This window comes from Eublepharis macularius, chromosome 2 (genome assembly GCF_028583425.1).
Source record: "Eublepharis macularius isolate TG4126 chromosome 2, MPM_Emac_v1.0, whole genome shotgun sequence".
NCBI lineage: Eukaryota > Metazoa > Chordata > Lepidosauria > Squamata > Eublepharidae > Eublepharis > Eublepharis macularius.
The window spans coordinates 202,345,080-202,489,258 of NC_072791.1; the positions used below are offsets into that span (position 1 = coordinate 202,345,080).

General features: G+C 43.0%; 1 protein-coding gene across 1 annotated transcript; it reads left to right on the top strand.

Moving 5' to 3' along the window:
• The first annotated feature begins 1,375 nt into the window (after positions 1–1,375).
• On the top strand, positions 1,376–63,255 carry MTX2 (metaxin 2). Its single transcript, XM_054972730.1, has 10 exons — positions 1,376–1,520; positions 26,403–26,450; positions 27,472–27,518; positions 45,400–45,472; positions 48,713–48,789; positions 50,228–50,320; positions 50,728–50,766; positions 51,146–51,271; positions 59,725–59,801; positions 60,256–63,255. The coding sequence occupies exons 1-10, from the start codon at positions 1,481–1,483 to the stop codon at positions 60,443–60,445; spliced, it is 810 nt and encodes a 269-aa protein (XP_054828705.1). The 5' UTR covers positions 1,376–1,480; the 3' UTR covers positions 60,446–63,255.
• The last annotated feature ends 80,924 nt before the right edge of the window (positions 63,256–144,179 follow it).

Sequence of the window (144,179 nt, forward strand, 5' to 3'; positions counted from 1 at the left end):
GCTGTTCAGGACCATGAAAAGTCAGTGCTTAATTTCCCCAACTAACAACTTGCCCACAAGGAATACCCTCTCACCTGGAAGCCAGGCTACCTAAGTACAGTGTAGGAAAGATTTTTTTAAAGCAACAGTGTTATCTAAGGTTACTGATGGTGACTTCTTTATCAGTTATCTTTAAGAAGGGGTAGGATAAGCAGAAACCTGCAAGTAAATCCAATACCTGGCATGAAGGGAGAAACTCGGCCCACTGGTTCTCTGGGGATGCAGAAATGAGCTGTAAGTGGAATAAAGTGATTTAGCAACAAAAGAAAAAATGGTTTATGAAAGGAGTAAATTAGACACTATTTTAGTATCTGGAGTTCGTTTCTGAATTACGTTGTGTAAATTGTCTTTCTTCCTCCTTATTCAAGCATTAATTAATTTTTACTTATTTTTACTTTTTAAGCTAAGCTCAAGTTAGATGTCAATGACTTTTACTTTTTTGGGACTTGGGGAAGGGTAAGTTTCTAGGAAGTCTGTCTGGACACTAACAAAACTTACTTTTTTTAAATAAGGAGGTTTGTAGCATCTTAAAAGATGAACAAAATTTATCCCAGCTTTTAGCTAGCACCCCCTTCTTCAGATGCCACGAGAGGACTCTCACTATACACTCCTTTAATGCATTTAAGGCCACGAATTTGCATGGCTCAGTGAGGATCCACTTCTAGCTTCTGAAGAATCCTTTGCACTGTTGTCTGTATTGTATGCTGATTTGTCCAGGATAGCAATTTAACAACTCCAAAAAGTTCCCTGTTTCCATAAAACTGTTTGTTTTTAATGCGCTACAAGACTCCTGGTTTATTTTTGCTGCAACAGACTTCCAGTGCAATGCAGAGTGACTCCAGCTGAAGGCTAAACCCATTGATTTCCATGGCTTAAGAGTAGAATAACTGCCTGGCACTGCACCGCCACACGGTTAGCCCTCTCGAATCCCCCCCATGGGTCTCTAAACCATTTCCTTAATATTTCAACAAACAGCCGTTAACAGTAAACGGAGGAACAGCAGGATTCGAGCCCAGTGGCGCCTTAGAGAGCAACAAGATTTTCAGGGGAAGCTTTCAAGACTCAGTGCTCCCTTCTTCCGATACCAGTGAGCGAGGAATAAAGCCCTCTCTGCACGTGCTCGGAAGTACTCGTATCATATTCGTCTTAAAAGTAATAACTGCCCGTGACTCCCGACGCTCAGCCCTGTTTCCCCTGAGCAGACAACGGCCAGATGTTTATAGGCCAGCTCGCCCCGGATTCCCGCCTCAGGGCCGCAGCCCAGGCCTGCCTCAGCCACCGCCGCCGCCGCCCTCCGATCGGGCCGAGGGGCGGAGCAGGCCCCGGATGCACTTCTCCCACAGGCTTGCCGGCGCAGCCGCCGAGGGCCTGGCGGTGCCCTTCACCTTCTGTGAGCTGCGGCGGGCCCGAGCGGAGCCCGCCTCCTGGCCTGTGAGGAAACATGTCGCTAGCGGCCGAAGCCTTCGTGACTCAAATCGCAGGTGAGGCGGAGGGACGGGCTGGGGTGCGGAGCAGAGAAAATGGCTGTAGAAATAAATGGTTCAAAATATTGGTAGAGAAGGGTACGTGCTTTGTGGTGGCGGGGAGCTGGACAGGAGGAGGGCAGGAGCCTGTGGAGGCAAACATCCCTTCTTAGGTGAGCACCGAGCAGGCTGGATTACTGTGGTGTTTTATGCAGAGCCACTCCAGTGTGAAAACCCACGGAAATCGGATCTAAACCTACGGGAAAACTAGCACCAACAGTTCACTTCAGTTTCTGACCTTAGGCTGGAGATAGATCAAGATGGGTCGCCGTGTTAGTCTGTCTGTAGCAGTAGAAAAGAGCAAGAGTCGAGTGGCACCTATAAGATTAACCACATTTGTGGTAGGGTATGAGATTTCGTGAGTCACAGCTCACTTCTTCAGATACCAAGTGAGCTGTGGCTCACGAAAGCTCATCCCCTGCCACAAATTTTGTTAGTCATTACTGGACTCTTTCTTAGGTCAGAGTATCTCTGCCCAGGGTTGCATTGTTAGCTGTGTGTTGTGTAGATTTGTTTATAACAGTTATCTGGTGCAAGGCTTCAAGCACCGCTGAAAGTAGGTCTGTAAGGTTTAAAAAACAAACACTTGTATACATGGGTGTTAAGTATGCTGCCTGCCTAGTAGGTCTTGGAAGTTTTGTGAGGCAAACCTGTCATATGGGAGCTCTAACTCTTGAAAGCCTATAAATCTAGTTGGTATTTAAGGTGCTACTGGACCCGAATCTTGCTCTTCTACCACTTGAAACTATGATTCATGAGAAATTGCTTCTCCAGAAGTGTCTCACAATCAGTTGGGGTGGGTGGGTTAGAAATATTAAGACACGTAATATAGAATTAAAATTCAGACACACGCAATCAAAAATAAAGATCATTTGACAATTACTAAAGGCAGAAGTAAGCCTCTCTTTGTAATCTTCCGTTAAATTAAATCTAGCACTTCTAGTTTAACTGCTTCCTACTGGAATGTAATTGAATGTTTTTGAATAGTTTATCACATTTATTTGGTACGTTTTTATCCTACTGTTTACCTAAAGAGCTCAAGCAGCATACCTAGGTGTCCCCTCCTCTGCTTTATCCTCACAACAATCCTGTGAAGTAGGCTAGGCTAAAAGTGTGTTACTGGTCCAGAGTCACCCAGTGACCTTGCATGGCAGAATGGGGATTCAATCTTGGGTCTCCCAGATCCTAATCTGAACCTCTAACCACAACAACACTACCAGCTGTTGGGAGATGGCTTCTGTTGAAAAGTTGCAAGCAACTGGGTCTAGGTGAGTCATGCGGGTTGCCTGTGGTTGCTGTCAAGCCTGTCCCAATGTCTTCTTTCAAAGAGCAAAACAGCCCTAGAAAGGGCTTTGCCCCATTCCCCTGCCAAGCTTTGAAGACTGGCAATACTGTTGTGGTTGCCTAGCAACAGGCACTGAGAGGGCCTTCATTTCTTAAAGTTACATGTGCTTTTGCTACTTTGGGTTTCAGATTTTTCTGCAAACCAGGGGCTTTTGTCAGGTTTTAGAAAGATCTGTCTTGTTTGCTCATGTCTCTAATCTCAGAATTTAAGTATCCAAAGATGGGACTACATTGAGATTTAGATAAATGGACTGTTCCCTTACGTGTAATCTTTTTGGGCAAGCTACTTGAACAGCATAGCAAGGCAGCTTTTCTTGAAAGCTGATGGATGTTATAATGTGTTTTGTGGTGTTAGTAGTTTCAGCCGGAAAGTATGCCTAAATTTTGTAGCTTTTCTGAATGGAAACTCTTAGCTCCTTGCATCTTCTAGATGATTTTAATTTGGATAGCTGTTTATATATTACAGAAATTTATATGCCGCATCTCTAGAGTTATGCGTGAAGTGGCTTACAAGTAAAAATAATACCATAAAATCATGAATTATCAATACAAAAATAAGACAGGTCATCAAATACAAACCAAGTACACTGAAACATCATAAAACAATCATCAAGCGCCCTAAAATATCCATAAAACAGACCTCAGACCAGAAGCAGGCCATAAAACAGCTGAAAGGATAAAAGTCCTTAATTAAAATCCTGGGTAAAAAGAAACATTTTGGCTTGGCTTTTAAAAGACAGCATGTAAGGTGTTAGGTGAATCTCGAGGGGGAAACCATTCCCAAATGGAAGGGCATTCCCAAGGTGAGGTGCCACCATTGAAAATGTCCTGTCTAGTTGCCATCCACCTCAAGCAGATTTGGGAAGTAGGTCTTAACTGTCTACCCAAAGCCCTGTTCACAAGTTACAGTGAATGCTCGCACTATCTGCGCATAGTGTACAGTTGATTATTTGAATGAGCAGTGCGCAATTTTTATGTTATAGTCAATGTCTGTACAGCTGAATGTGTGATACAGACCCCACATTTATCCAGGTATTGGTCTTTCTTACAAATAGATGTTTGTATGTACAGGCAGGATATACATGCATTTACTGTAACGTGAACAGGACATCTACATCCCATGTGGAATTTCAGATACTTCAATATGATTAAATGCTATACAAATGAGTATTCATAAAGAATAGAAAAAGCTGATTTGGTGTAGTTCTGTTTCTCTTAGTTAAACTTAAATCACGTTTACTGTTAGGTCTTAAAGGAAAAAATCCCTATAAATGTTGCACTGAGATTCTTGGAGGATGTAAATGCAGGTGGTAGATTAAAAAAAATGGATTGTTAATATGCATTCTTATATATGCACACCATAGGTACTATACTATGTACTATATACACTGTGTACTGTGTACTAATCTGTTGCTTTAAGTATGATCCTACTGAGTCGTTTTATGTTGTTTAATATTTCAGTCTTAGAACTGCTAACTGCATTGCTGCAACTCTGTGCATTGTATTTCTGCTGGTTTTAATCTTTGCTAATGTAGATGACTGGGGAAGGCAATGGCAAACCACCCCATAAAAAGTCTGCCAAGAAAACGTCGTGATGGGACGTCCCCCATGGGTCAGTAATGACTCGGTGCTTGCACAGGGGACTACCTTTACCTTTAATTAGCATTTACATTACATTGTTTATCGAAACATCCTTGAAATTGACTGTACTAATTTACACTGTGTAATCTGCCTTGAGTCTCAGTGAGAAAGGCAGGCTGTAAATGACATAAATAAATAAATACACACACTGAAGATAGGGGGCGAGGGTGGGATTGTTCCTTCATCGTTTTAACTTAGTGGGGCCTTATTGTTATTCACACAAACGTCATTCAAGAGTGGAAATAAATGAGTATCTGAATAAGTACCTCTTAAAAACAATAACGAATTTATTTCCTATTCCTCTCTTTTCTTTAATACCAGGTCCCTCGTTACTTATGTGTGCTAGCGCAGTCATAATTGTGAAACTTTTTTACATTGGTAATAAAAATGAAACTTGATTGGCTAGTAATAGAAGGTCCTGTTCATGAAAACAATGGCTTTGTCATGCAATTCCAATTAGCTGAAACTGCTCTGGTAATATAGCAGCTATAAAACATCTATCTTGGCGGCATGGACATCTATGCTGCTCTAGGATTATGCTGTATTTTATTTTTCAGACGAGGTATTGGGAGATTTTTCTTGGCTAGATAGGTCACGACTCATATAGATGTTGACTTTAAAAAAAATGGTCTCCCTCCCCTCTGGAGAATGTGTATAGTCTCTGCCAGCCATAAGTTCTTTGTTTCCCTACTTTTTCATCTCTAGTACTTTAGCAGAATGGCAAATGTTATTTTTCCAAAGTACCACCCACTGTGCTTGGTAAGCTGAATTTGTCTCAACGTGCTGATAGTTGTCTGGTGTTCTAATGCACTAGTGATTAAATAGAAAATGATGACCAAATCATTTATGAAACGTTAAGAGGTTCTTCACAATAAAGTTGACTGGATAATGAAGAAATCATTTGCTTGCATTTCTCTCTCCTGTTCTGGTTGCGGATACGGTTCTAATTCTGGATTCGGCACCGCTTCTCATGCCAAGGGAACGATATGCGTTTCCCCCTGTAACTTTATGAATGGTAATCATATGCCCTTATTTCAAACTCGTTGTCACAGAAGGCAGTGTTCAAATCCATTTGAGGAAGATTCCCAGTGCAACCTGTTTTCCAGTAGGCCTGCCTGAGGATTTATGGAGATTAATTCTATCTGTATTGCAAATGAACCATCAGGGTAAGAAAATGAATTTCTTATTCCACTTGAAAGCCAACATCTTGGTTTTCAGATGGTATGAGGCTTTAATCTTTCTTGTCTTAACAGTGCAATCCTAAGCAGAGTTACTCCAGTCTAAGCCCATTGATTTCAGTGGTGTTAGACTGGAATAACTCTTCTTAGCATTGCTCTCTGTTACCTGTTAATGTTAAAACAGAGATTTTTTTTTCAAAACATCCATTCACTGTTCTTAAGTGAAAAAAGGTGTGTTTTCTCCAGATGAGCTAATTTTCTTCCTGTCTGATTTGGTATTTAGGTATGGGAGAAATTGGTATAGTTCTAGAAAATAGACCGTTTCCATCCAGTGGCTAGTCTCTCTCACCTTTGCCTGAAATCAAACCACTACAGATTTGTGCAAACATAAATCTCTCTCTTGCATTTTGATCCAAGGGGATGATTGTATTCATAATAAATATGTGCAGTGGCACAGAAGCTGCTTTTGACAATTGTCAGTCTACTATTTCATTAACTAACAATAGAAAAGAGCAAGAGTCTTGTTCTTTTCTACTGCTACAGACAGACTAACGTGGCTACTCAGCTTGATATATTAACTAATAAGGCAGGCAGAGTAACAAACACATATGTTAAGTTAAAATATGAAAGTTGTCTTTTGCAGGACGCCAGTGACCAAAACATTGTGGGGAATATAATTTCTCTGTGACTGATAGGGACTATGTGTTAAAGCCATACTTACAGTAGGGTTTTTTTTGGCAGGTGTGTGCCACAAGTCAGGTTTGCTGTATGAGAAGCCACATGCTGCCGAACGTAAGCAACTGTTAGTGTTTCATCTCTGGTCTGCTGAGCTGGGGAATGGGAAGCACACTGTGAGATGAGCAGGCAGACGTACAATCCTGATTCTGTGCCATAGAGCTGATAGGCCTCCTGAGCATGCCAAGATGTGCCACAAGCTCTTGCTGCATGTATTGCTTGCTGTACCTGTCTACGGACCCGTTGTGATCTTTAGCATTCCAGTCGATATACAATTAATCTGTTTTTATTATTAGCGGTATTGCTTAGAAAGAAAAAAATGTTCTTTAGTTATTTTCAAAAGAAGCAGTTAAATTCTGACTCCTAAGTGCAAGATATTATGCAGCAAAACAAATTGTAGTTCCTTCCTAGGACACCAAAAGATAGAAAAGGCTGAATGTTAAATTCTAGATTTAGCAAAGCTTAAAGTGGGTCAGACTTCTGTGCTTCCAGCAGAGCCTGACAGTGCAATCCTGTACAAAGTTATTCCATTATAAGCCCATTAATTTCAATGGGCTTAGACTGGAGTAACTCTGCATAGAATTGCATTGTGAATTTCTTTTTATCTCCTCTACTTATAGTCTTGTTCATACTGAAGCGTGCATTCTATTGTAACTGAATCATTTGAATGTGTTCAATAAACTTGAGAGCACAAACTATTTATTATTTTATTTAAAACATTTCTGTGCCACCTTTCCATCCAAGTAGGATCCCCAGCAAACATTAAACATGAAAATATTTCAACATTGACGCCATTTAAAACAAAGTATACATACAGGAATTCAATAAAAACATACAAATACACATAACACTAAAACCTAGGGAGGAGGCCAGTAACAGTTATGGGGGTATGCCAAATGGCACAAAACTTTGGAATTTCCTCTCCAGGGAGATTAGTCTGTCTCCCTCTATTGTTGTCTTCCTGCTTTTAGAAGACAACAATAGAGGGAGGCAGACCAATCTCCTTGGAGAGGAAGTTCTAAAGGTTTGGTGCCATGACCGAGAAAACAGGTAAGTTCATGTGGGAGAAGGTGGTCCTTAAGGTATGCTGTATAGCACCAAGCCATATAGCATTGCCATGGTAACAACAGGATGTGAAAGCAATAGCCACTGCTGTCCAGGGGTGTTTAGCTAGCTGTTTAGGTGTAGTTTGTGAAAGAACCACAGATCTGTGAACATAAAGGATCTCCAAAATGAAGGAAAGGGTAAGGAATAATTTTGCAACTTTGCCAGCAGCAGGGATTATGAAAATAAAAATGGCAAGAAGGCAAAAACAAACCTCATCTTACTTTAAAGGATAGGTCTAAGTTGAAAACCATTATGAAGTTGGAAAGTCAGCTGGGATGTGGGAGCTATCCATTGTTTTGCACATGTTGCATATTTGAGTATCAAGTTATGGAGTGTGCTCAGTGCAATGAATCTCTGGCTCTTAAAACATGAAATGAAAGCACTTTACTTGGAGAATCTGAAAGAAGCAGTGAGAGATATATAGATGATGGGCATGGTGGAGAAATTTCACTCCTATGCAATTCTGTTATGAAGGGCTCATTGCAGAGGGTCTTCATAGTGTGGAAGAGCAAGACAGTGCTCTAGAAGGGTCCTATTTCTCATAACAAGGGTGAGGAAGCATGCGATGGAGAAATTGTCAGTGAAGGAAGTGGATGGAGATAATATTTTTCTACGTCTCTCATAACAAAAATGTCTTGGGCAGACAAAAGTACTGCAACTGAAAACTGATACAGAATTAATTTGCCATAAGATGTAACAGCTCTTAGGCTTAGATAGCAGATTAAACAAATCCATGGAGGATGGGTCTATCAACTAAGTGGGACATCCATGCTCAGAAGCAATATGCATCTGAGTTCCAGCTGCTGAGGACAAAGGAGAAGGCTTGGCTTCATTCCTTGCATGTGGGCTTCCTGAAAGCGTCTGGTAGCCACTCTTGGAGTCTGATGCTGAACTTCATGGACACTTGGTCTAAGATTTTCTTGTAGTTTATGAGCAGATTCTGGATCTGTTAAACATTTTTGCATTCTTTGAACATATTCTGTTAAAACAGTGACAGTTCCGGTTGTCAGATCTGTGGCTAAATAATAATTGTAATCCAGACTACCTTCTGCAATCAGACAAGAGTCCGTTGTTTCCAAAAAGATTTACTGAAAAAGCAATCAGTATAGTCCACTGGCCCAGATGCAATATCCAGGCTGGTACACGTGCATTGTTACGAATGACAGGCAAAGCATAAGGTATAAAGTATCAAACCCCAGCAGACCCAACCTCCCCCCATAGTTCTCAAAACAATCCCTTTGAAGCTGAGAAAGCGAAAGTTTCCCAAGGCTGGAAAAGCGATAGCCAAAACAATCCTCTTCTGTGAGATAGCTGCTTGGAACATCTTGGCACCTGTGAATAAAGCACTTAGAATACTGACAGAATTAATATGGAGTCCCTTTGGTTACACACACAGGAAGAACATTCTAACCCTGACACCGGTGGCGGATAATTCATTGATCTAGCATATTAATTTCAGAATAACTTTGCCTTAAACTTGTTAATTGTATAAAATGATCTTTTGTACAGAAAAGGCTTGTCCAAGAGTAAATTAAATGCTAACTTTGTATGGATGTTCGCTGCCACCCACTTGTGCATCCTGGCCATTCCTCCTACAGGTTTTCAAATGAGATCCTCTGCAGTTTGTCTTTTCTCTATTCCTTTCCTTCTTCTGAAATCTCTCCCTTTCTAAAATGTTAATATGTATAACAGGAAACCTGTGTGAATATACACATATCCACTGTAAATGCTTTTCTGAAAGACACATGCCCAAATCTAGTGGTGAGTATTTATCTGTGTAGCTTGCACAGACATGCATCTACATGATGTAGATGGCACATTGCTTTTCCCCACTGAAATTGAGCAGTATGACTGAAGGGGATGGGACTGCACATCGGATGTACAGCCATTGATAATGTGGAACTAAAACTGAATCAGGCCATAATATCAAGCAATTCTAATGATCAGTAAATGGTTAACTGCTCTGATATTTAGCACTACGTTATCAAAAAGACATTAGTAAGCCAGTAGACTGATCAGGAGATGAACTGTTAGGAGCCTATGAAAATAATCTAATGGTTTAAATATGCTTCAAATGAATTCATATTAGCTGATAGATGACTAGGCTCCTCGGTAAGAGTTTTAAGCCTGTGAGATACCTTGCTGAATTCAATAGGATACTTCTGGTTGCCTCCAGACTAAAGTTTCCATTACTAGAGCCAGTGTGGTATAGTGGTTAGAGTGTCAGATTAGGATCTGGGAGATCCAGGTTCAAATCCCCAGTCTGCCACGGAAGTTCTCTGGGTGACCTTGGGCCAGTCACACATACTCAGCCTAACCTGCCTCACAGGGTTGTTGTGAGGATAAAATGGAGGGGAGGAGAGTTAGGTAAGCAGCTTTGGGTCCCCATTGGGGAGAAAGGGCAGGGAATAAATAAACAAAATGGAGCAGAATTTTCTTGTCCGTCCCTGCAGCACACTGAGCCCCCCTAGTTGCTTTTCCTAGGGGATAGGGAACCCAGAGAAGTGATGCGGGGGGCAGTCTGCAGTGTGAGGGGAGAATTAGTGGAGCTTGCCAAGTTTGTCTGGATTGTTCGAATTGAAGTCTAGGTTTGAGAATCTTGCTCAGTCGCAGGAAAAGTAAAAAAGAGGTGTGTTAAAGCAAAATACTACAGGGGGAGAAGAAAAGGTTAGGCTGCAGGGTTTTTTGTCTGCAGTCCTGTTGTTAATATTATCACAACTTCGTCGTGAGTTGTGTACAATTGATGTCTTGTTCCTTTTATTCAATTTGACAAATAGCAACTAACACTAAAAATTCTTTGCACAGGCAGATTGCCATAGGTGAAGAGATCAGATTTCATCTTGGCAAAGAATTATGCCATGAGTTATAGTGAGGCGTTGAATCCAAAGAGCACTGGGCAGAAGGAAAATAGCAGTTTTAAAAATGCAAGAGCAGTGGCAGTACTGGTAGGTTCTGTAGCAGTACTCGTGCCCTTACACACAGTCGAAATACATCTTTGCATTCAGTTTCACCTTTCTTATGCACCTGCTCACTGTGATGACAAAACAGCACTTCCGTGAGCCAAAGAGACCTTCCGTATGCAGAAGCCCCCTTTTGGATCCAAACTATGGATTTTAACTAGGCTTTGTCATTTAATTTGTAACTGATTTTATTAAATAGAGATGATTGATCACTGGGTACTCAATATTTCGTAAAGCTAAAACAGTCCTATTGGAAATTATAGATGATAAACGGATTCCTCTAATTAGGTGAGAACTTACAGACTTGCTTTTGGTGGTTGCCAAATTACAACTAGGGCAAAAATATAATAGGAAAAAACCTCCCTATTCCAAGATCAGGGAAGTTATGGTGCTAGATAAAATATCATCCCCATTGAAAGTTTTGAAGAATTCTTGCAACTTTACAGAGAAATGGTTCTCTTTATTTTCTTTTAAATAAGTAGCAGTGCAATCCTAAACACAGTTACACCCTTCTAAGCCCATTGACTGCAATGGGCTTAGAAGGATGTAACTCTGTTTAGGATGGTGGTGAACGTGATCTTTCTCTCTCTCTCTCTCTCTCTCTCTCTCTCTCTCTCTCTTTCTCAAAAAAGAGCCACTGAATCTCCAGCATAATAAACTTGTTTTCTTGACCCTTTCTGCCAAACACTATAAGGTCCATTTTAAAAGAGAGGTCTAAGTACATTCTGAAATTGATCGTGCCTTCATATAGGTATTTATGTTGGATGACGATGATGAGGCAGCTAATTCATTTATTCATCCTTTATTGATCACTGCTAATGGAAGAGAGATCTTTTAACTAAAGTTCCAAACACTGCAGGTTCATTGAAGTAACAGAGGATAGTGTATAGTTAGTTGTTTGTTCAGATCAGAGTTTTAACATATCAGCATTTTGTATCTGTCTGGCTAGAAATAAGGTTTAAACATTGCTATTTTAAATGGCAAAAATGGCAGCAAACTAGTGGTAGGCTTCCCTATGTGTCTTGTTTATAAAACAGGGCAGATATCTGTTTATTTTGCAGAAATGTTTTGGAAAAGCTCTAAGGGAATCATTGCTGGTACTAAAGGCTTGCATTTTAGTGAGTTTTCCCATGTTAACTGCATTGACAAGGATTTTGGTTTGAAAGGTTTCAGCTGCAATATGGAGCTAGCATGGAGAACTATTACTAGGTCCTTGATGTATCTTCTATTTTTCTGTGTGAGTGTTTTTGAAATTACCAGATTACCCTGATTTGTTTCCCTCTTGTTTCTAAGAGGAGATTTGATTCTCCTTTCCCCAGACAGGTTATCTCAAAGGTGTAGGTTTACCCTGTCTCCTACAGTCTCTGGTTCTCAGAAAATGCCTGGCTAGATCTGGTACTTCTGGCTTTTATGTGGGTGGTGATTTATTGGCTATAATAAGTTTTCTTCCCTAAGCCTACCCCAAATCCTATCTAAAAGCCAAATAAAAATCCTGCTTAAACTGGCACCCTTATCCAGAGCTGCAGTGCCATGTCTGAGGTAGGGGTGTGTGCTTCGGGAATCCGATTCAGGTAAAATACTCCAATCCAGAAAGCTTAAGGATTTCCGAATGCTGGCCCCAATTTGGAAAACCCGAAGCAAAAGCTTCTCGAAGCATTCGGAATGCTTTGGGAAGCTTCAGGGCCTTAAGGGGTGCCCGCCCTCCCACCAACACCCCACTTACCTAGGGCAGTCTTCTTGTGGCAGCGGTGGCGCTTGCTGCAGCCTGGTCAGCCGCCGCAGAGGCCTCCGTGGTGGCGCAGGTGGTGCCATGCCGGCATTCGCTGCCGTCCTGCCAACTGCTGCCGCCACCGCCACAGAGGCTTCCGTGGCAGCGCGGGCAGTGCAAGCGCTAGCACTTGCTGCCGGTCACTGCAGAGGCTGAAGCGGCAGTGTGGGCGGAGCAGGCGCTGGCGTACACTGCCACCCTGCCGGCCGCCGCCATTGCATAGGCTTCTGCGGTGTTGTGGACGTCTCAGGCGCCAGTGCTTGCTGCCGCTGCCGGTCACCACAGAGGCCGAAGCGGCAGCGTGGGCCACAGGCGGCAGAGGGAACTGGCTGCAGCCTTCCCCGCTACCCTGCTGGCCATGGTGGTGGTGGCAGAAGGTCTATTCTGGCCTTAAAGGTAAGTGGGGAAGGGGGAAGGGGGGCTCAAGGGGTGTTGGAAACCTCTAACTTTGGTATGCTCTGAATCTTTTCGAAGCATACTGAAGCGATTTCCGGGTATTCCGGATCATTTTCCCCGTGCACACCCCTAGTCTGAGGGGAGATAGTTTCTCCTCCCCTTTCTTAAACCTGGAGGTTGGGACCACTACCAAGGGCTGAGTTCTTCCATCCTCTACCTCGGCCCACATTCCTGCTCTTCTTGTATTATGCTTTTAGATTGTTGTTCTCTTTTTTTTTGTAGGCCACTTAGACTCCTGCTTTGCAGGAGAATTGTAGGATAAAAATGTTTAAATGGATGAACAGATAAACTGCGGCTGGCTCATCCCCTCCCATCCGGTGGAATTCCATGGACTCTGATTGTTTGACGATCACTTGGATTTGCATGATGCCAAAATGACAAGGATTGGTTCAGAGCCCTGGAGGATAGGTGGGACTTTGGGGGTGATTGCCACAGCAATCTTTAGTATAAATGCATCTGCCTAACAGATGCATCCGATGAAGTGAGCAGTGTCTCTCAGAAGTTTATGCTAACATAAATCTGTTAGTCTTTAAGATGCCATTGGACTCCTGTGTTATTTGGCAGCTATAGACTGTCTGTCTATCTAGATTATACAGATGTTGGTTGGTTGGACTGAATTACTTGAATGTGATTGCCCCGTCTTTATTTAAACATGTAGAAACCCTAGAATTATTGGCTCATGCCGCTAGTTGTATGTTTAGATTGGTTTAATGTATTTGACATCTGTTCTTTTAATGTTTATTGTTTCATCCAGTTGTTTTTATTCTGTTTTTATTGCTGTTCCCCACCTTGGGACTGGAGATTCTCAGGAGAAAGGATGGCAGGCCTATAAAAGTTTTTAAAGAGAAAAAGATGAGAATGAGCAGTTAGCAATCGCTAGTTTCCCAAGACTTCAGGGCCCAGAATGAATGGGACCACAGTAGCAATTTCCTAAATGCTGTCCAAGTTGCACAGCTGAACTATCAACTCTTCACGGTCTGTGATATCTAGCAGCAGGAGCTGAATCATATTTACTCAGAAATAAATACCACTGAGTTCAGTGGAACTTCCTCCTGTTTAAATGGGACTGCAGTTTAAAGCTGTAGGAATGTCCAGCTGCGTTAATAGAGTGTAATTTCCTCCATCAATCTCTAAGGAGTGATATCTTCCAAGGGTACAAGTGCAGCTTATTCCTATACATGGGTCATAAATTAGGTGGGCAAGGGTCTAAGAAAGTAGACCCCTCTGGAGCTGGAGTATGACTGCTCTAGAGCAAGTCTTTCCGAGACGAGAGAAAGTTGGAGATATGGTCGAGTTAATGTGGAAATCTGAATTTTTAAAAACCAGTGCCCAAGAGTTCATTTTCAAGCTGTCCGACACTCATGCCTTCCTGAATGAGGCATTAATAATTCCAACTGGCAAAGTCTCTCAGGACTGGCATTTCACCACTAAGGGATGGTTATTGGTCCAACTAACAGGTTGTCACTTTCTTCCCCCTGCACTGTCAGAAGGTAGAAAATGAAACTGATCCAGTCAAAAAGGCACCAATAGACAAACTGCATGAACATCACTTGACCACTTAGTGCCCTTCACCTAAATATATATGAATAGGTTCCATCGAAAAGCATTATGATAGCAAATCTCTGTAGTGTTGAACCTGTGGCAGCCTTTTCACATGTGCGAGTCAGTCATCAAGTGTATGTAAATTCATCCCTGACACCTTAAAAAAATGAGGATGCATTCAGACATCAAATTTTGGATCAGGAAAACATGGCCAAAAAGTCGTTTTCAAGAGGACGCTGATACTCACCTCCTTGTACTGAGAACGGTATGACTTAGTTTCCAAGACATGAGCCACCTGCTCTGCTTTTTCCATTTCTTCCTCCTGGCCTCAGTGTGGCTAAGGTAAGGTGGACAAATAATGTCTAAAGACTAAAAGAATCCAGCTGCTGAAGAATAAACTTGGTTTATCTTCATTATTAGACAAATGATAAGTTTGTGAGGAGTTATTATAGCATTAATCAAATTGATGGATTGGAAATATGACAGAACTGAAGCAGCGTGTAATATTAGTGCCTATTATTCTACAAATTATGCCTTCACCTATTGTTCACAAGGGTAGAGTCATGCTATACATTAAAATGTGTGCTCTTTTCCTTTTCCTTGTTAAAGACACATCACTTTATAGATCCCCCCCTTCTGATCCTTGCTAATTCCAAGTATTGCTCTCAAACCAAAGTTCAGAAAGACTTGAATAATGCTTCTAGATATAATTTATGTGTCGTGGGGAATTCGATTTTTCACTTGCATAGATTTTATATCTCAAAATTCAGATTGGATAATAAAAGCAACCCCTTCCTGGCAGAACACAATAAAGTTTTATTAAGTTCTCTGGAATTTCCTCACCATTTCCCAACTTAACCCTGACTCTTAAAGGCCAGCCTAAACAGACAGCCTTCAGATTTTAATATAATATTTTAATATAAGCCTCACACACATAGGAGTGAGTGATCTGGAGTGAGCAAACAGGGAATTTTGTCTTGAAGAAAGCAGGTGATAGTTCCGAGGGTGTTGCTTGTGTTTGGTTTGCTTGGTTTCCCTCTTTTCCCTGGGTCTGCTGGGTTCTGCTGAGTGAGCAGACGCTTGTGTTGGCCGGTGTGTGATCCCCCACCCTGTCTCCTGAGGTTGCTGAGTCACCTGACTTCTGAGTAAGGTAAGTCTCCCGACTTGAGTTGGGGGCGAGGTTTGCAATTGTAGAGCTGTAGAAATTGCCTCACACAAGTAGAAGTGAGTGGACAGGACAAGCAAACAGGGAATTTTGTCTGGGATTTTGGCGAGGGAGTTTGAGGGGAGTGCAGGAAAGTCTGGTCAACTTCTTATATAAATCCAAGCAACATGGCTGGTGAGGGAGCTGAAGTAGTGACCTGCAAAGTCTGTGCCATGTTTGTCTTCTTACCAAGGGGTAATGGTAATTACACTTGCAGTAAGTGTAAGCTGGTAGCTCTGCTGACGGAGAAGATATAAGGGCTTGATGCATGCTTACCACACTCCAGCTTATCAAAGAGGATGAAGAGTTCTTGGAAAAAACACATAAAGCACTTTTTGAAGGACAGCAAGAGGGGGAAGAGAAGGTGTCTCAGGAAAAGAAAGAGCACCAAATACAGGAAGAGGACAAGCGGAAGAACGTGACCCACAGGAGCAGGAAAATCAGGGGACATTCTGATCCTTTATTACTGAGCAGTTGGTTCCAGGTCCTTCCCATAGAGAATGACTCTGGACTACTGGAACAAGAGCCCACGGAGTAAAAACAAGATTTCCCAGTCCCTGTGGCTGAGAGGACTTGTACTTCTGCCCCTCAAATTAAGAGACGTGTGGTAGTGATTGGGGATTCCCTTCTGAGAGGGGTAGAGGGTAAAGTGTGCTGACCAGACCTGTCATCTCAGGAGGTATGTTGTTTACCAAGTGCATGCATCCAAGACATGACAGAGAGCCTGGAAAGGCTCATCAAACCCACAGATTATTATCCCTTCTGCTCATCCATGTGGGAACAAATGATACTTCCCACCATAGTTCAGAACGTATTAAAAGAGACTACAAGGCTCTAGGTAGAAAGCTGAAGGACCTGGGTGCACTGGTTGTGATTTTGTCACTTCTTCCTGTTGAGGGCCATGATTAGGAAGAGAGAGCAGAAAATTGTAAATAAATAACAGGCTGCACAGATGGTGCCATCAAGAAAAGTTTGGTTTCCTGGACCATGGACTATGCTTTTGGAATGAAGCACCTCTAACCTCACCAGGGTAGAAAAAATGTGTTTGGCAGGAGCCTAGGAAATCTGATAAAGAGGGAGAAACCCCCCCCCCCAAACGAATATGATACCGATTACTGGTGATAAGAGTGCTAATTATCAGCAGGTAAGGACAAATATGAAGCACTCCAGGCACATAAACCACAGATTATGATGTCGTAGTATAGAAAACAAACAAGAGGAACCTGAAATCTTAATACAGGACCTAATAGGCCTTATTGAAACTTGGTGGAATGAGACACACAATTGGAATATTAGGATTGAGGGGTACAGCTTGTTTAAAAGGAATAGACTAGTAATGAAGAGTGGGGGAGTAGCACTATATGTCAAGGATGTATATACTTACGAGGAAATATCTGAATCCGAGCATGGAAGGTCTGTAGACAGCCTCTGAGTAAAAATAAAAGGAGAAAGAAATAATAGTGATGTCATGGTGGGAGTCTGCTCCAGACCACCAAGGCCTGGCAGAGGACTTAAATGATATACTTCTAGACCAGATTGCAGAATTTTAAACGAGACAGAATATAGGCATCATGGGAGATTTCAATTACCCTCATATCTGCCAGAAGTCAAACTCTGCTAAAAACATACTGTCTAGTAAATGCCAGACTTGTCTTGTGGACAGCTTCATCTTCCAGAAAGTAGAGATGGAAGCAAGCGGGTCTGCTATTTTGGACTTGATTCTTACCAACAGGGAAGAACTGGTTGATGAAGTGAAAGTAGTGGGCACTCTAGGTAGTAGTGACCATGTAATTTTGGAGTTTAAGATCTTAGGTAAGGGAAAAGCTGAACATAGGTTGGATTTTAGAAAAGCTAATTTTAACAAGCTCAAAGTCATGCTGGGGAGAATCCCATGGTCAAGGGCTGAAGCGGAGTTATTTTCTGTTGCCCAAGAGTGTTGGACCAGAACTAACAGGTTAAAATTAAATCAAGATTGTTTTTGGCTAAACGTTAGGAAGAACATCCTGACAGACTGGTTCCTCAGTGGAACAGGCTTCCTCGGAAGGTGGTGGGCTCCCTTTCCTTGGAGATATTTAAGAAGATTCTAGATGGCCACCTGACAGCAGTGCTGATTCTGTGACTCAGTATGAATTTAAGCAGATTGGGGTGGGGAGGGAGGAAGGGGTGAGCTGGTGATAGGCTCTTGTGGCCCTTTCTTATATGCCCAAGGTAATGCCAATGACTACTTTGGGGTGAAGAAGGAATTTTCCTCCAGGCCAGAGTGGCCTGGGATCTTGGAGGTCTTTTGCCTTCTTCTGGGTGTAGAGCAGGGGTCACTGATGGAGGTGGGGGTGGATAGCTGTGAATTTCCTGTGTTGTGCAGGGGGTTGGGCTAGGTGACCCTTGTGTTCCCTTCCAGCTCTATGTTTCTAAGTTTCTGTGTTTCTAATACCTTGTTTTTAAAGTTTGGGGCTTAATGGCTTGTTTTTATTAGTTGCAAGGCACTCTGAGCAAGTTTATGGAGAGGTGCCATATAAACTTCCTAAATAAATAAATAAATAAAATTATTTCTATAAATGATCCTCTGCTGCTGTAACAAAACATTAAGGACAGGAGTTACAGATGAATTTAATGTTCATCTGTGATCTAAGAAGGCATTTTATAATTAGAGTAATATGCTATGGTTAAAAAAACATTCTAACAGTTGCAGAGGCAGAGCTGCCTGATGCTGTCATGGAGGGTGGCATTTCTGTCTCTCTGTGTGTTGAGCTTTGGCTAGGGCATGTCTTGTTTTAGCATTAAATTAAGCATGAAACCTTCCACTATTTTAGTTCAACATGCTAATCATCGAAGCATATTACTTTTCTTCCATTGATTCTCCCATCCCAAGCAATTAATGTATTAAAAGATTACAAAACTATATGGGCATAGTTGTTGGAGGAGGTACATTGCTTGTCACAACTGGTTTTATTTATTTATTTATTTCATTTATGCCCTTCCTTTCTCTCCAGTGGGGACCCAAAGCAGCTTACATCATGTTCCTTTCCTCCCTTTTATTCTCCCAACAAACAGGAAGGTTAGGCTGAGAGTGTGTGACTAGCTCAAGGTCATCCAGAGAGTTTCCATGGCAAACTGGGGATTTGAACTTGGGTCTTCCAGATCCTACTCCAGCCCTCTAGCCATTATACAACATTGGCTTGATGTCTTCTTCACTATCTAGTAGATGCTGACAAAACTTGTGCAACATTCTACACAATATTTTTTATTGCTTGAGGTATCCTTTAGGGGTGAATCATAGAATTCATTTTCCAGAAAAAAATACTGCAGTTTGAAGGCTGAGAAACTATAAGTTCCCTACAACAGATGCAAAACTGGGGATGTAGATCCCATATGAAACCACTGCATCCTTATTTCACAATAAAATGATTGGAAAGGTTCCTAGTTTTCATCTTTGCAGAAATTCTTGATAAACTTCAGCCAGTTATTTTTTCTAGTATGTTATCTATGATAGTTCAAAATCTTGTACAGTTCTGCATGTGACATTAGTTATATTAATGTTGCCTTTCTTCCACCTTAAAGAATTAAGAGTACGTCTGGAATGTATTACTCCAGGGCGCAAGCTTTCATTTTCAAGTAATAAACATTGTAATGGAGGGGAAAAAGGGTTTTGCTATGACAGTTAGATATGATTAGTTTTTCCATGAGGTGTAGATGTGTGTATATATATTTTAATTGTATACAGGCTTTATTGACCTATTCAACTTTTTTTTTTAAAGACAAGCTAGGGTTTTTCTTTCAGATGAGGAAGGCATAATTACAGAGCTGTGGAAGTCTTTTTGTTTTTGTTCTGGTTCCAAGGTCATGTAGAGAAGAGCGTTTCTTAATCTTGTCAGCAGTAACTGTGTAGCTTTAGTGAAAACATTAGCTGTGGTCATCACATATGAGTAAATCATTTAAAATTAAACAGCACATTCATTTTACTCATAGCTAACTAATTCGTGTACGAACTAGTTCATATTGCAATCTTAACTCCGAGATCATTTTTTCTTTTAACTGCAAATATACCGTGGATGCCAGTGTTAAACTGTTGAGATATTAGTATTGCTAATCACTTATTCAGTGCTATATCTTTATACAATGTGTGATGAATCAGTTAGATACAAATTCCCATAGTGAAGATCCTTTTAACACTTGATTCATCTGTTAATAAGTCTGCATATGATGTAGAAAAGAAATGTGCCTCAGGCATCCTCTGGTAATAAGTATACTGACAAAGCAGCATCCCTTCAAGTTCGGGTGGTATTACCCCGGTAAAAAATGAAGAAAAGGACTGAGAAAAAAATATTCAAAAATGAATAAACGATGCACAATCTGTTGGCTGAGTATTACATACATAAAATTTGAAAACAAAACAAAACTGCAGATAATATACAGTGGTTTCAAATCTTCCTCATACTTGTATAGAGATTTTATTGATTTATTTCATTTATACCCCAACTTTCTCATTGAGCTTTAAGGCAGATTACAAAATTTATGAAAAAACAGTTGAGTCAGATGGCAAAGACCTCAAGTAAACAATGCAGTAGAACTAGGGTTATGGAACTGGAAAAAAATGCAGACAGCAACAAGCTGTCCAGGCACGACATGCCATAATACAGAAAGTGAGTTACAAAGGTAGACTATGATGCAGTAAAAAGAAACTCGTACATACAATAAACATTGTAGTAGGCGTAGATCCTCTCCTTATAAAGCGATCTCCTCAGATGTTCTGTTCTTATAAAAATGCTCTCCTGAACATCTCTTTTCCACATTCTGTGAAATGATAGTAGGATGGGAGTTTTCCTCACCACCTCAAGCATGCTGTTCTGCAAAGTGGAAGCTGCCCCAGAGAGTGCATGGAGTGGGCAGTTGCCAATCTCCCCCATTTGCAGAATGGCACCTTCAGAAGACTTAGCTAAGATGAGCAAAGCTGTAATGGTGGGGCATGGCAGGAGAGATGATCCTTCAGGTATGTGGGTCCGAGGTCATTGATGGATCTTGAATGGAACCTGGTAACGGATCTTTAACCAATGGAGTATCTGTAGAATGGGTGTGAGTTGCACAACGAACTTGGAGACGTCGGAGAATATTCCGTTGTGAACCATAAATTGCTACAGTCCTTTTCTTGATTTTGTTGCGTGTATTTAGAACCATCCCCCCTTGATGCTATTTATTTTGTACTATTATTCTTTCTACCATGACACAGTAATTACTGCAAATGTAGAAAAGTTAGCTCTGCCCAAGTTGATAGTAATATAAACCCAAAATGGAAAGCTGGATTGAAAAGATAACAGAATTAAGCTATAAATGAACAGATTGGCTAGTGGCTACTAAGCCACTGCAGACAGTTTCTGGAGAACTATGTGTGGGATACTGTTTCAGGAACAGAAAGTTGAAGATACATTAGGTCTAGGGGTGTGCACTTCCGGTATCCGATTTGGGGAAAATGCCCGAATTGGACCTGATCCATAAAGCATTTTGGCCCCGATTCGGAACTCCCAAATCAAATCTTCCTGAAGGATTTGGATTGCTTTGGAAAGCTTTGGGGCCCAGGGTTCACCTGCCAGCTGAAGTGTAAAAGGCCCTTTCCTTGCCACTTGCAAGTGGCAGGGTCCTTTCCCTGCGGCTTGCAAGCAGCAGGGCCCTTTAAACTTGGCCCAGACCTCCCCAGCCCCCCCGTACCTGGGCTGACTAGGTTGCTGCGGTGGTGGAAGAGGCAGTTCCAGGCCGTCCCGCCTCCCTACTGGCCTCTGCGGTGGTGGAGACGCTGGCTCCAGCCTTCCATGCTGCCCAACTGGCCGCTGCGGGCCCCACAGGTAGCAGCGTGGCAGCAGAGGAGCCGGCTCTGGGCCATCCTGGCCTCGCAATGGCCATGGTGGAGGCAGCAGAGAAGGCCCTTCCTGCCCCTCAAATGGCCGCCGTGGTGGCCATTTGAGGGGCTGGAAGGGCTGGAGGTGGCGGCTCCAGCCTTCCCTGCCAGCCAGCTGGCCACTGCAGGCCCCACAGGTGGCGGCGCGGTGGCAGAGGTGCTGGCCCTTGGCTGTCCTGGCCTTGGACAGGCCATCACGGCAACAGAGGAACCGGCTCTGGGGCTTGCCGCTTCGGAATTCTGGTAATTCTGGATTTCCCCCCCGCTTTGGGTAATCCCAAAGCGGGAAACCCAAAACTTTTGGGGGGTGCAACCCCTAGTTAGGACTGTATTTTTTTGGCTGGGCTATGCCTGCTCTGAGCTGCTTTCTGTGCCCCCCTTTCTCCTTCATCCCTATCCAACTTACTCCTTCCCCAGCCGTTGAGGGCCAGTCTAGACATGTAGATTTTAAAAGAGTTGGATCTGGGTTTCCCAGACCCAACTTTGGTTCCCCGCAGCCACCCAGCAGCTGTGGGGAATGGCTGTTAAAAATAAAGGAGAGCCCATGGCTTCAGAATGCCATTGCAGGGGGAGGAAGGGCTCCTGCCTCCTCCCCAAGACATTTTCCACATAGGGAGTGGAGTATTCTGTGCATGTGGAGCAGTAAAAATAGGAAAATACCCTCCCCCCTGTGCTGTTTTGACACAGGGAAACAGCTTGGGGTGGAAGTCATGAACTTCCTCCCCCTGTGGTGGGGTTCTGAAGCCATTTGGACTCGCTTTTGTTTTTTAACAGCCATTCCCTATGGCTGTTGTCTGGTTGCGGGGAACCCAAGTTGAGTCTGGGGAACCCAAACCCAACACTTTAAAAACTTGCATGTCTAGTTTGACCCTGAGCATGAGAGAGTGTGGAACTGGAGAGACCTTAGAAACTGCTGAGAAGGGAATAAGAAACGAAGTTATAATCACTATCTATTAAATGTAAGTCTGTACCCACAATGTGAGAATCTTCCATTTCCTTGGCTTCGGCACTACTATTTGTACTGGCCAAGGAGCATCCACATGGGAGTTTCATGCTCACTTTTCTCTGTAAACCATCATTTCCTCTGCACGCCACCCCTTGCATTGTACCACTGGAGAGCTTTTTTAAAAAGGTAATTGCTGTTTTGCTGTAGTGCAATAATAATGGTCTGTTGCTGTGCTTTCCTTGTTCACCTGATTTTCCAGCTTTTATTTTATTAAAAAGTAAATCTGTAGACTTTTTTGCAATTTAGTAGTGTCTTGAGTCAAGACTCTTAGTAGAGACAGCTGAAAAGAGTCCTTGGCAGGAGCCCAACCACCTGAATAACTTGGCAGAATCTCTCAGGTGCCATATTTGGTTAGCTGCAGAAAACACTGTCAGGATATCGGCTTCTCCAAGAAAATGCAGGCTGTGCTCCTCTGTCTTAGTGTTGACTCAGGAAATCTCCAGCCACTAGACTCCAGCGCCTTCTAAATTGGTTTGCCCTGGTTGGCAAAGTGGGCTTCAGCTTTTTCAGTGGTCTTTCTTCTCCAAGCAGATTGTCTCCTAGGCTGACAGAATCCACAGCTGCCTTTTCTCCCCCAAAGCAGAGCAGGAGCCACCAGCTTTCTGGCCACCCACCCCCAACTTCCCTTGGACAACTTCTTAGTGTTCTGTTGTCTTACCAAAACTGTGTTTTGTCCGTTTCAGCATTAATAACGGAGCTCTGGATTGTCACTTCTGAATAGGTCTTTGGCTCAGCAGGTCTCACCCGCCTTGCTACGTTTCTTTTTCCTGTGTATCTTTAAGTGCTATTTGAGTACCACATTAGGTGGCAAAAGGCCTTATCTGCTACATGTGCTTCTGCCTGGGGATACAAAAATCCTGGCACTGAGCAGCCAGGCATTGCTACTCACCCCATCCCCTGGACTTGGTGTCACGTGGGTTGTTGCAGAGCTGAGGAAAGCTGTTTTGTCCTATCTGATTCATAAGTTAAGTGCACATTTTTACTCCCCTCCAGGATTCATCCTGAAGACTTGGAGTTGGAATTTTTAATAATATTTTAACAGAGGTATAGCTCTCTACTAGTGGTTACGTCATAAGGTGAAATGCATTCCAAATTCCAGGAGTTTGGCATGGTTTCTGTTGCATGTTCAGCCGAGCTGACTTAGAAGCATTAAAAGTTGATAGAGCAGATTTCTCACTTATCTGGTGGCTTTGTAACCCTATTAAAGAAATACTCTATCTGGTTTCAAGATCTCGCTTAACTCAGGTATTTGTAGCATCGTCTGAGTTTATTCTGTGATTATTAACAGCAGCTTTAACAGATTTTGCTGAACATGGAGAACACACACACACACACACACACACACACACACACACACACCTCTAACTTTGTTCAGTTGGTATTGTAGCAACTGGGACATGGCTGCCATGTGTATATTTGCTGTGATATTTGATCAAAGGCATCTGACCAAATTGGTTTGTAGATGTACACATTCTGGATTCTAGGCTGGAATCAAACTGAGGTTTAGAATATCAGTTTGTGAGGAGGAAAGACAACCCAGTTTATCTTGGCATCTGCATTCGAACATCATATAGCAAATTGAAACAATTCAAGACTTCTTAATCTGGAAGCCTTCACTCATGTTTTATGATGAGAAAGGAGAGAGCAGGAGTGAGGTGTTCATGCAACCACATTAACAGCTGTGTTCATGCCTGAGATGTGCATACCTTTATTCTGGTGTCTGAATGCAGCCCGTGTTTATATTTGGAAGGTGGATAGCCGTTTGATCATTTCTTTGTGGACCTGTCACTTATGGAAGTTCTCCATAGGGGTGTGCAACCCCCCCCCCAAAATCTGGGAAATCTGGATTTGGGATTAAGAGATCCCAAAAAAATCCAGGATTCCCAAAATCCCGGGAAGATTCTCTGATCTATTTTGGACAGATCAGAGAAATCCAGGCTTATTTGGCCATTATTCCCTATGGGGAAAAACATCCAAGAGCCCGAGGGGTTCAAGAGAACTCCACCAAATTTGCAGAAAATCTTCTTCTAACTGTCTTCCAAAGACCACCCAAGTTTCAGGAAGATTGGACCCTGGCGTCCAATTCTACAGGCCCCTGAACAATGTGCCTCCCACCACTCCATTGTTTACTATGAGGAAAAAGTCAAAACTGACTCCCACTGCAGAAACAAACTGGGGCCAGGCTGCTGTGGCCAAGACACACTCCCAAATGCAAGAGGAAACCCAACAGAACCAAACTGAAGCAAGGGAATTGATAGAATCCTCCCAGAACCAAAGTGAATTGAGGGGATCAACATCAAACCAGAGAATTGTGTCAAAGCCAAGAATTCCCCCCAAGTCAAACTGAAGCAAAAACCACCAATGTGAATCAAGGGGACCAACATCAAACCAGAGAATCATGTGAAAACAGAGAATTCCACCCAAACCAAACTGAAGCAAGGGACACTGTACCTACAACTTAGCCCAAGTGAACCATTGTCGCTTATGGAAGCCAGCCAGACAAGGAGTGTTCTTGCTTCCTGCCTCATTGACCCTGCCTCCTATCTCTGCCTCATTCCCTCCTCCCCATCCCCTCTCTCCAAAAATGGTGGAAAATGGTGTTTCTTTTCAAGGAAACACCAAGGGAAACTGTCAAGCTGCATTTTTCAAATTAACCTGGATTTATCCAAATGTATTCAGGTGTCTCAATCTGGGTACCTGAATCAGATCCAGGTTTCTCTAATGTAATCTGGGAAAACTGGATTTTATTGAATTGGCAAAAATCCAGCTTTCCGCCCTGAATCTCAGACCCAGATTGCACACCCCTAGTTCTCAAACTGTGGTGTGAAGGTCCTTGGGTTTCCTAGAGGTTTCAGTATTATTACTTTTACAGATAGCTTGCTCAGTAGCACCCACCTTCTACCCCTGTATGAAAGTTCAATTAAGTGTGAAAATGAAGGGAGATTGCCTAGTAGTCCAGTTTCCCATACTTATATATTGGAACATGTCTAGTCGCGCGAATCCTCTGCAACTCACAATTCTTCTGTATCATATGGCACAGTTCTCTAAGGAGGGAAGTTGGTGACCAATATATGGTATTTGGTAGATGTCAGAATTTGGATATTGAAATATTACTCAATTACTTTTTTTAGAAAAAGCACGTAAAGCTGCCTCAGTCAAATGATCAGGGATTTTTTTTTTGCCAGTTCTCTCCTGCCCAGTCAAAAAAATGCTTTTCTTTGTAGGATCCTTCTTATTTGATATGCTTCAGGCTTACCTGTCAACTGAGATCTGGAGGAAAGGCCCTGCTTCACATGCTGCTGCCATCAGAGGGGAAGGTAGATGGCCAGTGGGGGGCGGGGTGTGCTTCTCAGTCATACTGCCTTGGCTGAGGAATTCTTTTCTCACAGCAACTGCCTGGCACCACATTTCTTCAACTTTTTTGTGTCAAATGAAGACATATTTTGTTTACACAAGATTTTATTTAGGTAGGGTATTGTTTTGGTGGCAGCTTTCTCTGAAGATTTTAGTGGTCCTTTAAGGCTATTTTAGTGATTTAAAAAAATTAACTCTGGGTTTTACATTTAAATGCATGCTTTTATGGTATTTTGTGTTGTAAAGTGCCTTGGAGAAATACAGTGAGAGATGATCTGTGAACATTGTAAATAAATAAAGCAGGCAGGATAGAGAATAATACATTGTAGTACGTGTGAAGAAATCTGTGTGATAACAGGCTGATAATGGTTTGATAGGCGTGAAATTTGATGTGTGTTTATATCAGAGCCACACTGTGGTAATAATAATCTTGGTTGGAGTTAGGAAGGGGCTGCATCTTGTTCCCTCAGCTGTCTGTTTTCTGGCATGAGGACAGAAATGGGTGATTTGTGAGAGCGTTTATAAAGTCGGGATGGGGGGAGAGCACTTTATAGATCCAAGCAGATAGAACTCTGGTGCGAAACAATGACTAATGCCCATTTTGGCTGCTTCTTGAAATTCTGAATTAATCAGTTTTGTTTGTTTGTTTCTTCTGCAGCTGCAGAACCCTGGCCTGGAAATGCTGCATTGTATCAGCCATTGAAAGGTGAGGAGGACTTTAATTTTCCTCAGTTAACAGTGGCATTGCTAAAGATGCAGCACCGCAATTAAGTGTAGATTGGGAGTTACAGAGGGCGGTTTGGGGGAAATCTCGTTACAAAAATAATCCTTTGTGGTGTGTCGGGTCAGAGGTCCCCCCCCTTTTTTTTGTTGCTAAACGTGTATCTGCCAATATAAACCAGCTATTCATGGCCTATAAGGTCCTTGGTTTATTATTGACTCATTATATTGGCTGCTGTAGGCAGTGTAAAATTATGTGGTTTGCAGGGCCAGTTGGCAGATTTACTGTGCCGATAGCTGAGGCAGCAGATTTTTGAAGCCTTGTGGTAAAGTGGGCTCTCGGTAAAAAAGGAACTGTTAAAATGCATAGGCTAGGATGGTTCAGGCTCCCTTTAGCAGCTCTTCATATATCATCAGATCACATTATGGCCCCCATTTGGGGCTCAGCAGCCTGCTACAGTTGTCAGAGGACTGCAAAGTAATGAAGACTAATAGGTAGCAGCCCTAGTCTTCTAAGCATGGAATTTTTATTGCTGTGTTCTTGTCATCTTTCTTTTGTGTGGCAGACCTAGACACAGTGTGCAATATTAACTGCAAGCTGGGGTTTTTTATATAGGTTTCAGAATGCTTTTACTTTTTAGCAAGAGGAATTATGAAGTTGCTGTTTTTATTTCTATTAGGAAATGAATAATAACCCTTGTTTTTCTTAAAAGGGCCGAGATGCTTTCTTTAATTTTGTGAAGGAATTTTTAATTGTTAGCCCAATACAGTAAACAGTAGGACTGATCTTGAAGAAGTATTTCTGGGACTTTGTCGAATTCAGACCACAGGCTTCTAAACACCACATTAATGTAATGAGGCATATGATTTGTGTTAAGAATAGTTTTTCTCCTTAGTTTGTTCACCATTTATTTTTGTGCCCCACTTGAGCAGCAATTATCTGTTGGGAAATAGCCGCTGCTTCTTGTAATTGTGTCCTGAAACTTTATTTCCCCTCTTTTTTACAGAGGAGCAAATTTTACTTTCTGACAATGCGGCTTGCCTTGCTGTTCAGGTAAAGTACAGCCATTTTGTACTTGACAGATGTTGATTTTAATGCTCCAGAAGATCTGAGTCCCTATCCATTTATACATACCCCATTGAAATAAACAGAGCTTTGTTCCTTATGTTTCTCTATGAGTCCCAGTTGGGAAGTAATACCAGCAGTGTTCCAGTCAAGTTGTCTCTCCAGCAATTTAATTAAATAAATAAAACAAAATATTTCTTAGGATTTGTTTTTAGCTTAGGCTTTACCTCCGACTATGTAGGGTAAATCATCCACAATATACTTATTTAAAGAAGAGCAGAAAATTATGTAGTAGGCCAGTGGCAATGCCGTGTATGACAGTACAGGTTCTGTCTTTAATCCAGAACCCTGCAAGCATAGTAGAGGACATACCTGATTCCCATGAGTGGAAGTTTTTTTGTTCATTTTAATGGTTGGCAGGGGGTAAACTATGACGATGTGAATGGTTGTGTATGTGGACCTGCCCTGCCCTGGCAGGTGAATGGAGTAGTCCTTACATCCATTGGAATCCTTTGTGAATGTTGAAACTAGATCAGTAGACTTGCTGCATCCATATTGGGAGTTTTTATCCATCTTGTCTTCCACACTGCAGCCATTTTTTGGAATACCCATGCAACATCCTTCTTCAGTTGCCACTTTTCAGGCTTCCTCATTCTCAGTAGGTTCTACATCAGACATGGTTTGGTACAACTTTCCAGAAAGATTGTAATCCAAGATTGGTACCAAACTATTTAGACAGGAAGATGTGCATTTTCTAAGGTCTTGCTGATATCACCTTTTGCATTCCATTAGCCCCTTACAGTTGCCATTTTGTTTGCCATGGCAATGGGAACCTTTAAAGAACACTTTCCCCCTTATACCTCCACAACGAAAATGGCTAAAGGTTTACTTTTGTTTAATAATTGTTGGGAATACAGAGGAACTAGTCCATGACAGTAGACCATTATACCCTTATTACACTTTAGCACATTAGCGATTACTAGTTAAACATAAAGCTCTTGGGTGGTGTGATGGGGGAAAGGGCAAGGAAAATGGCAGATGATGGGGGAAAGTGCACACACAACTCCCACATGGATACATTGTCACCAGTGTGTTTCTTTTCATTTGCAGAAGCAATGACAGGGAAATGGACAAACTTTACTGGGTGGATGTAGCTTGACACTAATTGAACAAGAAGTTGCCTTTGTCTGTCATTGGTTACTTAGCATTGCACAGCTAACACATTGCAAATGGGGTGAGGGTTCACATCTGATGTGCTACTGCAGTCACTGCATAAGTAAAACTTATACCACATATATGTATAAAAATTTATTCCCTCTGGTAGTTAATAGAGAAGAAATCCCAGTTTTGAGTGCTGTATTCACAATAATTAAAAGTTGATCAGAAAACCTATTTCATCCATTAACCGGCATTGAAATTGATTCAGAAATCTTGCTTATCATTGCCTCTTAATGCAAACAAGTTGCATCAAGAGATTTTGAAAAGGCACTCTTAACTGTGATGTTGTGTTTATTGACTTTTTGGATGAGGCATATTATCATTGCTGAAGCTTATTATGACTGATATTTTAAATTGGTCTCCAACCATGCATGTGTATTTGTATATTTCTAACCTTTTATTCTTTAAGTTGGTATGCATGTCCCCTCCTCCTCAGTGTACCCTCTCAACAACCCTGAGAAATAGGCTAAGCTGAGAGATTGTGTGACTCCCTCAAGCCCACCCAGTGAGCATCCATGGCAGAGTGAAGATTTGAACCCAGGTCTCTCTGGTCGTAATTCAACATTTTAACTTCTGTATCATACTGATCTTTGTGATGATCTTTGTAAATTGCCCCCCCCCCCCAGTTTTAATTGGGTCATGGTGTTTAGACTTCTTTCAGTACATGAAAACTTACGGCTACAAAAACAAAACAATCTATTTACCACACTGCTTCTTGTGAAAGCTATTACAGAAGCACATACTAGACAGTGGATACATTTAAAGTTTAATCTACGGGAAAATAATTTTGTGGTCATTTTTGCATGGCCCAGGCCATTAACATACCCATTTTGGACAATCTTCGGAGACATTTAGATTTGTTTAATGGAAGTATAGTTTTTCATCACCATTCCCCCACCCCTTGGAACTGTGGTTGGTATTGAATCAGGGTTTTGGATCCTTCTAAGTTTGGATGCTGTGGAAATTTCTGATGATGGAAGAGATTTCCATCAGTGGAGTGTGTTTCCCTCTTCCTTTCTCCCTTGCTGCAGCCCAAAATGCCCCCCTCAAATGCTGTTCGGGAAGAGGGGACCCCTGTGAACAATATGAAGGTGTAATTAGAAGTCTGCAGTGACTGGGGGGAATCATTGAACCCCCAGCAGAAATTATCCAACCCATAAAAGGGAAATCTGTGGACATGCACCCAATGGCAGTTTGGACAAAGTTTTAAGATAGAGATTCAAATATTGGGATAATAATGCTCAGAGAAAGGGGATGAATGGGGTACTATGTAGAGAGCTAGTGTGGTGTAGGGTAGTGGCCAGAGTGATGGATTAGGACCTGGGCGACCCAGGTTTGATTTCCTGTTCTGCCATGAAAGCTTGCTGAATAACCTTTGGGCAGCCATACACCCTCAGCCTCACCTACCTCACAGGGTTTGTAGTGAGGAAAAAATTAAGGATTAGAGAGCGATGTAAGCCACTTTGGGTCCATCCCCATTGGGAAAAAGATAGGGTATAAATGAAGTAAAATAAAGTAAATAAAACTGTGAATGGAAATTGACATGGGACACAGAAGTGTTCTGTAGTGCTTCCTGTTCAGTTTTGGAGCCACACAAAATACAGCAAGGTAAGGAGGAAAAAGGGTCATGATGCTAATTGTAAGAAGGAGCAAAAATTCAAAGGCAGACTGATCTGAAGACAAAATTTTTAGAGTAAGAGTTTAACTTTTATATAATTTTTACGTTATTATATAGTAATTATATAATAAACAATGAGGGGAAATGGCTTTTAGAAAACCAGCAAAAGCAGAAAAGTATGGAGGGGGATATAGCGTATAACGTGAATTCTTTAGAAATGTAGAAATGTAATGTAGGAAAAAAAAGAGTCTTGGAGCACATTGAAGACTAAAACAGTTTTATTCCAGCACAAACTTTCCAGGAATAGAAGAACCCCATCATTTCTAGTCAACAAAAGGTTATGCTGGAATACAGTTTTGTTAGTCTTTAAGGTGCCCTAGGACTCCTGTGTGTTTTTGCTGCCCCACTGTCATCCTCAGGAATTAATATAAAATATAATTGGCAAGAAGAATAAATAAACAAAAAGGGAGCAGGTAAGCAGGAGAAGTAGAAAAAGGGCACACATCCAAACAAGAATTATCTCAGAAATACCAAGATAATGTTTCCTTTCTCCTTTTCAGCCAAAATTAAGAATAAGAATATCAAACATTAAAGGTTTTGCCTGCCCAATAGAAGTGTAAGATTCAACATAATGAAAGATGCACAGTTTAGCAGAGATCAAAGCGAAAAAGTACAGTAGAGGAGAGTACCAAAGTTGTTGATGCAATGTATAAATAGTGAGTATTTAACGTAGAGAACAGAGAGCCAACGTAGAGAACAGAGAGCAGTCTTATGCCATAGTTAAGTCCCAACCACCACTGTAGTTAGTGTCAAACTAGGATCTGAAGATACCCAATTTTGAGTTGGCACTTTGCTGTGAAAGTTTGCTGGGAGACCCTTGACCACGTAAACACTCCCAGCCTAATCTACCTCACTGTAAGGGTTGCTGTGAGGGTGAAATGGAGAAACGGAGAATGGTGCAAGTCACCTTGGGTCTCCATTGAGGAGAGAAGTGGGGTATAAAAAGTAAACAAACAGCTTTGAATGTGAAATTAGTTTGTTAGAACGTCTGAAAGACAAACTGTTGTACAATAAGTTTGTTAATTTTTTTAGGTATTAAAAAAAGTATAATCTTAAGAACGCTAAAAGAAACTGTTGTAATGTGAAAATAACAGCCCATTAAATTTTGTTTTTATATTTTGAGTTAAAAAGACGTTGCAACTAAAAAAAAATTCAAATGTCTAAATGAAACATTAGAAAATAAAACAATTAAGAATAACAAGTCAAATTTAGAAGTATAATTTTCAACGTTAAGAGTAATGTGGAAGAATGAAGAAACTGAGAATAAATGTATGAAATCAATTTAGAGAAAAGCATACTTTCATGATAGCGCAAAGGTTACATACAGATTATAGATTTATCTTTTAAAAACGGTTTTTCTTTTTTTTAATCATATACTTTTTATTAATTTTCAATAAGAATACATACACATAAACCTAAACATAACATCAAGGAGTATCAAACATAACATCATAGGATATCAAAGGAGATAATATACAACAAAATATGTATTGTATTCATTTCCCATCTCTACAATTCCTTCCTCTTTATATCTTCTTTTCCTTATTCTAGACCTAATTTTCCCGTAAGGCTACTCTACTTGATTCTAATAAATATTCTCTCCTATCCTCATATCATATACTTACTTTCTTGTTCCATATTTTGATTTAACCCATCTATAGATGGGTGTCCATCTTTTCTGCGAGTCATATCTACTTTGTTCTTTTATCAGTTCTGTTAACATGTCAATTTCTGCTGTTTCTAAGTTTTTTTCTATCAATACTCCTTTTGTTGGTGCCTCTAGGGCTCATTTCGAGGGGGAATGCACCGGAACACCATTCTGGTAGTCCCCCCAAGTCAGGTGGCCCCGCCCACCTGACTTTAAAAGGTTTTGGGTCATTTAGGTCTCGATTGGGGCCAAAACGGCGACAATCGGGGACAAAACAGCCCTGATCGGGTCGGTGCCAGGTGGGGGAAGCATCCCCCACCCGGCACCGACCCATCCCGGCCGTTTCGGCCCCGGTCCGGGTCGCAGTTTTCGGCCATTTCAGCCCCATTTCGGCCTGGATTGGGGCCAAAACGGCCCGTATTGGGGCTGAAATGGCTGGGATTGGGTTGGTGCCTGGTGGGGGAAGCCTCCCTCAACCCGCACCGACCTGGTCCCGGTCATTTCAGCCCCAATCCGGGCCGGAACAGGTCAAAAATAGCTATTTTGGGCTCATTTCGGCCTGGATCGGGTCGGTGCCGGGCAGGGGAAACATTAAAGATTTTCTTATTACATGATCTTTGAAGTACTTATGTACCTCAACTTTTTGATACCAGAGGAATGCATGGCATCCCAATTTAATATCATGCCCTTCTAACTTTAAAAGCTTTGTATTCTGAGTTAAGATCCATTCTTTAATCCATACCAATATACAGGCTTTATAATATGTTTCCCAATCTGGCAAGGCACATCCTGCTTTCTCTTTTTAGGCCTGTAGTGCTTTAAGTCTTATTCTAGGTCTCTTGCCTTGCCATATAAATTTTGAAGTTATTCTATTTAGTTCTTGAAAGAACGCTTTTTTCTGTGTGATTGTTATGGTCTGGAATAAAAACATGAATCTTGGCAATATATTCATTTTAATTGTGGCTATATGCCCCAACAATGATATATGCATATCTTTCCACTTATTTAAGTCCTCCACAACTGCCTTGATTAATTTTTGGTAATTGTCCTCCCTCAGTGAGCTAGCTCTATTGGTTATATAAATTCTTTTTTCCCATTGGAATCCAGACTTCTCTGTTAATTCTTTAATTTGTGCTTTTGTCATATTTTTGGTGATGATCTTTGTTTTTTGCTGATTAACCTTCATTCCTGCCATTTCCCCAAATCTTTTTATTTTTGATATCAAACAGTCGATATGTTCTATTGGTTCTTCCAAGATACATACTAGGTCATCAGCAAAAGCTTGTAATTTATATTCTTCGCCTTTTATTACTGTTCCTTTTATTTCTTTATCTTTTGTAATTTCATTATTTAGGACTTCCAGAGACAAAATGAATAAGAGGCGATAACGGGCATCCCTGCCGCGTTTCTTTTTCTATTTTAATGGGTTCTGTCAAATCTCCATTCACACTTATTTTCTCCCATTGTTCAGTATATATTGCTTGAATCATATTTATAAACATTTCTCCACAATTTATCTGTTTTATTTGTTCTAACATAAATTGCCAATTAACGTTGTCAAATGCCTTCTCTGCATCCAGAAATACCAAGACCATTTGTTTTTCTGAATGTACTTCATAATACTCTAAAATATCTATAACCGTTCTAACATTGTTCCTCAACTGCCTTTTTGGTAAAAAAAACCCATTTGATCTTGATGTATTACATGGTTCAATATCCTTTTCAATTTGGACGCTAACATGGTGGCAAATAGTTTATAGTCCACATTCAATAGTGAAATAGGTCTAAAATTTTTCACCTCTTTGTGGCCTGTATTTTCTTTGTGGATTAAAGATATAGTAGCTTCTTTCCACGTATCTGGAATCTTGGCTTCCTCAACCACCTTTTCTAATAATTGTTTGAAGGGTATTGATAAGCATTCTTCAAAGTTTTTATAATATTCGGCGGGGAGTCCATCTGGGCCTGGTGTTTTTCCTCTATTTTGATTCACAATTGCCTCTGTTATTTCCCTTATAGTAATTGGCTCATTTAATATTATCTTCTGTTCTTCCGTTAGTTTTATGGTCAAGGTTGATTTCAGATATTGTTTCCGCTTTTCTACGGAGGTTTCCACTTTTTGATACAGTTTTTTATAAAAGTTTTCTATGATCTTTTAAAAACTTTCTTTCTCCTGTTTCTCTGATCCTTCTTCATCTCTTAGTACATTTATAAAATGGTTTTCAACTTAAATAAAGGGTAAAATGGGCAAATATGAGTTCCTGGACTGTACAGTCATGCACACACATATATTCTTATGCACAGTTATATAGATAATATTTATTCACAACATTTTAATGGGATTCTATTTGTAATTAATAATCTTGATGCTGTGTGTGAGCATAACTACACTATTTTGGTATGGAAATGCTGCTCGTGTGCATTTTGTGGTAAAATAGAGTTTAATTAATCCATTGTCAGGTAAGAGGTAGTAAACATTATTACACTTTTAAAATCTTTATCGCTTACATTTTGTTATATTAATGTCTGTTATGATTACAAGAGTCTAATAATATCATAATAGTAACAATTTATAGGGAAGTTTTTTCAAAGCAATATTTTGTTTGTTTCAATTCTGTTGTTCTACGCATGTCACTTTGATGATAAATTAACCCTAATATATTAAAAATCTTTTTCTTCAATATTCCTTGGTCTGACAGCTGATAGTGGCCATTACTATAAAAATTACTTCAACAGCTATCTGATTTTAAACTTTATGGAACAATTTTCTTTGATGTAAGGGAATGGTATCAGTTTATAGGAATCTGTAATAAGGAATGTGTATATTCTTTAAAGATTTGTGATTATTTCCTAAACCAAACATTGCTTTCATGTGTATTTGGTTTGTTATTTTGTCCATTACCTAATAAAACAGCAGTTCTATCATCCCTTTTACTTTTATGCTTCATAGTGTTGCTCTGTTGTCTGTTTCTTTATTATAGAGGTGGTCTGACAGTATAAAGATGCCTATATAATATATAAGGCTTTTAATTACTCAGTATATTTTAAATAGGAGGTTTCTCCTGCACTCCCTTTGATAAAGGCTGCATTGTGATTATTTCTTGAACCTGTGCATATATTCCATTGGTTTGGTACAGATGTAATGTAAAACCATACTCATCCCAGTATGGCCCACTGTGCTTCTGGTGCAATCCTAAAACCACTTTCCTGAGACTAAGCCGCAGTGAATGGACTTCTGTACACTTCCAAGTAGTCCTGTTTTTCTTAGTCTTTGTTCATGCATCACATGAAACAGTAGCTAAGGCACTGATTAACAGATCAGGCTGGTGTGGCAGCCCATAACTAACCACAATCAGCAGAGTGACCTGGATCCCACTGCACTAACTATAGTTAGTTGAATTAAACCATCATTTCACATGATGTCTGAACTGAGCCAATATAGTTGTCCTATAGACAACTACATCCTGAAAATTTGTACAACTCTTGTGTAGCTTTGCTCCTTCATTGCCCCCCACTCCCCCCACACCAAATGAAACCAGGTACTATTTGGTCTTCACAGTACAATGTTAAGCTGTTAGTTGTTTGGGACAGCAACCTTGCTTAGGCTGTGAAAACAAACACATACAGAGATGGTGCTGTCAAAATAATATTGATATCTTTGTGGTTTTTTTTTTTACAATTCTGAAATTTCATGGTCCTTTGGACACAATGTGTAATCCAGGCTATTAATGCTGTTTGCAGCATTTATACAGGTGGCTCATGTGCTTTCTTCCCTTTACAGGTTCCTGACTAGTTTGTTCATTTATTTATTTTATTTAAAAGATGTTTATATCTTGCCTCCAAGGCAGCTAACAACTAAAAACATATGCAATGAGTTAAAAACCAGAATGAACAGTGCATTCCTAAGAAGAATTGATTTCAATGGGCTTAGACACACACACACACACACACACACACACACACACACACAACAGAGGCATCAATTAAAAACATAAGGCGGGGAAGAGGGGCAGCAGGAACACCTGATCCAACAAACAAACAAACACAAAAATTTGCCTGCCGGCAAAAGTCAGTGATAGAAGGGGACAGGTGTGTGTGTGTGTGTGTGTGCGTGTGTGTCGGGGGGAGTCCCCAGTCTTGGCCCCATGACTGAAGATCCTTTCTTAAGTTGACACCCACCTAACCTCAAAAGGCAGGAGCATCCGCAGCAGGTTCTCAGAAGATCACCATAGCGGTCGGGTTGGTTTGTATGGAAGTAGCAGTCTCTGTCCTTATCCTGCCAAATGAACTTTTTCTTTGCAAGAATTGGCTACCAACCTTGATTCTTTGTTGGCCCGCCTTCCCTTATTCTCTGATTGAGGGGTTTGCTTTAGAGGAGGCAAGGATGCCTGTTCCCCTTTCCCTCTTGAGATCTATGTGCTGGAAGGCAAAATGTGGGGACTGGACACTCTGATATAAGCTCCAGCTCACAGGTTTACACCGACCTCTGTCCCCTTGTAGTGTGATTGGCTGGATGTACCAGTGAAGCTACTATCAATGCCCAGATACTTTATTTCTGTATTCAAGAGCTTACTGCCTGGCTTTATCTCTGACGCCTTCCCTTCCCTCTGGGGAAAAATTCGGCTGGGTAAGAGGGGATTTGGGCAGAGGCCAGATAACCCTTCCAGCTCATTTTCACTGGGCCTGGGCTCATTGTACCCTAATACATGTACCAAGTGGTAGGATACTGCCCACTACATCTAATGTTTATTAGGCTCATACCAAGAAAATCCAAGAATATCTCATTGCATCTCACTCATACACAGGCTTGCCTCCATATCTACTTAGGCCACCTTTAAATGCAGCTGATACAGTTCGAATTGGAGAATCCCAACAGGAGACCCTGCCCCTTCTTTGCTGGTTTTATATGCCCTCGTATCTCAGGCCCCGTTTGTTTTGTACCTGCCTCCTTTCTAGGAATAGGGTGGGAATTGGACAGATACAGGTGAGTGGTTCCACAGCTTTCTTGGGAGAATGGCCTTCTGTCTGGGACAGTCTTCAGTTTTCTTCCTGTTAGTTTGAAAATTGTCTTTGAGGGAAAAAAAACTTCTTTATATCAAATCATGTTATTAAGGTATTCTTATTCAAGCCCAAACAACAGCAGCTTCCTCATTGAATATTACTTTTGAGCAGAATTAAAGGTTGCATTTTGTTTTTATTTTCACAATTTGGATTTCAGTTTTCAGATTTTTTTCAGGAAGTGGCCATTATTTAAAATAAATTCTATGCAAAACTTGTGAGTATGTGATAGGCAGTTTTCAAGGGAGGGGCATCCATAGCTTTCATCAGATTCTCAGGGGAGTTGTGACCCAAAAAAGGCTAAAAGCCACTGCTCTGTATGGACCCTGCAGTCCTAGGAATGATAATTCTGAGAGTTGGAAAGAGCTGCAGAAACGGAGAGACATGGGGGGAAATTCCATGTGCCTTTTGGTAGGATACTGCCAAGTACATTAGGACCGAAGGTCATGAAATGGCTGTGTCTGTAAGCACTTGCACACGAACTGCAGCCAATCATGTATTTGAATGTGGTGGCAGAGACTTATGTAGCTGCGTGAGGTGTAACTATGTACTTGTGCATACACATGGGCTGTGTTCTCCGTAATGCTCCAAGGCCCCTTGAGAGAGCATGGCTTGGAGAGAGGAGTTGGGTTGAGAGCTGTAAGTGCTGAAAGTGCTCCTGCTTTGCTAAGTTTTTTCCCCCTGACGATATCCCCAGTAGAGCAGCAGAAAGCCTCTGCCTGGTACTTTTCAAGTACTAGCTCTACCAGGCCTCTGTTTGGTTTTTGTATGTGTGAATATTAAATGTAATTTTTTTATTATCATAGCAAGTCTGAACCTGAACCACTAAAGCATCCGCATGAGGAGGAGTTGTTCAATATCCATTAATATTGATGATTGGAGCTGATGGGCTTTTCTTTGGCCCATGCAATTAGACCTATTAAAATGCTCTTCCAAACATACTGCCACGTAGCAAGCAAATTTAGAAAATCATACAGTTCAGCATACAGACCATTACTGCCTCTTAATTTTTTTTTTAAAAACTTGCTCATCAAAGAGCGAGCTCCCCAGATTCTTGGCACGATCTTGAAAATGTGTGAGAATGCTTTGCCCAGAATCCTAAATGTGGACATGTGACAATAATTCCAGCTGACTACAGTTTTCCCCTTAATGAGTAATCAAGGGAACATTCCTAAGCAGATCTCCTCAGAAGTAAGTTCTATGTTATTCAGTGGAGCTTCCTCCCTTGGAAAATGCATTTAGGATTGCAGGCTAATTATTGCAATGATTATTTGTTCAGTCATTAACTCTCGTGCTACACGACGCTGTTGGAATCAACCATTCTTTGATTTTTGTAATGTAAATTCTTGACAAGGGCAAATATTTTGTTCTTTCATGAAGAGTAAATTCACGTAAGAAGGTAATTCACCAATGAATATTGTATTTTAGAAATATGTCAAATGAAATTGCTGTGCTTTTCACATGCTGTTTTTAATTACAATATTGTACAACTGTAATTTTCATTGAATTCATTCATGTTATTGCAAAAAGAACATTTATTATTTTCTCTTTTTTAAAATGATGGAATTGCCCATTATTTTTGCTATCACTAATACAGAACTATTGCAGATATATTGCAGGTCCATAGACTTCTGTATCACCCAACACAGTAAAGACAGTAAGACCAAAGAATATTAATGGTATTCTTCTTAACACCTCTACGTTTTGGATAAGTTATGATCCCAAAGGGATTATAAAAATATAAAAACTCCCCCTTTTGACCTGCATTACTCTTTGCTCCATGGATTGTGTTACAACAAGGTGGTTGATTTGTTCTGTGGTGTTTGAATCCCACTTCCTGTATGTATAAAATTTGAATCCCCCCCCATTCATTTTAACTGGAAATGTTCGCCTATTACCCTTTTAGTAAAATCTTCAGTATCCCAAGTGTTGGGGTATAAATGACCCCAGTATGGTGGTAACAACACAATGGTTGCTTATACTAATACAGAGTTTAGAAAAAGAGGTATAAATCAGTCGTTGTTTTTATACATAACTCTGAAAGGTGGAAGGAAAAATAATTACATAAGGTATCAGAGGTTAATTTCACAGGAGTTAACATAGTGGTTCACTACACACCCCAACGATAATCCCTACGCTTGTCAAAATTACTGAGTAGTTACATAATTAAAACTGTGCTAATGATACATACTAAATTCAGAAACATTTGTAGATTCTGTTTGACTGTATGATACCTGAATAAAAATATTTTCCTCTTCCAAATAGTCATTTTAAAAACCTCATTAAGTAAAAACAATTCAAAGTATCTCACAAGTATAGATGAACATTACCATAAACTACCCTTAACATTTCATATTCCTGTATTAAATTGGAGTCTTTGTTCATTAATCTCTTTAAAAAAACTATCATCCAATATCATATTACTAAAGTGTAAAGAATATTTAGGGTTAATATTCTGATTTTTTGTTTTAAATTCTTTAGTATAATTGTTGCTAAAGTATACATGTTATATTTTAATGTAGTTTAGTGAAATAGCAAAAAATCTTAATATACATTGATTCCAATATCTAATAATACATAACATTTTCTACAGATTTTCTATCAACTTTTCTTCTCAAGAATCTAAGTACATCAGTTGAATCAAATGTGCTGTTTTCCATCTCTCTTTTTTTAATGCTGTTCAAGAGTTTTCAGTGCAGTTTTATTTGTTTACTTATTTATATTATTTATAGCCCACTTTTCTCACTTAGACTCGAGGCAGATTACACAGTCTAAGTCAATAGGATCAACAGCAGGGGCATTCAACAAACAATATAATAGGATATGCATTATAGAAATTTGAAAACAAGCATGCATCTGAACATGGAGATGAAACATTGCTGAAGCAAAACATAATTAATTTGACATGACATATTAAACAATGCAGAAATTATCCAGTAGGAACATCTCTGTATCAATAGACAGTATCTAGTAGTATAAACTTCTCCTTACTAACGGCCATGGAAGTTTGTACTAAGCTTGTTCTTTGGACTTTCCCCCCGAAACTGCATTTTTTCTGTCTCTTATAAAAATGGGATATCTGTGTAATACAAAGGCTTTGTGTATGTTATTTCTGCTGCTAATGCAGTTTTTGCTCTTTCTGCCTAAAAATGAGAACACCTTTTTGAAAAATGGCTCCAATGTGTTGCTCCCCTGAAGTAGGACAGTCAACAGTGTTTTAAAAAGAGGGGGATGGGGAGTGGTCCAGATGTTATTCAGCCTTCAGCATGTCCTGTTTCTGCAAAGAATTTGTCACTTTTTGTGTTAACATTGTTTGCCACATACATGTGTTTGTCATGTGGTCCAGATGTTCTAGATTGCCAAAATAGATAGAAACTTGGAGTGCAGCAGTCCTGCTGCTCTGAGGGTGTAAGAAGTAGCTCATGGCTAAAGATACCAGGGGGGCAGAGATGGATGTGTTACACAGGTAACCCATGGTCCAACCATTGTCCTGAGACAGGATAGTTTTTACAGTCCTTTCAGCAGTTTGAAAATCCGCAAGTTGTTGCCCCACTGCCTACAGTTTTCCCTTTTCTGAGCTAAACATAATCTAGTTCCTTCAGCCACCCTTATACAATGTCATTGTTATTACACTGCTTATTAGATGTCTCATCCTATTGATTGCATTGACTTGTGCTCTAAATCTGCCTTGAGTCTCTGTGAGAAAGATGGACTGTAAATAACATAATAAAATCAATCAATTAAAATCTTTGATCATCTTCATGGTTTTCTAAATCTCTTCTAACACTGTTTTGCCCAGCAGAGTTCCAGATTATGATTTATCTATTTAAAACAATTGTATTCCACGTACTCAAGAATCTGCCTGACACACTTAGTGTCATAAAATAGAATAATTTAAATGTAAAAAAAAAACAGATAAAATGCAGATCTCAACATCAGCACTAAACTCATCAGGATTTAAAAATAGCAACCAGTAACAGCAGTACAAAATCAGCATAAAACCGGCATAAAAACAACCAGCATAATCATTGGGAACAAACAGGGCAAGGAGATAAAATAGAATTAAACACCTGGATGAAGCAAAAACCTTTTGACCTGGCACCTTAAAGACAGCAATGAAGGCATCAGGTGTGGTTCAGGGGGCATTCCACCACTGGAGTGCAACCCCTAAGAATATCCCACTTCTTGTTACTACCCACTAGAATTCTGGGAGTGGGAGCATCATCAACAGCACTTGAGATGAGGTCCGGAACTGGTGAGCTAGTTAGGATGGAGGGAGGTACCATTACTGAGGTTTTATCCAATGCTGAGAAAATAAAACATATTGAGTTCAGGAAAGTATTTTTGTTGATAGAGTCTTGCTTGGACATTAGAGATATGTAATGTAGCATCACACTAATTTTCCCTTTGAATTTCTACTACGAGCTAGCCAACCGTCCACATATTATCCTTGATTACTGTTGTCTTTCCTCCTCAAAAACTTTATATTTATTTACGCACTTACCTCATTTATACTTCACCTTTCTCCCAATGGGGGAAACAAAGTGGCTTACAACATCCCTGTGAGGTAGGTTATGCTGTGTGTGTGTGTGTGTGTGTGTGTGTGTGTGTGTGTGTGTGTGTGTGTGTGACTGGCCCAAGGTCACCCCTGAAGCTTCTGTGACAAAGTAGAGATTTTTGCTCACTAAAAGGCACCAGATTTGTATGAGTGAAGGTGCTTAGCCTGAAAGAAAACATGCTTTGACCTAGAAGACAGCCCTCACAGTAGAAAAGAGTGCATTGCAAATGGAAGGAAGAGTTAGGGTCCAGGCTAGAGGAGGGGGCGCATGCTGTCCAATTAAAAAAGATTATGAAATGGGGGATTGCAGCCTTGGAGGAGTATATAATAATATATTAATACCTCACTTCTAGACAGATTAGTGCCACATTCAGAGTAGTGAACAAAGTGTTATTGTTATCCCCACAATACAACTGGGGAGCAGCTTACCCAAGGCCACCTACAGAGTTCATGGCAGTAGTGGGAGTCAAACCAGCAGAGTGTTGATTCGCAGTCCAGCCACCTAACCACCATATTGTCATACTGCTAAAGTATAATGGGGACGTATTGAGTAAAAAATGCACTGGAAAAGACCCACTCTTTTGAAAATGCTCATAAATCAAAGTCTTGTTATTAGGATGTCTCCCATCTCCGTTGATTTTACAGATACTAGCCAATAGGAGACTGATAATCTTTGGAACTCTCTGCCTGGAGACATCCAGGTGGAAACATCTACTTGCTTTTAGATGCCAGATGAAGATGCTGCTATTTCAGTGCAAATTTAGCCTGCGCTAATTAATTAATTAATTAAGGAGATTTTTATGCTACCTCTCCAGAGTCCTGCATTACTTATAAGGCAATCCTAAACAGAATTATACCTCACTAAGCCTATTGTCTTCAGTGAGCTTAAAATGGTGTAACAGTGTTTAGGACTGTGCTGTCAATGATTTCTGTTTTTTGACCTTGGTTCCACTTTAATTGTGTGTCTATCAGCTGTTTTTCTGGTTTCTTTTGGGACTGTATTGTTATAATCGTTTTTATTATTGATTGTTAGCTGCCTTGGAGGTTCAATTGGGATGGAAAATCTGGGTAGAAATAATTTATAAAATAAATATTCCATGCAGTTCTCTAAACTGAGTGCACTGTACCAACCGAAGCAGGAAAAATTAACCTTTTTCTCAGAAACAGAAATGCTGCTGGGAAAATATTGCTGTATAGGAAGAAGTCTCATGATGCATTCGAAGGTCACCAGATTGCTTTTTGTTAGCAGTGAAAAAGAAGACTTTTTAATATAACCACTTAAAAAAAGAAGATTTTCCACCGACTATCTGGACTTTACTGATTTGTAGCTCTTATAATGTGAATTTATAATTTTTTGTAACGGATGCTCTGCTTATTGCTCTAAAGTGGAGAGCGACTGAACGGTATAATGAAAGTCTGACAATTCATTCTTTAAGCAGAATAATGGCTTGAATTCTTCATGATTAGAAATACAGTATCAACATAATCGATTTAACAACATTTCATTGTAGCTGAAAATAGACTGAAATCCCAAGCCGGGCCTCTACTGTGTCTGAGTGAAACATCTTTCATATGGTTCTAAGATGAAATTACCCCTGAATGAATAGCATCTTCATTTATCTTCAAAACCTCCTCTGTGCTACCACTGAGTCTCCTCTTCCCACATTCTGCAGCAGGAATCACATTACACCATTACAGCAGCATTCCGGTGTAGTGTGAAACAGATTGTTTTTGAAAATGAACCTGGCTTTGCTATAAATTACATTTGCAGGTACAAAGAAATTTGTTACTTTGTTTAAAGTAGTCACAAATACAATTAAACTGTTAATTTATGTTAAACTACAAATGTGGGTATTACCATAACTGAATTAGGAATATAATCTGTCACTCCAGGAATGATGCTGAACAGTTTTCATTTGTAATTTCAGACAGACTTTTTCAATTTACCGGGTCTGCAGCTGCTTGATACAAAAAACGGAAATATTTCATATGTTTGTTCATACTTCATAATTTTCAAATGTGTTTTTTCAGTTAAGTTAGGAAATAATTCTTCAGTTGTTATAACTCCCCCCCTTTTTTTATTAAGGAGGAAAAATTACAACCCCCTTTTATTCCATGTGTTTTCACAATAGTATTTTTTACAGCTGTGTTTAAAATACAATTTGGTGCAATACTATATGAAGCTGTTTGAGTTTATATCTAAGATGACTACGTTTGACTCTCTAAGAAGTATTTTAGTGGCTCTGTTTAAATCAGTCTCTCTCAAAATGTTTTCTGCTCAGGGTCTTCAGTTTCTACCTATACTGTTCTTTTAGGAACTCCTCTGCTCTCCACACTGCCCAAGCATGTTTTGATGCAAATATTTGGGGGGTTCTTGCAAGTGGCAGAGGGTATTATTATTTTGCAGAACAACCTGTCGACCAGGGCAATGGAATATTTTAGCAGGAGTGCTGCTGCACCTTCTTAGCATTCTCATTGGCCCCTTCTACTGTCGTGGCAACAGACCCCTCCTTAACTTCCCTAGCATTGGCCAGAGGACACTGGGTCACTTCTTTCTCCTGATGCTACTTGCAGAGCATTCAGCAGCTCAAAGAGAGGACCCCCTCCATAGCCTCAGCTTGTCTTTCACCAGCAGATTAGTCACAGAATCCCAGTACACTATATTTTCTCTACAGAACCATATCAGTGGTTCCAATTCAGTCCAAGAACCTAGGGTTCAAGTTCCTTAAGAGGGAATTGAACAGATTCATAGTTCATCAGTGTCTACAGTGGTTAGAGGTGATCTCCGTTTCCAGAGGTCGTAAGTCTCTGAATACCCATATTAGGAGGCAATATCAGGGGAGACCTTGTCTTCTCAGTCTGTTGGTCCTCTTGGGCAACTGGTTACTCACTGTGTAAAACAGGATGCTGGACTGGATGGAACTATTAGTGTGATCCAGGTGGAATCTTCTGGTAGTTCTTGAGAGAGTCCATAGTTAGCCTTTCAAGTCAGTTCAGTGATAGGAGCCCATGAACATGACAGCTTCCTGTGCTGTATTATCTTGAGTCCTTGTAACACTCAGAGGTATGGAAAGTGCACCAGAAAGAGAGCACATTCCCCAGTACTTTATAAGGGATGAACTATAGCATGGACTACTATTTGTTTGTGTGCAAGAAGGTGGACAAATAAGTGAGAAAGCTGACTTGTAGGGCATTGGCTTTCAGCTTACTACTGTAGCTAAGAAATGTGTGAATTGATTGTATTCTCATTAATTCAGTCTGAGAGCTGCAAGATAATCATTGCTTTCTCCAAGTCCAGAAAGCTTAGCAATGTTAGACTAAAGAGAAATCCCGCATGTAGAAGTGAATGTAGTATGAGATCATCTTTTTTCTCCCAGGGTGCTTGAGAGAGAAAGGGGGAGGGTAACTTTCTTAGACAAAAGTAAGCAAATAAAAGTTATAGACCAATATATACATTTGGGTTGACATAATTCCATTTTGATAGCTAATTATATGCTGCTGCTGCAGCATCTGAGATGATGAAAATAGAGTTCTTAATAAGCACAATGTAGAAACGATATATCTCCAAGCACCCTGGTGCTATTTAGTTGTTCTAGCAAATAGCTTTTTAAAAAACCTGTTGTAACTTGTCCTGAGGCCTAAAAAACTGCACATTTTTTGTGCTCTTTCATATAATAGTTGTAACTTTTTATTTGCTCTTCTTTATTTCCAGGCTTTTTTACAAATGTGCAGTCTGCCTGTCCAGTTAGTTCACAGGGCAAATGCTGAGTACATGTCTCCATCTGGTAAGAGCTGCACTTATTGATGTTGTTTTGAATGCAGCATTGCTTTGTTTTAAACGCACAGCTGCACCAATTGCACAGAAGAAGGGAGGACAGGAAATTCTGATTCATAGGCCGATGGAAGAGTTTGCACTCTTTCCAAACATGCTATTTTAATTTTTAAAATGGGGCCTCAACACATTGTTTTTGAGGGCCAAGCGACACTAGATGTTCTTTAATGAGTTAGGTCTGGGTTCTCTGGGGTCTGGACCCGATTCACTTTCCCTGCAGCCACACAACAGCTGCGAGGAATGTCTGTTTAAAACTCTGTGGGGGTCCAAATCCACTCAGGACTGTGGTGTGGAGGAAGAAGGGGCTACTGCTTCCTCTCGTGCTGTTTTCCTGAGCTGAAACGGCCTGGGGAGAGTTAATTCCACCTTTTTGCAGCTGTGCATGCACTTGTGCAGCTCCAAAGAGGGACAGTTACCTCCCCTCTGTGGCCTTTTTGGCTCAGAAGAAGTCACCAGGAGAAGTCAAGAGCCTCTCCTTTCCTCCATTTCATGGTTTCAAGATGAATAGGACCCCCGTAGAGTTTTAAATTAACATCCCCTAGAGCTGCTCTGTGGCTTTGGAAGCTAGACTTGACTTACTAAACAAGTCTGATGTAGTTTGGCCCTAAGTGCAATTGGGGCAGTTTGAAGTTCAGTCAGAAAGAACTGCTGCTTCTGTCACGTTTAGTTTAGCCCCTGCTGTGGATTAAAGTTGATCATCACTTGTCGTTTAGACATGCGGTGACATTGCTTCTCATCTTGATAAGAGTTGCCTGAACTCAGGCGTTGTGATAGCATATTTCCCTTGGATGGAATTCTGTATCTGAAGTCTGCATGGTTGGCTCTGCTTTCTCCCTCTCCATCTGTTAAGAGCCTTTAGAGAGCGCTGAAATGCTGACTCCTGTTGCAGGAAACACCAAAAGACATTTCTTCTACACAGATACTGTATAAAGTCTCGATCAATTAAAACAGTTGTAAGGCCTAGAAATTCAAAAGGCTCTACATTCCTTTTGCAGGTTACTTTATTGCGTAGATGTGCCATTCCTTGTTGTACCATGACTTTGTGAGCCTGTGCAATTTGGCAGTGACTCAGAGTAAAGCTCTGGGCAGTGAAGGTGTAAATATTTCTTTGTTTCTGAGCACATTTAAAATCCCACCTTTCTCCATAAAAAGACTCAAGGTGGGTTACTAAGGTAATAAAAATATGCAATTAAAATCCATTAAAAACAAGCAAACATACCATTTTTAAAAAGGTGGCTGTGATGAAAGACCTCCTGGATAATCCTTCCTTGTACAATTTTCAGGATGTCAGATATGCAATATTCCTTTAAATGTTTGCCTTAAGGTTCTTTATTTTCCTTTAGAAAAAAGGAGAAAAAATAGAATTCCTTAAGGCAATTAGTCCAAATTCTTCATTCTGCAGTATGAGATATCAGGATTGCATCATTAGAACATTGTTTTTCTTCAGTGGTGGGGCAGCACCCAAGCACGAGTGCAGAACTCCCCTTTCCATTGAAGTGTATGAGGACCCGCAGCCCACCACTTGATTGGGATGTATATCTAACAGCTCCTCATTTCAGTGCTTCGTTGAAAGCTTGTAAATAAGTCATACTCTGTGCACAGTTCACATGCAGTTAAATCAGATGCAAAATTCAAGTCGGATTTCCCCCCTTCAGTTATATAATGCAGGGCTGGCATCAGCATACCCAGAGGTAGGGAACTGTTGGGGCCAAAGACTCGTGACAGGGCCCACAACCACCAACCAGTCGCCTACATTCCTTTCCCTCCATCCTCCCATGTGCCCTTCCTCTCTCTGTTTGCAAGCACTCTGCCAAACATGCTGTCGAGCTCCGTCAGGGAAGGACATGTAGGTGGTGTACAGTGGCAGCAGCACTTCAGGCAGACACAGAGATGGCGATCCTAGCTGCACACACTGCCTCTTGCTGTAAGGAAAAGAGTTGCAGGTGGATCAGGTGGCTTTGAGCACAAGCGGAAGAGTATTTGCAAGCAGGTGGGAAGCATAGGCTGGGGGGATTGCGGGGTGGGGGGGGTGTGACCGGACAGGAAAGGAAGCGCAAACAGAGGGCCTGCTAGTGAGCAGAGGAGGGGAGGGGGCACCCAGGCACTATCTGCCCAGGGGCCTTTCAAAACTTGGATCCGCCCTTGCCATGCATCTCTTACCCTTTCGGCAATATGTAGCGTAACTTTGCTAAAGCTAGCCAAGTGTACAGTCTACTTCAGTAGACATGCCTAACTGCATTTCCCACTAGCAGTAGAAATTTCTGCCACTGGAAAGGGGGAAAGCCACGTTTGCCAATTCCCTCTACAAATCATTGATTTACCTCTCCCACCCCCATACTGTTCCTCAGCCAACAGCCAGGAGCCAGTTACAGAGTAAGGAGATATAGACTCTGTGCTAGTGTTTGGGGCAGCTGTTGGAAGGGTTGACAGTTTCATAACACAGTATTTCATTATTGCTGTATTGAAACCAATTGATTGTGCAATAATGTAAAAATATAGTCATTAACACCTTGCTGACATAATGGAGGATTGGGGATAAATTTATTTGGTGATGGAGATTTGTAGCCCCAAAATATGAGATATATAGATGGAAAAGTATTGGCTTCCAAAGGAAAGTGTGCATATAATGCAACAGATAATCATTTTGAAGATGCACCAGTGGGGATGTAGAGAAAGTTTCCTAAAATTCTGGTCTCTGATTTGGCAGATGGCCAGTGATAAGCATAGGAAGCTGTTCCAAGGGAAGGCAGGTATGACATGACACAGATTCTCCCGTCCCTGTAATCCTTCTCTTCTCCCTGTGTGGACTCCGGTCCTTGTATAATCTGGAATTCCCAGCATCTGTGGTCAACATGCATGCTTGCCCCTGAGGGTTGTATGCCTTGGTGTTACTGAGTGCTCTTGAGAGAATCACTATGTAGAAATGAATTAAATTCCAATACTGCTCAGCTCTGATGCCCATAGTGTCTTCCTGATTTATTAAAATATTTTTATGTTTATTTATTGCCAGTGCTGAAGGCAGATATGCTGGTGCAGACATTTGCAGTTGTTTCTCTTGAACTCCCAGTAATTTCAGTGGAATAACTGCTAACATACCATTGACTATTAATAAACTCAGTGAGTTGAAATGATACTCTGATTAAATAGCAAGTGTGAAAAAATTCTTTCTTTTCTCTCTCTCTCTGTCTTGCAGGGAAAGTGCCCTTTATTCATGTAGGAAATCAAGTAGTTTCTGAACTTGGTCCCATTGTTCAGTTTGTAAAAGCAAAGGTAAGGAACTTGTGCTAAGCTGGTTAGTCAGTTCAGTACATATTTAGCAGCTGCACTAATTAAGATCTGTTTATTAAATTGTTTTGGAGGCTTAATGAAATAGAGCCAGACCTGTGGAAGATGGGATAGCATCATTTATTTTGCACAAGATTCTTCTAGAGTCTCATAAAGAAAATGTACTAAGAAACTTCTAGGAATACAATAAAGTAGCCATACCAGCACTCAGAGAAAGAGGCTTCCAGTCCTTCTGATACACTTTTAGAGAGATGCTTTCCTAGAGCGTTTCATCTAAAATCTTGCTCACAACAGTTCAACATCTTTTCATGCTCCTAACTCCTTTCTTTCTTCTATATGAGGCACATAAGTCTGGGGTCCTTAATAGTCAGGACCGGCTCTTTTCTTGTTGTGATACCTGTTCCATGGTGTGATTCCTTTCTATTAAGAAAGTAACCTAAAATGTTCTTGTTTTTTCTTCCCATAGTCTGGATAAATACAAATAAATTATCCACAGATGAACTTGTATTATTCTGAGAATTTCTCTATCAGGAGTCCCTGCAGATCTCTCCAATGAGTCTTCAAAATACTCTGAAATTCAGAAGGCATTTTGAAGATTCTGTGAGGGCTCCTTTTAAGAGGAAAACTTGAAAATTCAGGCATCATTGAGTTATGAAGATTGCACTCTTTGGTTGTTGTGGATTTTCCGGGCTGTATAGCCGTGGTCTTGGCATTGTAGTTCCTGACGTTTCGCCAGCAGCTGTGGCTGGCATCTTCAGAGGTGTAGCACCAAAAGACAGAGATCTCTCAGTGTCACAATGACACTGTATTTGCAAGTCCCAGTATTTGCAAGAAATTCCCACCTTGGATCCCTTTGAATTCTACCTTCGTCTAAAAGATTGCTAGATGTGGATTCCTAATGTGTGGCAAACCCATGAGTTGTGTTTGCTGCTTGGCTTCTTCCAAAGGTTCGCTTTGTTTGAATCTTAAAATTCCAGTTTGTCAACGTTCACGCTGACTCTTGCTTCTTTCTTTAGCCTTGTAAATCGATATCTGTGCATTTAATAGCATATTTTTATAAGATGTTTGCATCATCACAATTCACTGTTGTTTGTTTACAAAGATGTCCTGGTTATTTGTAAAGACTACTCAGCTGAAAAGGAAGAACACCAACCGATCTATAGTTGGAAATGCTGTTTGCTGGAACTTCTTTTTTCATTTTCCAGCAAAATATTACATTTCAGTGTTTGGTTTTCCTCTGTGAAACTTAATTGTCTTGATGGTTTGCAAAACTATTTTTAACATGTAATTTGTTAAGATGTAGTGAGCCCCCCAGGTGATCCAAAGCCCTAGACTTTGGTGAACTTTGAATGATGCCCAAACTAATAATTTTTGCTGTCCTTTCTTTACCCTGGACCACTCCCCCTCCCCACTGCCGCCTTAGGGCCATTCACTTAGTGACGGGTTGGATGAAGTCCAAAAAGCAGAGATGAAAGCCTACATGGAATTAGTCAATAATAAACTTTTGACAGCCGAGGTATGACAAAACACACTAATACTTTGTCAGTCTTCTGAAATAAGTGGTTACGGGGGGAGGGGAATGGAATGCTATTTTCTTCGTAATGTTGCAAGCCAATAGCTATGCTCTTTTTGTATAGAACAAGGGAGGGAGGCTTGTGATTAATAATGAGATTCAACAAGAAGCACGTTCTCTAGTTTACGTATTGCAGCCTCAATTCTGGGTTTTTGTCGAACGGGATCTGATGCCTGTTCCATGAGAAAACTGGCAAACCTGCCTTGTTCTGCGTTTAAAACGTTATTGTTATTAGTGGCTTGTTTGGTAGAAAAAAGACATTCTACTGTCAAGCAAAGCTGCAAGGAATGGGCTGTCTGTGTAAGCCTTGTATGATATGAAGGTTTAGTATGTGGTTTTTTCCCCCCTAGCTGTATCTTCAGTGGTGTGATGATGCTACAGTCCAGGAGGTGAGCGATTCTGCCGCATTTATCTTAATTAAATTTTAATGAGAAAACACTTTTGCTCACAATTGCAAGTCCCTGCTCATAAATGAAACATAGAGGCTTATACCACTAATGATACTTTTTTTTGCTTTAATTTTGCTTGCATATACATTTTGGTGGAGCTCTCTGTCATTACTGGATGTACTAGTTTCACCGTAGATATGTTTTTAATATAATTTTAAATGTTTTTTTAAAAGCTGCACGTTATGAATAATTGCCCAGAATAGCTTACAAAACAGTGCCACGGCTGTAAAAGCGATGGCAACCCTAGTCGTTTTGTAAAACACTGCTGTATTCCCAAGCATAAAATAACTCGAGCCATTTTTCTTTTGCTTAAATAAAGATTACTCATCCAAGATATGGATCTCCTTATCCTTGGCCTCTGAATCATATTTTGGCTTATCAGAAACAATGGGAAGTCCGACGGAAGATGAAAGCCATTGGTTGGGGTTGCAAGTCATTTGATCAGGTCAGTTATTAATGCCCTAAACTGGAATGTTTCACATAATAATGAAATTTATAAATATGTTTCCTGTAAGTCCTGCTTTCTTTGTCCGTAGAATATATTTATTGTTTAAATCCAATCTTAAAGAATTAGTTGGAAAACATTGCTGGCCCCTGACTAAAATCTTGTGTCTGTCAATTATGTAGTTATTAGTTATTTGCATATATGTACAGTTTTAATCATATGAATCAAAACATTGGGGGGATTCAAGCCCCTATGAATGGAACATGATGATAACAAAAATGGATGTTCACTGTCCGTCTTCTGTGCAGCCCCACATGGGACTGCGCCTGCGCAGGCTTGCCGACCGGAATTTTTCTTTCTAGCCAACGTCCACTAGGGGACGCACGTACGCACCAATGTGCATGCGCGGCTTTTCCCGCCTGAGCGACATTGGGCGACGTCGCCCCCTTCCCCTCAGTTTCTTCTTTGCCGCCGACCGGTGAAGATCTAGCTGTCCGCTGTGAGAAGAAACGCCATTTTGAGAGTGAGGTCGTTCGTCTTTCTGTCAGAGTATGTCTGAGAAGTCGCTGTTTAAGCGCTGTTCAACCTGTTCGACAAAAATGACGAGAATGGATGGCCATTCCGTTTGTCTCGAGTGCTTGGGTGTAGGACACATTGTTGAGAGATGTGAGCATTGTCAACGGTTCACGCCCAAGGCCAGGGCTGAGAGGACGAACAGGTTGAATGCCTTGCTTTGGAGGAGGGCTATGTGGGCATCGGGAGCCCCTGATACCCCTGGGGGACCACCGCCAGTTAGTGGGGTGGCCGAGACCCCTTCGGTGGTCGGATAATCCGTTCCTAGCTCTGCTTCCACCTCTCGCTCCCGCTCGCCGGATCGGATCCGTCAAGCCCCGACTCCGGCCTCGGATCTGAAAGACGCTTTGGGCTCCGCTTCGGATCGCGCAAAACTGCCTCAATCGGAGCCAACTCGGAAGCGGCGACACCGCTCCAAGCCCCCCTCGAGGTCGGAACCGCCGGCCACGTCGACTCCGAAGGTGCGCAGGACTTCATCGGATCCGAACATCCCGGCCGGCTCGGCCCCTGAGCCGTTGGATCCGACACCGGAACCAACATCATCGGTTCCGAAGCACGCGGAGCCGACTCGCCTCAGCCTCGTTCCGAAGCCTAGTGCCAGGTCGGAACCAAAGACGTCGGATCCGTTGCCTATTTTGACACCTCCGGATCCGATGGAACGGAGTCGAAGCGCCGAACAGGGCTTCGCCTCCAAAGGCGAGAAGAAGGCCAAAAAGAAGTCGAAGCACAGGCAATCGACTTCTGTCCAAACTGATGAGGTGCTCTGGGAGAAGCCCGCGACCCCTTCACCGCACCTGTCGCCCCTGTCGTACTGTTCCTCTGATGATGACAGTGACCTGCCCGATGCTCCACCTCGTGTGACCCAGAAGTGGTCTACTGGCGACTACCCTGGTAGAGAGAACCTGCCTTATCACTTGCCTAGGAGCGGATATGACAGGGAGGGCTCCCGCTATGCAAGGTCTCACAGATCCTACTCTCCGTCTTTTGGCAGAGAATATTGGGGTGACACTCGGAGTGAGTTCTCCCACTATGGTTCTCCCGGGCGTGCTTTGCCCTACCGGCAGCCTGAGCCTTACGAAGGTCCAAGCCCTAGCCCTCCGTCTGACCCGTCACCTGATGACATCATTATTGGGACTGGTCGTATTTCACCTTCGGAAGACTACCGGCTCTATACTGAGCAGATGATCCGAATGGCCCGTTCTTTGGACATTGAGATTTTGGCTGGGGATCCGAAACCAAAGGATAAGATCCTGCAGTATGTCCAGTCTGGGAATCCTCCAACCATTGCATTCCCATTCACTGAAGGTTTGGTGGAAATCATCAACACAATCTGTGAGAAGCCAGCCTCAGTTTACCCTACATCTTGTAAACTAGAAGCTCTGTACAAGACAAGAAATGGCGTCTGTTCATATCTCTTTGCGCATCCACCGCCTTCTTTCGTCAACGCCAAGGGTCCTATGCTGTACCCATCGACAAGGAGAGCAGAAAGCTCGATTCGTTGGGCAAGAAATTATATTCATCTGCGGCCCTAACACTCAAAATCTCTAACTACTCGGCCATCATAGGTGCCTATCAAATTTTCCTCTGGAATCGCATGGCGGTTTTCATGGAGAAGCTTCCGGCAGACCAGAGAGTGTTGGCGAAGGTAGTGCTTGATGAGGCCCTACGACTGTCACGGCAACAGATAAATGCTGGCCGCGACACGGTTGACACCTCTGCCAGAGCTTTGGCATCATCCATCGTGCTCCGCAGACACTCGTGGCTCCGCTCAACTGCACTGCCTGTCGAGACACGAAACAAAGTGGAAAATCTGCCTTTTGAGGGTCAGTCGCTGTTTTCCTCGAAAACGGATGAATACCTGTCGCAGAAATGTAAAGATCAGCTGACAGCCCATTCCTACGGTATTCCCCCAACCAGGCCATTCACCGAGAATCGGTTCCAGTATCGTTCCTCACAGGGCTATCGTGGTCGACAGCAGAGATATCAACCGTATCCACGTTATGGGTCTTACAGGCAGTTCCAACCACCTGCGAGCTCTTTCCAGCGCCGGAGGCCTAACTACCGCCCACGTCGCGGTCAACAAGCCCATGATGCTAAAGAGTCAGCAACTCAACCGAAGCAGTTCTGACTAGAATTTGAACAATCTGTCGTGTTCGGTAACAGATTGGCTCAGTTTGCATTAGCATGGGCAGAGATTACCTCTGATAGTTGGGTTCTTAACGTTGTTACAGTTGGATATAAAATTCAGTTTGATGTTTACCCAGTGTTGTCTCTTCCTGACCACTCAGTACAATCCTCTTCTGATAAGTTAAAGGCTGAGGTTGTAACACTGCTGGATAAGGGGGCTGTACAGGAGGTACTCCCTCAGGACCCCCTCTTGGGTTTTTACTCTAGGATGTTCCTTGTAGACAAGAAGGATGGAGGTGTATGACCCATCTTAGACCTAAGAGAATTGAATAAATTCGTTCCCGTTAAGTGATTCAGAATGCTTACCTTAAATACAGTCCTCCAGTTAATGCCTGAGGACATGTGGTTCGCCGTTCTGGATCTCAAGGACGCATATTTCCATATTGCCATCCATCCTGACCATAGGAAGTACCTTAGATTCCTTTGTAATAATAGGATCTACCATTATCAGGTGCTCCCTTTTGGACTATCAACAGCCCCCCGAGTGTTTTCTAAATGTATGGCTGTTGTAGTGGCATATTTGAGGGAACAAGGTTGTGCTATTTATCCCTATCTTGATGACTGATGCACTCCTGGCCCAAATTAATACGGCAATGCTTACCTTTTCCCAGTTAGGACTTTTGGTTAACCTCAAAAAAATCTAACCTTACCCCGTCCAGGAGAATACTGTTTATCGGTATGGAACTGGATGGCAATGTAAATAGAGGTTTTCTGCCCAGGGAACGTGCTTTAAAGATTGGCAAGATGGTGAATCTCTTTTCGAGATTTAGGTTCCAATCGGTAATGGCTATCCAGCGACTGCTGGGCCTTATGGCCTCTTCTACGGCAGTTACCCCTATGGCCCGGTTGCATATGCAACCTCCCCAGCTATGGTTCCTATCTGTTCATGATTTTGAACACGAATCCCAGAACAAGCAGCGGTACTCCATCCCTAGAGGGATTCTCCGTACCTTACGATGGTGGCTTAATGAGACTAATCTCCTTGGGAGTGTTGCTTTTGGGTTCATCCAAACCGAGATCACAATCTCGACTGATGCCTCCACGATAGGATGGGGAGCCCAGTGAGGAGCCCTTAGGGCACATGGGGTTTGGTCAGAGCAGGAAAGGGAAGATCACATTAACCTGCTAGAACTGAGAGCGGTCCGTTATGCCCTTATCGCATTCGCAGACGCGCTGCAGCAGAAATCCGTTCAGGTACTCACGGACAATTGCACCACCATGTTCTACCTGAACAAGCAAGGGGGCACTACCTCCAAGGCCCTCTGTGACGAGTCTGTTCGGATTTGGGAATGGGACATGGACAGAGGCGTGTTCATTCATGCGGTCCATATTCCTGGCACCACCAATGTCATCACGGACAAACTGAGTCGCATGCGTTCCGACAGCTACGAATGGACCATAGCAGGCGGCTACCTGAACGCCATCTTTTTGGACTGGGGGTTCCCAGACATAGACCTCTTTGCATCGGAGGACAACAAGAAGGCCCCACGATTTTGCTCCAGGGGAGGTCTAGGTCACCGCTCCCTCGAGGACGCGTTCCAGATACGCTGGACAGGGCACCTGTTTTATGCCTTCCCTCCGTTCCCGCTGTTGTCTCGAGTCGTCAGCAAAATTCAGAGGGATGGGCCTCACATGATTCTAGTGACACCCTTTTGGCCCAGACAAGCTTGGTTCCAACATGTCATGCAGCTTTCACAGGGGTCATATTATCGGTTCCCTCTGAACCCGGACCTTCTGTCCGACAAAGGGGTTTGGTATCATGACCTACCCAAACTGAGCCTCACTGCTTGGCACATTCTGGGGCAGAAGGGATGTCTGACAGAGTAGCTGAGATTTTGCTGAATGCACGTAGGGACACCACTCGCAGATCATACTCTGCTAAATGGAAGCATTTTGAAGCCTGGGCTAATAACAGAGGGCTGAATGTTTGGGATTGCCATCTGTCATCTGTTTTTGAGTTCCTTCTGTCTCTAAAGGATGGGGGACTCTCTAATTCCTCTATTAAAGTTTATTTGGCGGCTATTTCAGCCTTCTACCCTTAGATGGGAAAACGGTTTTCTCCCACAGTTTGTCGAAGTCTTTTTAAAAAGGGTTGTATAACATGTTTCCACAGGTCAAGGAAATCGTTCCCCAATGGTCACTGCAAGTAGTATTGGCGGGGCTTATGAAATCGCCCTTCGAACCGCTGGCTACTTGTGAATTAAAATGGTTGTTCTGGAAAGTGGCTTTCTTGATCACCATTACATCTGCCCGCAGAGTTAGCGAGTTGGCAGCCCTAAGGTGGGATCCGCCCTTTTTGAAGGTCCATCAAAATAAAGTGGTTCTGAGACCTGACCTTCGTTTTAGAGTCTCCACTCAATTTCATACCTCACAAGACATTGTCCTGCCTATCTTTTTTCCTGACCCTTCTGATAACTCTGAAAGGGCATTACATTCCTTGGATGTGAGAAGGGCTATTTTATTTTACCTTCACCGTACTTCACAGTTTAGATGTTCCAAACAACTGTTTGTGTGCTATTATGGGCCCAGGAAGGGAAAAGCTGCTACAGCTCAATCAATTTCTCGCTGGGTTACTCAGACTGTTAGGGCCTGCTACTCACATGCTAAGTTACCTTGCCCTTTGGAACTAAAAGCTCATTCCACCAGAGCGCAAGCTGCCTCTGCGGCCTTCCTTAGAGGCGTGCCCTTGCAAGACATCTGCAGGGCTGCAACGTGGTCATCTTCTGACACGTTTGCTAAGCATTATGCACTAGATGTGTGGGAAAGGAAAGAGGCTGCTGTTGGTCAAGCAGTACTTCAGTCTCTTTTTCACTGAGAACACATGCCCGCCTCCTGGGTAAGTGGCTTGTGAGTCTCCCATGTGGGGCTGCACAGAAGACGGACAGTGAAAACAGAGTTGCGCTTACCGTAACTACTGTTCATTGACATCTTCTGTGCAGACACACAACCCTCCCTCCTACCCCGCTGTGTTCTTCCAGATAATGTGAAGACATTCGGCGGCAAAGGAGAAACTGAGGGGAAGGGGGCGACGTCGCCCAATGTCGCTCGGGCGGGAAAAGCCGCGCATGCGCATTGGTGCGTACGTGCGCCCCCTAGTGGACGTTGGCTAGAAAGAAAAATTCCGGTCGGCAGGCCTGCGCAGGCGCAGTCCCATGTGTGTCTGCACAGAAGACGTCAATGAACAGTAGTTACGGTAAGCGCAACTCTGTTTTCTCACAGGCTCCCCCTACCTGTGAGCCTTCAAAAAAAACCCCAGTTTTCTGAGGGTTGAAAGACCCTCCTGAACCATATGCTGTGTGGCATAGTAGCTGCGGTAATGAGGACAGAATTGTCCAGACCTTCTATTGCTGCTCTCAATCTTCTATGAGTTTTTGGTTCATTCACCAAGCTTGTTCTTCTCATGTAAGTGTAAGAGGGGGCAGTTTGGGTCTTTGCCACATTCTTGCTGCAACTCCCAGGGCACAGGGCCTGTTGTTGACGTTCTTTTGACATTAAACAGCTGGTTGTGGGAGGGGGACTGGTTGAGGAAGCGGAATGCAGGAGAGATGCATTTCCATGAACTCAGTCAATTCGTGGGAATTTGGATCAATCCAGTGATTCAACAGAAAAGGCATAGTTCCTTTGTGTTTTAATGATGGACATAAGTGTCACAACTAGTTACCTCGTCGTATTCAGTGCTCGTCGTATTCAGTACTCGGTGAGAGAGTGTAGGAAATACCTTATCTAAGAAGGCACTGGCCACGCACAATTTTTGTATGTTCTTACATTAATAACTTTAAAAATATATGGTGCCTGATTAATAGAACTAATTGACATTTACAGTGAATAAACTTTCACTTGTGAACAATTTGAAGGAGAGAAAGAGTGCTCATGTTCTTGGGAAAAAGTACAACGAAAGTTTGCCAAGAGAGGGAAGCGGCCCTAGCCATTCACATGGCACCCTTTGCATCCTGACATGAGAGGGTAACACAAGGTAGATGTTCAGTCTGGTATTCCTTGCTGAATTAGGATAATGAGAAATAGCCCTGTTGAAGATACTTTGGCATACAAAAAGATGGCATACCAGCTGTGGCTGAAATTGAAAGAAAAGTTCTTCCATGTATGTGCTGGGCAGAGTGGTGGCTCATTTTTATTTCCAGTGGCATGCTCTTCTTCATGCTTCATGAGGTGCAGTTTTGAAAGGCTCTCTGGCCTTTTAGGGAGTGTAGAGGGACTGCTGCTAGATGTGGGGAAGCTGAAAAACCCGTGCCCATGCAGTGTACAGTGCTATGGTCCTGCTATTTGCCTTGAATCTATGTACTAAGATACATCATAAGAGGCCCATTTCATGTGATAAAGTCATTTTCCAGTATGTAAGAGCCCATGAAGGTTTTCTGGAGATTAACTTTGCATTTTTGAAATATAATTGAAATAGTATAGTCATTTGATTTAACTAGATGGAAATTTCAGAACAGATCCATTAAGGAGTTAACATGATGTACAAATCTTCACGATACCTTCAAGTAAAACATCTGAAGAAGTTCTGAAACTGGGCAATTATTAGACTCTTGTTATATGTTTGATTCAATAAAAGCTTTGATATCCGGCGCTCATGGAGAATGGGTGTGTGTGCTGGTTAGTCAGATGTGCCGGACACTCAAGCTTATTCTTCTGCCCCACCCCCTGCACAGAGGCATATGCAGCAGCCACCCTGTTGGGAACTCTGTGGTCACAGGCCCTTCACTTGGAAGGCCTTCCCATTCTTTCTGAGCTACAGAGCCATCCAACATGGCAGGAAGACAAGTGAGCCAACTGCTTGGAACCTCTCTGGTGGGGCTGGCTCCCAATAGTTCAAGGTAGGCTGAGGGAAAAGGAAGTGCTCGAGAATGACATCAGCCGGCAGCCCTGGCTGTCAGAAGTCAGACAATGGCCAGAGACATCAAGGTGGCTTTGGGGAGGCAGGAATGGGACATGTGCGAGCCTGAAGATCCCCGGGGATGGTGTCTGAGGGTGGAGCAGCTTGCCCTGGGCACAGTGCTGGTTTACCAAGTATTCTAGATAGTCAGGTTCCGGATAACGAATCTTTTTCTGTATACTTGTACATGTTTAACATCAGGGTATTAAAATCTGTATTCTTGTATGTATTTTAAACAGTTCTTTTTTAAAAGTATTAGATATCATTTTGATTGCAGTGTACTTGCATAGTGGTGCATTTTAGCATTTGTGGTTTCCTGGTTTTACAGACTTGTGTTTCCTTGGTATTTTTGAATAAAATGTTTGTACAATAACAAGCACCACAATGAGGCACTGTATTTGTGGAGAAATACATTTTTGAGTCCTGGCAGCTATTTTACATCGTCATTCCAGTAACCAACTTCAACGCTTTTCAGCATGAAGTAAAAATACTCCTGTTTCTGTAATTGTGTTGAACCCTTGGACACTGTTCCCGAAGGACCAATTCACATGTACCACTTTAATTGTTTTGCTACCCTTTCCCTGCAGTTGGCACATGCATGTGAAAAGTAGACAGTTTTAAATGCATTTCTCCTGGGCCTCTGAATCATTGAATAGCCATACCAGAAGACTGATTGTCAATCACACATCAGCCTTTCTGTGCTTTCCAGTTCACAGGTGATTTTTGGTCTGACAGCTTGTATGTGAAGTCCAATCCAGTAAAAACCACGTTCTGTTCTCTCTTTATGCTTGTTTTTTAGGTGCTAGAAGATGTCGATCAGTGTTGTCAAGCCCTTTCTCAAAGGCTTGGAACACAACTGTATTTCTTCAATAAGAAGTAAGTTATTTATATATTTGAAATTGGGGAATGGCCAGTCCTTGACTGTGGTGCATTAGGTGGGAAACCTCTACTCCTTTCCTGAAACACAAGGAGAACCTCTCCCACAATCCCCTGCCCTCAGCCCTTTCCTCGAGCTGCTCTCCTGAGTGAGCTGGGACTCATGCTTTCGTTGCATTCCAGAAGTTGTGCCTTGGCACTTCCCTCTCTCTTGAGCTCTTTGGCCAAATAGTAGCAGTGGAGACTTCGGGCAACCACAAGAAGCCTTGAAAAGGGGTGCTGCAGTGGATGCAGGAAATCCACTGTGATCAAAAGAGGCTCCTGAGGCAGAAACCTTCGGTCAGTGGAAACTTCCCAGTGGAACAAAGTCACTATAAGGAGCTACCACAGAGGCTTAGTATGAGATGGAGTGGTTGGCTTGTGTTTTTCAGGCTATTTTTTCTCCCCCTTCTAGGCCAACTGAGTTAGACGCTTTGGTGTTTGGACATCTGTTCACCATCCTGACTACCCAGCTGATCAGTGATGAACTATCTGAAAAAGTGAAAAGCTACAGTAACCTCATATCGTTTTGCAGAAGAATAGAGCAGCACTACTTTGAGGGCCGTGCTAAAGACGCAACATTCAGGCTGTCCTTGATAAGTTGAATGTTATATGGCAGTCGAAGGCTTGAAATAGGAGCTTTGGTTTTTGTTTTAAAAAGACTAGACATGAGTTTGAAAACAGGGCTGGTTGCGCTATTTCTGTTTGAAACTGCCAAACCGTACTACCCGGAAAAAGGATCTGCTTGTGTTGAATTCAATGAACTTGTTAGTATTTAAGACACAATTTACTGGAGTTTTTCATTAAATAGCCTGCATGCTATTTGAATTTCACTCTGAAGAGCCCTTGAAACAACACTGTATGAAAATATAACAATAAAATCTACAAGGATTGTATTAATACTGTTTTCTAGCATCGGCCTAAGCAATTGCTGCTGGTTATTCAATAGTGTATTCAGAGTTACCGCATTCAGTAGAGTTCATAAATTGGCTATGTGATCAAGCTATTTAGATGCTTACATTTTAGAAGTGAGAAGTTAACTCTGTTTAGTTTTCAGTATAGTTTGCATTTCTGTAGAAGAAGCCTCCATCATTAAAACAACTATAATCAATTCCAATAGAATTATTTAAAATAACATGGCAGCAAAATAAATGATTACTTTCTAACAGTAAAAGGAGTGCTCCCTGTGCCAGGTATAAAAGAAGGAAAACTGGGCCTCTTACACTCAAAGCAGGGGCTCTTCGTGCATGAAGGTGTGCAGAAAAAAGATGAGGAATGTGCATATTCCATGGAATGTTGTGAGTAGTTGAGAATAAGTTGTATGTATGTGTAAAGCGCTGTCAAGTCACCACCAAATTATGGCAACCCCATAGGGTTTCCGAGCCAAGATATGAACAGAGGTGGTTTGCCATTGCCTGCCTCTGCGTGGCAACCCTGGACTTCCTTGGTGGTCTCCCATCAAAGTATTGACCGGGACCAACCCTGCTTAGCTTCTGAGATCTGACAAGTTCAGGCTAGCCTGGGCCATCCAGGTTGGGGCAAGAGTAAGTTAAGAGAAGCAAAAGGGGAGGGGGGATATAGGAAAATTGACCCGCTCAAGCCCCCAAGAGTCTATAGTAGAGTCATAGAAGGGGAGATTGGGATGTTGAGGGGAGTGGGGTTTTCCAAATTGTTTTCCCCACCTTGTGAGCACCCAATGTTAAAGTTAATGGCTAAATGCCTGTCAGTAACTTGACCACACAGACAAAATAGGGTGTTTGATGTATACACAGAACTCTCCCAATTATAGAGAAAATATTACTTCATTAATTAAAGCTGGAGAAAACTGCCCTGACCACAGTCACACATACCTTGGTAATACCCAGGCTTAACTACTGTTGCATGTCGTATATGGGATTACCCTTGAAGAGAGGAAGTTTCAATTAGTCCAGAATGTGGCAGCGTCTGTCCTTTTATAGGTCTCCACTGGGGTGATCACTGGAGTTACACCATCTACACCGGCTTGCAGTCTGTTTCCACACTCAATACAAGTTGCTGATTTTCATTTCTAAAGCCCTAAAATGGCCAAGGCCCAGAATAGCTACAGGACCCCCTCTACAGGTATCAATCAGCCCAAGACTTGAGGTCAGCCGGGGAGCCTTCCTCCAGGAACCCAACTGGCAGTGGTTCGGCTGGTGGAATCCATAGGAGGTGTCATTCATGACCCCTTCTGACCAGACCAGTGACTCTGACTTGGAGAGCTCAGAGGAAGAGCCTGAGGAAGAGCAGTGGGAGGGAAAATACTTCCCTTCGTTGGCTGTAATATTTCAATTACAATCTTCTGTTTCAAAAGATGAATTTTTTTTAGCAAACCCTTGTTTATCAAGCTATCGTCTTACTGTTGATTTACAGGTAAAGCCACTGGAAGGCTCTTGGTTTTCGGACTCAGATCCTCAGTTTAGCTACCACAGAAGCTTCTGCAGTACTGTTCCATGCAACTTCAGAGAAAACTTTGGGTAAAGAATGTGGTACAGGATTTACAGCTGCTACTCCTGTATCCTGTAAATAAAAATAGCTGGCAGGAGCATCTGTGTGAACTTCTACACCCTCCATTCACTTTTATTCACTGCAGCGGAATATGCTGTGCTTTCAGCTAACGCAGGAAGTGAAAATGGGTGCAAATAGAGCCAATTTCATCTCAAAAGGAAGCAGCTGCAAAGGAATATGATTGTATTCTGCAACTATATCTGAGAAAAATGTACAATAGAGGCTGAAAGAACTATGGGTAGGTTAAAGAGCACTAGGTTCAGGAGCTAATAATCATACACATTTTATAGCTAGGTTGTTAACAAGGCTGAGATTGCAAATTAGATTTTTCTGATGATTATAGGTATAAAAGTTCTAAAACTTCCCCAGAGTAATTGTAGCAGCAGGTACTCCTGGGGGGGCAGGGTTGAGATTTATTTTATTTGTTGTTTCTCTGGTTCTCCATCTAGGACAGGAAGATTTCTTTCTCTTTCCCCACCCCCCAAGATTTGTAGCCCTCATCCCCTTTATTTGCAGGAACTGTAATTAATACCATTAGAAACTAGAGGTTGATGGGGAAGGACTTGTCCCACTAAAAATTTCCTTTTGTGTCACATTTGCTAGCTAACCAGTCATCATAAGAGATCTGGAAGGAATTTTTCCACGAGTCAAGTTGAGTAGCTGGGATTTCTTTCTTACGTAACATTTGACTTAAGAGTACTGATGTAGTCATGTAAAGATGTGAGCTTTGAATATGCTAATCTGCTATATCATATACATGGAACAAGTAAGAATTTTACTCATACGAGTACCTTGCAAATTCTCTTGTTAATGCTGTTAATTACATGCTGGTTTTAGCTGATGCCTGTCCTGCCTGGTAATGGCTGGATTTAATAAAGCAAACTAAAAAGATTAACCAGCAAATCTTATTTAGAGTAAGATATTTAGTGCTTAATTTCTCTTTCCCCACCCCATTCTTTGCCCACTTAAGTTTAATAAACATCTATATTGCCTTGTATTTATTTTTCCTAACCACTTTTCCACCAAACTGGTGCTCAAAGCAGTAATTCCCTAATTTAATCACATGACACAAAATTTGTAAAACTACAACCCCATAAATTCAGAATCAATAAAAAATCCAGAAGAGAACATAAAGCCATACAAGCATTGCACACAACAGGCTGTAGGCCGTCTGGAACAAAAAAGAGTTTTTGTTGGGCCATGTCACACAGCTTAACCCACCTCACAGGGTTGTTGTAAGAATAAAATTGAGAAGAGAATGATGTAAGCCGCTACGGGTCTCCCTTGGGAAGAAGAGTTTGGTGTTTTTCTGGAAGATTTTCAGTCCGAGGTTCCATGGGAAAAAAAATTCTCAGGTGGCGGAGGCAGTGTGTGTCCCTCTTGAGTGGTTTCTCTACCGGTTCACTTTCTTCTTTAGTGTAGTGTGGAGTGACGTTCATTTTATGGTAAGGATGGTCAAATGTGTTTGAATCACTGACGACTTCCTGGATTCCAAATTGCAGCAGAAAATGATGGCATCATTTGTTCAGCAACATCCGATCACCTGCGTTAACTTCTTTGTAACATCTGACGCTATGCATTAATTCAGTTGGAAAGCTTCTTTCTGATTATAAATCCCAGCTATCTAGACATGATTTAGGAAGAAATACTGATCTATCGTAAGCAAATAAAGCACGCATAAATCTATTAGAGGAGCTCAGACTGCACTTAAGGGGATGGAGAAGAGGGAATTATGTTGCAAACTTAATAAATAAAGTAAGATGAGCCACAAGACTTTGTAGAGAAATAGTTTCTGTAAGCTTAGCCTTCCTTTTTCTTCCCTGCTGCCCCCACCTGCTTTCCATGGCTGTAATTAAGTTATCAGAACACTGTTTAAATTAGGTTAAGAACTGAAAATTCGAATGATAGGATGAAGTTCATATTTCCCTGCTTCTGGAGTTTTAATGGAGAAGTAGTGGCGTTAGAAGACCGAGCACAGTTATTACAAGGACTTAAGTGTGTGTTTTGTTTGAAAGGCACTGGGACTTCTGAGACCGGGAAATTAATTTTGAACACTCAGTCCACTACAATTTAAAGAGTGTGTAAGTTCCGAACTGGAATATCAAATGTAGAAATAACATGCCACCAGTAACTAGAGTTGTAACCTTTTAATCAGTACAACTGATGGATTAGAGGTTTAAAGCTACAGTTTAAAGATTATTGCTCTCTCTTGTTTGGGCACTCGAAGTTCTTTCTATGCTGCTCCCTTCCAGTATCGAACCCCCTCTTCCACAGCCACGCCTCCCTCTCCGCCTTCTTTCCCTAGTGCTGCAGAATAGTGCAGAAGAGGCCTTCGGTGGCAGGAGACAGGCCCTGGCTCAGGGGAGAGCATCTGATGCAAAAGGTTCCAAATTCAATCCTCAGCAGCTCCAATTCAAAAGAATCAAGCAGTTGGTAATACAAAGTTCTCTGCCTGAGCCCATCTACTGGTCTGAGCAGCCCATGTTGGTACTGATGGATCAGTGGCAGCTATAAGGCAGCTCCATGCATGTTCACGTGTCAGCAGTTTACATCTCTTTTCCAATGTGCTGTCGTGCTTCTGAAAAGCAAATTCAGGTGGCAGACTTCTTCTAGAGCACATCTTGAATATTTCTGCCCAGTGCAGCTGCTTCAGTTGTTTTGGGCAATCAAGAAGGAACCAAAAGGCAAAGGCCTGCAGGAGGACAGAGATGATGGACTGAATTCTAACATAAGGGGTGTGTTGCTTTAGAGACTGCGACAGGTCACTGGGAAAGGCTGGCCACAGCTCTGGGCATAGGCTGCTAACTGGAAGCCTTTACTCCACCACTCTACCATTTAGCAAAACAGAGAGGGTATGGTAAAGTCAGCACAAATTGCTATTTGTATTTATTTATATGCTCTATGCTGAGGCTCAGAATGCTTTATGCAAAGGAAAAACATATATTTTAATTGATTTTTAGAAAATGGTTGACAGCCCTAGTACCAATGATAATGCGTTCTTTTTTGTTGTTTCCAGTGAAAAGCAGCCTATGAAGACCTGGACTTGGGGAACGGATGAGTAAGAGGGGAGAGGCTGCCTCCTCCTGCTGTTTGGCTGCTTGCCAATGTTGCTTTCCCCCCTGCAGGGCAAGAGATTCGGTCCCCCAAGAAACTATCATTTTACCCCACAGGTTAGGTAAAGGTAGTCCCCTGTGCAAGCACTGAGTCATTACTGACCCATGGGGGGACGTCGCATCATGATGTTTTATTTGCAGACTTTTTGTTACAGAGTGGTTTGTCATTGCCTTCCCCAGTCATCTACACTTTACCCCCAGGAAACTGGGTACTCATTTTACTGACCTCAGAAGGATGGAAGGCTGAGTCAACCTTGAGCTGGCTACCTGAACCCAGCTTCTGCCAGGATCGAACTCAGGTCGTGAGCAGAGCTTGGGCTGCAGTACTGCCACTTACCACTCTGCGCCACGGGGCTCTTCACCCCACAGGTTAAGAGTATGCTAATGTGTCAGACATGTCAACTACATCCTCTCCAAACAGGAAAAGCCATTGCCAGAAGGCCAATCAGGCTTCCATAAGGAGAGCCCAGGAGCTTCACCCTTTTCCTTACACTTCACTCCAAAACATGATCCCTCAACACTGCTAATCAGTTCTCAAACTCCCCCCATCCATGGAAAACCATTTTACAAGGGGCTATTGGGATAATGTTGCACATCTAGTTAGATCCTGATTGAAAACCCCAAAATTCCAGTAATTTCTGGCATTTAAATTGACACACATTTTATTTTGTGGGCTCCTGAACAAGCCACCCTCCTTAGAAAGGTGGAGAGGCTTTATGAACCCTTGAGAATATAAAAGTGTCCTCCAGGGCCCCCCTCTTGAAACTGAGTAGTAGGTTTTGTCCCACTTCCAACCTTCTCTCCCCTTAGAGAATCAGTTCTGCTCAATATTTTTTGAACAAAGCCTCCTTGGGAGACATCTTGAGTGCCGCTTTGTGTCGTTTCATACTGAGCCACTTCTTAATTAAGAAAATTCCTTGGAGAAAGATTGTCATCTTTCAATGGCTTCTGGCAGTAGCAGGGTATTTTAATCCTATATTTATGGGACAGTTTTGCAACAGGGAAGGCAATTGCTTTTAGTAGTTTGGAATAGAAGGAGCTTCCATGGCCTCACAAGGAGAATTATGATTTGATGTTGTGAAAGCAGCTTGATCTCTCAATGGTGCACCAATTTTGAAAGTAATATAAAGCTCATTTTTTCCAATAATATCCATGTGACTCATACCTGTAAATCAATGAAAAATTAGCGCTTCGCTCCCCTCTGGTCTCATTTCTTTAGATGATGATATCCTCTTTTCTCCCCAGTGGTAACCCAAAGTGTCGTACAACATTGTTCCCTCTGTTTTATGTTCACAACAGCAACGTTGTGAGGTAGGTTAGGCTGAGAGTGTGACTGGCCCAAGGTCACCCAGGGAATTTCCATGACAGGATTTGAACCTGTGTCTTACTGATACCAATCCAACACTCTTTAACTTATTGCGTCATGCTGCCTTTTCAAAGCTAGAGGAAAAAACTGGATTCTACAGTTCAACAGTATTTGATATCTTTTTATTTATTTACAACATTTATGCCCTGGCTTTCTGCCATCATCAGGTCCACCAAGGCAGCTGCTAGATTAAAAACCCAGATAATTAAAACACATCTTTAAAATCATTAAAAGCAAGCAAAAACACATCAAAACAAAGGCAAGCTAAACTGCACATATGAAAACATAAAAACAGTTGAAACATAGGGCAGGAAGTAGAGACCATTGAGGGAACACCAGATGAAACAAAAAAGACTTTACCCACTGGTGGAAGATAGCAACAGGGGACAGGTGAGTCTCTGGGGAGAGAGTTCCAGGATTTTGGTGGCGTGGCTGAAGTGCCTTCTGCTAGGCTGCCACCTGCCTAATCTCAAATGTTGCAGGTAACTGTAGCAGGACCTCAGAAGTTGACTGTAGTGGTTGAGTAGTTTCATAAGGGAGTAGGTATGCTGGTTGCAAGCTATATAGGGCTTTAAAGTCAACATTTGCATTTTAAATTGTGCCTGGAAACAAATGTAGATGGGCCAAGACTCGGGTGATATGGTCTCTATGACCCTCTCTAGTACTGTGTTCTTTACATTATAATACCAACAGTAATAATAACATTCAATTTATATACCACCCTTCAGGACAACTTAATGCCCACTCAGTGGTTTACAAAGTATGCCATTATTATCCCCACAACAAAACACCCTATGAGGTGGGTGGGGCTGAGAGTCCCGTGCTCTTAACCACTGCACCAAACTGGCTAATCTATTATTAGAATCATAGATGATGTCCCTAAGCCATGGGCAGAGGGGTATACAAAATTGAAATCTTAAAATACTGAGACATTTCTTCTCTGACGGCTAAAAGATAACAACAAGAAAGTCTCACTTTCAAATACAGGCTTACGAAAGCAGTTGAGCTGGTGCTTATCTGCATGTGTGTCCAAGTTGCACTTAATGCATTCTTTTGGGCTAAGCCCAGGTCTGCTTGAAAATGCTTCTTTTCCTATGGTCAGTGTACTTTTGAAAACAGAGTGGAGTTCTGATGGATCTTGCACCCCCTCATTTGGTGTTTCTCCACCCCAAGATTGAAAACTTTATAGTATCAGTCATGACCCAATTAGCAATTTATTACCTGCTGTAGACAAAATTGTAATTTTTGCACAGGTAGGGTAGCAAGCCAGATGAATCAAAGTAAGTAAAAATCATAGAAAAGAATTTCTGTGGTTAACAGAGTATCACTAAGAAAGTTTTCAGCTATTGCAACAGAAGCTGAAGATATAAATGAACGTCTTGATGATTTTAGGATACGATTGTGAAAACTTGCTGAGGATTAACTGCATTTCTGTATGCAGTTATACAAAAGCAGCTGGAGGTAACCTAGTACAATAAAACTTACAGAAAACACTGAATGATCCAAATCTCACCCTATGTTTGTGAACCATTTTCATGATATGTAATCCCTTCCCCACCTTCATGACGGGTTATATTCACATTTTTTCCCTTAATGTATTCCTCATCCTAATTCATTTTAAAAGCCCCTGTACATAGTTCAGTTGAGATTTCACAGTTTCTGGCTTCCTTTTGCTGTGATTTTTATGCACATTTCAGCTTGCAATACAGTGGTGGCTGTCCCATGCTCTCTTCTAAGGGCTACACCTGAAAGAGAACATTTTGCCTAAAAGTTTGGAAAGTGGAAACAGGTTCACTGAAGCCTGCATGCCCTTTTTTGTGTGGATTCTTCTAGGATACTCATAACCATTAATATTCCTCTCTCAACTGATTTGGATATAATGTCCTGTGAACAATATGCATTTACAGTCATTGTTCCAGCTGTAAATCTGTAATAAAAATACAAGTACAGATATGGCTTGCAATGGGTAATTTGTTGCTGAAGCCAAAAGTAGTTGGAAAGGAGATACATCTATAACTATCTGCCAGCCATCAGAGCATTGCTCCATATAAACATTTCCTAAAGTATAACATTGGAGAGCAGAGGTGGGCATGAACCAAGAAAAAAAATGAACCGTGCTGTTTGTGGTTCGTCCCATTTCACGAACCACAAACTTTCACGAACTTGCCCCAGTTCGCAAACTGGTTTGTGGTTCGTGGGGTTTAAATACCCTTTTCAGTGCTGCTGCAAAGCGGCCTGAAAAGGGGCATTTCACCCAAGCACCCAAGCTTGGACCATCTGCTTGTTGGGGATCTCCCTGACAAGCAGCTGACTGGGGGGTTTAAATGCCCCTTCCCCTGAGGCATTTAATGGAAGGATATGGAAGCACAAATGGCAAGTGGCCGCCCTGAACCTTTACATTTGTGACTGTGCTTCTGGCCCATAAAGTATGAGACTGTTGAGACAGAATGTTTTCCTGAAAAAGTTGGTGGGCCTGGACATAGTAGTAACCTTATTCAAAATTCTCTGATAAAATTTCTACATGGTGTTAGAGACCTACTCCCCCTTTCTCCCATTGCCGGGCCCTTCGTTCTCTCATACTCATAGGAGGCTTTAGGATGTTGCAGAAGCAAAGTGAGGCTGTCTCATCTGCAGTGGCTTCATAGTCCACCTTGTGGGGAGGGGGCTGCGATTGGAACACCAACAAAAAACAAAGCGAATGCTATAAGAAAATAACACATATGGTTGTTGTGGGTTTTCTGGGCTGTATTGCCGTGGTCTTGGCATTGTAGTTCCTGACGTTTCACCAGCAGCTGTGGCTGGCATCTTCAGAGGTGTAGCACCAAAAGACAGAGATCTCTCAGTGTCACTTTTGGTGCTACACCTCTGAAGATGCCAGCCACAGCTGCTGGCGAAACGTCAGGAACTACAATGCCAAGACCACGGCAATACAGCCCGGAAAACCCACAACAACCATCGTTCTCCGGCTGTGAAAGCCTTCGACAAAATAACACATACTTCGTAAACACTAATACCTAAACATACTGCATACAGTTTCTGCAGACAGAAGGATGTCTGTCCACAGAAGCATGACTGCTCTACCTCCTGGCATCCTGAAATGCCTCCCCAAATGCTGCTCCTGGTGAATGGCGGACCCCCCCCCTTGAGTAGATTAATAACAACAACAACAACATTCTGTTTATATACTGCCCTTCAGGACAACTTAATGCCCACTCAGAGTGGTTTAAAAAGTATGTTATTATCCTCACAATGTTATTATCCTAACAATTATCTTGTGAGGTGGGTGGGGCTGACCCAAGGTCACCCTGCTGGCTTCAAGCGGAGGAGTGGAGAAATTGGATTTTTGTTAAGGGCAGAAGGAATCACCAAAAATCACCCACTCATACACACATAAGGAAATTTTAGGCATATCCAACAGCCAATGTCCACTAACATAAAGGCCATTCTGTTATCAGAAATCTTTTTTAAAAGTTGCAGTCAGTCTGTTTCACAAGAAAATCCTTATTGTATCTGACAATGTATTTTCACTTGCACAGGTCATAGCAACAGAATATTAGACTAAAAGTATGGTTCCCAATAATTGGAATGTATAGCTTAATAATGCAATTAAGGAATGCATTTTCAAAGGGGAACATAAGAAATACAACTGAGCAAGGATAATTATAATACCAGAATTCTGCTTTCTTGGTGATGCTAATGTTTCCCTGGATATATGCCATCTTTCATATAACCTTTCATCAAGTATTTTTTCCTGTATTACCCTCAAATGTTCAAATGGCTCCAATTGTATAAATTTGCAGAGGTGCTTTAACAGAACAATATTCTTATGCAGTTTATAAAAAACTGAACTAGATAAGTTGCCAAAACATTTAAGAAAACTATGCCTTGACTCTTGAGGAACAATTCTAGAAATTACCTCCAGATAGTTCAAGTTTTTTATGAAATCAATACAAAATGCCATGAAGTTAAAGTGAAAAAGGCAGATGCAACCTAATATCCAGTTGCATCATGTAAAACTTGCTATCCAGCTAATTTACTTTTAGGGGGAAAAAAAGAAATTATGAGGATAATGGGATGAATCTTACCACTGGTGAGCAAAATGTATTGTTTCTTTTGTTAAAATATTTACACCCCACCTTACCTTTGGGCTGAAGTTGGAAGCCTTCCTCTGGTTTAAGGAGTCTTCCTCCAATTTAAATGGCTTTTCAATTGGAGGAAGAGCCACTTCTTGAAGTGGCACTTCAGCTACTCAGTTGGATCCACCCCAGTAACTAAAAGGGTCTCAGCACTGATCATTCCAAATAAGTAAAAAAATCGGTAATAAGGAAGTAGATTCCTCTCCCATTGGGAACAAAGATGTTATTTATAAAAAGGAACTTCAGACAGTTCTATAAAACCCCAGTTACTATAACACCAGTTTTTTCTCAGATGAAGATTGCTTAGAACCATGTCATCGGGTGCATCTACAAAAAGGACAATTATTAATGTTCAGCTAAACCCCCACATCACTCTTGAAGCTCCCCCAGTGCTTTTTTGTGATTGGGAAAATGATGGCAAATTAAGATAATTTCAAGTGGGTAGCCATGTTGGTCCATAGTAGAAGAGCAAGATTTGGGTGGAGTAGCACCCTAAAGACCAACTACATTCCCAGGATGTATGCTTTCCAGATGAAAGGGAACTTTCCTTTCCAATGAAGGGAGCTTTAACTCTCAAGAACTCATACCCTGGAAAAAATGAAGAAAAAGAATAGCTCAGTTCTGAGTCAGCACCGCCCCCAAGCCTGGACAAACCAATAATGAGATGAAATTGTTCCATAACTCCAGGAACCAAAATGGAAACTTTCTTGATGCACACCCCTAGGGGGAAGATACTGGGGTGTACATCTCAAAACTACCTTCTCCCAGCTACTTTTGAGGCGCTGAGAGCGGGACCACAAGTGACGCCTGACACAGGTTGGACACTTGCCAGCTTCCCTCAAGTTTTGATGGGAAATGTAGGCAGCTTGGCGGAATGTTGGACAAGTAACAGTTGAAAAGTCCATTGGACAGCAGTCAGAGAGCCAGGCTGCAAGACCAGGATGCCTACATTTCCCATCAAAACTTGAGGGAAGCTGACTAGTGTCCAACCTGTGTCAGGCGTCACTTGTGGTCCCGCTCTGAGACTTGAAGTTATCCCTGTTAGGAGAAGTAAAAGGTGGGGAGAAATAGTTTGAAAGCAGGGAACACAGGTTGAGAGAAGAGTTCAGTCCTTTTCTCTCCCACCCTCTCCCACTTTATAGGAATTTGTAACTACTCCCATACTAGCACAAAGCACATGCCTGCTGGGTGTCCCAGAGCCTTGTCCAACCTTCTTAGTTATATACATGCCCCCTGGAAGAACAGCTATTCCCAGTAGCTCTTGGTGCAACATGAAATCTGTTTTATGTGTTCTTTTTTTTTTTGAAAATTTTTTTTATTGGGTTAGAATCCATTATTTTTACATTTACATTCAATTTTCCCCAATTTTTTCATCTCTAACCCCCTCCCTTTCCCCCCCTTTTTGTTGACTTCCAACAGCTTTCCAACCCTTTGTCCCCTTTCCCTTACTTCTATTAGCTTCCTCTATCTAAAACAAATATATATTCTCCATTATTCTAAGCAGTACATCCTTAACTATTTTTAACATTGTATGCCCAAACTGTAAGTCTTTGTTTCCATCTTAGATAAACAATTTATCCCATTTTCCAATTTCAAATATTTCTATATATCATAAACCATATAAATCATACATTCATTTATATCAAACAATTTGACTTATTCTCTATATATTACTCATTCTATCTTTTTGTAATAATTCTATATATCTCTCATCACGTAGTCAATCAATTTGACTCATCTAGATCTTCAGACATTCAGTTTGGTACAAAACTTACCAAAAAAAAAAGAAAATATTGTTAGTTAATCCTTATATTTAATCCTTATAGTTAATTATTTTCTATCTATGTTTTGTTTGTTAACCTATATATATCTATATATATGTCAATCTATTAATCTGACTGCTTATTAATTCACATTTATCTCTTCTCCCCCCGGTAAAGTCTCCCCCTTCTACTTCAGTACTTCAGTAGTTCTCAAACTGCCACAGTTTTCCTCCCACCTCCCATTTCTTCTCCAGGTGTTGTTTCAGCTTCTCCCAGTCTGTGTTGAACTGCCCTGAGTCCAGATCTCTCAGTTTTCTTGTCATCTTATCCATTTCAGCCATATACAGCAATTTGTAAATCCAATCTTCAATAGTTGGCACTTCTTGTACTTTCCATTTTTGCGCATACAAAAGTCTAGCTGCTGCTGTCATATAAAATATCAACGTCCTGTGTTGGGCTGGAATTCCCTCCATTCCCAAGTTCAGTAGCAGGAGTTCTGGGTTCTTATTAATTTGAAATTGTAAAATTTCACTCATTTCTCTTATTATTTCCCCCCAGTACTGCCTGGCTACCTCACACGACCACCACATATGATAGAGCCCTCATGCTTCTTACATTTCCAGCATTTATTAGAAGTATTCAAATTCCCTAGCGCAATCTTCTTTGGTGTCATGTACCAACGATAGATCATTTTGTAGATGTTCTCTTTGATATTAGTACATGTCGTTGTCTTCATTGTAGTTTTCCACAAGTATTCCCATGCCTCCATTGTTATTTCTTTATTAAAGTTTATAGCCCATTTCACCATTTGTGTTTTAACTGTCTCATCCTCGGTATACCTTTTCAGCAGTACTTGGTATACCTTGGATATTCTTTTCTTATCTTCTTTAAGAAGGGTCTGCTCTAGTTCCGAATTCTCTATTCGTATACCTCCCTTTACGGAGTCCGAATTATATAAGTCTCTGATCTGTCTATACTGGAACCAGTCGTAGTTAGGTGATAGTTCCTCTTGCGTCTTTATTCTGAGTTTGGATGCTTCAGTTTTAGTTATTTCTTTGTACGTTAAACATTGTTGTTCATTATCAACAGCTCTCGGGTCTATCACCTCATACGGAACCACCCACAAGGGAGTTCCTTCTTGTAGATAAATTCTGTACTTCTTCCAGATTATGTATAGACTTCTCCGTACAAAGTGATGCAGGAACATCGAGTTGACCTTTACTTTGTCATGCCATAAATATGCGTGCCATCCAAATATTTTTTTATATCCCTCTAGGGCTAGTAGTTTCTTGTTCTTTAATGTCATCCATTCTTTCAACCAAACTAGGCAGATTGCATCATGATAAAGTCTCAGATTGGGCAGTTGCATTCCGCCTCTTTCCTTTGCATCTTGTAGAACTTTCACTTTCACTCGAGGCTTCTTGCCTGCCCAAACAAAATCTGATATATTCCTCTGCCATTTTTCAAATTGTTTAGAGTCTCTGATGATTGGTATTGTCTGTAGCAAAAACATTACTCTTGGTAACACATTCATCTTAACTGCTGCAATCCTGCCCAACCATGACAAATTCAGTCTATTCCATTTAATCAAGTCTCTCTCTATCTGAGTCCATAGTTTTTCATAATTGTTTTTGAATAGATCTATGTTCTTTGCAGTTAATTCGACTCCCAAATATTTCACTTTACTTGTTACTTCACAGTCCGTTGTTTCCGTTAATAATTGTTGTTTCTGCTTAGTCATATTTTTACATAATATCTTTGACTTCTTTTTGTTAATATAAAAACCTGCCAAGTCTCCAAACTCCTTGATCTTATCTATCACTCTTGGCATGTTCTCCAATGGGTCCTCTACAATTAACATTATGTCATCCGCAAATGCTCTGACCTTATATGAATAGTCCTTTATTTTTATTCCACGAATTTCCTCATCTTGACGTATTTGTATCATCAGAATCTCCAATACTAGAATGAACAACAATGGAGATAACGGGCAACCTTGTCTTGTTCCTTTACTTATCGTCAATTTCTTGGTCAATTCATCATTCACCACGATTGCTGCAGTCTGGTCTCTGTAAATTTCCTTAATTGCTCTGATGAATCTTTCTCCCAATTGTAGCTTTTCCATAGTGGCAAACATAAAGTCCCAGTTTAAATTGTCAAACGCTTTTTCAGCGTCTACAAAGAAGAAACCAACCTCTTTGTCACAACGCTTGTCATAATATTCAATAGCATTGATCACTGTCCTTAAATTGTCTCTTATTTGTCTGTCTGGCAAAAAGCCTGCTTGTTCCTCCTCTATAACTTCCGAGAGCCACCCCTTCAATCTCTCCGCCAATATCTTCGCAAAAATTTTATAGTCATTATTGAGTAGCGATATAGGTCTATAATTTTTCACGTTAGTCAGGTCTTGGCCCTCTTTTGGGATCAATGATATGTTCGCTTCACTCCAAGTGTCTGGAATCCTTTGATCCCTTAAAACCCCATTCATCACCTCTTTTAGGAATGGTGCCAGTTCATTAGCCATTGTCTTATAAAATTTAGCCGTAAGTCCATCTGGCCCTGGCGCCTTTCCTAGATTTGCAGATTGTATTGCCTTACTTATTTCCTCGTCAGTTACTTCACTGTTCAACTTATTTCTCCAAGCTTCCGAGATTTCTGGAAGTTTGGTTTTCTCCAAATATGACGCTATTGATTCTTTATTTACTTCTTTTTTATTATACAGCTTAGCGTAGAATTTATAAAAGGCTCTACTAATGGTAGTCTGCTCCAAATACGTTTTGTTGTTTTCACAAATTTTATTTATTATTTTCTTTTCCCTTTTCTTCTTCAATTGCCATGCCAGGTACTTCCCAGGTTTATTAGCGCCCTCAAACGCTTTTTGATTCAGTCTTTTAAGATTCCACTCCAATTCTTTATTACTCATTGCTATTAGCTGTTCTTGAAGTATTTTAATTTCCTGGTATACTTTCTTTTTCCCTGGTCTCTTTTTTAGCTGTATTTCTTTGGCTTTTATTTTCTCCTCAATCTCTTGTCTTTTCTCCTCTTTCTTCTTTCTTGCTCTACCATTTAAGTCCATTAGTATGCCCCTTATAACCGCCTTGTAAGCATCCCAAACTTTATTGGTTGGTACTTCTTTATTCACGTTGTATTGTATAAAAAACTTTGTCTCTCTTCTCAATATTTCCATATTCTCTCTTTCCTGTAACAAGTCCTCATTTATTCTCCATGCTTTCCTTTTTCTCCTTTTTCCAAATTTCCACATAATTGGGTTGTGATCTGAGCCTACCATCGGCATTGTTTCTACCTCCTTAGTCCATAACGCTAAGTCTTTTGAGGCCCAGATCATATCAATTCTTGATAATGTAGAATGCCTTGCAGAATAAAAAGTAAACTGTCTGCTTTTAGGATATTCTCTCCTCCATACATCTTCGAGAGTCTCTTGTTGAATCAACTCAAAAAAAAGCTTTGGTAATAGTCCTCTTTTCTTTTGTGCCGTTGTAGTCTTTTTATCTAGTTCCAAGTCTGTCACTCCATTGAAGTCTCCAGCAAGAATTATCTGGTCATATGCAAAATCGTCTAAATGCTTCCTCAAGTCCTCAAAGAAGCTTTCTTTTGCACCGTTAGGTGCATAAAGTCCGACTACCAACACTCTCTTTAAATTCCAAATACATTCCACTGCTACAAATCTAGCTTCCACATCTCTCATAACAAATTTTGGCTGTAGCTCCTCTTTTATGTACAGCACCACTCCTCTTTTTTTCTTATTAGAGGCCGCTACAAATTCTTTGCCCAGTTTTCCAGATTTTAAATATTTTACATCCTGTTTTCTAATATGGGTCTCTTGCAAACAAACAATGTCACATTTTTGTTTTAGTAGCCAGTGAAAAATGTTTTTCCTCTTATTCAGTGAGTTTAGTCCATTTACATTCCAAGATAATACTTTACACTCCATACTCATAATCTTGTTGGTAAGTCTTTTTCATTGTCCTTAATAAATCGCTCCATCTCTCGCTCAGATCTAATGCGTTTTTTGGCCCCTCCAAACTCAAAGGACACTCCTTCTGGTAACTCCCATCTGTACCTGATTTTCATGTCCTTCAAAATCTGAATTAGCACTTTGTATTTTTTCCGATCTAATAACACTGATCTGGGCAGTTCCTTCATTATAATGATCGTCTTGCCATCAATCTCCAATGGATCTTGAAACTGTTTTGTCACAATCCTCTCTTTCATATTTCGTGTTGTAAACTGCACAATCACATCTCTTGGTAATTTCCTCTGGGTTGCAATTCTCGAATTCACACGGTATGCCACATCTAGGATAGCCACAACTTCCTCCTCCTCCTTCCCCAGGTATTCAGCCAACACCTCAGTCATCTGTTCTTGCGCTGACTTTCCTTCCACTTCTGGCAAGCCACGAAAACGTAGCTGCTTCTCCATATGTTTAGTTTCTGCAACTGACATTCTCCCCTTCACCAATCTCATCTCTGTTTGTTGCGTGTCTGCTAAATTCTCCATCGCGTCTTCTACTGTTTTAACTCTCTGCTGCGTTCCTTGTAATTCACTTCGTATTGTTTCCATACCTTTTTTCACTTCTGACAGCTCCGATTTTACTGTCTGTGTAACCTCTTTAACCTCTTTAATCAGCTCCAATTTCGTGTCCTTAAGTTCTTTAATCATATCTAAAAGTTTTTTGTCCAGGTTTTTATCCAGGTTTTCTATTGCCGATTGCCACTCTTTTTTTGACATCGTGGGGCTTGCTTTAGCTCGCTCCCACGAATCCGCTCTCTTCCTTAACTCCGTGGCGTAAAATTTAACGTTTTTCTGTTTTAAATGTCCCGGTCTTCTTGCAAAAATTAAATTTTAAAGAGTCCAAAATGTCGGGCGTCTTTTCTCTATGGTTTCTCTATAATTTTGTAATCCAAGATGGCCTACTTCCTTTTCCGCTGAAGCCGCGACCCTTCCCCTTTCAAAAATGGCGATTCCCTACTTCCTGCCCTCCAGCAAGGGCTGCTTCTCTCCAGCCGCTCTATTGTTATTACGCACTTCCTGTCTCCCGTCTTCCCACAGCAGATCTCGCGATGGTGTCTTTTTCTCACAGCTCCAAAGCCACAGGTATTCAAGACAATAGTCCGATTTCTTTAATAACTTCTTTAAACTTAGTCTCTTTTCAAATACAATTCCTGCCAAGTCTTCCCCTCCTTTTCGCTAGTCTGTTGCAGTTTAAAAATCTACTTTTTTTCCTCTCTGTTTTTATCAATCTGTCCCGTATCAGAAGATAATGATCTTTACCTTCTCTTCACTTTTCTCGGGTTGTAATCGCTGTTTCGATTTTAAGTTCTCCTCTCAGCTTCTTCCCCCAATCGAAGCTTGGGTATGTAGGTCTTATGCCAGCCGAATTGGCCCCAAAACTGCCGCAGAGATTGTAGCCGACCCGTCGCAAGGTGGGACCTCAAGGATCGGGAGGGGACCCGTTGTGTAGAGCCCCCCCCTCGTCCGAGATCTAGCTCACCCTAGGGTCTTGAGCGTTCTTTGCCTGCTCCCCGCCTGAGAGCAGTCGGCCGCGGGCTATTTTCACCCCACCGGCCGGTTAAAACGGCAGTCCGGTCAGCTCCGCAAATGGATCTGCGTTAGACCTCCATGAATCCCAAACCGGAAGTCCTGTTTTATGTGTTCTGACTTCATCGAACCTGCATGGTACTTGTCAGTTGTCATATCACTTTTTAAATTTCAGAATTGGCTGTTTCCATCATGCTCTGAAACATTCCTCCACTTAAAAATTAACATCTATTCTGAAAAAGAAGAGGGAGATTAGGTAAGGTTGCTCACTATTTAGACTGCTTATTTGGTCATGATAAAAGTGATTACACCATTACTGTAGAATTCGTATTTCAGTACACCAGCACAGCTACCTGAAATTTGTAGCTTTTAAGAATGCTAAAGTTCTTAATTACATAGAGGAGACCTCGAGTTTTGTGTCTCAGTTCCTAACAGCAGGCTATGTATTTTGATTATTTCTCTCTCTCTTCAAGTTTCACATTTGAGAGATTTCTTCAAAGAACTGCACGCTTTTAAACAGTTTGAAAATTTGTGTCATCTGTTACCCGTTAAACGCCAATATATAGTCTACCACATGTAAATTAGAAATTTCTAAGAAACCTGGAATGTTTTGTGTGATACACCACTTGACTTACTTATTATTATTTATTTATTTATTTTATTTGATTTATACCCCGCCCTCCCCACAGATGGGCTCAGGGTGGCTAACAACATAAAAATACATTAAAATCACAAAAATATAAAATCAATAATTTTAAAAAAATTATTAAAATAGTCCAGGAGCAGGCTATTTAAACAAATTTCGGGAGTCTGTATACGGGCATAGATGGCCGAGGGCAGCCTCAGAGGAAGTGGTGGTCTTAGATGGAAGAAGGAGGACACCCGCTGGCACTTAGCTGAAGGCCTGGCGGAACTTCTCCATTTTACAGGCTCTGCGAAACTGTAACAGGTCCTGCAGGGCCTGGATCTCCAGCGGGAGAGCATTCCACCAGGCCGGGGCCAGGGCAGAAAAAGCCCTGGCCCTGGTTGAGGCCAGACGGATGTCCTTCGGGCCGGGGACCACCAGGAGTTGCTTGTTTGCAGAGCGCAACACCCTGCAGGGGACTTATTTAATTATTTAGAAAAATAAGCATGGCAGTTCTGTTCAGACACATGAGGGGCTGCCCTCTTACTGCTCACAACAAAAAATTCTAGCTATGGGCCTCCTGCTACAGGATGTCTGCATTGCTCCCAAGACATCACCTGAAGCCCCATGCTTGCATGGGCAAAAATTCCCTGGGTAGCAAATCACATCATGATTAATAGTTAATTAAGGTGCATCTGAGCAACTGTCTTTAAGAAATGGATGATGACTAAAAGCAACCAATGGGCCTCTAAGTATGTTAATAGTAATTAACCACAAGCACATTATCGTTGCTGAAGAACTTTATAAAGAGCACTGTCATTAAGTAAGTCTGCTTAGAACCCTAGTAGCTGGCCATCTCAGAACTGGACCTTTCTGACTATTGTCTTTTGTTATTTTCATTGCCGTTACATTATTTATCAGATCTTTGCAGTGCGCACATACAAAGCAGAATAAACCAAGTTGATGGTTACTTTCTCATGAGAAAGTTTTTATGAGAACAGTATACCACTTACAATTAGGGTTGCAAACAGGCCTGGGGGAAAATCTCCTGTCCCTTTAATAGAGGCTTAATGCCTTTTCATGGCATGGAGATCAATAATATCACCTGGTAAATAAAATCTCATAAAGCTTCTACCAAAGGGAGAGGACATTTTCTTTCTCCAAGCAGTTGGCAGCCCTACTTACAATTGAACATTGTGGCTATACAGGTCTATTGATCAACAAACATTCTCCCCAGCTCTTCCTGGTTCCCCACTTTCCTTTCTCTCTGTGTATCTGTATCCCCGCTTTCTTCTTCTTATGCATTCCTATGTTATAAACATGCATATAAATGAATACAACCAATGCAACAATAAATTTCTGTAACGAGCTATTTTATACTTGATCGCACAGTACAAAACTTCCTTCTAGTTAAAAGGTAAAATAGATTATAGCTTTATGTGATGCCATGAAAGCCGGTGTGCTGTTGGAATAGGATCTGGGAGAGCCAGGTTCAAATCCACACTGTATCATGTAGACTGCTTGAATGAGGTTGGGCAAATCACACCCTAATCTACTGTGACTCCTTGTCCCACTGCCACCCACTTTAAACCCTTTTCAGATTCTGGGCTACACAGGCAGTTCAAGGCCATCTCTTGCCTCTTCTAAGGGACTTCACTATACTCACAGCCAGTTCCCTAAATTCACCATCCCTCATCCAGCTGTATCCCAGGGCTATTGGAGTAACAGAATTTAACATGTATTTTCCATCTACAATGCCACCATTTAGTACCTCAGACACCTTGGTCATGACCAGACTGATCTGTGGTGTGTGTATGTCGTTGCCCTAAGCCAACAACTTCCAGCAGGTCAGGGTTAAAACAGAGAAAACAAATAACTTTTATTTACAAGATGAACAACATAGGAGTGAGTGATTCAAACACATGGATACATTGTACTTAAGATATAAACTTATAACCGCACACTCTCATAACTCTGGATGGTTAATTCAATATAACCAGCTTTCTCTGCTGCTCCCTCAGCAGCCAAAAATCCTTCTCTCTGTCTAACTGTTCTAATGGATCTCAGTTGCCACCAGCCCCAGCATTCTTGTTAACTCTCACTGGCTGTTGTTGAGAGAAATAGAACTTAACTATTCATCACACCTACCTCACAAGGTTGTTGTGAGGATAAAATGGGGGAGAGGAGAACAATGTAAGCTGCTTTGGGTCTCCACTGGGGAGAAAAGTGTGGTATAAATGAAGTAAATAAATAAATAAAAATGACAAGATTTAATTGGCTGGCACTTCTTTCACTTTTGAAGTTCTGTATTTCTTCATGTGCAAATTTTTGTGGGGTTGCCAAAGAAGGGTGGGATGGGGAACCAAGACCACCAGAATGGCCTCCAGCAATATTGTTTCTGGTCATGTAACTGGAAGTGACATCTCCACATGTTGGAACACCTGAGTGCGAAATGTATCTATGATTTCCCCAAAACGCAGTGACATCAATTCCAGTTACATGGTCAGAAATGACATCATGATGTTGCAGAATGGTATTCTGACCTCCACACACACCCCACATCCCCCACTGCTTGCTGGAACAAGGACAGGCATTGGGGAGTGGGAGTTTCCCTACCAACAGTGGGTAAGTGGCAAGACAACCCTACGTTTTTGCCAAACTTCAAGACAATATTCAGTGATGGTCTTTAACCTTTCCAGATTCAGACCAATATTTAATGCCCAGCATTAGAGTCACATGACAGGAAGAGGTGGGGCTATAGTTATAACCTTATTGATAGGGAACTCTTTGCTACAGCTTTGTATGGAGCATTAGAGGACTGATTGGGGTGGGATATGTCATAGGGTTGCCAGCCTCCAGGCAGAGGCTAAAGATCTCTAGATGACAGAGATCAGTTCTTCTGGGGAAAATGGTTCCTTTAGAAGGTATACTCTAACAGCATTATCCCCCATTGAGTCCCCCCACTTCCCAAACCTCACTCTCCCCAGGCTCCACCCCCAAATCTCCATGTATTTCCCAAGCATGAGTTGGCAGCCCTAGATGTGTGTCTCTGAACATGCCTGTACTGCAAAGGGAATCCTCAGCATTCCTGAGGGATCTTGTCACAGTATTTTCTGCTCTTCTCAATGTGCATAAAAAGAGAAGCAGGAAGCATAACACCCTTGCTGTATATTCGTGTGCAGTAGCAACAGGAAGCAGCAACAAGGCTTGGCTCTGTAGGAGCTCTACAACCCAGTAGGTGGAACTCCATGATCCACCATGGGCCAAACATGGATGTTCAAGAACATGAAAAGTGACCTATAATGGTCTAAGAACATCCCATTCCACATTAAGCATTTAAAAAATCCTTTTATGGAAGGCAAGAACTCTGGTTTGGTAAATCTCCAAGCAGGCAAACCACTTGGCAACAAACCCATTGATTATTCTTTACTTGTCCATCCAGTTTTTCAAGTTGGTGTGTCACTGGATTAATCTTCCTTCTCCCCTTCTACTGTTGAGGTTCTTTTAATAGGCATCAAACAGGAGACTGCCCCTCGTGGCCTTTGCTATCCTTCCTCTCAAACGCATTCATTCCAGGTTTCAAATTGCTGTTTTGTAGTGCTAAATCTCCCCACCAGCCTGACACACCAACACTAATTTCAGCAGGTCAGAATCTGACCCCGATTGGAAGGAAATCTGGAGTCAAATATTCACAGCAGAATGCTTCTGCCTGGCTGCATGTCAGAAGCCATCTTGCGGCAAATGTTTCACACACCTTGGAGTGCAGCTTGTGGAACTGATGAGGTGAAGAGCATTGCACAGCATCTCTGTGCTGGTAATCACAGGCCTGAAGAAACACATACATCATCTGCCACACGGGCTGGCGTTTTGAGGGGGAAAAAAACCCTTCACATTGTGTAAAATGTTGGACAAATGACGGCCATATGCATGTTTCTCTCTGTGCAGATGGCTCTGCAGCCTCGGCCTAGTGGGAACAGGGGGGAGGAGGGGCCAGAGAAGCTGAGCTTGGCTTTCTGAGGGGAGACAGTTTAATATCAGTGACACAGTTTATGTCCTCTGCAAAAACAATAATGGAGAATAAGGTGACATAAATTATTTGCAAATCGGTTGACATATGCAGGCCGTTGTCCTTGCCATCATCAACAACACTCTGTCAGTTTAAGATATGAACCGTGCCACTGCCATTTTATATCACTGGGTTAAGCTTTCACATGGGGTGAGCGTGCGGATTTGTTCTTCTGAGGGCCAATGGAACACCAATCAAATTTCATTATGTTTAGTCATAACGGCTCTTGGTGTGCATTGCTGAGACACAGAGATAGCTTGTGCTTATACAAACTCATATCCCATCCCATCCCGCAAGTATCCTAGGCAACCTAGTGAAGCGATTATGTCCACATTGCAGTAATATCCATGGTACAAATGTAAAGTGGCTTCCAAATAATTTGACATTTCTCTTTTTAAAGGAACTGTGGAAATTGGTATTAGAAAGGGTAGGGAGAACCATGAATGCTCTTCTGAACTTGGTGGAGGAAGAGCAGAACAAAAATGTCATATTTAGACCAGTCCATGAACTCTCCACTCCAACACATTCAGAAAACGACTCTTCCCAGCATTCTTTGGAAAACCAAAACCGTGAGAGGGAAACCATTTAAATATAATTTAAATGGAAACCATTTAAATATTATATTTATAAATAAATATAAATATAATCCATTTCAAATGGATTATATTTATAGCATATATGTGTTCTTAACTTGTGATTGTGTTATTCAACTTTCTCATGTAAGCTGCTTTGGGTGGGGAGAAAGGCAGGGTATAAATTAAATAAATAAACTTTGTGTATTTCTCAAGGACAGCAAGATAATTTTTGAATCATATACTATTAATATCAATCATTAGAATCGCATTTGATGAGGACAATGGAACACGTGGAAAAGGGTTGTTGGCCTTCCTCCAACCGCTGTGCCAGTTTCCCTGTCTGAAATGGCCCCAGGGAACTGCCATTATGCTTCACTGGGAAATTTAATAATAACATTCGAATTATATACCGCCCTTCAGGATGACTTAACACCCACTCAGAGCGGTTTATAAAGGATGCCGTTATCATCCCCACAACAAAACACCCTGTGAGGTGGGTGGGGCTAAGAGAGCTCCAGAGAGCCATGGCTAGCCCAGGGTCACCCAGCTGGCTTCAAGCAGAGGAGTGGGGAATCAAACCCGGCTCTCCAGATTAGAGTCCCACACTCATAACCACTACATCAAACTGGCTCTACACCAAACTGCCACTACACCAAACCTTTTACATAAAAAGTTTCTGATGGAACCACTTGTGGCTCATTGGATCCATTTCAGGTTGAGAAAATGGCACTGGTAGGAAGGCTGAAGCCCCTTCTCCATCCACACAATGGTCACGATCAATTTCAGGCCTGCAAATACCTGGAAAGCATAAAAATCACAGCATACCTGTGATCCAATTGCCTCCTCACAGCCATGAAGTCTTTGTAATGTGTCAATGAAGCATCAGGTAGGAAGGACTTGGAGGAATAAGGGAAAAGCTTTGCAAGGAGGCACCCTCTTCTCAGCTGCATTGCACTGCCACCACCTCACTCGCCATCAAGGAGGAGGACAGTTTAGGATGGGATGGAAGAGAGGAAGGGAAGGAGCTTAGATTTCCCATTCACCCAGGAGACAGATTCAGCAGCCGGGAAGCTTCTCTCACTTTGAAACTGGGCTTTTCGAGCTGCTGAAGGGAATAGCATCCCTAACACATGTATACGTTAGCCCCAGAATACGACAGTAGTTAGTAACGCTCATAGCAAAGCACCAAAACATGAAAAAAAATGGATTTCTCTCTCAAAAAAAATCAGAACAAGCAGGGGACCTGCAAGGACTCACAGGGATGAAGGAGTTAATATGCCTTGAACATTGGAGGGTCCCGCTGATCACCCTTCCCAGCCAATCTCCATTTCCCCTCCTTCCTTCCCCATCACAGCCCCCACAGCTTTGCTCCTTTTCCTGGTTCCCTCCCTTCCTTCTTTCTTTCTTTCTTTCTTTCTTTCTTTCTTTCTTTCTTTCTTTCTTTCTTTCTTTCTTTCTTTCTTTCTTTCTTTCTTTCTTTCTTTCTTTCTTTCTTTCTTTCTTTCTTTCTCTCTCTCTCTCTTTCTTTCTCTCTCTCTCTCTCTCTCTCTCTCTCTCACCTTTCCCTCCTTTTGAGTCCTATGAAATCTAAGCTCTAATACAGGGTGGAAATACACATTACTAAGTATCTAGGGAAGCTCAAGTGAACCTCAGTATCCTCCCTTCAACTTTCCATGCACTCGCTCGTACAGTCACATTTCAACTTGCTCCACATGAATACATTTACGTGTTTGATATCAGTTCCTCCTCAATTGCTAAGTACCCCAGTTTCCCCCACCTCCACATCTGTTCACTGAAATGCAGATCGTGACACTTTCTCACACCTTAAAGAAATGCAAATTGGCAAGTCAAAGGAGCCTACAGTACTTGTTCCAAAGGACTCACTTGCAGAGGCAATCACACAAAGGGAGCTCCTGTGAGCACAGCATTCGCATGCACTGAGCAACAATGCCCTGCATGTGAACTGAGGACCACACATAAAATTCTGCACTTGAGCATCCCCAGGTAATTTGCAATGTGCATTTCAACTCATAATCAGATGGCAAATTAAGGAGAGAAAAAAATGGTAACAAATATTCATTTCCTATACCTTTTTGTCATCATGCTCATAATAAGTAGAATTTTTTGTTTCCTTTTTCATCCCTATGTTACCAGAACTGCTTTTTATAATGGGGAAATTAGCATGGCAGTCTGGAACTAAAAATAGCACGGATCTAACCAATGTTTACGGAGGTCCCGATTCCAGACACTCTAGTGACAAAGAGGCAGACTACAAATAGGTTCAACAAACACGTGTATTTACTAATAGTGTGGCGTAAGCCTGAACTTGCACAAACATACAAGAAAGCACACAAGAACTAGGAAACGCAGAGTAAGAAATATAGAGACTGTCGCATTAGCAGGTTCCCAACGATGATAAGGGAAATACTCACAATCCTGAAGCAAAGCAGAGACACAACAGCGAGGTGGTCCAATGCCAGCAGTGGATCCACAGAGAGACAGCAAGGGGGTCTGGATAGGGGTGGCACGCACACCATGTGGTCTGAGAGACCGGCTTAAATACCCCAAAACGTACCCTGGTGCTGGTGCTGTATTGGGTGGTTCTCACGGATTAAAACAAAGGCTTTAATGGGTTACTGAATGGCTTGGATGGGCCACTTTAGGAATCTGATTGTGTTATAGTGACACCTCAGGAAGAGGGGACAAAAGAGGGAGGGGGAGATCCGAGCGGGCTGAATGGATGTTCCAGCGGACAGGGCTTGTCCTGATGTCATCAGCTTCTGGAATGCGGAGGTTTCTTTGAGATGCATTCTCGAAGTGCTTGGGATGGTCGGCACTTAGTTCCTTCTCCGGGGCGGCTCCTAAGATATGCAGAGCGGGGCGAGGTACTCTCACTGCGGACGTGGTGTGCCTGCTTCGCCGAAATGGCTTCTCAAAGCAGTCTTTTCCTCTGGGTCTTCTGGCTGCCTAAGAACATGGTTGCCGGCTGGGCATGGCAGGGGCTGGTTAGCAGGCTGCCCAGTAGCGAGGGCAAGCTCGGGGACCGGCCCGCGGGAGGCTCCAGGCGGGAACTGACCAGGGAGCGCCTAGCCAGGCTCGCTGGAGGTTTCCCCGGCAGGCGCCTGGCTGCTAGCAGCGGCTTGGGCCCAGACGAGGCAGGCTTCCATGGAGGCAAGCGGAACAGCACGTAAAACACAGTCCACAGCAGGGAACAGGCATGGTCCGTGGCAGATGGCAATGCAGGCACGGGGCACACTTGTAACAAAGTCCAAACACACACACTGGGAAGTCCAGATACAGGTCAGGGCAGGGCTTGCCCAGGAAAAGAGTCCTTTGTGCAGTTATCCAAACATGGAGTCAGGGAACTACACAGTCTATTGCAGCAGCAGGGTAATTAACAAGCAGGCAGGAAACTGACACGTGTACCAGAACACAAACGTGCAGGGCAATCTTGGTGTAGCAGTAAAACAGCAACGCAGGAAACTTTAACACAGTCCATGGCAGGCCTTAAAGCAGGAGAGGGGGCCTACCTGGCAACACCTAATCCATGTTACATAGTGTGATCTGATGCATGTTCCCTGGAATTTACTGGAAAATAAATTCCCACTGGGGTGAGTACCATGTGGTACTTCAAGTAAGAAAATGTCAGATTGCAACATTCGTTTTGATGTGCCGAGGTTTTTATTTTGCAATTAGTGTGAGTCATTACCAAACATTCCTTGGATATTTGTTTTAGCAAAGTGCAGCCTAATTGTGATGAAAATTGTAATGAAGTTTATTGGTTGATGTAGGCTAGAGAAAGGGAGAAAATCCCTTTCATTTTTTGAAAGTTACCTAGAGTCTCGGTGCAGTCAAAAGAATCCTATCTTTTCTGGTGAGCCTTAAACACAAAGGATTTATAGCATTTACTTCCTGGAGAGATCATCCTCTTTTGTTGTAGATAGTCATTACTGCCATTGCCATTTTATATCCTTCAGATAAGTGCAGGCACTAAAGTAGATAAGTGACTTGCATACAAATTAAATGTGCAAGCCCATTCACCCCTCCGTGCTATCAGATATGCTTGGATTATTATTCGCACTAATACAGTAGACCTATAGAGCCGGGTAGCGAGAGAAGGTCCAAGGGAGGCATTTTATTTTACATCTTGTACATTGCTAAAAATATTTCTAAAAAGAACAAAAATGAATGAGTTCTTATCCAAGAACCAGCTGCTTAGCTTTCTCCCTGCAGATCACAACTTACTACACAACTGTGTGATGTAGGAAGGGCTTAAACTCAGAGGTTCCAGTAGCCCTGTTGGTCCAAAGAATACCGCCCACCCCCAAGAAAAACCATATAATACCTTTAATTAAGAGCAACCAAAGGAAACCAAAGTGCGCGCAAGCTTTTAAGTTCTCCAGAACTTCCCAGTAGGCTAGATGTTTAAACAAAAGAGGTGGTGATGGTATTCAGATCATATTCATGATAAATCATGACTGAAACATATTTTCCTTCTCTGAAACATATGTTTTTGTCTTGTTTTTAAATGTCCAGCCTGATTAAGTGTTCTGGAGAATCCAAAAGCTGTTGGTAGTAGTTTTTGTTTTAGATTCAGGATTTCTCTGTGTGTGTCTGGAGAGAGAACTGTGGATATTTGATATCTGCACCTAATGAGATTTGATTTCAGTTTTTGACATTGCACTGTTGATATTTTACAATAGCTGCTATGCAACAATATTTAGTATTTGATAATACTTGCAATTGATATGCAATAGTTGATATATCACTATGTATATTAGACTTTTAAACTCTTTCCTCACCCGTGTCTACCAAGAAAGCTCTCAGAGATTGTCACAGAACTGTCTTCTGGCGTTCTTCTGGGTTCTGGGACATGTCCAGGGCACACTCAGTTCACACAGAGCAACGTTGGGCTTCATGCACTGTGAACAGAGTGTATGTTGACTAACATACCCATACCCAACCATCCCCTGTGGCTGCATATTTCAGAGGAACATTTCAGAGATAGGCAAGTGGTTCATTGAGAAACCTCAGCAAACTCCCAAGACTCTTCAATGTGTAATGTGTTGTATCTAACAAATCAGGGAGGGAAGGCAAGCATGGCATAGCCTGATCTCATCAAATTTTGGAAGCTAAGCAGGATCAGTACTTGGATGGGTGACCACCAAGCAAGATTCTGCAGAGGAAGGCAATAGCAAACCACTTCTGCTTCTCACTTGCCTTGAAAGGCCTTTGTTGGGGTTGCCGTAAGTCAACTGTGACTTGGTGGCTCATAGGCACACACATCTAACAAATCACATGCACCGTGCCCCTAGTAGAACGGATCTTTACCCCTTCCTTCTCCTGCCTCCTCTCATCAAATCCAGCAAAATGCTGTCCAGCACAGAGTATGCTGTAGGCTTCTATAGTGGTGTGCAACACCTGTAAACATTGCCTTCACTTTGCTGGTGGAAATGCTCTTGTATTGGTGAAAAACAGGTGCTGGATCCAACCTATTTTATAATGGTTAACTTTTAATATTGTTTATTCTCATTTGCCATCACAGGACTTCTTAAATGTCTTCCTTCTGACCATTCACCTGGCTCTATCCCAGTTGGCTTCCTGCTGACAGACAAAACTATTTGTTGTTTCAGTAATGTTGGTTGTTGAAACAAAAATTGTTTTGCCTGTCTGCAGGAAGCCAACAGAAATAGATCCAGGCAAATGGTCTGAAGGAAAACATTTAAGATGTCCTGCGATGGCATGTTGTTCATTGCCCTGACTTGGGTGGCCCAGGCTAGGTTAGCCTGACCGTGTCAGATCTCAGAAGCTAAGTAGGGTCAGCACTGGTTAGTACTTGGATGGGAGACCACCAAGGAAGACCAGGGTCGCTATGTGGAAGCAAGCAATGGCAAGCGCCTCAGTTAGTCTCTTGCCTTGAAAAACCCGGCACCATAAGCTGGCCATGACTTGATGGCACTTTACACACACACAATGTCAGTCATTGTTAGCTGTCTCCCACTTCAATGTTTGTTGATCCTGCTACTTCACTGTTCCTTGTTTTGCGCTTTGTTGATTACTTCTTTCATATCTTTATTTTAATATAATTTTGTGAGGTTTGTGGAATGGCTTTGATCTCTCAATACAAACCAGCTTATAAAATCAATAAAACTTTTCTGCTAAAAGATCCTGCGCTCTAGCTTTGTTTTCTTACCTTCAGCAGAATGTATGTCCCTGTCTGAAACTTTTTGAAACCTGGCTGGATATTTCCCACCCCCCACCTCCTCGTGGATTGCGTGATTTATGAAGAATACACACTGATCTGACAACACTGGATGATTATTAAATGTAATTCACTGCAGCTTTAGCGTCCTTTCTGAAGTACTTCATCCCTAGATGCTGAAAAATATCTTTGCTTGGGCTGTATTGCCTTTCCTCTTTAATTTCCTTGAGCAGATGGGATGTCTACCAACAAAATCCCTTACTTGGATAAGGATGTATATGTTGGTTTCAACAGCCGAGATGCTTATTAATGCATTTGAGCCCAAAAGCTAGCACCTGCAGCCACTTAGTGCAATCCTAAACATAGTTACACCCTTCTAAACCCATTGATTCAGTCAAAGGGAGTAACTGCTTAGAACGTAGCTGTAAGAGTTATCTCAGGTGACCAGACTCAAGCTTTAACCCTGTGGTAGGACATATCAGGGGAAGGAAGGTGGCATGGTATAGCCCGTTCTTGTCAGATCTCAGAAACTAAGCAGGATCAGTACTTGGATGGGTTGACCACTGAGGAAGACTCTGTAGAGGAAGGCTTCTCACTTCCCTTGAAAGCCCCTTGCCAGGGCTGCCACAGGTTGGTTGTGACTTGATGGCACACACACACACACACACACAAGACATATTAGACTTATGAGGATCTTTGACCGATTTTTATCCAAACTTTACTTAATACCCTCCATTCAAATAGTTCCCACAAATTTGCCCGGGAAACGTGTCCCAATATGGATAGAAAAGTTTTAAAAACAGATTGACGGAACAATCCCTTCTCTTTCACATTATCTTCCCATCTATTACAGAAGTGGGTATATTGTGTGTAGAGGTATTAGGCACCAAAAGGCCAGAGGAGTGAGGGTGGGGCAGGCCTCTGCTGATGGCAGGGCTTCATTAGGGCTGCCAGAAAATATTGTTGGCTTGAAGGAGCTGGGTGGGGAATTTTGGGAAGTTTGCTGACAATCAATATGATCTGGACTGAGCTTCTGTTTTCTTTTATGAGGTAGATGTTCAAGCCTGTGTAAAATACATTGAGATGACCTCCAGTTCACTAAAATACTGCAAAAAATGAGGACACAGCTGCCATGTGATGGGAGAGGTTGGCCAAATAGAACAGGTTTGAGCCCTCAACCAGCTGAGGCTGGGAATTAGGCCAAAGTGAAGCAAATCTTGAAAGGAGCCCTTTCACCCTTCATAAGATTATATCCTGAACAAGGGACTGCCCCCTGAGCAGCGCCTGTCCTTGGGGTAGCCAGGGCTACCAGGAAGGGCACGAAATTCTGAGGCCTGGTCACTCTGGAGGCCCAAGGGTCTGTAGATGTCATGTGGTTTGTTTTCATATAATGTTAGGGTGCTGGTGTGAGGAAGAGGACCCCTTGAGGGGATTATTATCAGGGAGCCTGTGCCAGCTTCATGAAGCTGGGTGGGGAAGGGGGTTGAGAGGAGAGGAAAAGGAGTCAACCATGGGGAAAATGTCACAGAAGTCATCTCCCATGGCTCTAGCATGCAACATGTTAGGAATTTGAAAGAAATATGGAGAGACTTTTCCAGCCTTCTCTGCACTTTCTGGACTTGCCATGTCAACAATGTGCAATATGTTTGCTTCATTACAACAAACAAATGCCAGGACAAAAAAGGAGATGGCTGAAGTTTCACCTCACAAATGACTGCCAGGGCTGGAGAGATCTCCTTCAAGAATTCTTGGAGCTTAGATGGGACATCTTGGAATAAATGAAGCCGTGGATCAACTGTGGTGGGATGTTATATGCACCCTCTTAAGTATGAGATCCAGGGAAATGACTAGGGATTACAAGCGAGGTCCCCTGCTAGAGCAGTTGTCTTCAGCCCATGAGTCTCAGCCTCAAAACCTCAGGTGGGCTATGGATCATAAGCCCCTCTAGAGCTGCTGTTTTTCCCTTGCCTTTTGAAAAGACCTACTATTATTGCACATGCATCGAAAGCAAGTGAAATAGTGCATGCACACTAAATGGAGCAGCAGGAAGGTGAAGTAAGAGCATTCAGAGTTGCACAATATTCCTCCTTGCTTGTTCATTACTGTAGCATATCTTCTGGAGAGTGGTTTGGATTTCCTGACCCTGACTTTCTTGGTCTGGTGCCCACCGTGCCATGATGCCAGTGAGCTCATTATTCACACACTAATATTTATCCTGTTATTCCTCCAAGAAGTACAGGACACCATATGTAGTTCTCCTCCATCTTGTTCCTACACCAGCCTTGTGAAGTTAGGATGAGTGTGTGTGATTGGCTTGAGTTCACACAGTGAGTTTCACATATACGTGAAGAAGAATCCTAGTCTTCTATGTCTTATTTTAATCCTCAAACCACAATACCACACTGGCACACTCTCTGGTTTCCATGTCACATGACTCTAATGTTATGTGACTTCCTGTCACAAACTTGCAATTCAAGTAGGTCCCATGCTAAGGTCTGGAAATATTGAAGACCACTGTACTGGAAGATGTACTGTTTCTCTTAACTGTAAGTTATAGCACTGCCACATTGTCTTTATTGTCTTTATCTATTGTAGTGCAGTTTGGGCCATATTTTCTTCTTGGATTCCATGAGTGTTAGTTGTCTTAACAGAGCTGATCCTGAAATTTCTGTAAATTCTTCCCAGATTTTGAAATGATCCACCAATTTTCATGTTGCAAACCTATGGAGGATAGCATGAGTGCTAGAGCACTTAAGCATAAAATCACCAATGGAAGTGGGGGGGGGGAGAAATCCAAAATATGATCCCTGAGTAAGAAAAGTCCTCCTGCCTTAAGAGAAAGATGTCTGAATCCCCTAAACTAGCTATATTACTATGAATTTATTGCATCAACATACCCTAAATATTTGGGTAGCAAACATTTCACTAAGCTGTTATGGCTTGGCAAGCAGGGCTCCCTGCAGAGAGAAATGGAAAGCAATATATCTCATTCAAAATAATCCTTAGCTCAGGAGGATATGTATGCATTTGTCAACGAACACAAGTAAGTAGCATCAAGGGTAATTGAAATTATCAAAGAATTATCCAAGGGAAACACCAGGGGAATCTGGTTGATGGGATACTCGTATCACTTAGAGAAAATCAGTGAACAGGACTTAACCTTCTTAATATAGCGTTCCCATGAAGATTTAATCAGAAGCATTTATTCATAAAGCCTACCTTGAAGTAGCTAGACATTCCAAAGATTGTGGAAATAAGAAGAAATTTTAAAATGTCTGTATCTTATTTTCCCCCTATAATCTTCTATTTACTTTTCTGGAAGATAACCAACGGCTGTTCTCTCATGGGCATTTTCTCATGCATAGACAGCAGAAAGATCCCACAGTGAAAGGGAACATTCCAGACATCTGGCTCCTGTACCGCCCTCCCCCCTTTACTCTGGAGAAAATATAAACCTAGAGCTGTGGTCAAAGGGCTGAAAGCAAACACATTGAAACTGAACCCAGAGATGGAAGTGATGCTGGTTATGAAGGTAGAGAGATCTTGAAAGACATTGTGCTTCCCGCTTTTCGATGGGGTTCGTTGACCCACGCTGATTCAGTTAAGAGCTTAGGGGTTGTAGAGAAGCAAGTCAATGTGGCTACAAAAAAGTCCTTCTCCCAATGCAGACTAGCCTAGAAGATGGCCCCCTACCTTGACACAACCAACGGGGCCACCTGAATTCACACCGTCAAGAGGAGACTACTGTAATTCACTCTACATAGGTCTCCCCTCAAAGTCAACTCAGAGGCTTCAAATGGTGCACAATGTCTCAGCTTGACGGTTATTAGGACCTAGGGGGAGCTTGTGTATTACTCCCTTTCTGCAGTCACTCCATGGGCTACCCATCACTTACTGGACTCAATTCAAGGTTTTGGCCATCACATACAAAGCCCATCATGGCCGTTACCCCCCCCCCCCCATCTGCAGGACTGCCCCTCTCCTATGCTCTGCCATGGCAGCTTCCCTTGTCTGAACAGGGTCTTCTGCAGATACCACCCTGCAAATGGGCAAAATCAACAGCTGCCCCCCCACACACATTCTCTGTGGTGGCCCCTGCCTTGTGGAATGGCCTGCCTGAAAAGGTCAGGAAAGCTCGCACTCTCTTGGTTTTTCACAAACTATGCAGAATGAATTATTCAGGAGGCTTTTTCATTCAGGTAATAGGGCTGTGCTGTAAGAAAAGGTCTGAGAGATACTTTGGTAAAGGGACAGGGACTGTAGACTATACTACTGGGTAATGTCTGTTGATGTAGGTATGCTCCTACTGGGTAGTTTCCGGATTGATTAATATGTCACGTCAAATGACTTAATGTTTTGCTTCAGTAATGTTTCATCTCTGTACTTGGAAGTATGCTTGTTTTCCATACCCTATTGTATTGTTTATTGAATGTTCCAGCCATTGATTGTATTGACTTAACACTGTGTGATCCTCCTAGAGTCTCAGTGAGAAAGGCAGACTATAAATAACAAGACTATAAATAACATATAATTAAATAAAAAGTAGAGTAAATGTAATGCAGTAAAGAGAACCTTTAGACACTAACCCTTTAGCTACCCAAATCAGTTCACTTTCAAAATGGTGGCACTCAGATCTGTATGGCCCCCCCACCATCTTTTCTGCTTGTAAAAGGTTAGCCCCTGTGGTTAAGAAGGTGCTTGAGAGTTTGTGACAGATGCTTGTAAACAGCCCCGGTGCCAGGGTTACCAGTGCCTGAGGCAATCCTGAGGCATCGCGCCCCGAGCTGCACGATGACATCATCACATGATGACATCATCACGCAGAGACGCCGGGGCCATTCGCCGGCGGGTGGCTGGGGCGGTGTGAGGAGGCTGCCCGCACTGCACACGCCACCCCAGCCTCCTGCCATCCCTGGCCTGCGGCTGCTGTGGCCACCTGGGGGTGTGTGGTGGTGGCGGCGCAGGGCTGGCTGGCAGTGGCGCTGCACGCGCCTCTGCCCCCAGCACCCCCTCCGGCACCCCCTCCAGCCCCGCGGTGCCCGTGGCCTCCGCCTCATGGCCTCAACAGTGGCACTGGCACAACCTGTGAAGATTTCAGAGCTAGAGTTGCAGCTGAGCAAGGCTGCCATTCTAAGGTCACTTAGAATAACACGGAGTAGAACTGATTATGCTTATCCCCTTGAGGGTGGGGCTAGAGGACTCCCCAAGTTTACCCGCCATTCCTTGATTTACAGTATCTGCAGCTAGACACACTGAACTTACAGCCTTTTTCTGACCACTGGTCCATTCATGTCAGTACTTTCTACTCTGCATCCCTGTCTTTCACGACACTTAACCTATCTTTTAACCTGTTAAATTTAGCAAACAGTCCACTTTGACTGGCAGAAGATCTCCAGGGTCTCAGACTGAGTTCTTTCCCATCATCTACTACCTGATCCTTTTAGCCAGTGATGCCGGAGACTGATCCTGAGACATTCCGCATGCCAAGCATACGTCCTACTATCACTGAGGCATATCCTCGCCCTCAAGGACAGAGCTAGGCCAATCTCCCAAGAAAATAGCTCTTTGGTTTCCTTTTTTCTTTGCCACGATTGCTGTACAAACCCATTTTATTCCCCTTTGAAGTATCCTGCAAGAGAAACAAACAGATGAGACCACCAACCACAACTGCAGGTGAAACGAAGTTATAGGTCACTTATTATAGTGACCACATTCCAAGACTGACACTTGAAAGTTCCATTCATAGTTAGTCGCTGGACACAGAGAACTTTGAAGCCGCCACATTCCATAATAGAGTTCCCCAACATTCTAGCCATCCCTCTTGCAGCTTTTAACATGGAGCAGAACTAAACTGGGAAGCCAGAATTGCACGGATGTTCAGCCTGACTGTGGCAGGCCAGGGCCACCGCACAGCCATTTCCATTTATGCACGAGATGCCCTCCTTTGTCCCACTGGTCCTCCCTTTCCAGCTGTCTCTATATTCAAGATTGATGCCAGGGAGCTCCAGAGCGATGATAGATGGTGGCTGGCAAACCGAGCCTGACCACTGGTTATCACAGGCTCTAATTAAAGAAAGACATGGGCTGCTGAGTCAAAGGGTCCCTTGCACTGGTGACAATAGGGCAGCAGTCTCTGAAAAGGGCTGCGAAGGAAAATGCATTCCTTTTGACTGATTGCATGATGTCTGGATTAATGATCAGGAAATGAGCTATTATTGTATCTTTTGCTGGGAGGCCACTTTGTAGAGCTTTAGGGGTTCTCACTTTGGCAGGGTTTGGAATAAAGAAAAGACTCCGATAGTCAAAGATGTTGTTCGCGGTAATGTTATGCGCAGGAAATGTCTTTCCCTTGTCAACACCAGCTCCTTCCTCCAAGAAGCCCAGAGCAATGCACACCATTCCCCCTTCTTCCTTTTATTCACACAAGAATCCTAAGCAGTAGGTTAGGCTGATGGGTCCAAGGTTATTCAGAGAGCTTCATGGCAGAGTGGGGATTTGAACCTGGGTCGCACAAATCCTAGACCTACAGTCTAATCTCACAGCAGTTTTAGTGGTGAAAAGTGCCCTCAAGTGGCAGCTGGTTTATGGTGACCCCATAGGGTTTTCAAGGCAAGAGAGCTGAACAGAGGTGGTTTGCCATTGCCTGCCTCCGTGTGGCAGCCCCCGTCTGCCTTGGTGGACTTCCATCCAAGTACTAATCATAACTTACCTGCTTAACTTCTGAGATCTGAGAAGACTGGGCTAGCACGGGCCATTCAGGTCAGGGCTGCAGTCGTTTTATTACCCAGAAATCACAGCGCCTTAGGAGAGGATGGTTTGGTCCTCTAGCCCTTGTATAGTGCTTATGCATTGTATCATTTCTTCGATCCTCACTTGATTTAGCTAAGGAGATTTTGAGATATAAATGGTCTTCCTGGTGCATCTCTCAATTGATCTACCCCGCATTGTTTTGAAGGGGTTTGCACATTCTCGGGCAACTGAGTGCATGCTTTTGTTTAGGAACAATTTGAATAGGATTAGGGAGATGTGTACAACTGGAACAGGATTGAGGTGATCATGTAGAATTGTGACCTGTGAAAAGTGGCTGCAAAAACACCTCCGCCATGTGTTTGAAACGTGCCTGGTTTGTTTTTTTTAAAAAAATGTATGTGGAAGGTGACAAGGGGTGAGGATGATACCAAATACCCTCCTGCTGTGATGTTTAATTAACACAAGAGGATGTCCCGAGAGGAATCTTGAGTGATGTGTAGGTTACCAACCTCAAGGCGGGGCCTGCAGTTCTCCTGGGATTAACATGGATTCCAAGACTACAAAGATTAGTTCCCCTGAAGGAAATGGCTGCTTTGGAGGGTGGACTGTATGGTGTTACATCTGAGCTCTCTCTCCTCCCCAAACTCCCCCCTCCCCAGGCTCCACTGCCGAAATCTCCAGGAGTTTTCCATCTTGAGTTGTAAATTGTATAATGACGCAGCTGAAGCCTTGTAGGGAAAGGATGTGGGAGGGAGTTGCGTGTTTTCCCTTCTCTTTCTATGAGAGCGGGACCACAAGTGACGCCTGACACAGGTTGGACACTTGCCAGCTTCCCTCAAGTTTTGATGGGAAATGTAGGCAGCTTGGCGGAATGTTAGACAAGTGACAGTTGAAAAGTCCATTGGACAGCAGTCGGAGAGCCAAGCTGCAAGACCAGGACGCCTACATTTCCCATCAAAACTTGAGGGAAACTGACTAGTGTCCAACCTGTGTCAGGCGTCACTTGTGGTCCCGCTCTGAGTTGCTAGCTTCCCTTCTCTCAAAGGCACACAGCCCAGTCTGGCCAGGGACTTTGGAAGACCCATTCCAAGCTCAGAATGAGATGCGAACATCACAATCATATGCTCTTCAGGGTAGGTAAATTGAGGGAGAGAAGGAATCAAAGGGCTTTGGATGTCTGGGGGGATAAAAATGTATTATATAAATAAACAAAGAAAAAGTAAAGGGGTAAAAACAAGGTGAAGGCCAGTGGTCTAAGAAAAAGAAAAATATTTTTTATTGTTCCACTAAAAAATTCCCTACTCCTTTCGCCAAAGAGGATTCTTGGGGCCTCTGTTAGTCTTTCAGTGTTTCTTCAACAGGAGCACAAGATAAGTAACTGACTGTATTCAAAAATGCGCACTGATGTATGAACTAAAGTTGCCAACTGCTCAGTCAGCAGCTGTAGCTTTGCTTTTAACAATATTCCGAGATGCTTACTGATGTTGTGGTAATGTTTATCGATGTGGTGTGAAAAGCCTTACCTGCTCACTGCTGTTCGGAAACCTGTTCTTGGAGGTACAAGAACTGGCTGGCCGTTTCCTTTCTGTTCCATTAGCAATGCCAGTGTGAACCCCACAGGGCCACACATATAGCCACAGGCAGACTGAATTACCTTTCACCCTCTTAAAATGGCATTGGGTCCCTCTAGAATCCTAGAAAAAGGAAGTCTCTCATTAGCTCTTTCCTTATCTGTCATCTGACTCCTGTTGATGACAGAAAGTTTATGAGACAGGAAACTCAAAGAATGAGAAGAGGGAATTTACTAATTAGCTTGAACTACATTTGAGTTCTCCTACATGATCACACTGTAGTTCATGTTTGTATCCTCTGAGGCAAACAGGGGGGAAGCTGCAAGGTTTAGAACTGAAATGAACTTGAATTTCCCCACTCAGAATTATGTATTTTGATAAGAAAGATTCTTCAGATAATTATCTGGGGTTCTAACATTTATTCAGAACATTTGATTTTGGTTTTTGATATCTGTTATCTGATATTTTATAGTATTTTCTAGTTCGCAAACAAATGGCATTTGGTATTTCATAGTCTTTGACAGGTGAGATGGAATGGTATTTAGTATTTCACATTATTTGCTAACTGCCATAGAATGCTACAGAGTATTTCATAATATTTTATCGTTAACAAGCATTATGCATTATTTTATTTATTTATTTACAATATATCCCACCTTTCTGCCCTGTCAGAGCCACCAAGGCAACTAACAGGTAAAAGAGTATAATAAAAATACATCGTATACCATTTAAAAACCAGAGCTAAAAATACATATCTAAAACAAAAGACAGTAAATTAAAATATAAGGCAGGAATGAGGGATCGTTGAGGGCAGGGCTTTTTTTCAGCAGGAACGTGGTGGAACGGAGTTCTGGCACCTCTTAAAAATGGTCACATGGCTGGTAGCCCCGCCCCCTCTGCCTGGAGATCAGGGGGCGGGGCCACCGGCCATGTGACCATTTTCGCCAAAGGCAATTTAAACTTTAAAAAACTCCCCCCTTGTTTCAGCTGACCCAAAGTGACATCATTGTGCAGTCTTGTATTCCACCACCTCTTTTCCCAGAAAAAAAGCCCTGGTTGAGGGAATGGTTGCCCAAACAAAAAGTCTGCACCTGCTGGCAGAGGACAGTGATAGAAGGAGACAGACAAATATCTCTGGGGAGGGAGTTCCATAATTTGAAACCATGACTGCAAAGGCCCTCTTTTGGGTTGCTACCTATTTAGCCTCTGGAAAGCGCGGGCAATTGAAGCAGACTTGAGAGGATGTTCGCAGCAGTTTGGGTATATTTGTACACGAGTAGGCGGTTCTTAAGATAAGCTGATTCCAAACCATATTAGGCTTTAAAGCTCAAAATCCACACCTTGAGCTGGGCCCAGAAGCAAACTGAGAGCCAGAGGAGATGGACCAAGACTGGAGTGATATGGTAGCATCACATTTACATCTTGGCAAGCAACTTCTGCAAGTTTTCCCCAGGGTTCAAGGATATGTTCTGAAGAGCACACATCATTCATAAAGATGGAGGGCTGGGCCTCACTTTTGTCCACTCTGAACTCAGATGTCCTTGTGGCTGTGTTATTGCAGAAGACAGGATGGCCAATTTGCCCTACAGCTCTTCTTCAGAATGAGGAATCTGTAATATCCTTCAAAGAACCCAGAATTACAGGAGAAATAGTTTGAAAACTACTGCTTCATCATGTTTGATATTATTTTGTGGTTGGCATGAAACAGTATTTAATAATAATATTTCATAAATGGCATGTCACCTTTTAAAAATCTTAGAGCAGATAACATGCAATGATCCATACAGATTTGATACTTAACATATAATGGTAATTAATCTTTGAAAGTTGACCCTAGTGGCAACGTTGTCATCATCATCATGCTTATGTACCACTCTTCTAGACAGATTAGTGAACAAAGCGGTAAACAAAGTCAATGTTATTATCCCCACAATGCAGCTGGGGAGCTGGGGGTGAGCAGAGTAGCTTACCCAAGGCAGTAGTGAAATCTGAACCAGCAAAATGCTGCATTGCAGCCGGACTACTTAACCACTATTCTCCCAAGAAATATTTAAAAATTCTTGAATGTCAAGATTTCACATTCAAAATGGAAATGTGAATTTTACTGCAGATGGTGCCTCCATTTTGGACTCAGCCTGAGCTCTAGGTATGAGATGTTTAATGAAATACTGGCAAGTGATGCACCTTATATTGAGTCAGAGCATTATCCATCTCAGTATTGTCTTCTCTGACTGGCAGTAAATCTCCAGGGTTTCGAGTAGAGGTCTCTTACATCACCCACTACCTGAGCCTTTTAACTGGAGATGCTAGGTATTGAACCTGGGACCTTTGCAGTACAAAGCAGGTGTTCTTCCACTGAGCCACGGAAAGGCCAAGTCAAGATCCCCTAATTAGTCTGAGCCTCTCTTTTACAGATAATGCAGAGGCTGGATGCCCACTGCTATTGGCAAATGCTGACACTGAGAGGAACCCCAGATCATTCCAATGTTAGTTTCCTTTGGTTGTTGTGGATTTTCCGGGCTGTATTGATGTTTCGCCAGCATCTGTGACTGGCATCTTCAGAGGTGTAGCACCGAAAGACAGAGATCTCTGAGTTTGACACTGAGAGATCCCTGTCTTTCGGTGCTACACCTCTGAAGATGCCAGTCACAGCTACTGGCGAAACATCAGGAACTACAATGCCAAGACCACGGCAATACAGCCCGGAAAATCCACAACAACCATCGTTCTCCGGCCGGGAAAGCCTTCGACAATACTTAGTTTCCTTTCTTTGTTGTTTTCTGCACACTTCATCATGCATTTCCCTCCGTTGTGCTGCTTTGTGCAGGGGTGGAAGAGAGCACCTAATGACTTTTCATCTTAACTCTATATTAATGCTCTATAGGACAGAGAGGGAGTTGGTGTCCCTCCATCTCTGATTGCTTAGGTGCACCTAATGGATGGACTGGCTCTGAACTGGACAGATTTATGGAGGATAGGTCTCCATAGGCCTGGTTATTAGACATAGATGGGACCTCCAAGTTAAGAGGCAAGTTGGCACTGATTTGCACATACTAGAGAGCAGTCAGCAAGTAAATGTTGCCTGTGAACCCTGTTTGCGGGCATGCCAGTGGCCTAGATTGCCAGCCAGCAGCTGGATGCAAGCAAGAGTCTGGGAGGACAGGGATAGTAGGGTTTCCAGTGCCCCAAGCATCAGGCATGACATCAGTTCTGGAAGAAACCCAAAAGTGACATCATACCTCTCTAGGAATCGCTGGGATTGGTGATTCCTACAGGGGTGACATCACTTCTGAAGTTTTTCTTTCATGTTGTCACTGCTGCTACCCCTGCCTCCATGTTCCATCCCCCCACTAGGACTGGAGACATAGGGGGAGGCAGCTTATGATGACATTACATGAAACCTCTCTAGGAATCACCAGAAACTCTATAGTAAAACATTATGTCAATTCTAGGTTTTTCCTGGAAGTGATGTAATGCTGTTGGGCCAATGGAGCTTTTTTTTGGTTTATAATTCTCTTGCTGGGCAACAGAACAGTGGTGGGCTTTGGGGTTGTCAGTGAGACCTGGCAACCCTACTGTGGTTTGTGACTGGAAACAGAATGATGGTCTGATACAGCACAGTTGCTCTTATGTGTATTTGTTAAATAAGCTTCACAAATGAGCTTTCAGGTTTCTCAGAATTCTTCCTTTGGTTGCATTTTTAAAAAATAAAATAAAAGAGCAACAAGGTATTTCTATTGTGGAGCGTCTTGGCCCAATTTGCAAATTGTTTCAGTCTCAAAACAGTGGAATACGGAGTTTCTTTGCTGACTAATTAGGTTAGACCTTTGCTTACTGCTAGAGTTTGCAGGTCACACAACGGCATATTAAGGGAAAAAACCAATGGAGACTGCCTTTGACAATACAAAAGCATGCAATTATCTTAATAGTCTTAGGCACAAAATGAAACACACAGATCTCTTGTAAAGTAGAGGCAGTGATAAAACATACAAGGAAAGAGAGTGTATATGGAATATCTTTGAGTAAAAGAGGCTGTTTTCCTCATTTGTCCATTGCAGGTGTTATGTATTGGGTTGAACTAGGGCCTCTAACATATTCTGGTTCACCTTCCCCCAGCCTATTCATAGGTCTATGTGGACAACAGGGTGTTCAAAGCTAAGGGGGGAGGGGTGTTATGTATTGGGCTGAGTTAGGCCGGACAAGGCCTCTACTGTTTCATATTAAATATTATGCCCTGTGTTGAGCTTCATTACTTATCAAGGTTCCTAACACACTTCATTCAACAGGGTTAACATACCTGTAACTTATGTTCATCGAGTTCTTCTGTGCTGACACACATGGGGACTGCGCAGGTGCAGGCCAGCCGCCGGAGAATTTTCTATAGCTTCTATGGCTCCGAAGGGGGCCATTTGTCGTGCGCCTCAGCGACCGTTTTCCCGCCCAAACGGTCACGTGATCCTCCAGCGACCAACGGCCCCTTCCCTCAGTTCTCCTTTGCCGCTGCTTGACCAATACACTTAGCCATAACACCTTAAAAACAGCAATTTCCGTTACAGCCATCACATTGTCGTGCATTGGAATTCACAGCGGGGTAGGAGGGAGGGTTGTGTGTCAGCACAGAAGAACTCGATGAACATAAGTTACAGGTATGTCAACCCTGTTTTCATCTTCGTTCTTCTGTGCCTCCACACATGGGAGTGTACCAAGCTTCACACAATAAGGAAGGTGGGGTGAAATCCAACACGATTTTATTAAAGAACAAGAATAAACAACCCTATAGATATACATACATACATCTATACAACTGTGTAGAGACATATAAGCACTCAATATGTGCAGAAATATACACATAAATATACATATATACACTCCTTCACTCAAGGGTACCGAGCAGGTACGCCAAGAAACCTTATCCAAGACTCCCTTAGGCAAAAAAGGGGTGCAGGACAGCCCTGGCCACAGATACATCCTGCTCCGCATTGACATCCATGGCATAATGCCATACGAAGGTGTCTGCAGAGGACCCTGTGGCCGCTTTGCAAATGTTAGCGAGGGGCACACCCCTGAGGAGTGCCGAGGAGGATGCTTGGGACCACGTGGAGTGGGCCCTGACCTGAAGCAGGCAAGCTACCCCTGCCAGGGAATAGGCCTTGCTAATGGCCGTTACAATCCACCTAGACAGGGTCTGTGAAGAAGCCCTGTTACCCTTGTCCTTGGCCCCAAAGCACACAAACAGGTGAGGGCTCGACCGGAATCCTTTCGTCCTATCCAGATAGTAGGCTATGGCCCTCCTTAAGTCCAGTGAATGGAGGGCCTTCTCCCCTTTCGAGGAAGGGTGAGGAAAAAAACGCAGGCAATGCAATATCATGCGGCAGGACCACTTTGTTGGGATGAAACACAAGGAAGGGAGGGTCGGACCGCAGCGCAGACAGCTCACCGACCCTTCTGACCGATGTTACGGCCACCAAGAATGCCACCTTGTACGATAACATGACCAAGGGGCAGGTAGCCAGAGGTTCGAATGGAGGCAACATAAGACATGAAAGCACCAGGGACAGCGACCACTGAGGCACCGGCGCCGACACAGGTGGGTAAAGGTTGAACATGCCTTTAAGAAATTGGCGGGATTGTGGGTGAGAAAAAACTGTACCACCATCAACTCGGGTGTGAGCAGCAGATATAGCTTCCAGGTGGACCTTGAGAGAGGAAACCTTCAAGCCCAGGTCCCGCAGGTGGCACAAGTACCCGAATACAACCCCTAGGGGGCTGCTGGCAGGCACTACTCCTTTAGCAAGTGCCCAAATTTCAAACCTGCGCCACTTGGCCGCATAAGAGCGCCCAGTGGATGGTCTGCGAGCATTCAGGAGGACCCTCTGTACCTCATCCGTAAAACCTACAGGGGAGGAACGATCTGCCAAGCCGTCAGGTGCAGCTTCCTGGGATCGTGGTGGACTAAGCTCCCGTTCAGGAGAAGGTCTTGCCGAGGCGACAGACTAACATATGTCCGCTGGGACATCTGCAGGAGCTTTGGGAACCAAACCTGCCGTGGCCAAAAGGGGGCCACCAGGAGGCAATCTGTCCCGTCCTCCTATACTTTACACAGGACCCTGGGAATCAAAGGGAACGGAGGAAACATATAATGGAAGCCCTGCATCCACGTACACTGGAAGGCATCCCCAATAGAGAGGGGGTCGCTCCCTGTCCTCGAACAGAATGTCTGGGCCTTGGTATTCGCCGGAGTTGCGAACACGTCTATTACCGGATGACCCCACATCCGAAAGATCGGCCCAATGTACCCTACGTCCAGTTCCCACTCGTGGTCCAGCAGAAGGACCCTGCCCAGGGTATCCGCTTGGGCATTGTCTGACCCTGCCACGTGTATAGCATGAATTGTCACGCCATTCCTGATTGCCCACTGCCAAGTGAGCGTGGCTTCCCGGCACCGGGCCATGGACACTGTGCCCCCCTGCTGATTTACGTAGTACATGGCAGTCGTGTTGCCCGTCTGCACCAACACCTGGTGATTTCTCAGCAGTGCTGTAAGGGACCAAGTGCGAAACGAATGGCTCTTAGTTCAAGCACATTAAAATGGAGTGTCTTTTCCCTCTCAGACCAGACATCTTGCACACACACCTCACCACAATAAGCCCCCCATCCCAATAGAGAGGCATCAGTGGCAACCGTGATGTCAGGATGCTGATAGCCAAAAGGGGTCCCTTTAAACAAGTGGTCATCAGACAGCCACCAGTCCAAGGAGGATAGGATGATCCTCGGGACAGAGAAAGTGAGGGACGGAGGGTGCTGCTGAGCATCGTACCTCCGCACAAACCAGTTCTGGAGAGGGCGCATACGCAGCCTAGCGAAGGGCACCACAGAGGTGGCCGCTGCCATATGCCCTAATAAACACTGCGCACTGACTGGAAACGGTTCCTTTTAAACATGGACACAAGACCCCTTAGGGACCTAGCTCTCTCCAAGGGGAGCAGAGCCTTACCCTCCACAGAGTCCAACAGTGCACCAATGTAGGATACCTTGCAGCTGGGCACTAGTTTGGATTTTTCAAAGTTTACCAAAAGCCCCAGGCGTTGACAAGTGCTAAGTACTAAGTCAATGTCCTGCACCAGCCTAGACTCTGAGTCAGCCACGTTGAGCCAGTCATCGAGGTATGGAAAGATGGCACAGCCCTCCTCCCGAAGGAAGGAGACCACAGGGGCCACACATTTCGTGAACACTCGTGGGGCAGTGGATAGGCCAAAGGGAAGCACCTTATACCGGAAAAACCTTTTGCCGGTAAACGAAGCTCAGGTATTTCCTGTGCTCTTCCCGTATCCCCACGTGAAAATATGCGTCCTTTAAGTCAAGGACTGCAAACCAATCCCCCTGTTTCAGCAAGGCAATCACAGTCGCCAATGTAACCATTTTGAATTTGGTCACCTTAAGGAAGGCATTAAGGCCCCTCAGATCTAAAATGGGACGTAAGCCCCCATCCTTCTTGGGGACCAGGAAGAACCTAGAGAAGAACCCCTTTCCAGAGCCCTCATAGGCTAATTCTTCCACAGCACCCTTGGCCAAGAGCGACACGATTTCCGCATCCAGCTCGGCCATAGTATTATTGACAGCTGACAGGGGTGGACTGCATCTAGGCAGCTCAACGAACTCCAGCCCGTAATCCTTCTCAACAACTGTTAAGACCCATGAGTCAGATGTTATTGACTCCCACTCAGCGAGTGGACTCAGTCTGTCCGAAAAAATTTTGGGGATACGGCTGGCGCGACCCGTCAGTACTGCCTCCCAATGCCCTGCTGATCTCTCTGCTGGGCCGGCGGCTGTGACGGGCGAGGCTTGAAGGGTCTACGCCTCCTCTGTTGCTGTGCAGGAGGGTAGGTCCGCTGCAGGTAGGCAGGATACTGGTAGCCTGGTTGCTGCTGCTGGTATCTGCCCTAGTAGTGGTAAGGGCCGGACCGGGGAGCATACCGTGGCCTGGAGGTGGGCTTGCCCGCAGGAGCCAGCCCCAAGGACCTCGCCGTCTGCCTGTCCTCCTTCTACTTTTTCAGGGTCTCGTCGGTGGATTTGGAGAACAGCGAGTCCCCCTCAAAGGGCATGCTCTCCACCCTGGAACGCACCTCCTGAGAGAGGGCGGTCGACCGCAACCAGGAGTGGCGCCTGAGGACCACCGCTGAAGCCATTCTCCGTGCAGCAGTGTTGGCAGTGTGACTCCCCGCATTCATCTGCTGCTTAGACAGCTTCACAGCCTCAGTCTGCAGCAGGGATACCACCGCCTTCTGCTCAGGTGGGAGGTCTCCAACACAGGACGCCAACCTCTCCCAGAGATAGAGTTGATAACCAGCCATGATGGTCTGGTAGTTGGCGATCCTAAGGCCCAGCGAAGCAGCCGTGTATTGCTGTCTGCCAAACGCATCAAGCTTCCTGCTCTCCTTGTCGGCCGGCACAGAAGTGTGGCCTGAACGCCGGGGGTTGAATTCCTCCGTGACCAGAGAGGATGGTGGAGGGTGTTTCACCAACGCTTGCCAGGTGCCCTGCTTAATTTTATAGAGCTGCTCGATCCGCTTGGATGTCGGAGGCTGGTCACAGGGCACCTTCCACACCCTTTCCACGATTTCCTCAATACCCTCGAGCATGGGGAAGCCGATGGACGCCGGATTGTCTCCGTAGATCCTTTTCAGGAGCTTGTCCTTGGTCTGGGGGGCTGCTGAAGAGATGTCCATCTCCAGCGCCTGAGCCATCCGTGCCATCTGGTCCGAGTAAATCCTCAGGTCCTCGTATGGTGAGCCGGTGCTCGGCACCACGTCGTCGACCGGTGAAGGCTCAGACCAGGACTCGGAACGGTAGTCCCCCAGGCTCTCCACGTCTTCCTCCTCGGAACCGAGCCGTGACTCCTCACCCTGGATTGGTGGGGGGAACCACGCTTGCCTCGACGTCGAAGGCCTCGGTTCCGATCCGGAGAACCCGGCGGGTGCCCCTTCCCACTGGGGGGAAGGTAGGAAGCCTGGCGATGTCGGGACGCAAAGGAACGGTCGGAGCCGACACTCTCCCCGGACCAACGCCGCTCACGGCCGGTAACAGAGGGGGAATGACAGACAGGCAATGGTCGACTCCGACTCGGTGGCGGGCTCGGTTCCGGCCCCGGGGAACGACGGGCAGGTGATGGTCGAACCAGACGCGGCTGCGGGCTCGGCTCCGGCCCCGAGGAAAAACTCGGCCGGCACCACCTCGAATGCCATCGGTTCCGGCACCGGTTCCGAGACCCCCTCCGGTTCTGGGGAACCCAGATGAGGGGAAGGCGTGTAAGGAAGCACAATGACATCCTCCTGCGGTGCGGGACGCGGCGACCGGTGGTGATGCTTGGCCTTCTTCTTCTTCTTGCTCCAAAGAAGACCTCGGAACCGATGCGCTCCTCGATTTCGAAGGGGACCTCGGCTTCGACCGCTTCGCTCTGATCGGAATCGAGCTGGTCGTCGGTTCCGAACGGGGACTCGGCACCACGATCCTTGGTTCCGAAGCTGGTCTCGGATCCGATCGGGTGGAAGACGCGCTTTGGGGCGGCCGTGCCGAACCCTGGCCGGTGAGGCCGCTTTCGACGCCGAGGCACTCGGGGGACGTGATTTCGACCCCAACCTCGCGGAAGCCACTGAGCCAGCTCTTGATTGCCTTCCGGCAGAGGGGCTAGGGCCGGCCTTGGGGGAAGGTAACGGAGTACCTCCGGACATGACCTTCTGCCACAGGGAGGAGTTCAGTCGGGCCTTGCGCTCCTGCCGGGCCTTGTTGGTGAAGCCCTGGCAAATTTTACAGGCCGAAACATTGTGGGTCTCCCCCAAACAAAACAGGCACAGTTCATGGCCATCGGTCTCGGCCATTTTCGTGTGGCACTGGAGGCAATGCTTGAAGAGAGCCTTTGAGGCCATCTTCAGGGGCACGCTAGAGAGAGGTCAAACAGTCCGGGTTGTAATTACCGAGTCCAATCCAAAGTCCAAATCAGTATCCGAAGAATAGTCGAGGTCCAAAGTCCGAAGTCAAAAGCCAAAGATCAATCCAGAAGTCAAAAGACACACAAAGCACAGAGCAACGAAGCTCACGTTCTCTCCAAGCGGCGGCAAGAAGAGAACTGAGGGAAGGGGCCGTTGGTCGCTGGAGGAGCACGTGACCGTTTGGGCGGGAAAACGGTCGCTGAGGCGCGCGACAAACGGCCCCCTTCGGAGCCAAAGAAGCTATAGAAAATTCTCCGGCGGCTGGCCTGCGCCTGCGCAGTCCCCATGTGTGGAGGCACAGAAGAACGAAGATGAACCATTGGTTACATTGCCTGCACTTAATTCTCATTGGGTACATTCACAAGCACATTCATTGGTTACTTTCCAGGGGCAGCAGCCAATTGGTCCTCTCAAATAAAGACCAATCAGTGGCCTGCCTGCACAATACATTGTATATAGTTTATGCAAATGATGGCATTCTAAAGTACACATTCTTATTGGTTGCTGGCTATTATTGGGGAAGGGTTTCTGTATATATATATTGAGGGCTTCTGTTCAGTTGAGTAGTGTATAGTGAGTAGTGTCTGCTGTTGTCTGTTCTGGCTTGCAATAAAGAGCTTTGTTGTGGCTGAAATCACTCTGGGCTGCAATCATTCTGAGCTCCAGGCTCAGTACACAATAGCAGTGTAACCACTTCCCTCCATAAAGATCTGTATCATTAAAAATGTAAAACAGTAAGTTGGCCTCCAAGAGCACTATATGTCATTAAGAGTTTGAAACTTGTGTTTTAAAACTTACTTTAGCATGTGTCTAGCATGAAAGGCACTCTCCCATCTTAGTTGTAATGAGTCAGTTTACCTTAGAACCATGCCTCCTCCTAGCTTTTAAACTATTTTGCTGCCACATACAACAGAGATCTTACAGTACATCTCTTTAGAAAGGACAATTAGCAGATCATCCATATCTGATGAGGCAAGGAGCCGTGGAGTAGGCTATGCAGTTGAAAGCAATGGTGCTCTCACAGCTGACACAGTAGAACTCCCTTATGTGTTATGTGTGCCCTCTCTTAGAGCTCCTCCTCTACCAGGGGTGTGAATTATCTTTAGAAACAAATGGCTTGTTACACAATCTATCTATGAGAGCAGCCCCTGCAAGAAACAAGGTCTCAGAAGCAGCTCAAGTGACAAGAGCTTGCATCAATAAGCCCATGGTGGTGGACTGTGCCCTCAAGTCATAGCTGATTTATGGTGACCCCTGAAGGGGTTTTCATGGCAGGAGACTAACAGAGGTGGTTTGCCATTGCCTGCCTCTACAACCCTGGTATTTGATGAAGGTCTTCCATCCAATTACTAACCAAGGCCGACCCTGCTTAGCTTCTGAGATCTGATGAAATGAGGCTCACCTGGGCTATCCAGTATAAGCACATGCATATACTTTTTTTTTGCCTTGAGACAAGGATGTGACTCACAAGATAGCTAGATCGACTTCTCCATCATTGAAAAATAATAACAAGTGAAGCAATTGGAGCAACTTATCTGTGGCTTTTATTTTCAACAAGCAAGTTGGTGTCATAAAAACACCTTGGTCAAATGAATCTTGACATGTATCAGAGCTGAAAAATATCTCCTATTCCTAGGTAGCCTACATGGAATCTTCTAGGAGGTGAAATCACATTTTTAGGACCTAGCTCTGTACACATCTTTGAGGTGTGGGAAGTGGGAGAGTTATAATTCCTCGTTGGTGATATCTAAACTGAGCCAAGGGAGTTTATTCCACCCAGCACTGGCATTTATTTCTATGCTTCAGGCATCATGTTTGGATCCCCCTCCAGTTGTTGCCCCCCCCCCATGTCTTGTGATTTCCTTGATACTAGGAAACTTAAGGACAGTCTTGGTTTTTTAAATGGAGTGCTAACAAGCAAGCTGTGTTTTCTTACTGATTACAGAGCTGAGGCCAGATAAAAGAATCAAGGAGAGCAGAGAACCATTGGGAGCCATTTTCCTGTCGAGCTTCATAAACCCATCTTGCATTTCAATTACAGATAATCTAAAAGGTAGCTCTGGATCTTGGAATGTATACAAGGAAAAACAATGTTGTCTGTGAGATAGCAAAAGGCAGAAGTGAGCTTGTTCAGGTTTAACTTTCGACAGTGCTGAGTGACTAGAACAGCCCGTTAAAACTAATGGAGGCTGTGGAGGGTGTAGCATCTGGAACAACTAAGCTTTGGGTAACATTTCCTGTGGCGTTCTCACTGGGAGGACTAGTTTGACAAGGGTTGAGATGTATTGCCATTAAATTGTTCTCAGATTTGACCTGTGTGTCCACAATAAAGAAAAAAATAATACCTGATGGGTTGTAAGTCTGACAAAACATTTCAAAGGAATTCTTGCCTTAAAGATCAAATATATCATGTAATCTTATCATGTCAGATTAGGGCATAACACCATGTAACATGACACAAAACCGCACAACTTGACATATGGATTGAGAAATTTTGCAAACAACGTCTTAGGGACCTCTCACGTTATCCGTTTGAATAATGAATAGGATGCTTCCCACATTTCTCATGGCAGTCGGGAGGAAAATGAAGAGGCCAGAAAGTGTAACTAGACATATTAGATTATACCTCTCTCTGAAGTGAAATTGCCGTGTTGGCATCAGAAAATAAAACAAAGGATGACAGCTAATGTTTAAACCAGCCTCTGTTGTCCAGAGAAAGGGGAGGGGGTTGAGCTCATGGAACTTGTAACATTCTTTTTCACCGTTTGATTTAAGCTACAACAGGGGTCATTTCGTAGAAAAAGAGCTGGAGGAACTAATTAGCATAACTCATTAACATATGCCATGCCCCTTGACATCACTGGAAGTGTGTCATTGGCTTAACTGATTTGCATATGCCACACCCCCTGACATCACCTATCTTGGCTCTTTTGGACCCAATCGGGGGCTGAAAATGGCCAAAAAAGGGCCCAAAATGGTTAGGTTCGGGCCTCTGCTGAGTGGGAGAGTGATTCACCCCCGTCAGAGGCTCGATCCAGGCCATTTTGGCCCCAATACAGGCTGAAACGGGCCCAAAATGGCCAAGGGTCAGGTGGGCGGGGCCATCTGACATGTGACCTCTTTGGGGAACTGCTGGAACTGCGTTCCTGTGCATTCCCCCTCGAAATGAGCCCTGAGCGTCAAACATAAAAGCCATGCAATACCTTTTATTAGGACCAAGCAAAGCAACACACCACAGTGTGCAAGTTTTTGATTTCGTCAGAATGGCTGTTAAAGTGGGAGGAGGGTTGAAAGATATTTTACACTATGATCTTAAAGTCCCTGTCTGCATCCCAAATAAAATTTACTGACTCCAATGAGATTCAGGTAGGGTTGCCAGCAAGCAATCAGCAGGAGACCTACCAGCATGGGTGGGGCTCTCCAGTGATATTCTGCTATTGGTGGCAATGTCATTTCCAGTATGGCCCAGAAGTGATGTCGTCACATAGAGGTGATGCTCTAGCAGTCACCCTAAACTTTATGGCTGAATGCTAGAGTGTTGCTTCTACATGATCACATCACTTTCAGGTCATGCCAGAAGTGACATCACCACATTGCCATTTCTGGCAACCCCTCATTCCTCCCCACTGGTCCACGGAACAGCTGCCGGTGGGAGGTCTCCTGCCAACTGGCAGCTCAAGCACAAGGTATGACTTGCACTAGGTTGCCTTCTGGAAAGAACAAGCAAAAACAGGATGCCATCCTACTGAAAACACAAAGACCAGCAGTTGGGTTCATTTCAGCTATGGTTAATTTTAGAAATCAGGATTTATCCCTCAGAGAGTCGATGAATCCTAGCTTGTCTCAGCAAATCCTGGCTATAGCACTCTCAGTCTTCCCCCCACCTCTGCCACCATAGACCCAGCTGCTATCCCAGCCTGCCTCACAGTGCCCAATGGATGGGAAAGCTTCATGCATCACCAACTTGTTTCTTATTGGCCACTAGTAGCTCTTGAGAATGAGAATCTTCAGATATCTTGGAACAGAAGTCAGCTACTAAGCCATGCCCTGGCTTCATAGAGTCTAGCCAAGGAAGCAGCCAGGATTTTGCAGCGACTCTTTCCTCATCAAAACCCCAGGACAAACTCCTGCTGGTGATTTCCATGTAACTCCGACATGCATATTCAGCCCTACTGTCTGTATTTCAGGATGCTGCCGTTGCATGAGCCAGGCAAGCAGGTGGGTGGGCAGGCAGGTGGGGTGAGGAAGAGGAGGAAGAAGGGGAATCTGCAGCTGCCACCACACTCACAGCTCTTCCTGCTGCTGCGTGGTCCAGGCCGCTGGGGGTGCCACTGCAGCCACATGAGCTGGCTGGCAAGTAGGTGGCCTAGCAATGGTAGGGGGGAGTTGGGATTCCCCTCCATGAGCTATGTGGCTCTCTGGCTTGTTCATACATAATACAGAACCAGAGTTAAATGTGCCTATGAAACCGGCTTCAGATACAAGCAATGGTGCTGAGCAGGGGTCATTTCGAAGAAAAAGAGCTGAAGGAACTCATTAGCATAACTTATTAGCATATGCAATGCCTCTTGCCATCACCAGAAGTGTGTCATAAGTATAACTGATTTGCATATGCCACACCCCCTGACATCACCTATTCTGGCTGTTTTGGACCCAATCCTGGCCATTCAGGGCCAAATTTGGGCCCAAAATGGCAAAAGGGGGCTGAAAATGGCTGAAAAAGGACACAAAATGGTCAGGACCGGGTGGTGACCTGTCAGAGGCCCGATCCAGGCTGTTTTGACCCCAATCCAGGCCAAAACGGGCTCAAAAAGGCTGAGAGTCAGGTGGGCAGGGCCACCTGACATGTGACCTCTTTGGGGAACTGCCAGAACTGTGTTCCTGTGCATTCCCCCTCGAAATGAGCCCTGGTGCTAAGGTGTGTGTGGGTGATAACCTTCCTTTTATGGCATTTCCCGCATTAAAAATCTATGCTCCTCTCCCACAGCTGCTTCTAGCTTGGGTAAGGAAAATATGGATCTGTCAGAACAGGTACTTCAGTATTAACCAAAACTGTGAAGGGCTGCATTTCCCCCAGATGCCCTTGGGGCACCCCTCAGGACACCGACAACACACACCACAAGTCAAAGAGTCATGGTTTGAATTCCAATCTGTGCTGGCCCTGTAATGTCTGACACAGAATTTGTTAAAGGGTAGAATAAATAACTAAAGAGCAGCCTTTAGAAAACAACAGCTGTTATTGCACATTCAGCAAAACCTAGAGGATGGTATTTACATATGCTAGAGAAGGATTTATGAAATGAGCTTCCCATTTGAGAGGGCACTTGGGGCCAGCTATTATTAGTTACCACAAAAGGGGAGGGGGGAGTTAACTTCTGCACTGTACAGTCGCTCATCATGAATATGATATATGTTCACACATAACGTTTTCCAGAAACCCCAAGGCCACGTAGGTCCTGCCCCTGCTTCTAAACTTTCACCAGTTCTGTATAAATGAAATATGACACACAATGTCTATATGAAACAGAAATGTATATTGCAACATACTCTTCTAAAAAAACCATTCAGGTTTTAGAAGGTTCTCATTGATCTCAAACTAAGAGGCCCAACTCATTTCAGTGGGACTTCCTCCTCAATAAAAATGCTCAGGATTTTGCTGCTTTCCATAGAAGTACATTTTAATTGAAATCAGAAAGTTTTACTTCATAACAAGATATTTTATATCAGGCTGTTGGGCTGCAAGCTTAAAGAGGCTTATGAGGACAGCCGTTGAGGAGTAGTGGTTAGAATACTGGACTAGATGCAAATCTCCAGTTAGTCATAAAGTTCACTCGGTGACCTGGGGCCAGTCATTTGATCTTAGCCTAACCTATCTTATGGGGTTGGTGTGAGGACAAAATAAAGGGCAGGAAGAACCACGCAGAGCTTCTTGGAAGAGGGACAAGATAACAATCATGCAACAAGTTCCAGTAGAAAGTGTGTGACCTAGTCCTGCGCATAATAATAAAGTGTCCAGTAGTACCTTTAAGACTAACCAACTTTATTATAGCATAAGCTTTCGAGAGCCACAGCTCTCTTCGTCAGATGCATCTGAGGAGGAGAGCTATGGCTCTTGAAAACTTATGCTACTATAAAGTTGGTTAGTCTTAAAGGTGCTACTGGACTCGTTACTATTTTGCTACTGCAGTCCAACACAGCTAACTCCTGTGAAAAGATGGCTGCTATCAAAGGGATTTTCTTCTGGGCACGTATTTTTAAGATTGGGTTCTTTGGTGTTGCTTGGAACAAGATTCTGCTAAAAAAAACGCTCCTTGACCATTTGTGATGGAAACAAAAGAAAGACGGATCTCAGATAATTTTGCTGTATAGTCATTGTTGACTGTTGGGGCTGCCTTGTAAGGAAACAGACTCTTAGTCAATCAAGGTCAGGATTATCTACTTGGACTGGGCAGTGGCACTCCAGGGTGTTAGGTGGAGGACTTTCACCATCATATCTCCATGGTCCTTTTAACTGGAGATATCGAGGATCAAACGTAGAAACTTCTGCATGCCAAGTGGATGCTCTACCACTGAGCCACAGCCCCTCCCCATGGCCTCAAGTTTGTGATAGAACCCAATACTCTTTAAAGGCAATGTTTTCACTGGAGAAGTTTTTTCTGCATCTCCCAAGCCAGTGTTTGTTTGTTTGTTTATTACATCTATAGTCCTCCTTTCTCACTGAGGCTCAAGGCAGATTACACAGCGTGAGATTAGTACAGTTGATTTCAAGGACATTTCCATAAACAATGCCATAGGGTAAATAAATACAGCTTTACAAAGGCACAGCGTTAGTAAGAACATATGCATAGTGCCAAAAGCACACAGTAGTGGCTTTGCACCTGCCGTATGGTACCACTTTCATTGTTTTGGTGCTACAGCACTGCAGTGGACACTTCTCAGCAGAGATGGATGGATTTCCCTGATCAAACTGGTACCAAGGGACATGTTACTTCACTATTTCTATCTTTATGCTTTTACTCTCTGCATCCAAACCCTGCCCATGCCACAGCCCCCTTTTTCTTCTCATGTCTCTGAGTTAATATTCTTTATTCATTTTGGTGTAGTGGTTAAGAGCAGTGGGACTCTAATCAGGAGAGCCGGGTTTGATTCCCCACTCCTCCACTTCAAGCCAGCTGGCTGACCTTGGGTCAGTCACAGCTCTTCAGAGCTCTCTCAGCCCCACCCACCTCACAGGGTGTTTTGTTGCCGGGATAATAATGGCACAGTTTGTAAACCGCTCTGAGTGGGTGTTAAGTCATCCTGAAGGGCGGTACATAAATCAAATGTTGTTGTTGTTATTATTATTCAGAAGACTGATTTGTCCATGGCGACCAGTGAGTCATAGGGAGCATATCATTTTAGTCTTAGGCCATTACACTGGTTACAAATCTATTTCTGGGCACAGTTCATGATCCTGCTGTTGACCTTTAAAACCCTATATGATTTGGAAGGAACATACCAGAAGGACTGCCTAACCCCTTATAAACCTACCTTCCAAGAAGACGCTGCTTCAGGTGCCCCTACCTTCTGAGATTAGGTGGGTGGCAACCCAGAGAGGGCCTTCTCAGTCGTGGCACCAAAACTCTGAAACTCTCTCCCTGGGGACACTTGTTTGTCCCCTTCTCTTACCATCTTCTGCTAGTGGGTGAAAACTTTTTTGTTTTGTTTGTTGTTCTTCCTGTCACATGTTTTCATTTTTTAATGGTTTTGTATGGTTTCAATGATTTTTGGTTTTTAAGATATGATTTCATTATGTATGTTATTTTAATTTGTTAGCTGCCTTGGTGGCTCTGATGGGTGGAAAAGCACGGTATAAATCTTATAAATAAATAGGATTCACATTGTGCCCTGATTCCATGCAGAGATGGCTCCGCGTTCCACTGCATTTTCATTTAAAGGTAGCTAAACAAACATCCCTGGAACGGATTCGTTCCTCTAGTCAGATTGCTTCAACTTAGTTTTGTTCTTTTTTTCTTCTGATAACCTCTCCCACCTTGCATCATTCCCTTGGGGGCAAACATTGAAGGTCAACTAATTTACAAGAGAGAAGTTTAATTTTCTGAATGAGAAGAGTATTAATTTGTTCAGGTTCCTTTGTTGATCTTCCAAATCTCCTACAGACATGTTTGTCTCGGGCCTAGTCTAGACATACTGCCGAATGAGGCAGTAATGAGGGGGAAGAGTGCTGAGGGGATTGGAGTATACCACTTTACACTGTAGGGGGAATTACATTTTTCAATGTCACATTGCAATAATAATTCCATCTAAGTAGTATGCAAAGTACAAGTGTATATCCTTTCTGCCTGATGTGCAGGGAGTTTTTATATTGGGGGCACATTAAAATTGGATCCTGTCTACTTGAGGCCTGAAATGGTATAGTCCACATTCTACCATTGCAAATGTAGGCTGGGCTTTTGATGGGCAACCAGTGACCCAACTCCTAGCTTTACACTGAAATGCCTCGGTTCGGCTGCGAACCAGCACTCTACTGGTTCGAATCCTACTACTGCCATGAGCTCAGCAGGTGGCCTTGGGTAAGCCACGCCTCTCAGCCCCAGCTCCCCAGATGTATTGTGGGGATAATAATAACACTAACTTGTTCAGTGCTCTGGGTGAGGCACTAATCTGTCCAGAAGAGCAGTATATAAGTGCAGTTATTGTTATTGTTGTTGTTATTATTCTTATCCTCCTCCTCTAGATTTCTTTTCATGTTGAATGCTATTCAGCAGTTCCTAGAGTAATGTTTTGTACTGACAAAATGAGAAGGAACAAGAAATGTTTGATGAGATAAGCCACCTCTGAAAACACCTTTTCCTCTGGGAGGCTTAAGGTGCCCAGTAAGATGTGGCCAAGTTTGGGGGCTATCTCAGGCCATCCAGAGCTTGGCAACTTGACAGATACTATACGTTGAACACTGTTAGTGGGACTTACTACTGAGTAAATGTATTTAGGACCAGGCTACTTATTAGGGTTGCCAGCTCTGGCACAGGAAAAATCTGGAGGTTTGGGGGTATTGCCTGTGGAGAGTGATGTTCAGGGAGTGCAGAGGCGAGCTCTGCAATGGATATGGTGCCACATTGTGATGTCATGTCCTGGGTGCAGTGCTTTTATACTGTTAACAGAAGTAGAGAGGGGATGTAATGAAGGGAAAACTTCATCAGTTGAACATCTGTCCGTTGAACACAAAAAAAACTTATCAGGAAAAAAAATAGATGGCAATCCTGCTTCTAGATGAGAGGGACTCTCATACTGTGGTCCATGAACTAGAAATAAGGAAAGGGGCAAAGATGCACCAGTTGTCTTTAATGTCGCTGTTACCTGGAGTAGGGTTGCCAGCTCCAAGTTGGGAAATTCCTGGAGATCAAGTGTGTGTGTGGGGGTGAAACCTGGAGAAACCTGGAGAAAGTGGGGTTTGGGGAGGGAAAGGACCTTGGCATGGCATAATTCCATAGAGTCCACCCTCAAAAGTAGCCATTTTCTCCAGGTGAACTGATCTCTCTGGCCTGGAGACCAGTTGCAATTCTGGGAGATCTCCAGCCACTACCTGGAGGCTGGCAACCCTAACCTGGAAAGTTGTTTGGAACCCTTGTTAATACTTTAAAGGGTTAAGTCAACAGCTCTCTGAGTTTTAGCAACTAGGGAAAATGGATAGAGGTAGAAAAACAGACCAGATTTATACAGACTTCAGGTTCCTGTTTGAAGACAACCATATGCAGGGCAAAATGGGCAAAGAATTCTAGGATTCCTTAACCTATTTCTTTGTATTGGCTTTCCCCTTACAGAGGGCCTTTCATCTCCCCCTCAGCTTTCCCTCCTTCTCCTTCCCCTACCACGGCCAGGGCTATACCATAAATAAAATCAGAGGTAACCCAAGCCGTGCAGTCAAAATAAACAACAAAAGTGGTGACCAACAGGCACTAACTATCACACCCCTCTCCATGGCAGGGGTGGAGGGTGGATTACTGCGGTGAGGGACCCGAGTGAGGAAAGTGTGAGGAAACCTGCCATTGCAGATATCTTGTATCAGCAGCAGCCGTGAGGAAACAACACAGACCTGAGGACAAGTGTTTGTGGAAAGGGTTGCACAAAGGTAATCCCTAGACCAGGAGTTCTGCTCTTTGTGTCACAGAAATCACCTATCCATTTTCCTCCTCATTACCATCATAAATGCAGTTTGTTGTTTTCTTCACCTATGTTTGGTTTCAGTTCCTCTCAGTACCCTGGCTCAGAAGAATGTTTCACAGTCTGCTGTTCAAAACCATGAAGCACCAGAAATCATTAAATCCTAGGGAACCGAGCAATCTTTTAATGCTGCCACCGCATTTCCTTCCTATGCTCTTTCAGGCACAGCCTCCCTCCTATCTTATCCTGTTCTCTTTCCCTGTATTATTCTTCAGTTTCCCCATCTGGGCGATATTTCTACCACTGTCTGATTTGTCTGCTCATCTCAGCCGGCTATCTCTTCTCTATCTCCTCTGGGCCACTATCTCTCTCCCTATATTCTTCCGTTCTTGTTTACCTGACATTGATCTGCAAATACTATCAACAGAATAGAATTGATGAGAATTCTCACCTCTTCATCATTGTGGGTTTGAGAGGCAAGCTAAGCACTCCTGATATTTCACAGTACAGGAGCGTGTGGAAAGCAGATGATTAAGAAGCAGGGAGGTGCACGGAAGCAAATACTTGTGAAAAGGAATCCGGACATTCAGGAGAGCAGAACTGTTGTCCAGAAAGAAACTCCTGTTCTCTTGCTTTTGGCCTATCAAGGTCTGAATTGTGTACTCTGACTGGCAGAGGTTCTTTAGGGTCTCAGATCACCTTCTACCTGATCCTTTTAATGGGAGACGTTGGGGAGTGAATCTGGGACCTTCTCCATGCAAAACAGAGGTGCTACCACTTAGTCACAGCCCCTCCCCCAAAGTGGGGGCTTTGTGTGAGGTGAGGGCCAAGCTACACATGACGAATGACACTTGAATGGCAAGTGTATTTCTCCCTGTTCACTTGCCCTCCACTCAATCCACTTGCTGTTCAAGTGTCATTCGTCATGTGTAGCTTGGCCCTGAGATGCCTTTTAACTGGCCATTCAAACATTTGAATTGGAAAACAATATTATTTATTTATTTATTTATTTATAGTCCACCTTTCTCACTGAGACTCAAGGCGGATTACATAGTGTGAGATTAGTACAATCAGTATCAAGGACATTTCCATACAGTATCAAAGACATTTCCATACAGTGTCAAGGGCATTTCCATAAACAAAGCCATAGGATAAATAAATACAAGTTTACGAAGACATAGCATTAGCAAGGATCCAATACGGAGTTGAAGAATTGCTGAAACAGAACATAATCAGTTCTAGGACTGACATTAGACAACTGAAGCACAGGTAGTACATAGAAGTACATATTTAAAGCAACAGATAATATGTAAGGCAACATAGTGGTGAAGTCTATGGTCCCTAACTCATTAGCGAAGCATCTGACCCCCCCCCCCTACAATACTGCCCTCCTATCTGAGTAAAAAGCCTTTTTGAATAATTTGGTTTTTCATTGTTTGCAGAAAGCCAGGAAAGTGGGGGCTCTCATGACCTCCTCAGGCGGGCCATTCCACAGGGTAGGGGCCACCACAGAGAATGCCTGTGTAAGGGCTGCTGTTGATTTCACCCATGTGCAGGCTGGCACCTGCAAGAGACCCTGTTCGGATGAGCGAAGCTGTTGTGGTGGGACAAACAATTGGAAAACTCTAATGTGGAGAAATGGGTTTGGTTCCCCACTCCTCTGCTTGAAGCCAGCGGGGCGACCTTGGGTCAGTCACAGCTTCTCGGAGCTCTCTCAGTCTCACTCACCTCACAGGGCGAGGTTAATAATAACACACATTGTAAACCATTCTGAGTGGGCATTACGTTGTCCTGAAAGGTGGTATAGAAATTGAATGCAGCTGCTGCTGCTGTTGTTATTCAAGCACAATTACACAACAGAGAGATGTTTTTTCTTTTTTTCACAATGGGAGCTTTGAGAACAACAGTGCAGTTCCTCATGCTAGGGAAAGGCTTACCAGAGTAAGTATGTAAATCACCTTCTCTAGTTACATGCTGCAGAATGTGCCAATCCTAATAACTTTCCTACTGAGCTGCTGTTTCCCTCTTAGCTACCAGGAAGCTCCTGTACTCATGTGAGCTTGCTATTATAGCCTCTATTCTTCCTTGCTCGTGTGTGAGTGAGGGGTATTGGGTGCTCCATACAGCCTTCTTGCTCACCAGACTACCCAGTTTGTTATGACTAGAGCTGGGCCCCCAACCTTCTTGATCCAGTGGGCACTTTTGGAATTTGGTCACTGTTAGCTGATGCTACCACAAAATGGTTGCCATGAGGAAGCACAACCAACCACAGAATGGAGGCCATGGGAGCTGGAGCCAATCACAAAATGGTAGGAGCTGCCAAGCAGCCTATGCAGCTCAGAGCCAAGCTACAAGTGATGAATGACACAGGTTGGACACTTGTCAGCTTCCGTCAAATTTTGATGGGAAATGTAGGCAGCTTGGTGGAATGTTGGACAAGTGACAGTTGAAAAAGTCCATTGGACAGCAGTTGGAGAGCCAAGCTGCAAGACGAGGATGCTTACATTTCCCATCAAAACTTGAGGGAAGCTAACAAGTGTCCAACCTGTGTGAGGTGTCACTTGTAGCTTGGCTCTCAGTCTAGCCCAATTTTGTCAGAGCTTGGAAGCTATGTAGGGTCAGCCTTGATAAATACTTGGATGGGAGACCAACAAGGAAGACTAGGGTTGCTCCACAGAGAAACACACTGGCAAACCCACTTCTTCTTCTTCTTCTTCTTCTTCTTCTTCTTCTTCTTCTTCTTCTTCTTCTTCTTCTTCTTCTTCTTCTTCTTCATGTCATTTACAGTCCACCTTTCTCCCTGAGACTCAAGGTGGATTGCTTGCAGTGTGAGATTAGTACAGTCAATTTCAAGGACATTTCCATAAATAATGTCATAGGGTAAGTAAGAATCTAATACAGAGTTGAAGAAATGTTGAAACAGATCATAAGTAATTCTAGGGCTGACATTAGACCACATGAAACACAAGTAGCTCATAGGAGCACATATTTAAGACAACAGGTAGTATGTAAGGCAACATAGTGGTGAAGTCTATGGTCCTTACCTCATTAGCAAAGCATCTGAGAGTCACTCCCTACAGTACAAAAGCCTTTTGGAATAATTCAGTTTTGTATCATTTGTGGAAAGTTAGGAGAGTGGGGGTTCTCCTGACCTCTTCAGGCAGGCTATTCCACAGGGTAGGGGCCACCACAGAGAAAGCCCGTGTATGGGCTGCTGTTGATTTCGCCCATGTACAGGGTGGCACCTGTAGGAGACCCTGTTCAGATGAGCAAAGCTGCTGTGGAGGGACCTAGGGAGGGAGGCGGTCCCGTAGGTATGTTGGGCCAAGGCCGTGAAGAGCTTTGTATATGATAACCAATACCTTGAACTGAGCACGGTAGCTGAAAGGTAGCCAATGGAGTGACTGCAGAATGGGAGTGATGTTCATGCCCCTGCTCACTCCTGTTAGCGGTCGAGCCACAGCGTTTTGCACCCATTGGAATCTCCTCGTTAATTTGGATGGGAGACCTACGTACAGTTCATTACAATAGTCAAGTCTTGATGTTGCCTTGTAAACCTCATGAAGGGGCCACCATAAGTCAGTTGCAACTTGTTGGCATATCCACCCCCACCCTCCCCCAGCCCAGCATCTTCTTATGGTGAAGATAACCAGTTCTGAATGGGTACTTCATGAAGACCCAAAGGTTGTCCTTTTAGGTTCTTCTAAAGAACTTCCACCTCCAGTGAGGTGAACACAAGCCTGCAATGGCTTTTTACATTGCTGAAGAGATTATTTGAGAAAGAAGAAGCGGTCATGAAGAAACATGCTGGCATCTATGGACATCATGTTGGGGATCACTGGACTAGAGTCTCAGTCCTTCCTTTATGTCCAGTGCTGCCTGTTGACTGGACAAAAGGATGACCGATACCTACGGCTCTGTGGGCTGGCAGGAGATTCAAATACATTTCTGTTGCTACCTTCCTTTCCATTGTGCCATGAGGCTTGTACAAGGGAAGAAGATGTTGAATTTCCCTGCTGCCCCGTTTTGTGTGTGTGTGTGTGTGTGTGTGCAAGAATGGGAATATAATAATGGTGTGCTTCTTTGCACTGATTGGTTCCTCTCATGTCTGGCTTATGGAGAGACATCTTTGATAAGAAACATGGTGATTGGTGTGCGGCAGTGCAGTTGCCATGGATGCTGTGCCATGTGACCATGTGTGTTGCTGCATAAGGTATTTTGTGTACAGATAGTGCTCTGCTTTCTGTCTTGCTGGTGGGAATGGATAGGATTGTGACGGCATTCTTCCAGCATAATAGTTGCATAACTGTGATTTAGAGGCTTCTGAGATAAATGGCTTATATGTGGCAAGATATACGAGTGGCTTTCAGGGCTATGAACCACGTTAGTGCAGGTGCATTAACTGCAGGTTTGGAAATTCCTGGAGATTTGGGGGTAGAGTCTGGGGAGGGTGTATTTTGGGAAGAAGAGGGAGCTTAGCAGGATCCATAGACTCCACCCTCTGAAACTTTTCTCCAAGGGAACTGGTCTCTGTAGTCTGGAGAGTAGTTGAAATTCCAGGAGAACGCCAGGCCCCGTCTGGAGGTTGGCAACCCTAAATGCCACATTGTCGGACAGTATCCCCCCCTGAGTTACAGACGCTAGAAACAACAGGAGTTGCTCATTTTCAGGTCTGATTTTTCAGAGGTTTAGCCTGTGTTGGAAACAGATTATGGATCTAGATGGAACTTGATGGGACCCAGCAAAGCAATTCTTAGGTTTTGAAATGAGGAAAGGTTTTGAAGTCGAGAGTAGGAAAACTGTTCAAAATGTGAATTGTGGAGAGTAAAGAGATTGGAGGGAGCTTGTGGAGGGGAGGAGGGGGCCAGAAAGAGAAAGACAATCCATTAACCTAATAGGTCTGTCCTATCTCGCAAATAGAACCCTATGATTCTTTTAAGCTGCAATGCAGCTTGGTGCCAATCTGTAGTAGAAAGACAGTATTAAATGAGAGCTTTCATATGATACATGGCAACAGCTCTGCAGGGACCTAGTACAAAGACATTAAGAAAGAGATCTTTGACACAAAACTGGCGCGATACGAAGTATCATGTCAATCTGCAAAACTATTGCATTATTAAAAGGCGCTTTTAAAAAAGGAAAGAGACCACGGGCAGTGGAATCATAAACATGTTTATTGCAAAAGAAAGGGACACGATTGTTGGGTGGAAATGTTTTAATGTGTCAAGTGTGTGCTTGGAGACATGCCGACAAAATCAGCATAATTAGGCCCTGTTTAAATTAAAATCTTCTTAACTCTTTCTCTTTGTTCTGCCAATATTTGGCCTTGATAAAAGATCTCTGATTCTGTTATCTGGCTCAATAATATAAACATCAATCCACAACGTGAAGGCTTCCAGAAGTGGACTGATGACAAAATACTTTGTAATGGTTCTAAAACTGAAATATTGACTACAGTTGTCAATTTTTATAAGAAGCTGCTGCCATGTCAGGTTTCATGGAATTTCATTTGAAGACCATGGTGAAAACTCCATTTCAAGACAGGTCTTGACATCTTAGAAAACTTAAGACAATAACTTCCATATAATGTTATAGCCTATATATTACATAGCTAGCAAAAGGTTCAAAATTTCCTATTTTTAACTAAACTGTGGTTTATAATCCTGCTTAAGCAAGAAACGAAACAGCAATTTGTTAGTGTGTTTGATTCAGATATAACAACATTGGGGTTAGTTTTAAAGGAAGTCTTAGATCTCAATAAATCTCAGCACCAAAGGGGAGCAGGAGGGACTATACAAGCCTGAGGACTTCCTAATTTGTTCTTGTCAAATGGATATCATAATTACTGAAAAACTAAACAGGAAATAGCCAGTGATTCTTTTAAACATGTAGGTAATATAACTGATAGTAAACATTGAGATTATGGACAACTGAAAAGTCGTTCTGTTTGCTCACTCTGTAGCTAACACTCTGCCCTAATCCTGGCTTTCTACAAATGCACATTTGTGTTGCCATGTCTCCCACTGTGCTGGGACACCTCCCACCCCCAACTTTCATTGCCTGCTGCCATTCTAAACAGCAGCAGGAGAATTTTTTTTTTAAAAAACCTATATAGTGCATGGCATGATGTCACTTCTGGGGGACTGCTAGAAGTGATGTCATGTTGCTGTAGGATTTGCTGGAAATTCTAATGTCACATCTCTCTAGGAATCACTGGAAACCCACTGGTTGCCAGGCACAATTGGACAACCCTAATACACTAAGGACTCCTGACAAACATTTTAAAAAGTCTAGGTTAGCTCCCTCATCTTTCTGAGCTTGTGGGCATTTTGGAATTTTTTTAAAAAAAGAATAGCATGTGCTATATAACATCTGCAATGGGGTCAGGGTTAATTACAAAATATTGGGTGTTTCCAAGTCAAGAGTCCTCCTATGACAGAGGGAGCTGCTTTAGGGTTGCCTGACCTGACCTGGCAATCAGTGGGAAACTGGGTGGGGCTGGACATGGGGGGGGCGGGAGACTGTCATCAATGGCAGTGTGATGTCACTTTTGGAGAATTCTGCAAGTGATGTCATGCCTCTCTAGGAATTTCCAAAAACTCTTTATTTTTTTTACTGCAGTTTCTAGAGTGGACTGACATCACTTCTGGGATCCTCTGAAGTGATATCACACTGTCCCTGATGGCGATTTTTAATTTTTTCTTCTTCTTTCGCCAGTAAATAGAATGCTGGTGAGCAAAACCTGCTGAGAGTGGGAGATGTCCTGCCCCCAGCCTCTTCCAAATGGGTGTAGCCCTGAGATAGATGTAAAGCAGTTGCCCACTTGCAGCTTGAACTGCCATGGAACTGCCATGGAAGAAGCTTTCATTTTACCTTCCTTTTCTTCTTTCTCATTATTCTCAGAACAATTTGGATGGACTCTTAAAAGCGTTTGGGGGTTTTAAGAATTTTTTTCTCAAAACCTCCATTTTTTCTTGAAAAAATGGCTTCAAATCCACCTCCTTCCCCACCCCCTATACAGCACTTTCTATAGCACTAACATTCAGTGGGGGATGCCACTTTGGATTATAAATTTTCTGCTTTTTAAGAACACTGTTCCATTTTCCTTGCCTGTCAAGGGAGCCCTGAATTTCTGGCATGAATTCCTGCACTTTGAAAAGTGAGTCTTGAGAAACTTTTTGGTTAGAAGATTGAGTTATGGATATCTTCTGTATAAAAGTATCTGTCCATAGGTCTGCCTGTCTGCGGCAAGCATAACTCATCCAAAACTACAGCTAAGAGCCTCCAAATTGGTCTCTAGTTTTTAATTAAATGCATGTTTTAAAGAAATGTGCTCAGTTTGCACAGGACACTGTTGGGGGGGGGTGGAATAGAGGTGAGTACGCAAAGTAGCAAGAACTGCGGGCCTAACAGTGCAGTCGAAAGCAGATTTACACCCTTATTTATTTATTTATTTATTTATTTATTTATTTATTTATTTATTTATTTATTTATTTATTTATTTATTTATTTGCATTTATATTCTTCTCTCCCCCCAAGCAGGCTCAGAGTGGATCACATCAGAGTAGAAAAACAAAGTAGCAAAATAGGTAAAACAATTGCAGCTCATAAAACTCAGGGACATTCATATCATATAGTCCCTGAACAACAAAATCCATGGGGCGGGGTGGCTAGCTGTTAGATGTTATACACACCCGTGGGACAATGTCCCCCTCCTGGCCTGAGGCCAGTTAAAGTGGGGGGTCTGCTTGCCTCAGCCACCATATGCTTGTTGGAACATCTCCGTCTTACAGGTCCAGCGAAAAGTTAGCAAGTCTTTCTGGGCCTGTGTTTCCACAGACAAAGAGTTCCACCAGGTTGGTGCCAGGACTGAAAAGGCCCTGGCCCTGGTCGAGGTGAGACGAACCTCCCTGGGGCCAGGAACCACCAGCAGATGTTGCTCTGCCGAACGAAGGGCCCTCTGGGTTTCTAAGTACACTGAGGTCAACAGAGCTTAGAAAGATGTAACCCTCTTTAGGATTGCACTGTAATTTCCTCAGCACTAGATCTTGGGCCAAGGCAAGAAGTGGGGGGGGGGGGAGGAGGAGGAAGGGACTTTAAAAAAAGTGCCTTTACATGTACAAAGGAAATGGGAACATAAAAACATAGATACATAAGAAGACTCCTGCTGAATCAGACCAGTGGTCCAGCTAGTCCATCTGTCCATTTCACACAGTAGCCAACAGGTTGCTTTGGAGGTCCAGCAACAAGGCACAGAGGCCATGGCGTCACCTCCTAGTCCTGCTGTTCAGAGGTTTACTGCCTCTGGATACTGAGCTTCCATTTAACCGATAGCCACCGATGAACCACTTGTCCATGAATTTGTTTAATCCTCTTAAGAGCAGTCCATGTTCAGGGCTATCCCCACATCTGCTGGCTGTAAATTTAATTATCCACCGAGTGGAGAAGTCTTTCTTTTCGTCTGTCCTGAATTTGTCTGTCTTTCTCAGAATTTCAAAAGTTCCCATGGGCTCAACAGGGTTGAGGACTCCAGATATATCTTATATAACTAGAACATCCTTCTCCTTTATTACTTGTATGTAGAACGGAAGATTAAAAATACCAGATCTCGTAACCAGATGGCAAAGAAAAAGAGGGTTGCATTTATTTTGCCTTTTTGTCAATAAAACATACCTCATTTTATGAGTGACATTAATTTGAAGTCACAGGATATTTCAGGGAGTACAAGTGTTATCTCTGTACAGCATCTGAATGCTTAGAATTGTTGGTGTAATTATCAACTTCCATTCACCCATTAACATTTTCATGTTATGTTAGAAGAGATTAAAGAAGTCTTCAGTGCAAATGTAATGTAATAAAAATGACTTCTCTTCCTTCCTTCCTTCCTTCCTTCCTTCCTTCCTTCCTTCCTTCCTTCCTTCCTTCCTTCCTTCCTTCCTTCCTTCCTTCCTTCCTTCCTTCCTTCCTTCCTTCCTTCCTTCCTTCCTGAGAGCCAGTTTGATGTAGTGTTTAAGAGCGGCAGGACTCTAATCTGGAGAACCATGAAGCCAGCTGGGTGACCTTGGGTTAGTCACAGCTTCTAGGAGCTCTCTCAGTCCCTCCCACCTCATAGGGTGATTGTTGAGTGGGTGTTAAGTTGTCCTGAAGAGCGGCATATAAAATGAATGTTATTATTATTATTGTTATTAATATTAGTCCTTCCTTCCTTCCTTCCTTCCTTCCTTCCTTCCTTCCTTCCTTCCTTCCTTCCTTCCATGGAAGAATATTTAGATAGTGCTGTGAATCATTATCATTATCATTATCATTATCATTATCATTATCATTATCATTATCATTATCATTATCATTATCATTATCATTATCATTATCATTATCATTATCATTATTAGATTTCTAGTTTGCCCTTCCTGCAAGCAGGCTCAGGGTGGGTTACAACAATGAGTAAAAGTACAAAGAATAGAACAGTAACATCAGTAATCTCAAAAGGATATAAGTTTCTGAAAATCAGCAAATATAAATTCCAACATCCCAAAATGGCCCCCTTCATTCTTCCCTGTCCACCGAACATAAGAAGACTTAAAAAAGAGAGGAGGAGCAAGTTGGTATCATTGTGCAATGTCACCAGGGCCGATGCTCCCATTGAGGCAGGTTCAGCCCCCTCCTCGAGCGCTGAGGTGCCGGAGGGGGTGCCGGAGGGGGCTCCAGGGGCGGGGGCATGCACCATGGAGCTGGCGTGCCTGGCCCACAGCTGCTGCAGCTGGCCAGCCCTCCCACCCCGCCCCGTGCTGCCGCCACTGCCAACACACGCCCCTGGCCAGGCGCAGCAGCCGTGGGCCAGGCGCAGCAGGCATCTGAGGTGGTGTGCAGAACCTCCCCAGCCACCTGCTGCGCTTGACTGGGAGTGCGGGCAGCCTCTGCCCACCATCACAGCTGTCCGCCAGCCAATGGGGCAAGCTTGCTGTGTGATGACGTCATACGCAGTGATGTCATCATGCAGTTCAGGGCGCGCGCGCAGGCACTCCATGTGTGCGCATGTAGGGGCAGCTGCAGGTGCCAGAAACTCTGGCGCCGCCCCTGAACATCACATGCTCTCAGGGCTTTTTTTCTGGGAAAAGAGGTGGTGGAACTCAGTGGGTTGCCCTAGGAGAAAATGGTCACATGGCTGGTGGCCCCGCCCCTTGATCTCCAGACAGAGGGGAGTTTAGATTGCCCTCCACGCCGCCAAGTGGCATGGAGGGCAATCGAAGCTCCCCTCTGTCTGGAGATCAGGGGGCGGGGCCACCAGCCATGTGACCATTTTCAAGAGGTTCCGGAACTCTGTTCCCCCGCGTTCCCCCTGAAAAAAAACCCTGCATGCTCTTAATTACATCCTCTAATGTCATATGCTATTAATGCTCTTCCATCACTTGTATTGAGTATTATGGAGGGTTTGGATACTGAGCCAAGATCGCCGTCTTAATAGTAACAACAAGGGAAGAATATTTGACCAAATAATTGCAGACTCATTTGTTCCAATCTTGAGATGGGATGTTTATATGTAGTTTCCATCAACCTTATGACTCTCATATCTGCAATACTTTCTCAAGCTGTCATGCTCTTCATCATGGATGGCAGATTCTCTTTGGGAGTTGGTTAAACTAGAACTTCTGAAACTGTGTTTGTGTAAAGATTTCCTTCAATGTTGCTCTACTAGATATGGGAATTGATGGGAGAACAAAAAATGGCTGATCCATGACTATGATCTATATGCATATAATCTAGATAGGGGGCTATAGCTCAGTGGTAAAGCGCATGCTCGATGTGCAGAAGATCCCAAATTCAATCTCTGGCATTGCCAATTAAAAGTATCTGGGATTAGTGGGGCTGATGAAGACCAGGGCCATTTCCACACGTCTTACCTGCTTGCGGAACATCATGCGAAAGACCTGGAAGACAGCATCTTCTCATGCGAAATCAGGCCAGGAAGATGCTGTTATCCGGGAGTTTTGCATGATTTTGTGCAAAACTCCCGGATAACAGCGTCTTCCTCGCTCAATTTCGTGCGAGAAGACACTGTCTTCCAGGTCTTTCGCATGAAGTTCCGCAAGCAGGTAAGACGTGTGGAAACAGCCTAGGAATATGCATTTGTTACCCAATGAAGGGGGGTGACACGAAGAAGCACTCATCATTTCATTCACAGCAGTAATGGAAATAAATGAACTTTTGTTAATGAAAATGGTGAGGAGGTGTTGCATCCTTCTGCAAAGACCTGTGCTCGAGACCTTGGAGAGTCTTCTAATTTTGGGAGAGGCGAGCCAGTGGTCTGACCCAAGATTAGGCAACTCACCTGTTTATCTGCTGTTTATTGGCTGCATCATGAGAAGACAAGATGCTTTGGAAAAGTCCATAATGGTAGGAAAAGTGGAAGGCAGCAGGAAAAGAAAAAAACCTAAAATGAGATGGCTTGACTCAACAAAAGAAGCCACGTTCTCCAGTTTGCAGGATCTGAGCAAGTCTGTCAATGATAGGACGTTTTGGAGGTCTTTCATTCATAGGGTCGCCATAGGTCGGAGGCGACCTGACGGTACATAACACACAACACATCTGCAGAGTCTATCCACCAGAAACATCCCAAGGACTGTGATAAGCAAAGGATGCAATCCACCAAGCCAGATGGCTCCCTTCATACATAGTAGGCACAATTGACTTGAATTGAATCCCACATCGGCCGAAAAATGCACTGCAATACTGGCACTGGATATCAAAAAAGGAATGTTTGGAACCAGACTCTGGACCTCTTTGGGCTGAGCCATTGGAGAAGAGTAATTTCAACAGTAAACCCACTCTCTGGAGTGCTGTGATCTGTCATCATTTGTCTTTGACCTCCATGTACAGGTTGCAATGCTGAAATCAGCTGCGCTGTGCACAGCTAAAGGAAAGGCATTGCCAACCTCTTGGCATTTCTGCCTGGTGAATAAAATATCCACATGGCCACTACATGACCTCATAACTGATGTGGGGCATCCCCATTGTACATGATTATCCCATGGTCACATCTGGGTAATGGTGATGCTGGCTGGAAAACCTCTGACTTATGTTTCTCTTGGTCATACATGAGTTTTCTCATATGTCTGTGGCATAGCCAAATCATGCTTCCATGTTACCCCTAGCATTGAAGTTTCCTATAGCTCACACTGTCCTGGAATTAATTGTGAGTCTGTTTCTTCTTAGCCTTGTAGGAAATATGTCCTGATGCCAAGGGTAGCTGCTGCAGTTATAAAATCTCGCAGTTTAACACAATGAGGTTGCAGTCCTGCATCCTCTTCACTCGTTTAAACCCCATTGATTTAAATGAGATTTAAGCTTCCTATATATGTACAAAATTGCAGTCCAAACCTTTAAGTATATTATTTATGACAATATCTACTTCACTATATAGTACTTCTGCTCTCTGTTCCCTAAGTACCATCCCTTGTGTATGGTAAGGTCGCTAAAATTTATATAATGCCTATTCCACTGTGTTAAGCTTTCACAGTTTTGGTGGTATCCAATGTACCATTATAGATCCACAGAGAGAATAACTCTAGCAATAAATCTTGCATCCATAGTGCAAGAAAGGGGTTAATTATGGGCCCCAGACTATAATAATATATTCCCAGAATTAATCCTGTTTGTAATGAGGCTTATCTTTTTTGTTTATCCAAGGCTATTAATTATCAAAATATTTTCAACATTTATAAATTTGGATTTCCAAGTTAGCACTAACAAGAGAGCCAACTCCCCCCCCACACCTTTAATGAGGCTTGCATTGTTATTTACCCAGCTATTAATTATACAAATGTTATAAATTTCCAAACTGGCCCTTCTTATGGTATAGGAAAAGCAATAGATTGATCTAGCTTGAGTTGAAATCCAACCTGCAAAGGTACTTAATTTTATGTCAGGACAATAAAAATGCCTTTGTCTTTTTCTGACAAATAAAAAGGGTTCTAAGGTAACAGCCAAATTTGTATGGCAGCTTTTCCTCTTTGCAGTGCAGCATTTTACTTGAAAACATACCGCTGAAACCCACTTTGTTTTTCAGCTTTTATTTAAGCTTGTCCAAGCTTTTCATACGCAGGCCCGTTTATAGGTCTCCTTCTGTCTAATCAAGAAGTATTAAAATGTGGAGATTTGGAATTGTAATTCAGATTTCATTTTAAACTGCTTATCTCTGCTTGCCTTCTGATTAAACATAATTTTGGGGGAAATCAAAATGTCACATTATCTTTACAGCCAAGCTTTGATCACAGCAGTAAAAGAGCTTGGAAGTTTACTGCAAAGAGGGTTCCCCTTAGTGGTCGCTTGATGAATTGCAAGGTCAACAAGACCAGAGAATCCACCCGAGAGTCTATATAACGCAGTTCAGGCCAGCTGCTGGCTGTCTTTGCTTCACATGCGCCTCTGCTGGAACATTTCCTCCCCTTCTTCTAAAATTAAAGGCAGATGCTTATGTGGAGGTAATCTGGAGCTTATGGGAAACTGGCTGCTAATGTTTACAGATGTTTTGGCTGCAGTTTCTTACTTTGAAGTAAAAGAATGGAGACCATGATTGTGTATGCCCACGCACACACCCCTACACATCATTCTGGAAATTACCTGCCAGCATTCATCTGAAGACAATATTCCACGTAATATTTTTGCAGTGAGGGAACCTATGAAACTGAGTCAGAAACACCCAGCCTAGTACTTTTGACGGTGACTAATTTTTAAAAATTAAATATTTTATCAAGGTTTATAAAATAATTGTAAAATGTACAGACAAAAGAAAAACAAAGAAAAAGAAAAAAAGATAGGAAAAAATAAAAAATAAAACATCTATAAAATAGGAATATATACCAATTTTCCATTTGAAGAAATCCAAAAATAATACTTATCTTACACCAATTTTACATAACCATTAAGAGAAATTTCCCTGTTGCACAATTGCTTATGTTCTATTTCAGCATTTCTTGAACTCTGTATTGGATTCTTGCTAATGTAAACATATGTTTATTTACCCGATGGCATTGCTTATGGAAATGTCCTTGAAACTGACTGTACTAATCTCACACTGTGTAATCCGCCTTGAGTTTCAGTGAGAAAAGTGGACTACAAATGACATAAGTAAATAAAAATAAAGAAATAAAAATATTCCTTCCTTCTCCCTAGTCTTCAAAAGCACGAGTCATTAGTTCATCTTATTCTGTTTCATGCAAAAAAATTAAACACATGAAGGTGCCTTATACTGAATTGGATCCTTGATCTATCAAGGTCTGTACTGTCTACTCAAACTGGCAGTGGCTCTCAGAGCTAACACATCTCTGGCCGATTCCGCACACGTTGGATAATGTACTTTCAATGCACTCTATCAATCGTTTGAGGTGGGTTTTTTGTTTCGCACAAGAAAATATCCGTTCCAAATGATCTATAAAGAGGATTGGAAGTGCATTATCCAATGTGTGCGGAATCAGCCTCTGACAGAGGGCTGCCCAGCCTCGGTGGTAAGAGATAACCCATCACTCTCAAGTCATTGAGGAAAATGCCGTAGAGGATCGAGCCTAGGACACAGTCCTGTGGCACCCTCCTCGACACCACGCTCCAGAAAGCTGTTGATAAGCACTGCCCGAATACAGTTCTCCAACAAGCACCTCTTCCAATGCAAAGACTTGGCTGCTCACACTCACAGGCAGAGTGCGACAGAGGGACAGGAGGCCAAAATGCTGGCCTCTTGAGAGCCACCAGGGGCTGCAGATTCCCTCCTCCAACCCCTTTGAGATCCAACCCCAATACTGAAAGCAAATCCTGTTAACACGGTGAGGTGAATAGCTGGTTCTCTATTTGCTCCACACATCCTCCCTTTTGTATCACAACCTTCCTCCAAGCTGCTCAGGGCAGTGCACACTGTCCCTCTGCTATTTTTCCTCCTGTGAGTAGAGTTAGGCTGAAAGATTTTGAGTAATTCAAGGCACCCCTGCTTCCCATACTCCAAAAGGGAATTTATAGGGACATTCCAGAGGCACCTTGCCCAGCGCCTTGCACCCCTGGGGCAACCAGAAACCTCAGACTTTATCCCCCACAATCTGCCCCTCTCAGTAGCCTTGCTGAAATGTAGTGAGCATGGTTGACCATTGGGATTAGCTGTCATGAATGGGAGCAGAACTCTGTGTCTTAAAATGGGCAACTGCAGAGCAGAGGTGGTTGGCCATTGTCTTGGCAGAGTCTTCCTTGGAGGTCTCCCATAGAACTACCGACCCTGCTTAGCTTCCAATATTCGATAAGATCAGACTATACCATGCCATTCCACCACCCTCTGCAGGGCTGTAAGGTGCAGAGCCGGTCCTCAGTCCTATGTTTGCAGTATTATCCCGACCCCTTTAGTATGCAACTAAGGGAGCATGACTCCAGAAAGCTTATACTCTGGAAATGGTATCTGAAGAAGTGAGCTGTGGCTCACGAAAGCTTATACCCTACCACAAATTTTGTTAGTCTTTTAGGTGCTACAGGACTGTTGCTCTTTTCTCCTGGAAATCTTGTTCTTCTTTAAGGTGCAACTGGACTCTACTGGAGACAAACATGGATAGCATTACTATGTGTTATTTATTTAGTTAAAGAACACCAAGCTGATGCTCTGCCATGGAGCCATGGCCCCTCCTCTAATACTTCTAATATGCTGCTTCTAAAACCCACAGCGATACAATTGATAAGAGAAATGAGCAGGGCTTTTTTTCTGGGAAAAGAGGTGGTGGAACTCAGTGGGTTGTCCTCGGAGAAAATGGTCACATGACTGGTGGCCCCGCCCCCTGATCTCCAGACAGAGGGGAGTTTAGATTGCCCTCTGCGCCACTCAGCAGCGTGGAGGGCAATCTCAACTCCCCTCTGTCTGGAGATCAGGGGTCGGGGCCACCAGCCATGTGACCATTTTCAAGAGGTTCCGGAACTCCATTCCACCACGTTCCCCCTGAAAAAAAGCCCTGGAAATGAGCCCATCACACCCCTTGCCTATCACACAAACTGACCTCTGTTCATGGATAACTAAAGTCTCTTGCTGTTCAGAGCTTCTGAAATTTTGGGGTTTTTTCTTACATCCTCAGGGAGACTGTTTGATAAAACAACGGTGGAACTGGAACCGAAGCAATTCTTACTACCTGGAGTGGAAGGACAACTAATAATTCCTGGTCTAATGATTGACTGTGCCTTATAGACACACAGGGGTGGAAAGGAGATGAGATGGACATGCAGATACCAGGGTCCCTGAATGCATTGTTGTGTTCACACTGAGAACTCTTTTTGACAAAGTCTGCAGGCTCCAGGACTAAATCACAGACTCCTAAACTTTCATGATGGGAACATACTATTTACCTCATGTGACCCTAAGATTTTGTTGATTCCCACTAGAATATTTTATAAATTGTGAAGTCCCTCATTGAGAAGCTGTCCTGGGAAATCAGCAAAGAATTTCACTCCGAAGGAAATATATTTTTCGTTCACTAAGTTAATACTCCATATAAATTTGAAGACTTTCCATGCAATGTATCTGGGTTAAGAATGCTCTATGACTTCCTTATTTTGGCTAAGCAATATGTGTTTAACTTCAGATCAGTTTTTGTATTAGTAATAAATTAGTGTTGCCCTCTGTAGCTGATACTTCCTGACTCCCTGCTATCTTTCATGAGAATTTGCAGTTGTCAAAATGAATAATACGCTGCATCAATTTAAACCTTCCTTTTCAGTGTGCTCAGCTGTAATAGTTTTGCTCTGTCTCAATTCTGTTGGTGGCTATTAAATTTAAGACTCTTCGAAATTCCTGAAGTCTTTCATGAATGCATCGATTATAAATTGCAAGTATTTAGTAAATATTCTCCTTAAGACAAAGAATGCTTGCTCACTCTTCTGAGATCACGCGCCGTCCTTTTCTCTGTGTAGTAAATTAAGAAGTTAAGCAAACATTTTGCTGTCTAAGAAAGACCATTTTGTAAAAAATCAGTGTCAAAAGTTGATTGTAAGAGAGTAAGAAAATCAAACAAAAGAGGCCTCTTTGGCAGAACGTGGATTGTAGCCAAGAACCACACACAGTTCAGTTTGTTCATCATACAGTCCCTGTATTTAATGAGTCTCTGGTTGAAGTCATTAAGAAGAAGTCGCTCTTCAGTGTGATTAACCTGGGTCTTAAAAAAAAGAGCAACAGATCTCCCTCCCCCTCCCTTTCCGGTGTTGTTCATTTCAAACCTGGAATAACATTCAGCTCTGGCCCTGGAAAGGTAGAACTTCAGAGGGTACAAAACAAGGAGAACCCCTTCCGAGATTCAGGGGCCTACTAGCAAACTGCGGTGACTCCACTTGGTTTATCCTGTTGAGAATGAAGTGTTCTTTTCCTTGCTCTTAACAATATTTTGGTTTTACCTCACTAGTCAGAACTACTTTTGCTTTGAGTAATGCTTTGTACATGAGAGATCACCAGATAAACAATGGATCCATTCCAGAGTTACTTAGCATAGGAACGAAGGACCCACTGTTCCGCTCTGTGAGGTGAATACTAGAATGCTGTTTTGTGTGGAACCTGTTTGTACTGTGGCTGGCTGGCACAATAGAAATGGAAAATAATACTAGTAGCAAGATCAAATGGGTTCAATGCTTTTGAGAATGCTGTGTTCTTTTCCTAACCAGAGAGGTCCTGTGTGAATGTTTCCTATCAGGAAATGATTGTCTGTTTTAAACTGGAGCCCTCAGCCTTGTTGAACCTGTGGGCACTTAACAACGACAACAACATTCGATTTATATAACACTCTTCAGGACAACTTAACACTCACTCAGAGTTTACAAAGTGTGTTGTTATTATCCTCATGACAATCACCCTGTGAGGTGGTTGGGGCTTCAAGCAGAGGAGTGGGGAACTGAACCCAGTTCTCCAGATTAGAGTCCTGCCATTCTTAAACGCCACACCAAACTGGCTGAAATTCTGAAAACAGACACTGAGTGTATGGTTGCCAGTTACGAGTTGGAAGATTCCTGGAGATTTGGGTGTGGAGCCTGGAGAGGGCAGGATTTGGGGAGGAAAGGGGCCTGAGATCTAAACTTCAAGAGACAAATTACATGAAGATGTGCACATGAAGGGAGTTGCAATGTTAGCTGGGAAGCTGTGTTTTAAAAGACAGATCGAAAGGCTTTGTCAATTTCCCCTCTCTACAGAGCCAGCAAAGATAATTCCTCAGAGGGTTTGTTAATTTCCTCTTCGCCTCCCGAAGGCTCTGTCAGTTTCACCTCCCCTTCTAGGAGGCAAAGAGGAAATAAACAAACCCTGATGGGGTAAAATAGCATGGAGTCCATTTGTCAAAGCAGCCATTTTCTCCAGGTTCCCAGTCTCAAGTGAGGCCTGGAGAGCTCCTGGAATTACAACTATAGAGTTCCATTCCTCTGGAGAAAACTACAGTTTCTGGGGACAGACCCTATGGTATCGCATCTTGACTGAGCTCCCTCCTCTATCAAAACTCTGCCCTTCCCAGGCTTTACTCCCCAAATCTCCAGGAATTTCCCAGCTCAGAGCTGGCAACCCTGAATTGGGCACCATCATGAAGTGTCTGCCATGAGGGGCACAGCAAACCACCAAATGGCTTCCATGGCAAAGGGATGGAGTCAATCACAGATTGTTGAGAGGGTGCAAGCCAAATATCTTCCTTCGACGGAGCAGCTTTTCCTGAATCAGTACTCCTTACTTACATAAAGGTGCTGCTTACTGGGTTCTTCTGAAGTACCAACAAGGAAGAGAAAAGGCGGTGTGGGGGAAAGTCCCCACAAACTTAACCCAAACAAGCAGGGGAACAAAATAGAGGGGCTAAGCAACAACCTAAAAATATATATTAGAAAGTATTTATTATAAATGTGCACAAATGTAGATTAAAAACAAGTTTAAAACATAAGGCCTGAATGGCAGGCTACATGTATATACTCAAACTTGCTAAAACATCTCAAGGTACAGATGATGGTACAGTGCAATGACCAACACAAATAGACCAAGGTACAGTAAAAAAACCGACCAGATGCGTTTCAGCCCTAAGGCTGAACTGGTCACTGGTCAATTGTAAACAATTTATAATCAAACACACTCACACATATAGAAACCAATAATGAAATGCTCCCGGAGTTTTATCTAGAGCTGTAACATAAGAAGGGGGGAGGAGAAATTTTTTAAAATATAATATAGTCTATTATTAAGTGCTAGAATTATTTTAGGTAAAATACTAAATCAAAATTTACCTCTAGTATTGTGTGATAAAATGCAAATATTGCAGTAGACCTAGGACTGCATTCACACAATGCTCTTCATTTATTGTTGTACTCTGTAGAAAAAATGTACCGAATTAGATAATTATTTTATAATTGCTCTTAATTATCCCCCCAGGTTCTCAAAGCCCAATCACAAACCAACCTGAGGCTTGGTTTCCAGTGTATAAGGGTGTGTCATATCAATCTGCAGTAAAGTTAGAATGGCGCTTTAACCTAAAAAAGGTAGAAGGTATATGAAAAGGTAGAAGGGTGATGCAATGTCTCCCATGTGAAAAGGAGATATGGTCTCAAAGGAGGTGGAGGGGCGGGGGGGGGGAAGGAGAGAAGGAAGAGAACACTGAAATGGCAGGGACACAGCACATATTCAGTTAGGGCCATTGTCCAAATCCAGTCAAATCCATCTCAGACACAGCAAGTCCAGTCCACTTCTTCATTAAGTCCCCAAGGCATCAACGTCTGGAGGTGGTGAATCCAAAACACTTCTCTTTTCTGCAGGAGTTTGTGAGAGCCTGAAGATGTGTTCGGTATAACTTCCGCAACCCAAAATTGCAGCTGCTTCTGTGTGGTCGGCAGTGAGATAGTGGTTAACAAGTGGGGCATTCAGTTTCTTTAATCTAATACAGCTCTTATGCTCACAAATACGAACTTTAACAGGTCTAGTAGTCGTACCTACATACATTAAGTTACAGTCAACATAGATAAATCCCTTGGAATTGCAATTGCTAAAGATTAATTACAAACATCCTAGTGTTTGATGAATTATGAAAAGTTTTTTTAGGTACAGAGCCACCACAGTGTCGACAAGGAAAAAAAACCTTTTGTTGCTATCCTCCCACTTTCACAGCTTCTGTCCTTTACCTCTGGTAGTTTACTCTTGACTAGTAAGTACCGGAGGTTTTGTGCTCTTTTCGCTGTGAACAAGGGGGGGATCTTTGCATCGGGGAATGTCGGACAGAAGATGCCAATTTCTTTCTATGATGGCCTGAACTGATTTGTACGTACTATTGTATGTTAAAGGGATAAACATACTGTCTAGGTTCCCTTTCTTGGTTTTTGGGGTAAGTAGCAAAGCTCTAGAAGTATTCTGGGCCCTAAAATAAGCTTGTTTCAGGATTCTAGCTGAATAGCCTCTATCAGAAAATTGGTTCATCTGAATTCTAGCTTGTTTTTGGAAACCAGCCTCTGTGCTACAATTTCTCCTCAGTCTTAACAGCTGAGAATATGGGAGGTTCCTTTGTGCACCTACTTTGCACAAATGTACTAATATCTCCAGTTTATTTAGTAACTGGGTTGCCTTGGATTGTTTGTATATCAAATTTCAAATTTGTATATCAGTTCGTAAACTTAAATTCTAAGGGTGTGATAGTGACGCTTTAGCAGGATTAAATTTATGGTATCTATCCTTTTCCTTCTTTTAATCTAAGCAGTTCTAAGGACATCTTTGATTTTAGAAGTTTAATCACTACATTTTTAATGATCAAACTAGATTCCAAGCCCTGATCATTAATCCTTCCTGATTAAAGCTAAATGAGGAGTCAAATTGTTACCAGATGCAAACTAATTCCTCCTTTTCAATTTGGAAAAAAGAATCTAGAGCTGCCACTCCCATGAGCTGATTCTTAATTATATTTTACTAATAAAAAGAACATACACACCAGAGGGTGATTTTCAGAAGAGGCAAACCATTGGAAGTTGGCCAGTATGAAAGGAGGTAATATGGATCTTTTGGCTCAGTAGAAAACAAATGGGGGTGGGTGGGATGAGGGAATCCTACGGGAAGGGAAAAAACTGTTAGGAAAATCCTCCTCCCATGACGCTGCTGAGATAGGTAAGTACTTACCAGCTCAACAAAAACTCAAAAGTCTTGCTCTGACTGTTGAAGTTTGAGCACAATGGCACCTAACTGAGCAAGAGTAGGACAGCACAAGAGAGTTTTTCCGTCCACCACCCCTGTCCTCTTTGGGAAAGTTTGGGAGGGGAAATTGGGGTTGGTCCATATTGAGGGGTTACTTTGCAAAACCCTGTATTTCTGCATACTTTCCTCCATGCACGTGGACATTCTTAGTTTGTCTATGAATTACCTGGTTTTGCTTCTTTCATGATTGAAACTAGCTGTCCACTTCATTAGATATGCTAATAATTACAACAACAACAACAACAACAACAACAACAACAACAACAACAACAACAACAACAACAACTGAAAAGGTGATCACTGGTCCCTTTATACATGCCCATTTGCAAACTGAATTGTCCAGTAAATCCATTTATTTTACTCCAGAGAGGCCTTTAGGATGTAACTATATCACTCTCACTTCCCACAGCTCCAACATGGGAAGAATAATCACAGGCCAAGAGTGTGCTGCTACAAGAAACTTCCAGATGGAAGTTGGTTTGAAAGTTGGTGTGGATTTTCTAAAACATAAGGACACTATTAGGAACCACAATCTGCTTATTTGATTGTGTTCTCAGAATGTGGTCAAAGTATGTGTGGGAGCTGCATAAGTTTCTTTTTAAAGAAGTGACTAAGTTCAAGCTTTTGTGAAACTTCTGCTGCCCTGGAAGGCAGTCTTTCTTCTTCATTGTGTGAAGTTGTTGGGAGTAGAATCCTTTGCTGATTTCCCATAGTTATTCAGTGGAGACAGAAAGGCTGTTTGTGCAGGCCCCAAGTTATCATATAATGCAAGAGAGGCACCCGTGAGGACTCACAGCAGAGAGAGAACCCGTCTGAGCCAAAAATATGCACAAAAATCACTGTTTCAGACTGATAGCATGATTTTATGGAATATTAACACAAATCTGGAATTCTAAGGCATTCCTCCCCCTCACAAAGTCCATGTTTCTCATGTTCAGGTACTTATTGTCAGCACTGCAGCAGGCTTCTAGTTTTTCTTTGATTCTCCAAATTTCCCAGGCAGTGGCATTTCTTCCTTCCAATCTAATCTTTGCAAGGGACCTAGAGGTGAATGCTCCCAGCCAACCACCTTTGGAAACCAGCCCCAGAGAAGGAATTTCCATAGAGGAGTATGTGCCAAGTTGTGAGAGCTCAGACTACTCCATATGCAGTTCCAAATTTATGTAAATAACTTCCCACTGGGGGTTCTTTGGGATCAGGAAAAAGGCTGGTGGGAGGAGGCAAGAGCCCCCTCCTCCGACTGTGCCACCCCTCATCAGCAAGATCAGCTTCTATAGCTTTTAAATAATATTTTGGAGCTGGTGTGTGACTCTGATCAAAGAAGTTTCGGGTAAGTAGCTGTGTTAGTCTGTAGCAGAAGAGCAAGAGTTGGGTCATCAAGCACTTGAAAGACCAACTATATTTCCAGGGTATGAGCTTTTGAGAATCAAAACTCCCTGGAAATCTGTTTGGTTTTTAAGGTGCTACTGGACCTGAATCTTGCTCTGATCAAGCCAGTGAACCTGGAAACAACTCATAAACAAACGTATCACGTAGCTTAGCTCTCAGACTCCCCTAGACCCCAGCCTTCTTTCACCACCACCCCCTCCTCCAAGAACCCCTGAAATAGTAGTACAAATTACTAATTACGGTTCCCCTCCAGTGGATGCCCAGTGTGAAGATGTGTCTTAGAGCAGTTGGATGATTGATTCATCACATGCAATCACACACACATGCTCTATTTTTTTTTTAAATGAACTGTTTTCAAAGATTGGACAAATGGGGCGGGGGGTGGGAAGGTTTTCTTCAAATGAAGTCTTTTTTACTTTGTGAACAGAAACAACAGACCACAACAAGGAAGGATGGCAAATGTATATGATTGTACCAGTTTACATGGCAGTTTGGTGCATGTTGGATGTGTAGCCCAGTTATGCACTGGCAAACACCCAGCTGACTTCACTTCTGGGTCCTTTGGGCATGTGGACCAAACTTAGAAATGTGGACAGCAAGCTGTATTTACTATTCAACAATGTGGCCATAAATTTATGGAGTTCATTTATACCCCACCTTTCCCCCAAATAGGGACCCCATGCAGCATACATTATTTTCTTCTCCTCCATTTTATCCACACAACAGCCCTGTAATGTAGTATTAGCATGAGAGTGAACAACTGGCCTAAAGTTGCGCAGCAATATTCCATGGCAGAGTGGGAGTTCGAGTCAGTTTCTCCCAGATTGTAGGCGGATGCTCTATCCACTATACCTCATTTTCAAAAGTGGAGACATCAACAATTGGAGGATACCTTTTTGTGGCTGATGAACACATGATGCTTTCTTATACTGAGTTAGACTACTAGGCTATGAAGGTCAGGACTGTTTATTCCAACTTGGAGAGGTTCTCCAGTAGAGATGGGCAAGAAATGGGAAAAAACGAACCCTGAGTTTTGTGGTTCGTCGCATTCCATGAAACACGAAACACAAACTTTCACAAAATTGTCCCATTTTGCGGAACAATTCGTTAGGTTCTTGATTCGTCAGATCCCAGGGCCCTACAATGGCCCCCTTCATACTCAGAGATGCCAAACTCGCAGGGAGACTTCAGCAGGCTCTCCTCCAGCCACCCTCCAAGTAGCTGTCTTCAGGCTTTCTTTGCTGACTTTTCCCTCCCAACCTCCTGGCCTCCTGCTTTCTGCCACTGCTGGAAGAAAAGTCAAGCGGAGCGGATCTGCTTGGGTTTTCTTCTCTTCAGGTTCTCTTTGCTGACTTTTCTTTCCTATCCTCCCATCCTCCTGCTGCTCTGACATGCCCTCCCCTCCACCTCCAAGTTCTCGAAGGAAAAGCCAAGCAGAGCAGATCCACTCCGGGGAGCGTGGGGGTGGGGAGGTGAGAAGGCATGTCAGAGTAGCAGGAGGATGGGAGGTAGAGGGTCAGGGAAGGGTTTCTGAAGCTGGCAAGCAATGAGCAGCAGCAAAAGGAACGGCTGAGGCTGCCGCTGCCGCTACTCCACCATCCCATTCTTAAAAACGGAGAAGGGAAACAGAGAGGGGAAGGAGTATCCGACTACAGTTCTCAGATAAACTTGCACAGACCCGCATTGCTCAGCTCTCAGTTTGGCAGGGAGAGCTGCCTATCAAGGTTATGTGGGCTAAGATTAGGGTTTCCATGGCAACAAAAGGTCTGCAGACATTCCGGGCCTATATTACCTAGGGAATCAATGGATTGGTGCCAGCCTGTCTGGCATCACGAAGCATTCATGAATCAAACAAATTGGTCCAAAAAGTCATGGATTTCGTGAAAAACGCAGCCTCGTGAAACGTATTTTTGCAATACACGAATCGGCCAGATTTGTCACTAAATTTTGTTCGTATTTTGATTCGTGCTCATATCCATTCTCCCTGGGTCGTAGGGGAGGTCTTTCAGATCACCTATGACTTGACGTTTTAAGTGGGAGGATTGAATCTGGAACCTTCTGAATGCAAAGCAGTCACTCTGCCATTGAGCCACATCTCTGGCATATATTATGAATGCTTGGTGTTGTGGTATTGCAAAGATGAGTTTTCTGAGAAGGTGCCAGTGATATTTTGATGTCCCCACTGATGCTATTGATTCCTGCGGCTCTGGCATAACCCTTTCTTAGAATTCATCAATTTAATTTTTACTGTTTCTTGAATGCAACTTTTAAAAGTTTTTTTAAAAGTTTTAAAATAGTTACCCAACAGCTTTTAAATCAATGGTTGTCATAATTAGAAAATTATGTAGCAATTTCTGATTATTTTTGAAAATTTCTAACAGCAAAACGAAATAAAAAGTTATGAATGATAATATTTTAACGATGGAGAACAAAGCTCAGATTTGGAGTGCAACTTCTGAGCAACCCAAGGAGGAAGCACATCTGGAAAATGCCGTGTATCAGCAGAGAAAAGGACTCTGTCATGCTCACAGAGGGCTACAGTGAACTTGCATCTATAGGAATATCCAGATGTCAAATTTGGCAGCATTTATTCCACAGCATTCGAGTTCAGAAAAGTTGCTTCTGTCAGCCCTGGAAAAACATCAACATTTTTGAAATCACTCTGCAACTGTTCAGAAGCATTATGTTTTACATTAACTTCTTTCTTTCTTTATTTTATTTTCTTTGGATTTCTATTCCACCCTCCCCACGAAAGGCTCAGGGCAGATTACAACATTTTAAAAGCACATTAAAAATAATGTATATAATTAAAACCATAATAGATTTTTTAAAAATCTGTAACACATAAAAATATATAATATGTATAATAAATTTTAAAAGCCCATGCTTTCACTAAAATGTGGTGGTGGTGAGTGTTTCCCTTTAACTTGCAGCTACCTCCACCTCAGAAAATGGAACAGGTTACTAAATTAATATACTTATCATGGGTGCCTATGCAAAATGGAATTTACATGCTCATAGCACTACTGATGAACTGCAAGAGAGCCAGTGTTGTGTGGTGGTTAGAATCAGGGCTTTTTTTTCAGCAGGAACGTGGTGGAACAGAGTTCCAGAATCTCTTGAAAATGGTCACATGGCTGGTGGCCCCACCCCCTGATCTCCAGACAGAGGGGAGTTGAGATTGCCCTCCACGCTGCTGAGTGGCGCAGAGGGCAATCTAAACTCCCCTCTGTCTGGAGATCAGGGGGCGGGGCCACCAGCCATGTGGCCATTTTCTCTGAGGGCAACCCACTGAGTTCCACCACCTCCTTTCCCAGGAAAAAAGCCCTGCTTAGAATATTGGCTTTGGAGCTAG

What these genes read in the sequence shown, in the direction of transcription:
- MTX2 (XM_054972730.1), top strand. Translation starts at nt 1,481, where the DNA reads ATGTCGCTAGCGGCCGAAGCCTTCGTGACTCAAATCGCAG. An exon ending in CTTCGTGACTCAAATCGCAG is followed by an intron (nt 1,521 to 26,402) that starts GTGAGGCGGAGG and finishes TTTCTTCTGCAG; the next exon opens with CTGCAGAACCCTGGCCTGGA. An exon ending in ATTGTATCAGCCATTGAAAG is followed by an intron (nt 26,451 to 27,471) that starts GTGAGGAGGACT and finishes TCTTTTTTACAG; the next exon opens with AGGAGCAAATTTTACTTTCT.